A 144,179-nucleotide genomic window follows, 5' to 3' on the forward strand; every position below is an offset into this window, starting at 1 on the left:
TTCTGTTATTTTTATAGGAAATTTTATGAGGACATTTATTTATTATTGTATTTATTATAGGATTAAGATATTTTATTCAATTAGTAATCAGATTTTAACTGTATAATGTATAGTATATAATTTATGCAATATGGTTCTATTCTTACTCACTAGTGACTATTGAATGTATCCTGATATACTTTATGTACATATGTATGTATATTTTGGTTATATCTGTTTATTTTTTACCCATGGTGTAATTAGAACATAAAATATCTTTTGGTACCCATCCTTCTCCCCCCCCCCTTCCTCCCCCTCTTGTATAATCTGAATTGTGTAGTCATGTGATGCAAAGTCTATCTACATTTGGATGTGGTTGCACATCTGGGGCTTCCCCCCTTTTTTTCCGTGCACCTGACCCTACCGGGCTTCCATTAGGTAGTCACATGATACAATGCCGTTTTGTTTTTTAGGCTCCTTTGTGCGTTTGACCCGATGGGGTTACCATAGATTGTCACATGATACACTGCCGATGTATTTCAGTTCATGTATACCTCCCCCCCTCCCCTTCTTCTCACGTGATCTTGATTGTGCGGTCATGTGACGTGACACCCTCACGTTCGGACGTCGGCACGCTCTATGTGGTACCACGTGACTTTGTTCGTACCGCTGGAAGCGACTTCCCCTTCTTCTCACGTGATCTTGATTGTGCGGTCATGTGACGTGACACCCTCACATGTCGGACGTCAGCACGCTCGATGCGGTACCACGTGACTTTGTTCGTACCGCTGGAAGCGACTTCCCCTTCTTCTCACGTGATCTTGATTGTGCGGTCATGTGACGTGACGCCCTCACATGTCGGACGTCAGCACGCTCGATGCGGTACCACGTGACTTTGTTCGTACCGCTGGAAGCGACTTCCCCTTCTTCTCACGTGATCTTGATTGTGCGGTCATGTGACGTGACGCCCTCACATGTCGGACGTCAGCACGCTCAATGCGGTACCACGTGACTTTGTTCGTACCGCTGGAAGCGACCTCCCAGTAGTGACGTAATGTCACCACGCCCCCTACTCATAACTAAGGTTACAAAGCGTTTATATGCACGTCCTAAGGAACGCCCCTTTTCTCAGGCGTCATGACTCTTTACCCTGGGTTCTATATGATCTTATGGACGTCACTGAACGGCGCCGCGCTACCATGCGGACACCGTTTAATACGGTTTGATTTGCCTGCATTTTGTAACACTAGTAAGAGAACACCATCATTATAGGGATAAGATACTATATTTAACACAATATTTGAATTATTTGAAAGCCACGTCTTTTGGAGGGGAGTGACAGAGCCGATCGTTTCCCCTCCTTCCCCCCTCCCCTTCCTCTCCTTTCTAAGTGTATGTCTACTATAAACAGAGGCTGTTTGTCATCTGTCCCTTATGCTTGAAAAAGGCTTAATACAAGCCGAAACGTGTCGCAGCACCACTCATCTGTTTTATATGTAATAAATTGACCTACAAGGAACACGCCTCTCTATTGGAGTTTCTGCTCTCTTGGATGTTAGGGGTGCCAGGAGTCCAGGCACCCCCCAACAAGTAAGATTCCTACATATATTGATAAAGTTTGACGGAGCGCAAAAGTGAGTTTTTTCCTTATCTTGACTGTGTGAGTACACAGTTATGCGCAGTACATTATGCGGCCGTACGCAGGGTCACAGCCGGGATCCGCTGCGAGCCTCCGCAAGCAGATTCCGCCTACGGCTGCATGAGCCCGGCGTTATTCAGACCGCTACCTGTAATACGTCATTTACAAGAAGCCCCGGGAACGCTCGCCTTCATGCAGTTCCAGGAGCAGCTTGTTGAGCGCCTTCTGTGTGAGACCGCTGCACCTCAGTAAGATTACGAAGACTCACAGAGTGCCACTTTTTACACCCCATACCCGCTACTGAGGGCAAGAAACACCCCCAAAAAGCATGAGAGGAGGGGGGGATGCCCGGTTTTATTGCCCCATGTACCCATCCCAACCAGCCTCCGTAATTACCCCTGTCTTTGGAAATACTAAACAGTTCACATTATTACTTTTAGCTAAAATTTGGGAAACGCCGAAAAGGGCGCGGAGGGGGGATATTTTTAAGTTGTCAATTTTTATTCCGTACAAGTGGGCAATGGGGCCTGGAATTTATTCAGTTGTACCCTGCAATCCAACGGGTGTTCCCTCCATTATAGGCCTTGCCATGTTTCCTTTAATTAGATTAGGGCCACAAGGGGTATGGTTCTGAACACGGGACAAACAGGGGTATCCATTTTGGGGTGAAAGTCTTCATTCCTATGTGTGCTGTACAAAAAAACCATTTTTGAAATTGATACAACTGCCAAAAAAATGAAAATTGTAATTTTTTTCCTACTGCTTTGCTTAGATTTATTCAAAAATTGTAGTGTAAAAATACACAGTACACCCCTAGATAAATTTGTTAGGGGGTCTAGTTTTCAAAATGGGGTCCTTTGTGGGGGTTCTCTGTCGTTTTGGCCGCTCAAGGGCTCTACAAGTGGGCAATGGGGCCTAAATCACCTTCATGCTAAATTTATGTTCTGAAAACCACCGACTACTCCTTTCGTTTTGGGCCCCGTTGTGCATCCAGACATAAGATAAGGGCCACAATGAGTATGTCTCTGAACACGGGAGAAACAGGGGTATCCATTTTGGGGTGCAAGGCTTCAGTCATGTGTGTGCTGTACAAAAAAAGCTGTTTTTAAAATAACAGAATTGACAAAAAAACGAAAATCACAATTTTTTCCTTTTGCTTTGCTTGAATTCATTCAAAAACTGTGGCGTTAAAATGGGCAGTACACCCCTAGATAAATTCATTAAGGGGTCTAGTTTTCAAAATGGGGTCATTTGTGGGGGTTCTCTTTGGTTTTGGCCGCTCAAGAGCTCTACAAAAGTGCTATGGGCCTAAAACGCCTTCAAGCAAAATTTATGTTCTAAAAGACACCGACTACTCCTTTCATTTTGGGTCCCATTGTGCATCCAAACATAAGATTAGGGCCACAATGGGTATGTCTCTGAACACAGGAGAAACAGGGGTATCCATTTTGGGGTGTAAATCCTCATTTTCATGTTCACTATAGGAAAAAAAATGTCTTTAAAATGACATATTTGCAAAAATATGAAATTTTATTTTTTCTTCTCTAAATTGAATTAATTCCTGAAAAAAACTGGTAGGGTCAAAATACTCATGACACCCCTCAGTGAATACATTAAGGGGTGTAGTTTTTAAAATGGGGTCATTTGTGGGGGTATCTATTATTCAGACACTCATGAGCCTTTGCAAACTTGGCTTGGTGCAGGAAAACAAAGTGCTCCTCAAAATGCTGAAAAGTAATGTTAAATTTGTACGTCCTCTAAATGGTTAAAAAAAACAAAAGTTTTTTAAATGTGCGCCCAGAATAAAGTAAACAGATGGAAATATATATCTTATCAAAAATTTGTACAGTATGTTTGAACATATTTGAGATATTACGGTTGAAAATGTGAAAAAATGACAATTTTTATTAAAATTTTTCCAATATTGGTACTTTTAATAAATATACACAAATTATATCGGTCTCTTTTTACAACCAAAATGAAGTACAACATGTGGCGAAAAAACAATGTCAGAATCACTTGAATATGCAAAGCCTTTACGGAGTTATGCTACGTTGAACGACGCATGTCAGATTTCCAAAATTTGGCTCCGTCACTAAGGCGCAAACAGGCTTCGTCACTAAGGGGTTAAAGAAAAACCCTTTGGCCATATTTATAAAAAAAGAATCTAAATAATAGAAGTCCGATCAATCAAAGTAATGCATTATTTACCCCGCACAATGAATGTCGTCAAAAAAACAAATAACGCCAGATAGGCCCTTTTTTATTCACACTGAGTCTCCAAGAAAAAAATGCAATAAAAAGCGATCAAAAAGTCGTATGTATTCCAAAATGGTCCCAACACAAACTACAAGACGTCCTGCAAAAAAGAGCCTTTTGCACAACTATTTAGACAGAAAAATAAAAAAGCTATTGTGCGCAGAAGATGGCGGCAGAAAACATTTTTTAAAAAATTAAATAGCTGAAAAAAATACAATTAGTACAGCAAAAAAAAACGATATAAGTTTGGTATCGTAGGAATTGTACTGTTGCATAGAATAAAGTTATCAGGTCATTTTTGTTGCAGTTTGTGCGCCATAGAAACAAGACGCTGTGAAATATGGTGGAATTTTTTTTCTTCTTCCGTCATTTTACTCGACTGAGTTTTTTTTTTGTAGAGTTTTTCAGTACATTATATGGTATATTAACCCCTTAGTGACGGCCCAATAGTGTTTTTACGTCCATTGCAGGACGTGTATGGAGGGAGATAGCGCCGCTATCTCCCTCCATACAGCGCGGGTGTGAGCTGTTTATTACAGCTGACACCCGCGGGTAATAACTGCGATCGGGCTTTTAACCCTTTAAATGCGGCATTTAAATCCTCCCATACGCCCCCAACCCCCCCCCCCCCCCCCCCCCCCGTGATGAGATTGAGGGAGCCGTGCAGGTGTTAAGGCAGCCGGGGGCCTTCTAAAGGGCCCCAAGGCTGCCTCAGTAGACTGCTTATCAAGCCATCCTCGTGGGGTGGCTTGATAGGCTGCCTGTCAAAAAGCAGTATGACGTATTACGTCATACTGCAGGAGTGATTAAAGCATCGCTGGTTGTGGTCCCCTAGGAGGACTAAAAGAAAGTGTAAAAATAAGAATAAAAAAGTTTCACTAATTATTAAAAAAACAAAAAGGAATAACAGTTAAAAAAAAAAAAACCTTTTGCCATATTTGCAATAAAAAAAATCAAAATATTAAACCAAAAAATAGGTGTTTGGTATCACTGCGTCCGTAAAAGTTTGATCTATCAAAGTAATGCATTATTTTACCCGCACGGGAACGTGGTGCGAAAACAAAATAAAGAACATCAAAAATGCACTTTTTTGGTCACCTTTACTCCAAGAAAAAATGTAATAAAAAGCGGGAAAAAAGTCAATTGTTTGCAAAAATGGTACCAACGGCAACGACAAAATGTACCGCACAAAATGAGCCCTCACACAACTATGTCGACAGAAAAATAAAAAAGTTATTGTGCGCAGAAAATGGACACAAAAAATAATTTTAAAAAATTAAATATCTTTAAAAAAAAAAAGTAGTACAGCAAAAAAAACAAAAACTATTCATGTTTGCTATCGTAGTAATCCTACTGACCCATAGAATAAAGTTATTGGGTCATTTTTGTTGCAGTTTGTGCGCCGTAGAAACAAGACGCAACGAAATATGGTAGAATGTCGGGGTTTTTTTCCATTTCTCTCCACTTTTAATTTTTTTTAACGTTTTTTTCAGTAAATTATATGGTATAATAAATAGTACCTTTGAAAAATACAACTCGTCCAGCAAAAAAACAAGCCCTCATACAGCGACGTCGGTGGATAAATAAAGGAGTTACGATTTTTTTTTAAAAGGTGGAGGAAAAAACGAAAATGGAAAAAAGCAAAAAAGCTCCGTCACTAAGGGGTTAAATAATACCATAGAAAAATACAACTTATCCCGTAAAAAAACAAGCCCTCAGGCAGCGATGTCGATGGATAAATAAAGGAGTTATGACTTTTTTAAAAGGGGGAGGAAAAAACAAACAAAAAGGGCCGCGTCATTAAAGGGTTAAGGCTAAAGTCCGATTTGGTACAGAATCTGAAAGTTCATGTTTAACAACTAGACTTAACTTGTACCCTCTACTTCTCTGCCCTCACTGCATGCCAGCCGCAATGAGTGCCCTGTTACCAAGAGAAGAAAGTTAGCACTCCCTCTAGGATAGTGGGCAGACAGTACATTGGGCAATGCTGTGACATGTGCTCTGCAGCTCATGCTCCCAGGGTCCAGACTACAGCAGAGGGTCCCAGCCGGCCTCACGTGGGGACAAGTGCCCCCCTGCAGCCAACTAGTAGTTGGAAAGTTGTGTCTGCACGCCCTCCCCCCTCTCCAACCTACCTGTTGATGTAGCTGTCCCTGTCACTGGTCTGGAAGTGCCACCTTATCATCTCCTGGTCGGTGCTGGAGGAGTTGCTGCTCCCGGTCAGTTCCATAGCTGAGCTGTCACCACCCCCAGTGATGGCACCCAGGGCGGCCCGCACCTGCTGCACCCCCTTATCTACACCAGGGCTAGAACCACATCAAACCTGCAGCAAAAATAAATGTGGTTTTGCCCATGTGGTTTTCACCACATCTCAACTGCCCAGTATGAATACAGCCTAAAAATGTATCATCCCTGTCTCTTAGAAGGAGTCTAAAAACTTTGAGAAGTTTTTATTTTTTTATATTTGCTTCTTTAAATCCCATTTTTGATCTCTTCAGTTTGGGTAATATTGCAATCATAAACATGAAGAGCATTGTACTTTGTTTCCTCAGTTTGTCTGTCATTGGGCTACATTCTGTTTGAACATCTATAAAGATTAATTGGAACAATTCCAAAATAATGAATAAATCAGGAAGGAGACAGATGTTTTGCACAACTCATAGAGAAGATGAATAATGGTGAAAGTTCAGTTACACCCTGATTATAAATAGTTAAACCCGCCCTCTGGTCTCTGCACGTACTTAGAGAATTGTAGTTTCGTTTCTCTCTTCCTCTGTCAGCCATGGCGTCTGCTGCTGTGAGAGACGAGCTGCTCTGCTCCATCTGTCTGAGCACTTATACAGATCCTGTAATGCTGAGATGTGGACACAACTTCTGCCGGGTCTGTATTCATCGTGTGCTGGATACACAGGACGAGGCTGGAGTTTATTCCTGTCCTGAATGCAGAGAGGAGTCTCAGGAGCGGCCGGCACTGATGAGGTGCTTAGCTCTGTGTAACATCATGGAGAACTTCCTGATTACTCCTCCGACGCAGACGGAGGCCGGGATCTTCTGCACTTACTGTGTGGACTCTCCTGTAGCAGCCGCTAAATCCTGTCTGATGTGTGAAGCTTCTCTGTGCGAGAAACACCTGAGAGTTCACAGCAAGTCAGCAGAACACGTCTTATGTGAGCCCAGAGCCAACCTGGAGAACAGGAAATGTTCTGTCCATAAGAAGATCCTGGAATATTACTGCACTGAGGACGCCACTTGTATCTGTGTGTCCTGTAGTTTGGCCGGAGAACATCGGGGTCATCGGGTGGAGATGCTGGATGAGGCCTCTGAGAAGAAAAAGGAGAGACTGAGAAATGTTCTCCAGAAACTGACCACAAGGAGGGAGGAGACAGAGGAAAGAGTCCGGAGTCTGGAGGAGCGCAGGAGGAAAGCTCAAGAAAAAGCATCTGGAGAAGCAGAGAGAGTCACTGCCCTGTGTAGAGACATCAGGAGACGGCTGGTCGATCTGGAGAAGAGGGTCCTGAGCGAGATCTCCAGGCAGGAGAAGGGAGAGTCATTCTTATTCTCTACTCTGATCCAGAAGCTGGAAATACAGAAGGACGAGCTGTCCAGGAAGATGAGACACATGGAGGAGCTGTGTAACATGACTGATCCACTGACTGTCTTACAGGAACCAGACAAGGGGGACTTGTGTGATCCTGAGGACACAGGGGGACATGATGGAGGTGATTGGGACACGGGGGGACATGATGGAGGTGATGGGGACACGGAGGGACATGATGGAGGTGATGGGGACACGGGGGGACATGATGGAGGTGATGGGGACACGGGGGGACATGGTGAACTGCTCCATGATGTAGGTGGTCCGGATGTGGCTGTGATCTCAGACACATTACACACATTATGTGACATAATAACAGATATAAGGAGGAGGATCTATGTGGAGGATCCTGTAGACATATTACTGGATGTAAACACAGCTGCTAATAATATCTGTATATCAGATGACCTGAAAACTGCAACCAGGACAGGAAAGAACAAGAACCGTCCAGAAACAGCAGAGAGATTCCAGGATTGTCAGGTGATGAGTAGCCAGAGATTCTCCTCAGGACGACATTACTGGGATGTGGAGATCAGAAGATCAGGGGTGTGGAGGGTGGGGATGTGTTACCCCAGTATAGACAGGAGGGGGCAGCAGTCATACATTGGGGATAATAACAAGTCCTGGTGTTTGTGGAGGTTTTATGATCAGTACTCAGTGATACATGATAGTAAAGAGATCCGGTTCCCTCCTTACATTATATCCAATAAGAGATTCAGGATCTGTCTGGATTATGAGGCCGGGCGGCTGTCCTTTTATGAGCTGTGTGACCCCATCAGACACTTACACACCTTCACTGCCTCCTTCACCGAGCCGCTTCATGCTGCATTACGGGTATATGATAGTGCTGTAACGATATCCAGGGAAAGAACTGGCTGGGAGAAACCATCATGAACTCAAAAATCGGTCCAGAGACTGGTGACATCAGAGACAGCCCAATCTAATGGATGGCAATGACATGCGTACTTCCTGCATGCCGCCAATCCTCATACACTATCTTGGTGTGTATTCACTTAATACGCACCAAGATAGAACATGCTGTGATTTTTTTTACATGCGTACTGTGCACTCGAAAAACCGCAGGTGTGAGCGGCCCTATAGAAATCAATGGGCTATTGGCTTCACATATTGCATGAAAATGTGCGCGACACACAATGACAATACGGCCCTGTGAGCCCGGCCTATGTCTGACTCTCTCCATGTTACACTTGATGATATTGTTTTCTGTCCTCCACTGATAACTGGGATTGGGGTGGAATAACCAGTTTTTCCCGTACCTAGGAGACACATTCATTGTACCTTACCTCCTATATGTCCCTCCTATTCTGTACCTATCTCACAGTGATTCTAGCTTACCTCCTGTATGTCCCTCCTATTCTGTACCTATCTCACAGTGATTCTACCTTACCTCCTATATGTCCCTCCTATTCTGTACCTATGTCACAGTGATTCTACCTTACCTCCTGTATGTCCCTCCTATTCTGTACCTATGTCACAGTGATTCTACCTTACCTCCTGTATGTCCCTCCTATTCTGTACCTATGTCACAGTGATTCAACCTTACCTCCTATATGTCCCTCCTATTCTGTACCTATGTCACAGTGATTCAACCTTACCTCCTATATGTCCCTCCTATTCTGTACCTATGTCACAGTGATTCTACCTTACCTCCTGTATGTCCCTCCTATTCTGTACCTATGTCACAGTGATTCTACCTTACCTCCTGTATGTCCCTCCTATTCTGTACCTATGTCACAGTGATTCTACCTTACCTCCTGTATGTCCCTCCTATTCTGTACCTATCTCACAGTGATTCTACCTTACCTCCTACATGTCCCTCCTATTCTGTACCTATGTCACAGTGATTCTACCTTACCTCCTGTATGTCCCTCCTATTCTGTACCTATCTCACAGAGATTCTACCTTACCTCCTGTATGTCCCTCCTATTCTGTACCTATCTCACAGAGATTCTAACTTACCTCCTTTATGTCCCTCCTATTCTGTACCTATGTCACAGTGATTCTACCTTACCTCCTGTATGTCCCTCCTATTCTCTACCTATGTCACAGTGATTCAACCTTACCTCCTATATGTCCCTCCTATTCTGTACCTATGTCACAGTGATTCTACCTTACCTCCTATATGTCCCTCCTATTCTGTACCTATGTCACAGTGATTCTACCTTACCTCCTATATGTCCCTCCTATTCTGTACCTATGTCACAGTGATTCTACCTTACCTCCTACATGTCCCTCCTATTCTGTACCTATGTCACAGTGATTCTACCTTACCTCCTGTATGTCCCTCCTATTCTGTACCTATCTCACAGAGATTCTAACTTACCTCCTTTATGTCCCTCCTATTCTGTACCTATCTCACAGAGATTCTACCTTACCTCCTGTATGTCCCTCCTATTCTGTACCTATCTCACAGAGATTCTAACTTACCTCTTTTATGTCCCTCCTATTCTGTACCTATGTCACAGTGATTCTACCTTACCTCCTGTATGTCCCTCCTATTCTCTACCTAGGTCACAGTGATTCTACCTCCTATTTGTCTCTCTAGTGGAGGAGACAGACCAATAAATCTATATTAATAATTTTTTAAATGGAAATCCAGGTTCCCCTCACTTCACCCCCGAGGAAATAGCTGTAACAGAGGAGCTGGAGATATTAATTGCCTCAAACTCATCAGCTTTAACCCAATGTATGAACACTTGGGATTATTGGGATGCCTTTAAGCTATCGTCACCATACGGCACTCTGAGTCTAGCTTATTTTTTCATTATGCCCTAATTGCAGTTTGGATGCCCCGGAGTGCGTCCCTTCATGCTATTTTGTTTTTAGAGCCATGGAATAGACGCTGTCCGCTGTCTGGTATTTCTATTTTTTTATGAATTTTCCGGGGATCTGGTGCCTCTAAGGTTAATCCTTTTTTTCTCTTCCCCCTCTTCTTCCATATTCCTTCCTATCATCCCCTAATGATCTATTGACACTAATTCAGGGACCATAAAACCTTCACATCTATGTTTATATTTGTTGTAATATTCTTTTAAGTGCAAATTAATCCAATCATGTCTGTGCCTTGTTATAAGTATGTGTGTATATATATATGCCTCTTCGGATCCATTTCATTCTGCCTTGATGAAGGACCCTGTGAGGTCCAAAAGCTTCATTTACATCATGTATTTTTTAGCCATTAACCCTTTCCAATCCACTGTCTGACCTCTGAAGACATTATGATTTAAGGCTGTACAGCTCCGATGTTTGAAGACGTCCATCAGGGTTCTCTTACTGTATATTGCCAGCCTCTCTGCTGTCGGAGCCTATCCAACGTGTCACCTCATGCAGTACTGACTGTAGCCAGCAGATAGCGCCATTGTATAACAGCAGAAAAAGAGTAAGCCCCCTAGGAAAACCAGGATACAAATTGGATTGGAAAGGATTAAAGTTATTATATCTACAAGATCGCTTGGCTTCTCTTACTGAGAACAATCACACTTTGCTCTACTTGCTAACACGGTACCAAACCGTTTTTTTCGCTTTTTCTATAATAACAATAATAAACATTTTGAATTTGAAAAAAAAAATCTGTTTGAAGAATCTCCATGAAGCTTCCTTCACACCGTGTTTTCTTGTGGATTTCATGAGTCTTTTAGAATCCTTTTTTTTCCATACTGGAAGCAGAGTATATACTATTTGCATACAAACAAGTATTAGTTTGTCTGTGGCTCAGCTAATATAAACTTCAAGGGGTTATCTGGGTTATGTAAAAAGCATCTCAGCTGGTCCCCTCTGGTGTAAGATAACCAAGCAGCTGATAGTCACCTCTTCCCGCTCTTCCCCCGCTAGCAGCTCCAAGTTTCTGCTATGCTGTTTGTTTACAGGCCGCAGTCAGCCTGTGAGGTCCAGTAAACCTGCTGCTGCAGCCAATGACAGCACTCAGCGATTATCACTGCACACTGTCATTGGCTGCAGCAGTGTGTTTGGGGGTGGCTCAGGCTGGCTGCAGTCTGTAAGGATGTCAGTAGGGAGACTCGAAGCTGTTGGTGGGGTAGAGCAGGGGTCCCGAACTCCAGTCCTCAGGGATCACCAACAGGTCATGTTTTCAGGATATCCTATGGTAAGAACCCCTGTGGCAATGTCTGAGGCGCCGACAATAATTACATCACCTGTGCAACACTGAGGAAATCCTGAAAACATGACCTGTTGGGGGCGCTGAGGACTGGAGTTGGGGAACACTGGGGGAGAGGGTTGGAAGGAGGAGTATGAGTGAGGAGCGGGGAAAAGGTGAGTATAAGCTGATTATTTTACACCTCTGGGGACTTATTGGGATGATGTTTCCATAATTCAAACAACCCCTTAAGGACACGACCTTTAGTGGCCATGAGGACGCAACAATTTTCTGGGGATTTTCATCTCCACTTTTCAACCTTTTTTATTTTTCCTCTGACATGGCCGTATGAGGGCTCGGTTTTTTTCTGTGGTGACCTATATTTTTTTTTAGTAATTTTTTGCCCACATATATTGTATTGTTAAGCTTTTATTTGCAATGGTAGGGGTGGGACGGGGCAGAGCTACTTCCGGAACTTAGCTCTGCCGCCGTACCACCCCTCCCATTGCAAGTAGTGTCGAGGGGCGGGAGCTCAGAGCACTGCTCCCGACTCTTCCAGGCTCCTCCCCCTGCAGAGAGGGACACCGTATATCAGCCGGCGTGAATACCCAGCCGATATACGGTTGTCTGATTGCACCCTTATGCTGTATGACTAAGTGACATGATACTTTTTTCTCCAGGTTGATAACTTTATTATCGTCGTAATCTTATCTAGTTATTTTTAAGGTTTCTCCACTTTTGCACAATAAAAACCCTTCTTTTTGGAAAAAAAATTTAATTTTGCATTGCTGCAAAGTCCCCTAACTTTTTTTTTTTTTTCATCAAGCTTTGAGTGCTTGTTTTTCGTGTGATGAGCTGTAGCTTTATTATTAGTGAGGTAATCGAGTACATACAGCTTTATTAATCACTTTTATTGTGGGATTTTTTTTGGGGGGGGGGGAGGGGAGCAAAATGAACAAAATAAGCATTTTGGCTCTGTTTTTACTTTTTTTTTTTTTTCTACAATTTTTCTCATGCAGGATGAATAGTGTGTTCAATTTATTGTACAGGTCGTTATAGATACACTGATACCAAATGTATTCAAAGTGAGCAATTTATTTTTTTTTTTATGTCCTTGTAGGGTCAGAAAAGCTATGATTGCTGTGATGATGAAGTACAGTACCTATGTACTGCAGTGCATTATTGCTTACTATAGCAATTATAGACCACGGTAGACCCGGACGCCAGTAGAAGCGTAAAAACTGAAACGTCGTTTGGGTCCGACCATCGGGATCCCTTTTATTTCACAATTCATTCTCCCATTTCTGTAGGGATGAACCGATGCAATCTCCGTTCTCTTAATATTTGGGTTATTGCGAACTTTGACTGCAAGGCGTTCCATACCTAAAATGAAGAGTAGAGGGGATAAAGGGCATCGCTGCCGAGAGCCTCGGGGGATTGTTATGGTATCTGATCTAAAACCCTTGTAGCAGACAAAAGCTTTCGGGTAGGTATATACTGTAGTACTTTTAGCCATGTAATAAAGTCAGTAGGGAACGTCCAGTACTCGAGTACTGAGAATAGATACGACCAATTCAAAGTGTCCAAAGGCTTTGTATACATCCAGTGAGAGCAACATGGCAGGAATGCCCCGGGACCGACAGATATGTGTAAGATGAGTAATTCAGCGACTATTATCTGAGGCTTGACGACCCTGAACAAACCCGACCTGGTCTCGATTGATAATTAACATCAGGGCAGTATTTAGACCTGAGGCTAAGATTTTGGTGAGCAGTTATAAATGTACATTGATAAGAGAAATGGGCGATAATTTTGCTTATCTAATGGGTCTTTTTCTGGTTTGGGAATCATTGAGATAGCTGCTAAGAGAGGATTGTTGTACTTGGCGTCCTTCTGGCATAGCATTAAAATGATTAGCGAGGTGTAAACTTAAAATCGGGGAAAACGTTTTATAATATAAATCTGAGAAGCCGTCGCGGCGTTTACTAACCTTAAGAGTTTTAATGGCGTCTGCTTCCTCGTCTGAAGGGATTTCTGATGCTAGAATTTCAATAAATGTTTTAGTAAGCGAGGGAAGCGCAATATCTTGAACAAATAATTGTTCTGAAGGCGGAGGCTGAGAGGATAATTTAACTAAAAATCGTTGAAATTTCGGAGAGTATTGTGATCGGGTTTGCCGTAGTTGTGCCACTTTTGGTACGAAGTCTATAAAAGGGACTCGTAGGAGCGTTTGCTCTGAGTCTACGGGCCAAAGGTGTGGATTAGAGATGAGCGAGCGTACTCAGTTCGGGTGTTTTTGCACTCAAGCACCTCTTTTTCCGAGTAACTGACTACTCGGACGAAAAGATTCGGGGGTAAGCGGGGGGTTGCAGGGGGGGGGGGGAGAGAGCTCCCCCCTCTTCCCCAATGCTACACCCCGCTCCACTACGCCGCCCGACGCCCCCTGAATCTTTTTGTCCGAGTAGTCAGTTACTCGAAAAAAGCGGTGCTCCAGTGCAAAAACACCCGAACCGAGTCCGCTCGCTCATCTCTAGTGTGGATGGCTTATTATTCAATATATAGTAGCTGTGACAAGTCAGGGTACAATCGCCTCTGGATCACCGTCCACACGGTCAGGAAGTGGCGCACCTTGCACACAAATATGCTCCAGCAACAGAAGATTTCTTTAAATCTGGCTTCTGACAGCCTTTATTCATAGCATACTAGTAAATGATACACCATCCACATCAGCGTTAGGGTTCACAACCCACGGGGTCCTGTCACTAACCCCTCCTGGGGCATCTGGAGGGCATCTTCCTCTGTTAGACCGGGTGACAGACGCAACTGGTCCAATGCAAAGGCCATTAACACCCCACTTGGTTGTGAGATTAGGGTTGTCGTACCTGTCAACGTCAGGGCCTTTGCTGGTCCTCACTGGACCCCAGCTTGCAGCCTGTCCTGCACTGCCAAGCTGTAACTTCCCCCCTTGCTTCTGGCAGGAACTGGCTTATATGCACCTAATTCCTGCTACACCCCTCAGGTGTTAACCCTATCTTTCCCTTTCCAGGTATCCGACTGCCTGACTAGCAGCCTCTGCAGGTAATTCTGATATTGCACCACTACATAGCGTTGACGAGGCCATCGAATTGTACATTCAATAATATCTGTAAGGCACAGGTCTAGTTCTGTCCTGGCCTAAGAAAGTGCTTGAAAGTTGTTTTTCGATGACTTATTCTTAGCCTCCGCCTCTAGCCTTAGGACTTTTTGTTCTAGCTCTAATTGTAGTGTGATGCATTCTCGTTTACATCGGGATGCTAGTTGGATGATGTAGCCTCGGAGCACTGCCTTATGTGCCTCGCATAGTGAAATAGGGGAGGAAGCGGAAGGAATATTTGTTGTAAAATAGTCATCCAATTGTGTAGTCAATGCGGATAAAACCTCAGGGATTGTCAGGAGTGAGTCATTTTAAGACCATGTAGTATTCGTGGGTTTGGTCATTAAGGAGCGACATGTGATTGGCATTGGTCTATGGTCTGACCAGGGGACTGTGAGGATATTAGAATTCGTTATCAGTGGTAAAAACTGGGCAGGAACTAAGATGTGATCAATTCTCCTATAAAAGGAGTGAGGAGCTGAGTAATGCGTGAAATCCTTAGTTGTTGGATTTTTTTCACGCCAGGCGTCAACCAGGTGGCGGTGAAGGACTGTTTTGAAAGTATGAGATATACAATGTTGGGGTAATAGGCGTGCAGTTGGAAGGGAAATGGCATTCTTGTCCAAGTTTGGGTCGAGGATGCAATTGGAGTCACCAGATATGTTGCAGTTTGTGCGCCATAGAAACAGGATGCACCGAAAGATTTTTGTTTCATTTTACTCCACTTAGAGTTTTTTGTAAAGTTTTCAGTACATTATATGGTATATTAAGTGATATCATTTGAAAAATACAACTTGTCCCGTAAAAAACAAGCCCTCATACAGCAACGTTGATGGATAAATAAAGGAGTTATAACGCGTAAATACATTGTGTATTTTTGCAAATAGAAAAAATGCCAATAGTCGGTAAAACACAAGGCAACAGAGTATTGCGACCCGTGAATATGGTATTCATAGACCAAACTACACATACGCCGTGCTAATGTAGCCCTACATGGATACAAGCGATGCAAAATAATTACCTATAGACCCAACTTGTACCCTCTACTTCTCTGCCCTCACTGCATGCCAGACGCAATCAGTGCCCTGTTACCAAGAGAAGAAAGTTAGTACTTCCTCCAGGATAGTGGGGAGGCAGTACATCGGGCGCTGCTGGGACATGTGCTTTGCACTACAGCAGGGGGTCCAAGCCGGCCTCACATGGGGACAAGTACCCCCCTGCAGCCAACTAGTAGTTGGAAAGTTGTGTCCGCACGCCCCCCTACCTGCTGATGTAGCTGTCGCCGTTTCTGTCGCTGGTCTGGAAGTGCCGCCTCCTCGTCGGTGCTGGAGGTGTTGCTGCTCAGTTCCACAGCAGCTGCCAAAGCGCAGGGTGTCCTGAGACTGCTCACTGCTGGATGTGAGGAGCCCGGAGCCAGCGGCAAACACATCCACTGGGTCCCTGCCCAGCACTGCTTTCTTCCAGTGGCTGCTCCCTTCTCTATCCTTCCACACCCTCCTCAGTACCGGTGTCTCCTGCTGAGGTGATTGTGTGGTGGAGGGTACTGGAGGGCAGCCTGTACACATCTTTCATAGGACTGGATGGCTGAGAGGGCAGGAGCACAGCTGAGCTGTCACCTCCCACACTGGGTGAAGGCACCCAGGGCAGCCCGCCCCTGCTGCACCCCCTTACCTACGCTACTGTGCCAGGGCTAGAACCAGATCAAACCTGCAGCAAAAACAAATGTGGTTTTCACCACATCTCAACTGCCCAGTATGAATACAGCCTAAAAAATGTGTCATCCCCTGTCTCTTAGAAGCAGTCTAAAAACTTTTAGAAAGTTTTTTTTTATATTTGCTTCTTTTTAAATCACATTTTTGATCTCTTCAGTTTGGGTAATATTGAAATCCTAAAGATGAAGAGCATTGTACTTTGTTTCCTCAGTTTGTCTGTCATTAGGCTACATTCTGTTTGAACATCTATAAAGATTAATTGGAACAATTCCAAAATAATGAATAAATCAGGAAGGAGACAAATGTTTTGCACAACTCTTAGAGAAGATGAATAATGGTGAAAGTTCAGTTACACCCTGATTATAAATAGTTAAACCCGCCCTCTGGTCTCTGCGCGTACTTAGAGGAAGAGAGAAACGAAACTACAATTCTCTGTCAGCCATGGCGTCTGCTGCTGTGAGAGACGAGCTGCTCTGCTCCATCTGTCTGAGCACTTATACCGATCCTGTAATGCTGAGATGTGGACACAACTTCTGCCGGGTCTGTATTCATCGTCTGCTGGATACACAGGACGAGGCTGGAGTTTATTCCTGTCCTGAATGCAGAGAGGAGTCTCAGGAGCGGCCGGCACTGATGAGATGCTTAGCTCTGTGTAACATCATGGAGAACTTCCTGATTACTCCTCCGACACAGACGGAAGCCGGGATCTTCTGCACTTACTGTGTGGACTCTCCTGTACCGGCCGCTAAATCCTGTCTGCACTGTGAAGCTTCTCTGTGCGAGAAACACCTGAGAGTTCACAGCAAGTCAGCAGAACACGTCTTATGTGAGCCCAGCGCCAACCTGGGGAGCAGGAAATGTTCTGTCCATAAGAAGATCCTGGAATATTACTGCACTGAGGACGCCGCTTGTATCTGTGTGTCCTGCAGTCTGGCCGGAGAACATCGGGGTCATCGGGTGGAGATGCTGGATGAGGCCTCTGAGAAGAAGAAGGAGAGACTGAGAAATGTTCTCCAGAAACTGATCACAAGGAGGGGGGAGACTGAGGAAAGAGTCCGGAGTCTGGAGGAGCGCAGGAGGAAAGCTCAAGAAAAAGCATCTGGAGAAGCGGAGAGAGTCACTGCCCTGTGTAGAGATATCAGGAGACAACTGGACGATCTGGAGAAGAGGGTCCTGAGCGAGATCTCCAGGCAGGAGAAGGAAGAATCATTCTCACTCTCTGCTCTGATGAAGAAGCTGGAAATACAGAAGGACGAGCTGTCCAGGAAGATGAGACACATGGAGGAGCTGTGTAACATGACTGATCCACTGACTGTCTTACAGGAACCAGACACCGGGGACTTGTGTGATAATGAGGACACGGGGGGACATGATGGAGGTGATGGGGACACGGGGGGACATAATAAACCGCTCCATGATGTAGATGGTCCGGATGTGGCTGTGATCTCAGACACATTACGCACATTATGTGACATAATTACAGATATAAGGAGGAGGATCTATGTGGAGGATCCTGCAGACATATTACTGGATGTAAACACAGCTGCTAATTATATCCATATATCAGACGACCAGAAAACTGCAACCGGGACACAAGAGAACCAGAACCGTCCAGAAACATTACAGAGATTCCAGGAATATAATCAGGTGATGAGCAGGAGGGGATTCTCCGCAGGACGGCATTACTGGGATGTGGAGATCAGTAGATCAGGGGGATGGATGGTTGGGATGTGTTACCCCAGTATAGACAGGAGGGGGCAGCAGTCATACATTGGATATAATAACAAGTCCTGGTGTTTGCGGAGGTCTTATAATAAGTACTCAGTGATACATGACAGTAAAGAGATCCGGTTACCTCACATTATATCCTGTAATAGAGTCAGGATCTGTCTGGATTATGGGGCCGGGCGGCTGTCCTTTTATGAGCTGTGTGAACCCATCAGACACTTACACACCTTCACTGCCTCCTTCACCGAGCCGCTTCATGCTGTATTATGTGTATATAATAGTGCTATAACGATATCCAGGGAAAGAACTGGCTGGAAGAAACCATCATGAACTCAAAAATCACTTAATACGCACCAAGATAGAACATGCCGTGATTTTTTTTACATGAGTACTGTGCACTCGAAAAACCGCAGGTGTGAGCGGCCCTATAGAAATCAATGGGCTATTGGCTTCACATATTGCATGAAAATGTGCGCGACACACAATGACAATATGGCCCTGTGAGCCCGGCCTATGTCTGACTCTCTCCATGTTACACTTGATGATATTGTTTTCTGTCCTCCACTGATAACTGGGATTGCGGTGGAATATCCAGTTTTTTGCCCTTTCCCTCCTATTCTGTACCTAGGAGACACATTCATTGTACCTTACCTCCTATATGTCCCTCCTATTCTCTACCTATGTCACAGTGATTCTACCTTACCTCCTATATGTCCCTCCTATTCTCTACCTATGTCACAGTGATTCTACCTTACCTCCTATATGTCCCTCCTATTCTGTACCTATGTCACAGTGATTCTACCTTACCTCCTATATGTCCCTCCTATTCTCTACCTATGTCACAGTGATTCTACCTTACCTCCTATATGTCCCTCCTATTCTCTACCTATCTCACAGTGATTCTACCTTACCTCCTATATGTCCCTCCTATTCTCTACCTATCTCACAGTGATTCTACCTTACCTCCTATATGTCCCTCCTATTCTCTACCTATCTCACAGTGATTCTACCTTACCTCCTATATGTCCCTCCTATTCTCTACCTATCTCACAGTGATTCTACCTTACCTCCTATATGTCCCTCCTATTCTGTACCTATGTCACAGTGATTCTACCTTACCTCCTATATGTCCCTCCTATTCTGTACCTATCTCACAGTGATTCTACCTTACCTCCTATATGTCCCTCCTATTCTGTACCTATGTCACAGTGATTCTACCTTTCCTCCTATATGTCCCTCCTATTCTGTACCTATGTCACAGTGATTCTACCTTACCTCCTATATGTCCCTCCTATTCTGTACCTATGTCACAGTGATTCTACCTTACCACCCATTTGACCAATAAATCTATATTAATAATTTTTGAAATGGAAATCCAGGTTCCCCTCACTTCACCCCTGAGGAAATAGCTGCAACAGAGGAGATGGAGAAATTAATTGCCCCGAACTCATCAGCTTTAACCCAATGTATGAACACTTGGGATCATTGAGATGCCTTGAAGCTATCGTCACCATACGGCACTCTGAGTCTAGCTTATTTTTTCATTATGCCCTAATTGCAGTTTGGATGCCCCGGAGTGCGTCCCTTCATGCTATTTTGTTTTTAGAGCCATGGAATAGACGCTGTCCGCTGTCTGGTATTTCTATTTTTTTATGAATTTTCCGGGGATCTGGTGCCTCTAAGGTTAATCCTTTCTTTTTTTTCTCTTCCCCCTCTTCTTCCCTTCTGTCTTCCATATTCCTTCCTATCATCCCCTAATGATCTATTGACACTAATTCAGGGACCATAAAACCTTCACATCTATGTTTATATTTGTTGTAATATTCTTTTAAGTGCAAATTAATCCAATCATGTCTGTGCCTTGTTATAAGTATGTGTGTATATATATATGCCTCTTCGGATCCATTTCATTCTGCCTTGATGAAGGACCCTGTGAGGTCCAAAAGCTTCATTTACATCATGTATTTTTTAGCCATTAACCCTTTCCAATCCACTGTCTGACATCTTAAGACATTATGATTTAAGGCTGTACAGCTCCGATGTTGGAAGACATCCGTTGGGGTTCTCTTACTGTATATTGCCAGCCTCTCTGCTGTCAGAGGCTATCCAACGTGTCACCTCATGCAGTACTGGCTTTAGCCAGCAGATAGCGCTGTTGTATGATGTCAGAAAAAGAGTAAGCCCCCTAGGAAAACCAGGATACAAATTGGATTGGAAAGGGTTAAAAGTTATTATATCTACAAGATCGCTTGGCTTCTCTTGTTGGGAACAATCACACTTTGCTCTACTTGCTAACACGGTACCAAACCCTTATTTTTTCGCTTTTTCTATAATAACAATAATAAACATTTTGAATTTGAAAAAAAAAATCTCTTTGAAGAATCTCCATGAAGCTTCCTTCACACGGTGTTTTCTTGTGGATTTCATGAGTCTTTTAGAATCTTTTTTTTTTTCTTAAAAGTTTCCATACTGAAAGCAGAGTATATACTAATCTGCATACAAACAAGTATTACTTTGTCTATGGCTCAGCCGAGGTAAACTTAAAGAGGTTATCTGGGTTATGTAAAGGCCATCTCAGCTGGTCCCCTCTGGTGTAAGATAACCAAGTCACCTCTTCCCGCTCTTCCCCCGCTAGCAGCTCAGGGTTTCCGCTATGCTGTTTGTTTATGGGCCGCAGTCAGCCTGTGAGGTCCAGTAAACCTGCTGCTGCAGCCAATGACAGCACTCAGCGATTATCACTGCACACTGTCATTGGCTGCAGCAGTCTGTTTGGGGATGGCTCAGGATGACTGCAGTCTGTAAAGATGATGTCAGTAGGGAGACTCGAAGCAGTTGGTGGGGTTGAGCAGGGGTCCCGAACTCCAGTCCTCGTGGACCCCCTCAGATCATGTTTTCAGGATATTCTATAGTAAGAACACCTGCTGCAATGTCTGAGGCCCCGACAATAATTACATCACCTGTGTAACACTGAGGAAATCCTGAAAACATGACCTGTTGGCGGTCCCTGAGGACTGGAGTTGGGGAACACTGGGGGAGAGGGTTGGAAGGAGGAGTATGAGTGAGGAGCGGGGAAAAGGTGGGTATAAGCTGATTATTTTACACCTCTGGGGACTTATTGGGATGATCTTTCCATAATTCAAACAACCCCTTAAGGACACGACCTTTAGTGGCCATGAGGACGCAACAATTTTCTGGGGATTTTCATCTCCACATTTCAACCTTTTTTATTTTTCCTCTGACATGGCCGTATGAGGGCTCGTTTTTTTCTGTGGTGACCTATATTTTTTTTTAGTAATTTTTTGCCCACATATTGAGCTTTTATTTGCAATGGTAGGGGTGGGACGGGGCAGAGCTACTTCCAGAACTTGGCTCTGCCGCTGTACCACCCCCTCATTGCAAATAGTGTCGAGGGGCGGGAGCTCAGAGCACTGCTCCCGACTCTTCCAGCCTCCTCCCCCTGCAGAGAGGGACACCGTATATCAGCCGGCGTGAATACCTGGCCGATATGCGGTTATCTGAATAAGCCCTTATGCTGTATGACTAAGTGACATGATACTTTTTTCTCCAGGTTGATAACTTTATTATCGTCGTAATCTTATCTAGTTATTTTTAAGGTTTCTCCACTTTTACACAATAAAAACCCTTCTTTTTGGAAAAAAAATTTAATTTTGCATTGCTGCAAAGTCCCCTAACTTTTTTTTTTTCCATCAAGCTTTGAGTGCTTGTTTTTCGTGTGATGAGCTGTAGCTTTATTATTACTGAGGTAATCGAGTACATACAGCTTTATTAATCACTTTTATTGTGGGATTTTTTTTGCGGGGGGGGAGAGAAAATTAACAAAATCAGCATTTTGGCTTTTTTTTTACCTTTTTTTGTTTTTTCTACAATTTTTCTCATGCAGGATAAATAGTGTGTTCAATTTATTGTACAGGTCGTTATAGATACACTGATACCAAATGTATTCAAAGTTAGCAAAAAAAAATTTTTTTTATGTCCTTGTAGGGTCAGAAAAGCTATGATTGCTGTGATAATGAAGTACAGTACCTATGTACTGCAGTGCATTATTGCTTACTATAGCAATTATAGACCACAGTAGACCCGGTCGCCAGTAGAAGCGTGAAAACTGAACATTCGTCTGGGTCCGACCATCGGGATCCCTTTTATTTCACAATTCATTCTCCCATTTCTGTAGGGATGAACCGATGCAATCTCCGTTCTCTTAATATTGGGGTTATTGCGAACTTTGACTGCAGGGCGTTCCATACCTAAAATGAAGAGTAGAGGGGATAAAGGGCATCCCTGCCGAGAGCCTCGGGGGATTGTTATGGTATCTGATCGAAAACCCTTGTAGCAGACAAAAGCTTTCGGGTAGGTATATACTGTAGTACTTTTAGCCATGTAATAAATTCAGTAGGGAACGTCCAGTACTCGAGTACTGAGAATAGATACGACCAATTCAAAGTGTCAAAGGCTTTGTATACATCCAGAGAGAGCAACATGGCAGGAATGCCCCGGGACCGACAGATATGTGTAAGATGAGTAATTCAGCGACTATTATCTGAGGCTTGACGACCCTGAACAAACCCGACCGGGTCTCGATTGATAATTAGCATCAGGGCAGTATTTAGACGTGAGGCTAAGATTTTGGTGAGCAGTTATAAATCTACATTGATAAGAGAAATGGGCGATAATTTTGCTTATCTAATGGGTCTTTTTCTGGTTTGGGAATCATTGAGATAGCTGATAGGGGAGAGGATTGTTGTACTTGGCGTCCTTCTGGCATAGCATTAAAATGATTAGCGAGGTGTAAGCTTAAAATCGGGGAAAACGTTTTATAATATAAATCTGAGAAGCCGTCGCGGCGTTTACTAACCTTGAGAGTTTTAATGGCGTCTGCTTCCTCGTCTGAAGGGATTTCTGATGCTAGAATTTCAATAAATGTTTTAGTAAGCGAGGGAAGCGCAATATCTTGAACAGATAATTGTTCTGAAGGCGGAGGCTGAGAGGATAATTTAACTAAAATTGTCAAAATTTCGGAGAGTATTGTGAGCGGGTTTGCCGTAGTTGTGCCACTTTTGGTACGAAGTCTATAAAAGGGACTCCTAGGAGCGTTTGCTCTGAGTCTATGGGCCAAAGGTGTGGATTAGAGATAAGCGATCGTACTCGGTTCGGGTGTTTTTGCGCTCGAGCACCTCTTTTTCCAAGTAACTGACTACTTGGACGAAAAGATTCGGGGGGCGCCGGGGGTGAGCGGGGTGTTTGAGCGGGGGGTTGCAGGGGGGGGGGAGAGAGAGTTCCCCCCTCTTCCCCAGTGCTACCCCCCCTCCACCACGCCGCCCGACGCCCCCTGAATCTTTTTGTCCGAGTAGTCAGTTACTCGGAAAAAGCGGTGCTCCAGTGCAAAAACACCCGAACCGAGTACGCTCGCTCATCTCTAGTGTGGATGGCTTATTATTCAATATATAGTAGCTGTGACAAGTCAGGGTACAATTGCCTCTGGATCACCGTCCACACGGTCAGGAAGTGGCGCACCTTGCACACAAATATGCTCCAGCAACAGAAGATTTCTTTAAATCTGGCTTCTGACAGCCTTTATTCATAGCATACTAGTAAATGATACACCATCCACATCAGCATTAGGGTTCACAACCCACGGGGTCCTGCCACTAACCCCTCCTGGGGCATCTGGAGGGTGTCTTCCTCTGTCAGACCGGGTGACAGACCCAACTGGTCCAATGCAAAGGCCATTAACACCCCACCTGGTTGTGAGATTAGGGTTGTCGTACCTGTCAACATCAGGGCCTTTGCTGGTCCTCACTGGACCCCAGCTTGCAGCCTGTCCTGCACTGCCAAGCTGTAACTTCCCCCCTTGCTTCTGGCAGGAACTGGCTTATATGCACCTAATTCCTGCTACACCCCTCAGGTGTTAACCCTATCTTTCCCTTTCCAGGTATCAGACTGCCTGACTAGCAGCCTCTGCAGGTAATTCTGATATTGCACCACTACATAGCGTTGACGAGGCCATCGAATTGTACATTCAATAATATCTGTAAGGCACAGGTCTAGTTCTGTCCTGGCCTAAGAAAGTGCTTGAAAGTTGTTTTTCGATGGCTTATTCTTAGCCTCCGCCTCTAGCCTTAGGACTTTTTGTTCTAGCTGTAATTGTAGTGTGATGCATTCTCGTTTACATCGGGATGCTAGTTGGATGATGTAGCCTCGGAGCACTGCCTTATGTGCCTCCCATAGTGAAATAGGGGAGGAAGCGGAAGGAATATTTATTGTAAAATAGTCATCCAATTGTGTAGTCAATGCGGATAAAACCTCAGGGATTGTCAGGAGTGAGTCATTTTAAGACCATGTAGTATTCGTGGGTTTGGTCATTAAGGAGCGACATGTGATTGGCATTGGTCTATGGTCTGACCTGGGGACTGTGAGGATATTAGAATTCGTTATCAGTGGTAAAAACTGGGCAGGAACTAAGATGTGATCAATTCTCCTATAAAAGGAGTGAGGAGCCGAGTAATGCGTGAAATCCTTAGTTGTTGGATTTTTTTCACGCCAGGCGTCAACCAGGTGGCGGTGAAGGACTGTTTTGAAAGTATGAGATATACAATGTTGGGGTAATAGGCGTGCAGTTGGAAGGGAAATGGCATTCTTGTCCAAGTTTGGGTCGAGGATGCAATTGGAGTCACCAGATATGTTGCAGTTTGTGCGCCATAGAAACAGGATGCACCGAAAGATTTTTGTTTCATTTTACTCCACTTAGAGTTTTTTGTAAAGTTTTTCAGTACATTATATGGTATATTAAGTGATATCATTTGAAAAATACAACTTGTCCCGTAAAAAACAAGCCCTCATACAGCAACGTTGATGGATAAATAAAGGAGTTATAATGCGTAAATACATTGTGTATTTTTGCAAATAGAAAAAATGCCAATAGTCGGTAAAACACAAGGCAACAGAGTATTGCGACCCGTGAATATGGTATTCATGGACCAAACTACACATACGCCGTGCTAATGTAGCCCTACATGGATACAAGCGATGCAAAATAATTACCTATAGACCCAACTTGTACCCTCTACTTCTCTGCCCTCACTGCATGCCAGACGCAATCAGTGCCCTGTTACCAAGAGAAGAAAGTTAGTACTTCCTCCAGGATAGTGGGGAGGCAGTACATCGGGCGCTGCTGGGACATGTGCTTTGCACTACAGCAGGGGGTCCAAGCCGGCCTCACATGGGGACAAGTACCCCCCTGCAGCCAACTAGTAGTTGGAAAGTTGTGTCCGCACGCCCCCCTACCTGCTGATGTAGCTGTCGCCGTTTCTGTCGCTGGTCTGGAAGTGCCGCCTCCTCGTCGGTGCTGGAGGTGTTGCTGCTCAGTTCCACAGCAGCTGCCAAAGCGCAGGGTGTCCTGAGACTGCTCACTGCTGGATGTGAGGAGCCCGGAGCCAGCGGCAAACACATCCACTGGGTCCCTGCCCAGCACTGCTTTCTTCCAGTGGCTGCTCCCTTCTCTATCCTTCCACACCCTCCTCAGTACCGGTGTCTCCTGCTGAGGTGATTGTGTGGTGGAGGGTACTGGAGGGCAGCCTGTACACATCTTTCATAGGACTGGATGGCTGAGAGGGCAGGAGCACAGCTGAGCTGTCACCTCCCACACTGGGTGAAGGCACCCAGGGCAGCCCGCCCCTGCTGCACCCCCTTACCTACGCTACTGTGCCAGGGCTAGAACCAGATCAAACCTGCAGCAAAAACAAATGTGGTTTTCACCACATCTCAACTGCCCGGTATGAATACAGCCTAAAAAATGTGTCATCCCTGTCTCTTAGAAGCAGTCTAAAAACTTTTAGAAAGTTTTTTTTTTTCTTTTTTTTTATATTTGCTTCTTTTTAAATCACATTTTTGATCTCTTCAGTTTGGGTAATATTGAAATCCTAAACATGAAGAGCATTGTACTTTGTTTCCTCAGTTTGTCTGTCATTGGGCTACATTCTGTTTGAACATCTATAAAGATTAATTGGAACAATTCCAAAATAATGAATAAATCAGGAAGGAGACAAATGTTTTGCACAACTCTTAGAGAAGATGAATAATGGTGAAAGTTCAGTTACAACCTGATTATAAATAGTTAAACCCGCCCTCTGGTCTCTGCACGTACTTAGAGGAAGAGAGAAACGAAACTACAATTCTCTGTCAGCCATGGCGTCTGCTGCTGTGAGAGACGAGCTGCTCTGCTCCATCTGTCTGAGCACTTATACCGATCCTGTAATGCTGAGATGTGGACACAACTTCTGCCGGGTCTGTATTCATCGTGTGCTGGATACACAGGACGAGGCTGGAGTTTATTCCTGTCCTGAATGCAGAGAGGAGTCTCAGGAGCGGCCGGCACTGATGAGATGCTTAGCTCTGTGTAACATCATGGAGAGCTTCCTGATTACTCCTCCGACACAGACGGAAGCCGGGATCTTCTGCACTTACTGTGTGGACTCTCCTGTACCGGCCGCTAAATCCTGTCTGCACTGTGAAGCTTCTCTGTGCGAGAAACACCTGAGAGTTCACAGCAAGTCAGCAGAACACGTCTTATGTGAGCCCAGCGCCAACCTGGAGGACAGGAAATGTTCGGTCCATAAGAAGATCCTGGAATATTACTGCACTGAGGACGCCGCTTGTATCTGTGTGTCCTGCAGTCTGGCTGGAGAACATCGGGGTCATCGGGTGGAGATGCTGGATGAGGCCTCTGAGAAGAAGAAAGAGAGACTGAGAAATGTTCTCCAGAAACTGATCACAAGGAGGAAGGAGACTGAGGAAAGAGTCCGGAGTCTGGAGGAGCGCAGGAGGAAAGCTCAAGAAAAAGCATCTGGAGAAGCGGAGAGAGTCACTGCCCTGTGTAGAGACATCAGGAGACAACTGGACGACCTGGAGAAGAGGGCACTGAGCGAGATCTCCAGGCAGGAGAAGGAAGAATCATTCTCACTCTCTGCTCTGATCCAGAAGCTGGAAATACAGAAGGAAGAGCTGTCCAGGAAGATGAGACACATGGAGGAGCTGTGTAACATGACTGATCCACTGACTGTCTTACAGGAACCAGACACCGGGGACTTGTGTGATAATGAGGACACGGGGGGACATGATGGAGGTGATGGGGACACGGGGGGACATAATAAACCGCTCCATGATGTAGATGGTCCGGATGTGGCTGTGATCTCAGACACATTACGCACATTATGTGACATAATTACAGATATAAGGAGGAGGATCTATGTGGAGGATCCTGCAGACATATTACTGGATGTAAACACAGCTGCTAATTATATCCATATATCAGACGACCAGAAAACTGCAACCAGCACACAACAGAACCAGAACCGTCCAGAAACATTACAGAGATTCCAGTATAATCAGGTGATGAGCAGGAGGGGATTCTCCTCAGGACGACATTACTGGGATGTGGAGTACAGTAGGTCAGGGGTGTGGAGGGTGGGGATGTGTTACCCCAGTATAGACAGGAGGGGGCAGCAGTCATACATTGGAGAGAATAACAAGTCCTGGTGTTTGAGGAAGTATAATAATCAGTACTCAGTGATACATGACAGGAAAGAGATCCTGTTACCTCACATTATATCCTGTAATAGAGTCAGGATCTGTCTGGATTATGAGGCCGGGCGGCTGTCCTTTTATGAGCTGTGTGAACCCATCAGACACTTACACACCTTCACTGCCTCCTTCACTGAGCCGCTTCATGCTGTATTATGTGTATATAATAGTGCTATAACGATATCCAGGGAAAGAACTGGCTGGAAGAAACCATCATGAACTCAAAAATCACTTAATACGCACCAAGATAGAACATGCCGTGATTTTTTTTACATGCGTACTGTGCACTCGAAAAACCGCAGGTGTGAGCGGCCCTATAGAAATCAATGGGCTATTGGCTTCACATATTGCATGAAAATGTGCGCGACACACAATGACAATACGGCCCTGTGAGCCCGGCCTATGTCTGACTCTCTCCATGTTACACTTGATGATATTGTTTTCTGTCCTCCACTGATAACTGGGATTGCGGTGGAATATCCAGTTTTTTGCCCTTTCCCTCCTATTCTGTACCTATGTCACAGTGATTCTACCTTACCTCCTATATGTCCCTCCTATTCTGTACCTATCTCACAGTGATTCTACCTTACCTCCTATATGTCCCTCCTATTCTCTACCTATCTCACAGTGATTCTACCTTACCTCCTATATGTCCCTCCTATTCTCTACCTATGTCACAGTGATTCTACCTTACCTCCTATATGTCCCTCCTATTCTCTACCTATGTCACAGTGATTCTACCTTACCTCCTATATGTCCCTCCTATTCTGTACCTATGTCACAGTGATTCTACCTTACCTCCTATATGTCCCTCCTATTCTGTACCTATCTCACAGTGATTCTACCTTACCTCCTATATGTCCCTCCTATTCTCTACCTATGTCACAGTGATTCTACCTTACCTCCTATATGTCCCTCCTATTCTCTACCTATCTCACAGTGATTCTACCGTACCTCCTATATGTCCCTCCTATTCTCTACCTATCTCACAGTGATTCTACCTTACCTCCTATATGTCCCTCCTATTCTCTACCTATGTCACAGTGATTCTACCTTACCTCCTATATGTCCCTCCTATTCTGTACCTATCTCACAGTGATTCTACCTTACCTCCTATATGTCCTTCCTATTCTGTACCTATCTCACAGTGATTCTACCTTACCTCCTATATGTCCCTCCTATTCTGTACCTATGTCACAGTGATTCTACCTTACCTCCTGTATGTCCCTCCTATTCTGTACCTATGTCACAGTGATTCTACCTTACCACCCATTTGACCAATAAATCTATATTAATAATTTTTGAAATGGAAATCCAGGTTCCCCTCACCTCACCCCCGAGGAAATAGCTGTAACAGAGGAGATGGAGAAATTAATTGCTCCGAACTCATCAGCTTTAACCCAATGTATGAACACTTGGGATCATTGGGATGCCTTGAAGCTATCGTCACCATACGGCACTCTGAGTCTAGCTTATTTTTTCATTATGCCCTAATTGCAGTTTGGATGCCCCGGAGTGCGTCCCTTCAACATGCGATTTTGTTTTTGGAGCCATGGAATAGACGCTGTCCGCTGTCTGGTATTTCTATTTTTTTTATGAATTTTCCGGGGATCTGGTGCCTCTAAGGTTAATCCTTTCTTTTTTTCTCTTCCTCCTCTTCTTCCCTTCTGTCTTCCATATTCCTTCCCATCATCCCCTAATGATCTATTGACACTAATTCAGGGACCATAAAACCTTCACATCTATGTTTATATTTGTTGTAATATTCTTTTAAGTGCAAATTAATGGAATCATGTCTGTGCCTTGTTATAAGTATGTGTGTATATATATGCCTCTTCGGATCCATTTCATTCTGCCTTGATGAAGGACCCTGTGAGGTCCAAAAGCTTCATTTACATCATGTATTTTTTAGCCATTAACCCTTTCCAATCCATTGTCTGACGTCTAAAGACATTATGATTTAAGGCTGTACAGCTCCGATGTTGGAAGACGTCCGTCGGGGTTCTCTTACTGTATATTGCCAGCCTCTCTGCTGTCGGAGCCTATCCAAGGTGTCACCTCATGCAGTACTGGCTTTAGCCAGCAGATAGCGCTGTTGTATGATGTCATAAAAAGAGTGAGCCCCCTAGGAAAACCAGGATACAAATTGGATTGGAAAGGGTTAAAGTTATTATATCTACAAGATCGCTTGGCTTCTCTTACTGAGAACAATCACACTTTGCTCTACTTGCTAACACGGTACCAAACCATTTTTTTCGCTTTTTCTATAATAACAATAATAAACATTTTGAATTTGAAAAAAAAAATCTCTTTGAAGAATCTCCATGAAGCTTCCTTCACACCGTGTTTTCTTGTGGATTTCATGAGTCTTTTAGAATCCTTTTTTTTTCCATACTGGAAGCAGAGTATATACTATTTGCATACAAACAAGTATTATTTTGTCTGTGGCTCAGCTAATATAAACTTCAAGGGGTTATCTGAGTTATGTAAAAAGCATCTCAGCGATCCCTCTGGTGTAAGATAACCAAGCAGCTGATAGTCACCTCTTCCCGCTCTTCCCCCGCTAGCATCTCTGGGTTTCCGCTATGCTGTTTGTTTCCAGGCCGCAGTCAGCCTGTGAGGTCCAGTAAACCTGCTGCTGCAGCCAATGACAGCACTCAGCGATTATCACTGCACACTGTCATTGGCTGCAGCAGTCTGTTTGGGGGTGGCTCAGGATGACTGCAGTCTGTAAGGATGTCAGTAGGGAGACTCGAAGCTGTTGGTGGGGTAGAGCAGGGGTCCCGAACTCCAGTCCTCAGGGATCACCAACAGGTCATGTTTTCAGGATATCCTATGGTAAGAACCCCTGTGGCAATGTCTGAGGCACCGACAATAATTACATCACCTGTGCAACACTGAGGAAATCCTGAAAACATGACCTGTTGGGGGCGCTGAGGACTGGAGTTGGGGAACACTGGGGGAGAGGGTTGGAAGGAGGAGTATGAGTGAGGAGCGGGGAAAAGGTGGGTATAAGCTGATTATTTTACACCTCTGGGGACTTATTGGGATGATCTTTCCATAATTCAAACAGCCCCTTAAAGGGGTTGTCTCGCGAAAGCAAGTGGGGGTATACACTTCTGTATGGCCATATTAATGCACTTTGTAATGTACATTGTGCATTAAATATGAGCCATACAGAAGTTATTCACTTACCTTCTCCGTTGCTGGCGTCCCCGTCTCCATGGCTCCGTCTAATTTCGGGGTCTTCTTGCTTTTTTAGACGCGCTTGCGCAGAAGGGTCTTCTCCCTTCTGGTCGTCCGGGCACGAGCAGCGTTCTGGCTCCGCCCCCTTCTACGCGTCGTCGCGTAGCTCAGCCCCGTCACGTGTGCCGATTCTAGCCAATCAGGAGGCTGGAATCGGCAATGGACCACACAGAGCCCACGGTGCACCATGGGAGAAGACCCGCGGTGCATCGTGGGTGAAGATCCCGGTGACCATCTTGGAGAAGGAAGAAGTAGGAAGAAGGAAGACGTCGCAGAGCGGGGATTCGGGTAAGTAATATATATTTTTTCCCTTGGGTTTGTCCTGCGCCGAACGGGGGGCCTATGCAAAAAAAAAAAACCTGTTTGCAAATAGAAAAAGTGCCTATAGACGGTAAAACACAAGGCAACAGAGTATTGCGACCCGTGAATATGGTATTCATGGACCAAACTACACATACGCCGTGCTAATGTACCCCTACATGGATACAAGCGATGCAAGCGATGGAGGGTCCCAGCCGGCCTCACATGGGGACAAGTGCCCCCCTGCAGCTAACTAGTAATTGGAAAGTTGTGTCCGCACGCCCCCCTACCTGCTGGTGTAGCTGTCACTGTCCCCGTTGCAGGTCTGGAAGTGCCGTCTCATCTTTTGCTCCTCGATGGTGCTGCTCCCGGTGAGTTTCACAGCAGCTGCCATAGCGCAGGGCGTCCAGAGACTGCTCACTGCTGGATGTGAGGAGCCCAGAGCCAGCGGTGAACACATCCACTGGGTCCCCGCCCAGCACTGCTCTTTTCCAGGGTCCCCTCCCACACCCTCCTCAGTCCCTGTGTCTCCTGCTGAGGTGATTGTGTGGTGGAGGGCAGCCTGTCACCCTGTGCACATCTTTCATAGGATCGGAGGATCTTTACTGTAAGAGCAGTGAGATTGTGGAACTCTCTGCCTGAGGACGTGGTGATGACAAAATCCATAGAGGAGTTTAAGAGGGACTAGACGTCTTTCTAGAGCGGAAGGATATTACAGGATATAGACATTAGGGGACCAGCGGGGTTGTTGGTCCAGGGATTACTCTAGTTGCCAAATGGAGGCAGGAAGGAAAATTTTTACTCCATAGAAGCTAATTGGCTTCCTGGAGTTTTTTATTTTTTTTGTCTTCCGCTGGACCAACAAGCAGGAGGTTGAAACAGGCTGGACTAGATGGACATTGTGTTCATTCAGCCTAACATACTATGTTACCACCCGACTTCACCCCCCCTCCCCCCCAACCTCAGTTCACAGATTAAAGTCCTCTATAAAAGTAAGCTCCCTCTTAACTATTAAGCTTGATAAAGGGGTCTTCTGCACCCTGAAACGCATTGCCAGGCTACCCTTAGGGATTCCGCCTCCGGATTCTGCAGCAAATCCAGCCCAGAGCATGGCTTTGAGAACGTCATTTTCCCAAGAGCGGCATCGGGTCGAACTCCACAGCATGCGTCCGACCCACCCGTGTGCAGTCGGCCTTAGGGTACATGCACAGGGGCTAGCGCGATATTGCTCAGAGAGACTCTTAAACTTGTGATTCTGGATGTGAGCATAATGTTTTGCCTACACAAACTCCTCCCGTTGCTTCTGTGGACTTCAGATTTTTTTTTTCACACACCTGAAAATTGCTACTTCTTACAATAGATTCAGTGGAGCGAGTCCCAGGGCGTTCAAGGGTCATTTTTTAAAAAACATCCCATAGGAAATAATGTGCGATTCCTTGCTTAGAGCGCATTCACATGGGCAAAGAAATAGCGCAAGTTTTGTTTTGTTGCGAGACGCACAAAATGCGCACTGGAATGGACTCCATTGTTTTCAATGTGTCTATTTCCATCTGCACTCTTCCTCTCGCAGCGATGCTACACGATGGCGATATCCCAGCATGTTCTATTGTTCTGGGTCCGCAGTAATCTCCACATCTCCCTTGCATGCGGGTGTGATGCGATTGAAATTTTTTGCTATTAAGAATACATGCAATTTTCATAAATCCCAGCACACCTGCAGTGAACATCGCAATGTTACCAACGCAATATCGAGTTTACTTCCTGAGAACCCAAAGTGCTTATGTATCTCGGGAAGGGTATCATCACTCCTTAAGGAGAGCAGCTAGAAGGTGAGTGAGGAGACTTATAAGGCCGTGCATGCTCCTCTGGGAAATGTATGCAAATTAAGAAGATGGAACAATACCTCTTCAGCGCCACCTATTGGATTGCAGCATTCCTACAACTCAATGTCCGACCCCTTAGGTCGCCAGCACACGACTGGGTCGGACTCCAGAAGCGGGAATCTCCACCGGAATCTGACACTGTGCCCGGCCGGTGACCCCGCATAGCTGTCATTTCTTTTCTTCTATACTACACATGGTACGGACGCCTCGCTGTCTGACATGCGCAGTATTGATTTTCCCGTGCAGTTGCTAGGCGATGACGCGGGTCCTGTGCTAAGTACGGAAGGGTCGTGGGTTGAACGGCTTCCATTGACCTCAGTGGAAGCCGTCTGGACAGAGCCCGCTCAAAAATAAAACCTCCTGCTATTTTATTTTTTTACCTGCCCCAGATTCCGCAATCCAGATCTGTCCGTGTGCAGCCGGCCTTGGGCAAGCCTCTAGAACAATGAGTGGGAATTTAAAACTGTAGTGGCCTGTGGGGGTCCTTTTAGGGGAGGGCATCTGGCTATGGTCTCCTGTGTAGACATAGAATGTGTTGTATGTGAGAAAGACCCTGACTTTCCACTTTCTATATGCTATTGGCCAGACAAACAGTTTGCTGCTGATTGTCATTCTATCGCTGATTGGTAGAGGGGGAAGGGTGAGATTCAAGAGCGGGAAAATGAGCAGGGCGAGGCAGGATGGGAGGAGGGGTTTGAAGAAGAAGTGCTGGAGTTAGGACAGGAAGAGAAGGAGTTATAGGGAGGAGTGAGGAGGCTGTGAGGGGAGGTGTGCTGCAGTGCTGCAGAGGATTAGCGTTGTCCAGAGTAGTAAGCAAGAGTTTACAAGCTCCAAAACAAGCGCAGTGTGGAGGAGAAAGATTGGGACCCATCTACACAACAATGAGTGGCATGAGCCCCTGTTAAAAGTAAAACCAGGGAAAGTGAAAGAGGCCGACTTCTAAGATAACTTCACAAACTGCATAGTGATCTTCTAGAAATCAACCCTCAGATAACCAGGACTGTGGGAACTTTTACTGAATATACTTTTAAATGTAAAGGGAGAGGACTTCCGGTTCCAGCGCCATGCAGTGAAGCAGCGGAGCAGACCCCACCGCTCCAGAAGAGAACCCGACATAGCTGCGGATTGCGCTGTAGCCCGGGCACAAGCGTCGCAAGGTAGGCGGGGCCTGTCAGAGGCTGAGGCGTGCCAACTAAGTGGCGCTAACCGCTTACTACACAGCCAGACGCAACGGTGAGTAGTGACAGACAGCATGCAGGGTGCTGCACCCACTGCGGCCACCGCTCCTGTGACCGGCAGCACCAGGGCTGCGGCCTCAGAACCCGCTCCTCATCGCTCACTTACCTGCCTGAGGTGCTGGGAGGGAGGCTGTGGTGGGGAGAGATGTGCCTGCCTTCCTCTCCTTGTGGTTGCAGCAGCCATCTTGGGACACACGTGCAGCCAGAGACAGGCAGCAGTGAAAGGGTGCCTGAGGGAAGAAGCTGAGCCACTAAGTCAAAGCAGTGCAGGAATTCTTGTACCCACACTGCTGGGTGAATTACAGCACATACAGCCACATTATAGATCTCCTGTAAGGGCAAAAAAAAGTAAAAATAAGATCAATAAGGTTTTACTAATTATTAAAAAAAAAGATAATAAAAGTTAAAGAAAAACCCTTTGGCCATATTTATAATAAAAGAATCTAAATAATAGAAGTCCGATCTATCAATGTAATGCATTATTTACCCCGCACGATGAACGTTGTCAAAAAAAATAAAAAAAGAACGCCAGACATGCCCTTCTTTTTAGTCCCCTTGTCTCCAAGAAAAAATGCAATAAAAAGTGATCAAAAACTCATATGTATTCCAAAATGGAACCAACGCCAACTACAGGACGTCCTGCAAAAAAATCTATTTGCACAACCATGTAGACAGAAAAATAAAAAAAAGCTATTGTGCGCCGAAGATGGCGGCAGAGAATAATAAAAAAAAAAAAAAAAATATCTGAAAGAAAATACAAGTAGTACAGCAAAAAAAACTGTACAAGTTTGGTATCGCAGTAATCGTACTGATGCATAGAATAGTTATCGTGTCATTTTTGTTGCCTTTTGTGCGCCATAGAAACAAGACGCACCGAAAGATGGCGGGATTTTCTTTCTTTCCCATTTTACTCCAGTTTGTTTTTTTCAGTACATTATATGGTATATTAAAGGGGTTGTCCCGCAGAAGCAAGTGCAGTTATGCACTTCTGTATGGCCATATTAATGCACTTTGTAATATACATCGTGCATTAAATATTGGCCATACAGAAGTTATACACTTACCCCCTCCCGGTGTTGGCGTCCCTGTCTCCATGGCGACGACCAAACTTCTCCTCTGGTCACCGGAACAGTCGCGCTTGCGCATAGCCGAATCCTCTTCTGGATGGTCCGGGCTCACGAGCTGCGTCCTGGCTCCTCCCTTGGCCGGCCTCTTCTCCGCGTCATCGCGTAGCTCCGCCCCCGTCACGTGGTGCCGATCAGCCAATGGGGTGGCTGGAATCGGCAGTGGAGCGCAGACTGCAGAAGAACATCCACGGTGCACCATGGGAGAAGACCAGCGGCAGCCATCTTGGACAGAAGATTTTTTAAAGTTGCTGAACAGGGATTCAGGTAAGGGAATTTTTATTTTTTTTTAATAACACATGGCATTGTTATTCCTTTACAGGTACTGGGGGACTGGGCAAAAAAAAAAATGTCTGTTTAGGCGCGGGACAACCCCTTTAAGTGCTATCATTTGAAAAATACAACTTGTCCCAATAAAAACAAGCCCTCATACCGCGACGTCGATGGACAAATAAAGGAGTTACGATTTTTTTAAAAGAGGTGAAAAAACTAAAATGGAAAAAAACAAAAGGGCCGCGTCATTAAGGGGTTAAGGCTGAAGTCCCATTTGGTACAGAATCTGAAAGTTCATATTTAACAACCAACTATAGGAGCAGTGGATTTCCCAGGCGGCCATCCACTTAGAACTCCTTCCCACGAGCGTATTATTCGTGCAGGTTTTACGCGTGGGACACACCGTGAATAGAACCTGCCGGTTTCACTGGTTCGTTCACAGGAGCAGAATTTTTCACGCAATGTGAGTTTGTGGGGGAAAAAACCCCACAAATTGTTCTATGTTGGACGTGTATAAATACGCATGAAGTATACAGGAGCCCCGTGTATTCGCTGCGGAATGAGGCACGGCATCCATGTGATTTTTGGCTACATTGTGTATTTTCGCAAATAGAAAAAGTGCCAATAGACGGTAAAACACAAGGCAACAGAGTATTGCGACCCGTGAATATGGTATTCATGGACCAAACTACACGTACGCCCGTCTGAATGTACCCCTACATGGATACAAGCGATGCAAAATAATTACCTATAGACCCAACTTGTATCCTCTACTTCTCTGCGCTCACTGCATGCCAGACGCAATCAGTGCCCTGTTACCAAGAGAAGAAAGTTAGCACTCCCTCCAGGATAGTGGGCAGGCAGTACATCGGGCAATGCTGCGACATGTGCTTTGCACTACAGTAGGGGGTCCAAGCCGGCCTCACATGGGGACAAGTACCCCCCGGCAGCCAACTAGTAGTTGGAAAGTTGTGTCCGCACGCCCCCCTACCTGCTGATGTAGCTGTCGCCGTTCCTGTCGCTGGTCTGGAAGTGCCGCCTCCTCGTCGGTGCTGGAGGTGTTGCTGCTCAGTTCCACAGCAGCTGCCAAAGCGCAGGGTGTCCTGAAACTGCTCACTGCTGGATGTGAGGAGCCCGGAGCCAGTGGCGAACACATCCACTGGGTCCCTGCCCAGCACTGCTTTCTTCCAGTGGCTGCTCCCTTCTCTATCCTTCCACACCCTCCTCAGTACTGTTGTCTCCTGCTGAGGTGATTGTGTGGTGGAGGGTACTGGAGGGCAGCCTGTGCACATCTTTCATAGGACTGGATGGCTGAGAGGGCAGGAGCACAGCTGAGCTGTCACCTCCCACACTGGGTGAAGGCACCCAGGGCAGCCCGCACCTGCTGCACCCCCTTACCTACGCTACTGTGCCAGGGCTAGAACCAGATCAAACCTGCAGCAAAAACAAATGTGGTTTTCACCACATCTCAACTGCCCGGTATGAATACAGCCTAAAAAATGTGTCATCCCTGTCTCTTAGAAGCAGTCTAAAAACTTTTAGAAAGTTTTTTTTTTTTCTTTTTTTTTTATATTTGCTTCTTTTTAAATCACATTTTTGATCTCTTCAATTTGGGTAATATTGAAATCCTAAAGATGAAGAGCATTGTACTTTGTGTCCTCAGTTTGTCTGTCATTAGGCTACATTCTGTTTGAACATCTATAAAGATTAATTGGAACAATTCCAAAATAATGAATAAATCAGGAAGGAGACAGATGTTTTGCACAACTCTTAGAGAAGATGAATAATGGTGAAAGTTCAGCTACACCCTGATTATAAATAGTTAAACCCGCCCTCTGGTCTCTGCGCGTACTTAGAGGAAGAGAGAAACGAAACTACAATTCTCTGTCAGCCATGGCGTCTGCTGCTGTGAGAGACGAGCTGCTCTGCTCCATCTGTCTGAGCACTTATACCGATCCTGTAATGCTGAGATGTGGACACAACTTCTGCCGGGTCTGTATTCATCGTGTGCTGGATACACAGGACGAGGCTGGAGTTTATTCCTGTCCTGAATGCAGAGAGGAGTCTCAGGAGCGGCCGGCACTGATGAGATGCTTAGCTCTGTGTAACATCATGGAGAGCTTCCTGATTACTCCTCCGACACAGACGGAAGCCGAGATCTTCTGCACTTACTGTGTGGACTCTCCTGTACCGGCCGCTAAATCCTGTCTGCACTGTGAAGCTTCTCTGTGCGAGAAACACCTGAAAGTTCACAGCAAGTCAGCAGAACACGTCTTATGTGAGCCCAGAGCCAACCTGGAGAACAGGAAATGTTCTGTCCATAAGAAGATCCTGGAATACTACTGCACTGAGGACGCCGCTTGTATCTGTGTGACCTGCAGTCTGGCTGGAGAACATCAGGGTCATCGGGTGGAGATGCTGGATGAGGCCTCTGAGAAGAAGAAGAAGAGACTGAGAAATGTTCTCCAGAAACTGATCACAAGGAGGGAGGGGACTGAGGAAAAAGTCCGGAGTCTGGAGGAGCGCAGGAGGAAAGCTCAAGAAAAAGCATCTGGAGAAGCGGAGAGAGTCACTGCCCTGTGTAGAGACATCAGGAGACAACTGGACGATCTGGAGAAGAGGGTCCTGAGAGAGATCTCCAGGCAGGAGAAGGAAGAGTCACTCTCACTCTCTGCTCTGATAAAGAAGCTGGAAATACAGAAGGATGAACTGTCCAGGAAGATGAGACACATGGAGGAGCTGTGTAACATGACTGATCCACTGACTGTCTTACAGGAACCAGACACTGGGGACTTGTGTGATCCTGAGGAGGAGGGAGGTGATGGGAGCACAGGGGGACATGATAAACCGCTCCATGATGTAGATGGTCCGGATGTGGCTGTGATCTCAGACACATTACACACATTATGTGACATAGTAACAGATATAAGGTGGGGGATCTATGTGGGGGATCCTGCAGACATATTACTGGATGTAAACACAGCTGCTAATAATGTCCATATATCAGATGACCTGAAAACTGCAACCTGGACACAACGGAACCAGAACCGTCCAGAAACAGTAGAGAGATTCCAGTATAATCAGGTGATGAGCAGGAGGGGATTCTCCTCAGGACGACATTACTGGGATGTGGAGGGCAGTGGATCACTGGGGTGGTGGATGGTGGGGATGTGTTACCCCAGTATAGGCAGGAGGGGGCAGTCATACATTGGAGATAATAACAAGTCCTGGAGTTTGAGGAGGTATAATAATCAGTACTCAGTGATACATGACAGTAAAGAGATCCGGTTACCTCACATTATATCCAGTAATAGATTCAGGATCTGTCTGGATTATGGGGCCGGGCGGCTGTCCTTTTATGAGCTGTGTGACCCCATCAGACACTTACACACCTTCACTGCCGCCTTCACCGAGCCGCTTCATGCTGCATTACGTGTATATGACAGTGCTATAATGATATCCAGGGAAAGAACCAACTGGAAGAAACCATCATGAGCTCAAAAATCACTTATTACACACCAAGATAGAACATGCCGTGATTTTTTTTTACATGAGTACTGTGCACTCGAAAAACCGCAGGTGTGAGCGGCCCTATAGAAATCAACGGGCTATTGGCTTCACATATTGCATGAAAATGTGCGCGACACACAATGACAATACGGCCCTGTGAGCCCGGCCTATGTCTGACTCTCTCCATGTTACACTTGATGATATTGTTTTCTGTCCTCCACTGATAACTGGGATTGCGGTGGAATATCCAGTTTTTTGCCCTTTCCCTCCTATTCTGTACCTATCTCACAGTGATTCTACCTTACCTCCTATATGTCCCTCCTATTCTGTACCTATGACACAGTGATTCTACCTTACCTCCTATATGTCCCTCCTATTCTCTACCTATCTCACAGTGATTCTACCTTACCTCCTATATGTCCCTCCTATTCTGTACCTATGACACAGTGATTCTACCTTACCTCCTATATGTCCCTCCTATTCTCTACCTATCTCACAGTGGTTCTACCTTACCTCCTTTATGTCCCTCCTATTCTGTACCTATCTCACAGTGATTCTACCTTACCTCCTATATGTCCCTGCTATTCTGTACCTATGTCACAGTGATTCTACCTTACCTCCTATATGTCCCTCCTATTCTGTACCTATGTCACAGTGATTCTACCTTACCTCCTATATGTCCCTCCTATTCTGTACCTATGACACAGTGATTCTACCTTACCTCCTATATGTCCCTCCTATTCTCTACCTATCTCACAGTGATTCTACCTTACCTCCTGTATGTCCCTCCTATTCTGTACCTATGTCACAGTGATTCTACCTTACCTCCTATATGTCCCTCCTATTCTGTACCTATCTCACAGTGATTCTACCTTACCTCCTATATGTCCCTCCTATTCTGTACCTATGACACAGTGATTCTACCTTACCTCCTATATGTCCCTCCTATTCTCTACCTATCTCACAGTGATTCTACCTTACCTCCTATATGTCCCTCCTATTCTGTACCTATGACACAGTGATTCTACCTTACCTCCTATATGTCCCTCCTATTCTCTACCTATCTCACAGTGGTTCTACCTTACCTCCTTTATGTCCCTCCTATTCTGTACCTATCTCACAGTGATTCTACCTTACCTCCTATATGTCCCTGCTATTCTGTACCTATGTCACAGTGATTCTACCTTACCTCCTATATGTCCCTCCTATTCTGTACCTATGTCACAGTGATTCTACCTTACCTCCTATATGTCCCTCCTATTCTGTACCTATGACACAGTGATTCTACCTTACCTCCTATATGTCCCTCCTATTCTCTACCTATCTCACAGTGATTCTACCTTACCTCCTGTATGTCCCTCCTATTCTGTACCTATGTCACAGTGATTCTACCTTACCTCCTATATGTCCCTCCTATTCTGTACCTATGACACAGTGATTCTACCTTACCTTCTGTATGTCCCTCCTATTCTGTACCTATGTCACAGTGATTCTACCTTACCTCCTATATGTCCCTCCTATTCTGTACCTATGTCACAGTGATTCTACCTTACCTCCTATATGTCCCTCCTATTCTCTACCTATGTCACAGTGATTCTACTTTACCTCCTATTTGTCTCTCTAGTGGAGGAGACAGACCAATAAATCTATATTAATAATTTTTGAAATGGAAATCCAGGTTCCCCTCACTTCACCCCCGAGGAAATAGCTGTAACAGAGGAAATAGAGATATTAATTGCCCCTAACTCATCAGCTTTAACCCAATGTATGAACACTTGGGATCATCGAGATGCCTTGAAGCTATCGTCACCATACGGCACTCTGAGTCTAGCTTATTTTTTCATTATGTCCTATTAGCATTTTGAATGCCCCGGAGTGTGTCCCTTCAACATGCTATTTTGTTTTTAGAGCCATGGAATAGACGCTGTCCGCTGTCTGGTATTTTTAGGTTTTATGAATTTTCCGGGGATCTGGTGCCCTTTAAGGTTCTTTTTTTCCCTGTACCTCCTATTCTTCCCTTCTGTCTTCTATATCCCCCCCCCCCCCATCATCCCCACTCCTGCTAGATATTCTCTTGATTAGTGCTTAGCTTTTGTAGGCTTGTTCCTTCACACACATACTTCTGACAAGGCACAGACATGGTTCGATTAATTTGCACTTAAAAGAATATTACAACAAATATAAACATAGATGTGAAGGTTTTATGGTCCCTGAATTAGTGTTAGGGGATCATTAGGTCAGCAGTGTTATCTGTGTTCTAGATATCACATACTTCCCATGAATCTTTTTGAATAATTTAACCCTCTGCTGAAAGTGTCAAAAGTTGTTATAAATTTGTACTCCCAAATTCTTCTGTGACTTTGTGATTTGAAATTGCCTTTCAATATAATAACTTTCATATGTTCCATGTTGTGTCTATGACTAGAAAAGTGCTCGGCCACAGGGAATTCTGTCTCTGTTTAATCGTGTGGTGATCTCATCCTGGCTTTAAGTTTCTGCCTGGTTTCTACAACATACACTCCCCCAACAGGATATTTACTGCACCGGATCAGGTAGACAACATCAGACGTGGAACATGTGAATGTCCCTGGGATCTTATAGTCCTGCTGTGTGTTGGGGATTTGTATCCTGTCTGTGGTCCGTACATGTGGGCAGGTCTTACAGCTCCTTACATTACAGGGATAAGTTCCTTTTTGTGTGTCGGAGGACAATGCACTCCTGATTATAAAGTTCCTCAAATTTGGAGGTTGCCTGTAGCACAGAAGGGGAGGGTCTGGGAATATGGTTGTCAGACGGCCATCCTTGTGTAGAGTATGATGGAGTTTCTTTGCTGTCTTCCTTAGTTCCTCTAGCTGTGAATTGTAAGTCACTACTAAAGGCACACGTCCATTTTTATTCTTTCTCCTTGTATTGGAGTAGTTGATTCTTGGGTATCCTGGTGGCTCTGGTGATTTGGTCATCAATTGAGGTGGGATGGTAGCCCTGATTTAAAAGCATCTTTTTGATATTGTGTAAATGTTCCTCTCTGTCTGTTGGGTTGGAGCAGATCCGGTTGTATCTGATGGCCTGGCTGTAGATGATGGACTTTTTGATGTATTTAGGATGGAAACTGTCCCATCTGAGGTATGTGGGCCAATCAACTGTTTTTCGGTATAGGGATGTCTGTATTGAGTTGTTTGAAATTTTTATGGTGGTGTCCAAAAAGTTGATTTCTGTATACGAGTAGCTTAAAGGGGTTGTCCCGAGAAAGTAAGTGGGGTTATACACTTCTGTATGGCCATATTAATGCACTTTGTAATATACATCGTGCATTAAATATGAGCCATACAGAAGTTATTCACTTACCTGCTCCGTTGCTGGCGTCCCCGTCTCCATGGTGCCGTCTAATTTCAGCGTCTAATCTCCCGATTAGACGCGCTTGCGCAGAAGGCTCTTCTCCCTTCTCTTGGGTCTCGGCACGAGCGGAGTTATGGCTCCGCCCCCTTCTACGCATCATGGCGTAGCTCCGCCCCATCACATGTGCCAATTCCAGCCAATCAGGAGGCTGGAATCGGCAATGGACCGCACAGAACCCACGGTGCATCGTGGGTGAAGATCCCGGCGGCCATCTTAGTAAGGTAAGTAAGAAGTCGCCGCAGCGCGGGGATTCGGGTAAGTACTAAACTTTTTTTTTTTTAACACATCCCTTGGGTTTGTCTCGCGCCGAATGGGGGGGCTATTGAATAAAAAAAAAAAAAACGTTTTGGCGCGGGACAACCCCTTTAATGTCAGGTTTATGGTGGGGTGGAATGCATTCAATCTCTTGTGCAATTTTATTAGTTCTTGTTCAGTGTTGGTCCAGATGATTATGATGTCATCAATGTAGCAGAAGTAGGCCAATGGTTTGCTGGGGCAGGAGGCCAGAAAGTCACTCCCCAGTTTTGCCATGAAAAGGTTGGCATATTGCGGTGCCAATTTACTGCTCATGGCTGTTTCGGTGAGTTGCAAGAATATCTTTTTGCCAAAAATTTGGGAATACAAATTTCTAACAACTTTTAACACTTTCAACACAAAGTTAAATTCTTCAAAAGGATTCATGCGTGAATGGGAAGTATGAGACATCTAGAACACAGATAACACTGCTGACCTAATGATCTCTTAACACTAATTCAGGGACCATAAAACCTTCACATCTATGTTTGTACTTCTGTTGTAGTATTCCTTTAAGTGCAAATTAATCCAATCATGTCTGTGCCTTCTCATAAGTATATGTGTGTGTGTGTGTGTGTATATATATATATATATGCCTCTTCGGATCCATTTCATTATGTCTTGATGAAGGACCCTGTGAGGTCCGAAAGCTTCATTTACATCATGTATTTTTGCTAGCCATTATAAGGTATTATATCTACAAGATCGCTTGGCTTCTCTTGTTGGGAACAATCACACTTTGCTCTACTTGCTAACACGGTACCAAACCCTTTTTTTTCGCTTTTTCTATAATAACCATAATAAACATTTTGAATTTGAAAAAAAAAATCTGTTTGAAGAATCTCCATGAAGCTTCCTTCACACCGTGTTTTCTTGTGGATTTCATGAGTCTTTTAGAATCTTTTTTTTTCTTAAAAGTTTCCATACTGGAAGCAAAGTATATACTAATCTGCATACAAACAAGTATTGGTTTGTCTATGGCTCAGCCGAGGTAAACTTAAAGGGGTTATCTGGGTTATGTAAAGGCCATCTCAGCTGGTCCCCTCTGGTGTAAGATAACCAAGTCACCTCTTCCCGCTCTTCCCCCGCTAGCAGCTCCAGGTTTCCGCTATGCTGTGTGTTTACATGCCGCAGTCAGCCTGTGAGGTCCAGTAAACCTGCTGCTGCAGCCAATGACAGCACTCAGCGATTATCACTGCACACTGTCATTGGCTGCAGCAGTCTGTTTGGGGGTGGCTCAGGATGACTGCAGTCTGTAAAGATGATGTCAGTAGGGAGACTTGAAGCAGTTGATGGGATAGAGGGTTGGAAGGAGGAGTATGAGTGAGGAGCGGGGAAGAGGTGAGTATAAGCTGATTATTTTACACCTCTGGGGACTTATTGGGATGATCTTTCCATAATTCAAACAGCCCCTTAAGGACACGACCTTTAGTGGCCATGAGGACGCAACAATTTTCTGGGGATTTTCATCTCCACTTTTCAAACTTTTTCATTTTTCCATCGACATGGCCGTATGAGGGCTCGTTTTTTGCGGGGTGACCTGTAGTTTTTATTGGTAATTTTCTGGCCACATGTATTCTATTGTAAAACTTTTATTTATTTTTATTGGAGGACGGAGGAAAAACACCAACTCTGCAATTTGTGTGTTTTTCTACAGCGTTATTCATACAGCATAAGTCACATGATACTTTTTTCTTCAGGTTGATTAGATTACGATGATACCAAAGTTATCTAATTATTTTTTAAGGTTTCTCCGCTTTTGCAATAAAAACCCTTCTTTTGGATTTTTTTTTATTTTGCACTGCTGCAAAGTGCCATAACTTTTTTTTATTTTTTCCTCAAGCTTTGAGTGCTTGTTTTCTGCGTGATGAGCTGTAGCTTTATTAGTAAGGTAATGGAGTGCATGCGGCTTTATTAATCACTTTTTTTGTGTTTTTTTGGGAAGCAAAATGAACAAAATAAGCATTTTAGATCAGTTTTTAATTTTTTTCTACAATTTTCTCATGCAGGATGAATAGTGCGTTCAGTTTATTGCACAGGTCGTTATGGATACAATGATACCAAATGCATTCAAAGTGGGCGAAAAATTGTTTTTTCTTTAAGCTATTGTTTAAAACTTTTTTTTACCTTTTTATTTTTTATTTTTACATTTTTTTATGTCCTTGTAGGGGCAGAAAAGCTATGATTGCTGTGATAGTGAAGTACAGTACCTATGTACTGCAATGCATTATTGCTTACTATAGCAATTATAGACCACGGTAGACCCGGACGCCAGTAGAAGCGTGAAAACTGAAGAGTCGTCTGGGTCTGACCATCGGGATCCCTTTTATTTCACAATTCATTCTCCCATTTCTGTAGTGTAATGTGGAATGGGCCGCTGGTCGCACATGCGCGGCAGCAGTTCCATTACTCTCAATGGTGCAGACGTATAGCCAAGCATTACGCTGCGCTATTTTCATCTGCTCCATTGAAATGAATGGAGAGTCATGGCGCATACACAGCTGCGGCTCCATTATTTCCAATGGGGCAGTCAGAGATGGCAGAGCACAGCGCTCGGCTATTTTTGTCTGTCCCTTTGAAATAAATGGAGCACCACTGTTCCATTCATTTCAATGGGGCAGATGAAAATAGTCGAGCATGATGTTCTGCTATACATCGGCACCAGAGGCGTAACTATAGAGGATGCAGGGGGATGCAGTTGCACCCGGGCCCAGGAGCCTTAGGGGGCCCATAAGACCTCTCTTCTCCATATATGGAGTACTATGAGTAAAGCATTATAGTTGGGGGCCCTGTTACAGTTTTTGCATTGGGGCCCAGGAGCTTCAAGTTACGCCTCTGATCAGCACCATTGAAAAGAATGTAGTCGCTGCCGTGCATGTGTGACCAGTGGCCCATTCCCCACTATACTATAAAAGTGAGTGAATAAGTTGTGGATTGTGAAATAGAGCGGACTTGGGTCCTGCATTCTTGCGATCGGTGGTGATCCTAGCGGTTGGACCTCCACCAATCTATTGGTTTACACCCATCTAGTACATGGTTGAAAACTGAAGAAAATGCACCATCGCTGGAATACCCACTTCAAGGTGGGATTGAATTCTCTCTTCAACGTTGGGCAATACCCACTCTTACTGCAATGAAGATATGAAATAGAATTATTTAAGGAGACCTAGGGAAGTCGTCTGCACCAGTGGTTCTCAACCTTTTTCAGCCCAGCGCCCCCTTTCGGTACTGGGATGGTAGCCAGTGTCCCCGAAGCCTTACTAGTTTAACCCTTTCCAATCCAATTTGTATCCTGGTTTTCCTAGGGGGCTTACTCTTTTTCTGCCATTATACAGCAGCGCTATCTGCTGGCTAAAGCCAGTACTGCATGAGGTGACACGTTGAATAGGCTCCGACAGCAGAGAGGCTGACAATATACAGTAAGAGAACCGCAGAAATGGAAGGGTGAATAAAAATAACTTAGGCGCTCCAAGGAACCATTCGTGTCATTATAAAATGCAGGTTACCCCACTGGATTTATTTAAGGGAATAATAAAACAAATATGCAAAATATGCAAATATGCAACGCGTTTCGTCGCCACCTATGGCGACTTTCTCAAGCATTCTTCAGTTTTTTGGATCCTTCAGACTTCCATCCATTGATTCTACGTGCCGACCAGGACTTGGAGGTGTGGGGTGGAAGGGCTCTCCAGCACACGGGGGGCACCCTCCACCTACAACGGGTAAGTCATTTTTACACTTTTTCATTGTTATATCGCTCTTTGGACGCCAGAGAGAGGAGCGCTGTTCTAATTGCTTTCCAGTAAGAGAACCCTGATGGATGTCTTCCAACATCGGAGCTGTACAGCTTTATATCATAATGTCTTCAGACGTCAGACAGTGGATTGGAAAGGGTTAAACCCAGTCAACGTTTACCTTGCTTACAAAGTTAAAAGTACAAACTAAAATATTGAATGCTTTTTTTTTTGGAAAGTTTGATAGTGTTTAACCCCTTCCCTCCACAGGACGTAAGGGTACCTCATGGCAGCGGGGTACTTCCCGCAACTGGACCTACCCTTACGTCATGTGGATAACACGAGATCATAAGAGATGATCTCTCGCAGTCACTGATAGCCTGCCTCCCGCTGCAACAGCGGGGGTGCATCGGAGATGCAACCTCCACTGTTAACTCCTTCCCTGCCGCGATCTATGTAGATCGCGGCATGGGAAGGATTCACAGAGGGAGCGTGCTCCCTTTGTGACATCATCAGGCTCTCGCGATGTAATTGCAGAGAGCCCAGCTGGTTGCCCTGGTAACAAGATGCCGCCTACAGTCTTGTATTAACACTGCTATAATAAGTGATAAGGCATTGCAGGAGAGAAGTCCTGCAATGCCTTATCATAGTGATCATTGGTGCTATGGTGTAGGTCCCCCACAGGACATAATTGGTGTAAAAAAAAAGATTAAAATAATGTCCAAAAAATAAAAATGTAAAAAAAACCACTTTTTTTGTGCCTTTATTCATATTAGCGGTGTGGCTATCTCTATGGGAATCCTGTTCGTTAAGAAGGGGTTAAAAATCAGGTGATTTTAATGAAAGGTGGTTTTAAGGAAACAGGATGCAATACTAGGATGAGGTGAACAAGGTTCTGAGGCAATCGAAATGCGTTCTCTGTGTCATCCTGATGTACAAGCACAAATGTAAAAATAAAGCAGGAGTATCCTTCCCATAGCCCGAGCTCCCGAATGCTTTATGTCTACATGTTCTACAGACCACCAGGACTGAGTGGTGAAGGGCGTGGATATTTCCCTGCTGCAAAAAGGTAAAAGAGCAAGCGCAATCTGGCAAAGAGGTGGGATTACTGTGTATTTGCTTTACACACAAGTGAAAGTTTGAAGCGGTTCCAGCCAATCAGTGAGAGGTATTATGGAATACAGCGGGTTAGGTTGTGCTGTTGGTTATCCAGTGTTATGAAGTGTGATTGATCTGCAGCGGAGTCATGGAGTTATAAAAGTCACACATTATATGATAAATACGCACAGTCTGCACACAACTCCCATTACATGTAAGTGATTCATATAGAAATAATTGCCTCGGTTTTCGATTTCACCGATTGTTTTCGGATGGATGATCAACGAAAACTGAGGTATCACTACTAATTTTTAGAAAAACGTAGTGACTAGACGAAAAGAAAAGTCAACACTCCCTTGAGAAGTAAAAACGTCCCCCAGAGGGCAATTATGCCCACATTGAGAACCACTGGTCTACACATATTACTAAAAGAGCGACTGTAAGGTTTAGTAATACCGCATCCTTGGATATAAACTGGAAGATTTGAGTGAAAAAAGCTGACAGGTATGTAGAGTCCCATGACCAGTGCTTAAAGGAGCCAACTGAGAAGTTGGATCAGCAGCAAAGTTTAGAGAGTCGGAGGAAGATCCTATTAAGCCTAATTGGGGTAAGGTGTGTGGTGACCAAGCATAGACCTAAGAGGGGGAAGCAGCGGGGAATAAGATGGTAGTCATGGTGGCACTGCTGCTCCTTTTGGAAGGTAAAACGCAGTCTGGCACAGTTGCACACAGTGGTAAATTTGTACTTTATGGCATGCTGCCCATGGAGTTGGGCAGGTTAAGATGATGATACCCCAGTGGGGTTCTACCCGCCAGGTCGGGTAGGGGAAGATGTTAATTTGTTGTGATGCCAGTCTGTGTACAAGTAGGGACCTGTTCCAAACAAAATAATAAGTACAAAAAGTTGGAGAAATCAATATAACAAGGATTGAACCTCTTTTACCCTTGGAGCACGTAGTGTGGTACCTCAGTGCCGGTGGTGAGTTGGTGGAAAGGGCTGCCAGGAGTCGGGTTATAAAGTAAACCAAAAACTGATTTATTTTCCAGGAACAGGAAAGGTTTTTATCAGCCCTGGGAACCCCATTAGCAGGCTTCTTCAATTACCTGCGTGAAGAACCGCATCTACCTCCCCTAGCCAACTAGGCATACATTCAGGTTATTCCTAAGCCTGACAAGGACCACATCATCTGCGAAAATTATCGCCCTATCTCCCTTATTAATAATGAAGATACTTACCAAAATTATGGCTAACAGATTTAATATATTTATTGGACAATATATCCACCCGGATCAGGTGGGATTTATTCCAGGTCGCCAGGCCACAGACCAGATAAGACTAGCAATAGATGTTATTTCCACAGTGCGTTCGGGATGGGATGGAGAAGGAGATAGAAGGGGCTTACTTCTTAGCTTAGATCTGCATAAGGCTTTCAACTCGGTCTCATGGCAGTACTTATTCTAGGTTTTGGAGGGGGTGGGCTTTGGGGCATCCTTCCTAACAGTTATACGAGACTTATACTCATCTCTCACAGCCTCAGTTAGGTTTTGTGGCTACAAACCAGATAATATCACGATAGAGAGGGGAACTAGGCAGGGCCGCCCCCTTTCTCCTACCCTATTCGCGCTAGCGATCAAACCTCTGGCCAACCTACTCAGATCTAACGCTCGTGTTAAGGGTTTTCAGACTGGAGGAAAGGAACATATATGTGCTCTATTTGCTGATGACATGTTACTGTTCAGATCCTCCCCCTTGGTCTCCTTCCCCAACATTGATAACATATTAGATAAGTTCAGGGCAGTCTCTGGTCTCAGAGTCAACAACGCTAAATCTCTGGCTCTAAATTTAAAAATCCCTCCCCAAATACTCAAACTCTTAAGGCTGAGTTCTCACGGGGCAGATTCTCAGCGGAAATCTCGCAGTTTGGCCGCAGCGAAAAACTGCAAGGTTTTCGCCGGGAGAACCGCTGCTTCAATAGACATGCTGCGGTAAGAAATCCCGTCCACATGGCTGGCTAATCCCAAGATTAGCGGCTGCATGCGGATTTGCCGTGGCGAAATTCCGTACAGAATTTCCGCAGCAAATCCGCCCCGTGTGAACCCAGCCTAAAACTAAATTTTGATTTCAGATGGGTAGACAAGCACCTTCCATACTTAGGGATTTACCATACTGATTCCTTTGAGACATTCTTCCAAGCTAATTATCCCCCACTGATAAAGCGGTTAGAACAAGACCTCGTGTCATGGTCCACACAAAACTTCTCGTGGCTAGGTAGAATCCATTCAATTAAAATGACCTGGCTACCCACGATATTATACTTATTCCGAGCCCTACCATTTTGTGCCACTGTGCCGCGACCGAGTAGGACACCTTTGCCGCCATTATTGGGAGAGATTGCAGAGCCAGCTGTGACCTCCATCTTGCAATCCCTAGGGTCTCCCCCACTTTGGCGCGTCTTGCTTGGACACTGCACATTCAGACCTTAGGACAACCCATAAACACACCCTAGATGCATCACAAGGGGCAGAACTAGTTCAATTGCATTAGTGGGTATGTTCTCTATGTTTATGAAGTGTCGAGGGGGCATTATTTAAGTGTCAATAGCACTTTTTTGAGCAGGGTGACAAACGTAGTCAAACTCTAGCTTGGGCACTCCAAAAAACATGTATACTTATATCTCATTGGCTTCTGCCTCATAGGTTTTTTTTTTTGCCTTTCTCTGGATCAACAGAGGGGGGAACAGGGGGAACTGGATGGACACTGTCTTCTTTCAGCCTAACATCCTTTGTTGCTGTATCTCCTCCCCTATGGGTCCCCCCCCCCCCCCCCTTTACCTACCGCAATGGATTACTGAGGCATTCCAAGATTATTACTCCTTTTTCAACTCCCTTGTCTTCTTCTGTTTTGGAATTTGAGAAGGTCATATACAAACTATTCTTCAAACTTCAGTGTTGAGTTGACACTCATGGCAGACCATTCACTCTATAGAAATACTCATTTTCCGGGAGGAATTTACTTGAAGACTCTCACACAGGCGACTGACCCATATGTTTTTATAGTCCTCACTGAACTGCTTTTCCCTTACTTTCTCCAAGCCGTCAATTCACTTACATCTTCTACCAGTAGAAGCTCCATATGCACTCCTTGTGGCATTATGGAAAATATATGTGTTAGAAATATGCAGGATGTATAATAAATGTCTGGCCAGGTGGCTGCAGGTGCGTAATTACACAGTTTTTACACATATTAGTGATTTATCACAGGCATTTTCGAATCTTCATAGATTTCTAAAGGGGGCCTTTGCTGCATTCTATCTTTTCATATACGCAGGAAATGCACGCGAGAAACACACTTATGAGAATGAACCCATTCAAATCAATGCAAACCAGGAACCGCCTCCTCTGCAGATGCTCCCACTCATGGACTGGATGGAAACCACAACTGATGCACAAGAAAATGGAGAAAGTCCAGCGTTGGGTCAAAAGCTTTCAGTCTTTATTAGATGATTCAGACAGACATGGAGGAACAAAGTACACGTGTTGACGACTCATGTCCTTTATTCCTCCATGTCCGTCCGTCTGGATCATCTAAGAAAGACTGAAAGCTTTTAACCCAACGCTGGACTTTCTCCATTTTCCTTTCCATTCCAATCAGTAGGTTCCATTCATCCCATTTTATGCGTGTGAGTTTCACATGCTACATGGCAGGGATGCCCTCTCTCACACCTCATCTGTATTTTGTGCTTAGAGCCTTTCCTTTGCAATGTCCAATCATACCAGACATAATGGGAGTTTCACAGAGCAAAATAACTGCCTATGCATACTTGTTTTTTTGCATCATCCCACCCTATCTCTTTTTCTAACCCGATTGTAGAACTTCAAAATTATGCATGCTTGTCCAATTTTAAAACTTTTAAATAACTTACCAAAAATCAGAAGTGCTCAATATCTCCGTACCCCCCCCCCCCCCCCCAGTCTTTGGTAATGGAACTCATGGGCTCCTTCTCATTCCGCTGGTCCAGAGGCTACATAAGATAAGGAGGTATTCACCACATTACCAACATCTTGAGTCTTTATGCAGCTAACTATCTGATTCTCTTATAGTGTCCGGAATTACCTAGTTTGGCGAGTGCTCCATGTTTAACTAACCATAAATATTGCGCCTATCATTTGGACACTGCATGTCTTCAAAGTGAATTGATTGAAGATTATCCAACTTCAGTATTTTCTTTCATCCCTAATCCACCCATTGGGCTTTAACCAAGTCATGACTCCTTTTGAACAGCTTTGTTGTGGCGAGGGTCCCACTTGCCATGCGCTACCAAGTCTACCACAGCATAACCACTCAACTGGACTCCAAGCCCTTCCTACCTAATGAAGTGGGAGAGAGACCTCAGCATGTTATTCACGACAGAGCAAAAAACTAAAATCTTTACACTAGCACCCAAATCTTCCACCTCCAGTATAGGGTTCCCTCACAGATGCCTACTCAGATGCCAAGTGTCCTGTTTGTGTTGGAGGTGTGGAAGAGAATGGGTATTATGCTATGCATTATCTGTGGGGGTCTAATGTTGGCACGTTTTTGTTCGAGGTTTGGTGCATTACCTCCAAATTTACAGATTTCATTTTACTCAAATTTCCTCCATTCTTTCTATATCGATATGCCATTGTCTACCTACAGAAGACTTGTGGTACGCCATCTGGTTAACGCAGCAAGAGTATCATACCAGCATTATGGCTACAAACGGAAAACGTAAAAAGGACCTTATTTTGGGGGAAGCCTCATACTTAACTAGCAGACATGGTCCACGTCCCTGAGCTGCAGCATTGATTGGGCAATTCATAAATTCCACCTCCACAATGCGATAGCTGTGATTGATTCTTGAGTGCTGCTCAGCCAATCAATGCAGTGCTGGATGAACCAATCACAGCCATCACATTGGTTTATCGAGCGCTGCATTGATTGGTTGAGCATCGCTTGAGAACCAATCAGAGCCATCGCTTCCTGTAGGTGGGATGTATGAATCCCGTAACCAGGAAGTGATCTTCTGTAGGGTGCCGAGGACTGCTGGAAGCATGCTGGATCTCCGGAGAGCAACAGGAGGGACATGGACGGAGCCTGTGAGATAATGTATTTCTTTTTTTAAATGTAATGCAGCTGGGGCTTATATTTGGGGTAGGACCTATATTTCAAGCCTCCCCAAAAAATCAGGGTAGGGCATATTTTGGGGGTAAGTCTTAATTTTGGGGAAACAGGTGGCCTTGTATGGCGCAGAGGTGTAAAGGCAGCAGAATGCAGTGCTAAGCTCTTACTCGCGACTTGAAGGTTGCTGGTTCAATCGCCGCTTGGTTCAGGTAGTCAGCTCAAGGTTGACTCAGCCTTCCATCCTTTTCAGGTCAGTAAAATGAGGATCCAGCTTGGTGGGGGGGTAATAAATAAATTATCTGAAGGTGTTGTGGAATAAGTTGGCGCTATACAAATACCAAGTCTCTCCCCTACCAATGTTTTGAAGCTAGCAATCAGTGTGGGAGAAACTGTAATTAGGTGGGTTCTATTCATATTTTCTGGAATTCCCCCGTTATACCTTAATTTTTAAGGGATTTATTCTCTCTCATCTGCAAGATTTCTGCAGTAAATATGGCCTTGAACCCTAAATTAGCTTTGTTTTTATTTGATCTAAAATTAATACCATCTCATTCGGGGGAAATCCTTTGTCAGATTCTCCTGTCCTGTAAACCTTTATTAACCACAAATTGGAGGTTTCCTGTCTCCTTCTATCAAAAACTTAATTTGCCTGATTTCAGAACACAATATAAAGCTTATTGCCCTCCGTAATAACAAGATTCATCATTATTATATAATTTGGAAACCTTGGCTTCATCATTTTCCTATTCTCTCTCTTTCTCACGTTCCTATCTGCTTTGACTTTACCCTTTTCTCTGTTGTTTCTTCCTTAAAGGGGTTGTCCCGCGGCAGCAAGTGGGTCTATACACTTCTGTATGGCCATATTAATGCACTTTGTAATGTACATTGTGCATTAATTATGAGCCATACAGAAGTTATCAAAAGTTTTATACTTACCTGCTCCGTTGCTGGCGTCCTCGTCTCCATGGTGCCGACTAATTTTCGGCCTCTAATGGCCAAATTAGCCGCGCTTGCGCAGTCCGGGTCTTCTGCTGTCTTCAATGGGGCCGCTCGTGCAGAATGCCGGCTCCGTGTAGCTCCGCCCCGTCACGTGCCGATTCCAGCCAATCAGGAGGCTGGAATCGGCAATGGACCGCACAGAAGCCCTGCGGTCCACAGAGAGAGAGGATCCCGGCGGCCATCTTCAGCAGGTGAGTATGAAGACGCCGGACCGCCGGGATTCGGGTAAGTACTACCCGGTTTGTTTTTTTAACCCCTGCATCGGGGTTGTCTCGCGCCGAACGGGGGGGGGGGGGGGGGGGGGAGAAAAAAAAAACCCGTTTCGGCGCGGGACAACCCCTTTAAGTTTTAAATTTGCATTTCCATATGTGTAACAGACAGATTAATTCTATGTAACTTAACAGACATTCTGTATTAATCTTATCAGTTCTTGTTTATCTTACAAGAAACAATGTCCTTGATTGAATGATTAAAAGAAAGAAACAGATTAGAAAAATTGATTGTATGTCACTATCTGGTCTAAATGATTAAAGAAAATATCAATGATACATTTCCTTTTAGTTCCAGACAAAATAAACAGAAAAGGATGTTTATTACTTACAACAGGTCATAAGATATGGTGTCACAATAAGACCATGATCATTAATCTCCTTGCACAATTTTATCTACTTCCCATTTTTATCAAAGTGTCTCTGATATGTTTGCTCTGAGGCAGAAATGTGGACTGTACACTCTTTATGGAGATTTGTAATTCTGATTTATTGATCTAATTTCCTCAGAAGAGGGATGTATAGGAGGTAAGGTAGAATCACTCTGAAATGGGAACACAATAGGAGGGACATATAGGAGCTAAGGTAGAGTCACTATGACATAGGTACAGAATAGGAGGGATATAGAGGAGGTAAGGTAGAATTCCTGTGACATAGGTTTAGTATGGGAGGGACGAAACAAATTAGGGCTTATGTCCAACTTTTAGTGGAGGGCTAAAAATAATATCAGGTGTAACACAAAGGCCTTATTCACACGGGCTACAAAATCGCATGACTTTGTAGCACTACAAGGTACTGGTGCATTATGTCTCCACGGGGAGTATGGGTGGAGATATGGGTTGAGATACAGAGGACGGGCAGGTGACGTCCAAAGGTGCTGATTGGCTGATACACGCTGTCACTTTCCTCGCTTGGCTCCCATCTCCGCTCTGGAACCTGCTGTCAGTGTCCCATATCGGCTCCCATCTGCACTCCCAACCCCACTGCAAGTGCCCCATCTGCACTCCTGATCCCGCTGTCAGTGTCCCCACTAGTGCTGTCATCTGCGATGGTGCTTCCAGCCCTGCTGTAACTCTTTCCACCGCTGCTGGCTTCCCAGCTCTGCTGCCACTCTCCTCCCTGCCAGGCTCCCACCTCCTCTCCCAGCCCCACTGTCACAGTCCTCGGCACCCTGCCATGTATCCACTCACAGCCTCATGGTCAGTCTCCCCCTCTCTGTGCTCCCGACTCCGCTGTCACTCTCCTCCAATGGATGGATGGCCGACTCACACCTCCCCCCCCCCTCCGGGTCCCAGCCACTGTCTTCTGCTGCTGCAATAGCCGCCGTGTTCAGCCGCACCGGCAAGGTGGAGTCAGCCACTGTCTTCTGCTTCTGAATGCATTATGCCCCTCTGTTGCCCTGACAGGTGTCAGCCGCCACTGTCTTGTAGATGGATCCATGGGAAAGCCAGCCAATGTCTTCAGCCGCACCGGCCGACCGGCAAGTAACAGTGGGGATGGGACAGCAGAAACCAGGAGCCAATTGAGGGCATGACCGGGGCGTTACCTCCAGCTAAGGCTGGTCAACTTCTAGCTTCCGGTGTCGACATGTTGCACCAGTACATATGTATGTGTAGCCCATGGTTTCCAATGCATTCTTTCAGGCTACAAAACATCTCTTATGTGAATGAACCCATTGGAAACCATGGGCTTCACATACATGCGATTTTGTAGCCCGTGTGAATAAGGCCTAAGAGAGAGTCACATATAACCTGCCCTATTCTTTTTCTCTCAGTCATTCATTAAATGGTGCAGTCTGTGATGTCACCAGTATCTGGTCAAATTTCTTAGGTTATGAGGATTTCTTCCAGTTGCTGCTTACCCCTGATATCTTTAAGGAACCTTCTAGAACCCATAATGCAGCATGAAGGGGCTCAGTGAAGGAGGCAGTGAAGGTGTGTAAGTGTTTGATGGGGTCACACAGCTCATAAAAGGACAACAGCCCGGCCTCATAATCCAGACAAATCCTAAATCTATTACTGGAGATCTGGTGAGGTAACCAGATCACTTGACTGTCATGTATCACTGAATACTGATCACTAAATCTCCACAAGCTCCAGGACTTGTTATTATCTCCAAAGTATGACTGACGCCCTTTCCTCTCTATACTGGGATAACACATCCCCACGCTCCACAATATAGATCTACTGATCTCAACATCCCAGTAATGTCGTCCTGAGGAGAATCTCCTCCTGCTCATCACCTGAGGAAAATCCTGGAATCTCTCTGCTGTTTCTGGATGGTTCTGGTTCTGTTGTGTCCCGGTTGCAGCTTTTCGGTCGTCTGATATACGGATATTATTAGCAGCTGTGTTTACATCCAGTAATATGTCTGCAGAATCCCCCAAATAGATCCCCCTCCTTAAATCTGTTACTATGTCACATAATGTGTGTAATGTGTCTGAGATCACAGCCACATCCGGACCATCTACATCATGGAGCAGTTTATCATGTCCCCTTGTATCCTCCTCACCTCCATCATGTCTCCCCGTGTCCTCCTCACCTTCCTCCTCCTCAGTATCACACAAGTCCCCGATGTCTGGTTCCTGTAAGACAGTCAGTGGATCAGTCATGTTACACAGCTCCTCCATGTGTCTCATCTTTCTTGTCAATTTGTTCTTCTTTACCTCCAACTTCTGAATCATGTCAGACAGCGAACGTGACACCTGTTTTTCATGCCTGGAGATCTCGCTCAGGACCTTCTTCTCCAGGTCGTCCAGCCATCTCCTGATGTCTCTACACAGGGCGGTGACTCTCTCCGCTTCTCCAGATGCTTTTTCTTGAGCTTTCCTCCTGCGCTCCTCCAGACTCCGGACTCTTTCCTCAGTCTCCTCCCTCCTTGTGATCAGTTTCTGGAGAATATTTCCTAGTTTCTTCTTTTTCTTCTCAGAGGCCTCATCTAACATCTCCACCCAATGTCCCCGATGTTCTGGTGCAAAACTGCAATAAACACAGATACAAGCGGCGTCCTCAGTGCAGTAATATTCCAGGATCTTCTTATGGACAGAACATTTCCTGTTCCCCAGGTTGGCGCTGGGCTCACATAAGACGTGTTCTGCTGACTTGCTGTGAACTCTCAGGTGTTTCTCGCACAGAGAAGCTTCACACATCAGACAGGATTTAGCGGCCGGTACAGGAGAGTCCACACAGTAAGTGCAGAAGATCTCGGCTTCCTTCTGTGTCGGAGGAGTAATCAGGAAGTTCTCCATGATGTTACGCAGAGCTAAGTTCCTCATCAGTGCCGGCCGCTTCTGAGACCTTTGTCTGCATTCAGGACAGGAATAAACTCCAGCCTCGTCCTGTGTATCCAGCACCTGATGAATACAGACCCGGCAGAAGTTGTGTCCACATCTCAGCATTACAGGATCTGTATAAGTGCTCAGGCAGATGGAGCAGAGCAGCTCGTCTCTCAGATCAGTAGAGGACATGGCTGACAGAGGAAGTAATAAAAAGGAACGACAATTCTGTGATGTTCAGGAACCAGAGGGGGGGGGGGGGGGGTTAACCACACCGAGGGTGAGTGAGCTGTAACAAGTATTCAGTCCTCTCTGTTTTGCATAATTGTGCAATGTTTATAATATATACACTGAGGAGACTTCAGAAACCGCAATTTCCTCAACCCAATGATGGTCCACCTGCTTCCTTAGCATAAATAACATGTACTACACCATTAATTTTTTTGTTGGCCGGTCACAACTTTTATCTACGATTTAACTGTTTAAATATTCTAGACTTATCATAGTATCTGAACCAATACACCGGGCACCGGTCTTCTAGTGAGAAAGTCTGCCTTCAACTCAAGCAGTTCATCTCTGCAACAATCAACAACTTCCAGCTACGATATGTCAGAGTAACATAGTGCGTAAGGCTGAAAAAAAGACACTTGTCGAAGACTCCAATTCAGTCAGTTACACCCCAATGTTGATCCAGAAGAAGGAATAAAAAAACACAAGTAGAAGCACATTTTCCTCATTTTAGTGAATAGTGAATATAACATGTAATATTATTACATTCCATAAACGTGTCCAGTCCCCTCTTAAATTCTTTTAGTGAGCTCGCCATCCCGCCTGAGCGTGTCACTTCAAGCCTTGGTAGGCAGGGTTGGAAGGCCGGGCTGCAGGCAAATCTGTTTCGGGTTATTATCGCTTCTCAGCCTTTTGGCTAAGATCAAGTGCACTTGTGCAGGAGGTCATAGCCGGAAGCTAACTCAGGTACCCCTCTCCTCTGCCTGGCGGGATCGCCCACTTCGGTGCTCACCCACCTGCTGCTATTAGTCCTAGGGATTAGTCCTAGGGTAAACGAGTTGTGATCCCCCTTGCCCGCTTGGCATCATGCCAAGTGAGGATTCTATTACAACTGCGGAGTTTTAAGGCGCAAAAAAAGGAACTATGGGTACGGACCCTGATTCCATACCGGCTTACGCCCGGATACAAAACACACTAAGAGTGTTTTTTACTGATGAAGTAGTGGGTACACTTGGCCTGAGATATGTGGTAGAGGACTCCTCATGGGCGTATTTAATATCCAGAAGCGGGAAATACTGGCAATCCAGGACTACCCCAAGCGTAGGACTTATGATGTTACCTTTACCCAGAAAGGTATTTTCTGTGATTTAATCAATGCGATTCCTACTAAACAAGATCCTCGGCTTGGGGGTGTCCAGTTGATTGAGCACGTCCTAGATGTGATCAAGCTTGTAGTGATTAAAATGTACTCTCCCTACGCTGACCTGAAAGACGTGGAAGCCTTCCTACATGGCTATTTCAAATCAGTCAAGTGTATGGGTAAGATTATGAATGAGCTTGGTATTTGGACATCTAAGTGGAGGTTCCAGGTCACGTGTATTAAGGACCCTGGGTGCCCAGGGGGTCTGAAACTTCCACCTGCTCGTTTTAAACTGGGTAACGTTAGTGGCGACCTCTATTTTGTGGCAATGCCAGATTTCTGCCGCAACTGTAAAAAATAGGGCCATGAGAAAGACAGTTGCGGCACTACCTGCAGAAATTGTAGTAGCTCAGTGCCCTATGGCGAAAAAATGTCATATATGCAGCAGAGTTGGTCACCTTTCTTTTGAGTGTCGCCATAGGGCACGAAATATGGAGCAGCGAGGGCAGCCAAGGAAACCAGCAGACCAAACCGCACCCCCACCAAGGAGAGGAACCAGAGGACCCCCCAAAATGAGGAAGATACACCAAAAGAGCAGCAGTGTAGCAAGAAGAGGGCTTGAGATCGGCCAATGGGCACCCCCTCCCAGAAATCTGGGTCAGAGGGGAAACCCGATGAAGCCGGTCCTATCCCGCAGGAGACGCCGGCTGCGATGGTACCCAAGGCAGAAGACCCCGGGGGAGACACGATGGCCTTGAAAAGGTGGAAAGGCTCGAAGGCCACCCTATACTTGGAGGTGGTATGGGGGGGACCTGAGGAAGTACCTGCTGACAGCAAAACCGGATGGTTGCCCTAAGGTGCCATCCACCAGTGCCCCTCCCTGCCAGGTGGGGGACCTGGGGGCAACCTCCGAGTTGATGGCCAAGAGCCAAGTACCCACCCCTGCAGAGGGGAAAAGTGAACAGCAGGAGGCCGACTTGTTGACCCCTGGGGTAAGTATGCTACCAATGTCGTCTATATGGGACCTGTTGGACATTCCTGCCTCGGGTGTCCGGGGGGTCAGCTGAGTGATGGGAGTTCCTCTCCGGCATCATTGTTGCTCACGGTAGATTTGGATGCGGGGGGTATGAGAGCTCCAGCGGGGTCTCTGGTTTGGCCGGAGAGTGTGGTTTTTAGATTGAACACCGAGAGTGCATACCGAAACATCTTTTCACCCACTCAATGATGGCGGACCTTTTGTGTCTCACTTTTAACGTAAGAAGCCTCGAGAGTAAAGTGAGACGGGCTATCTAACCACTTTTGCTGCTTCCGTATTCTTCCTGTAGGAATGTAGCATCCCGCATAAATCCCAATATAAAAAGTATGAAGATGATTGGGTGCACGGTCCATCAGTCTGATCTGGATCTAACGAGTCCAGATCAGCAGGGGTCGCCATTCTTTTTAAGGGGAATGTTTTAATTGAAAATTTTTATGACATTTTACCAGGCGGGATTTTATTGGTCAGAGTTTTTATCAACGGTATTAAATGGCATTTTTTAAACTTTTATGGTTCTCCAGAAAAAAAGGTGAGAGCAGAAATGTTGGAGATTTATAAACAATTCTTATCCCCTTGTTTTAGCTGGGGATTTTAATTGTGTTTTAAGGGGGGAGCGCCGTTTCTCTAACTCCGTAAGCAGGAATTACGATAAAACTGCCAACATGTTGAAGAACCTCATCACAGATTTCCAGCTTATGGATGTTTTTAAGAAATGTAACCCGCTTTTACCTGAAGAGGCCGGCGTGACCTGGAGCAACACCACCTGCAGCTCCAGGATCGATTTTATCTTCTGCTCTCACCAGGTACTACCTTTTAGATGTGATATTTTTAATAATACCTTTTCTCACCACAAGGTTTTATTTTTTAAAGCAAACCTTGGAGTAAGAAGGAGAACCAGTAAGAATGCCTGGAAGATGAACGTGTCCCTTCTACAAGATCCGCAGGTTTTATCTGATCTTATTACCTTTTTTAAAGAGTGCAGACGGGTAAGAGATCCCAACATTCCCACCAGCCAGTGGTGGGAAAAGATGAAAATCAAGATTAAAGAATATTTTATCCGGGTTGGGATCTCCAAAGCCAAGGAGAAACGGGCCTTTTATTCTAATTTAAATACCCGTCTGCAGACCCTGTACAAGATGAGAGACCATGGGATAGAAGTGACAAAAGTATTGATTGATGTAAAAAAAGATATTGCCAAATGCCTGGAGCAGAGAGGTAAAGGAATCCTATTCCGTTCGAGAGTAAAGCATCTTGAAGAGAACGAGACCTGCTCCAGGTATTTTTTTAAGAAAGTCACAGAGAAAAAATGTGTTTTAAATGACCTTGAAGGGGGAACAGATGTACAGGGCATTTTAGAAAAGGTAAAAAAAAAAGATGAGCGAACGTACTCGGTAAGGGCGATTTCGCAATCGAGCACCGCGATTTTCGAGTACTTCACTACTCGGCTGAAAAGTACTCGGGTGCGCCGGGGGGCGGGGAGAGGCGTGGCGGCGTGGGGGGTAGCAGCGGGGAACAGGGGGGAGCCCTCTCTCTCTCTCTCTCCCCCCCACTCCCCGCTGCAACCCCCCGCGCCGCCACGGCGACCCCCGAATTTTTTCGCCCGAGTACGGAAGTACTCGAAAATCGCGGTATTCGGGCAAAAAAGGGGCGTGGCCGAGCACGTTCGCTCATCTCTAGTAAAAAAATAAAAATAATTGTCATCACCGCACCTGAAAAAGCCTGAACTTTCTAAGCATCACATTATTTATCTCACACAGTAAACACTGTAAAAAACTAACGTACATAATGTCAAAATAGCCTTTTTGGTCACTCCACTTCACAATTAAAATTAAATTAAGAAATGCATTCTATGGCAGTCCCCGGACGATGACTTATGAAAAGTTATAGCTCTTGGAACGAGGGGATGAAAAAAATAGAAACCCGAAAAATCTCTAGCAGTTAAAGCATTAACCCCTTCAGTGGCACGCCCAGAAATTTTCCGGGACGCGCTCCACTGGCCATAATGATGTAACCCGGAAGATTTCCAGGCTATGTTTCACTATGGGACCTGCAGAGCACAATGCCATAAGCTGTGGCACCGTGCTCTGCCTGCACAGTCCCACAGAGAACAGTGTAAGACTTTAAAAAAAGAAGCAGAAAGAGATTATCGTTCTGCCGGCAACTTCCCGCTTCTTTTTTTAAACTCCTGCACTGCTTTGTTTACAGGTTGCCATGGAAACCACCGGCTTGTCAGAAGCAGGGGGAGCTGGTGATCGGTTGTCAGAGGATAGCCGGGCACCAGCTCTTAAACAGCAGAGAATGGAGAAAACCTCAGATCTCTGCTGTGCTAACCCTTTACATGCCGTGGTCTATGCGACCGCAGCATGTAAAGGACTGACAGAGGGAGAGGGCTCCCTCTGTCAGAGGATAGCCGGGCACCAGCTCTTACAAAGCAGAGAATGGAGAAAACCTTCGATCTCTGCTGTTTAACCCTTTACAGGCCATGGTCTATGCAACCGCAGCATGTAAAGGGCTGACACCATTTTCTGTGGAAGTCCCCTAAAGGGACAAAAAATTTTAAAAAGTTAAAAAAAATTATGAAAAAATAAAAACACTTTTCTCCCTTTACTTTGTAAAAAAAAATAAAAACAAAATTCCACATGTGGTATCCCTGCATTCGTAATGACCCAGAGAAGGAAATTAGTACATTATTTAACCCCTTAATGACGCGTCCCCCCCCCCCTTTTTTTTCCCCTTTACGTTTTTTCATCCACCTTTTAAAAAAATTGTAACTCCTTTATTTATCCACCCACGTCGCTGTATGGGGGCTTGCTGTTGTTTTTTGTGGGACGAGATGTATTTTTCAATGGTGCTATTTAATGTATCATATAATGTACTGAAAAACGTTTACAAAATTATAAGTGGAGTAAAATAAAAAAATAAGGATATTCCTCCATCTTTCAGTGCGTTTTGTTTCTACGGCGCACAAACTGCTACAAAAATAACATGATAACTTTATTTTATGGGTCGGTACGATTACTATAGTACCAAACTTGTAGTTTTTTTTTTTTGCTGTAGTACTTGAATTTTTTTCCAAAGACATTTAATTGTTTTATATTATTTTCTGCGCGCAATAACTTTTGTATTTTTCCATCAACGTAGTTGAGCGAGGCCTCATTTTACATCCTGTAATTTACGTTAGTTCCAATTGTTATTGCATTTTTTATCATGCTCCTTTCCTATCAGTCTTATTTGCATTTCATCAATTTTATGGTTTTACGAAGGTATTACAAGCGCAGGACATCATCCCTCTATATAGTGAACTGCAATGCATATTATATGAGTGATCGGCCTGATACATGTTCAAGTTCCCTACTGAGACTAGAGAAAATGTAATGAAATCACATCAAAGGTTTAAAAATATTTTTAAAAAGGTAAAAAAAAAAAACTCTTCCCCATTTAAAGTAATTTCTTAAGTCACAAACATGTATTTAAAAAAAGCAGGCCACATTTGATAGAAAATTAGATAAAAGTCACATGGTGAAAGCCAAAAAAAAAAGCGACAAAACTGCTGGGGGGGTTTCATCCTACCACCCGAAAAATAGCATAATAAAAAGTCAGATTTACCCCAAAAGAATAAAATACAATCACAAAAAACAAGTAATCGGCTCTGTTCGCAGAAAAATAAATAAGTTATGGCTCTCAGAATATGGCTAGGGTCGATATGCATCGGGGGACGCAGACCAGCGGTTTTCATGGGCTTGTTTTATGCATGTGAAAAAAATCGCAGCCTGTCGTATTTTTGTCGATATTACGGACTGAAATTGACCATTAAAATCAGTGGGATCTCGTAAATACGCAGTGAATATGCATGAAATTAATGAGGATTTCTTAAATTCTTAACTGTGTGTGTAGAAATGCAGTAAATACACGTGCCAAAAAAAAAAAAACCGCATGTAGGACAAAATACGCAGTAAAAACGCGCAGATTTCATCCATGGAAATGTTGCATATTTCACGGACCGAAGCTGCATACGTCCATTATCTGGGTATGAGACCATCAATGTAAGTCTGAGGGCTAATGTTATTAATGTTATACCTAATGGAGAATCCCACAGGAAAGGTGGCTTATTTAAGACTCCCTACATCGTGGTGAAGCCCCCCACCCCACCCCACCTTCCCACCCCAAAATAAAAACCCCTTCCTCCATAAAAGTCACATAAGAAAAAAAAAAGTGCAATGCAGACTACTACAAAACAAAACATAGCACAGCACCATCTAGGTCAGGGTCATCAAACTCATTTTCACCGAGGGCCACATCAGCCTTATGGTTGCCTTCAGAGGGCCGATTGTAATTGTAAAACAGTAGTTATAGTGACACCAGTCGTGAACCCAGTACTGATAGGGACACCCATAGTGGCCCCAGTCGTGATAGTAACCCCATAGTGGCCACAGCCGTAATAGTGAGCCTCATAGTGACCTCAGTCAATCAGTAACCCCAGTAATAAAAGTGACCCCCATAGTGGCCCCAATAATAACAATGATCCCTATAGAGTATCCAGTAGTGATAGTAACCCCTATAGTGGCCCCAGTGGTAACCAAGACCCCCATAGTGACCCCAGTAGTAAGTGGCCACAGTAATCAGAGTGGCTCCAATAATAAGAGTGACCCTATAGTGATCCCAGTAGTAATAGGGTCCCCTATAGTGGCCCCAGTAGTAATAGTGTCTCCCCTACTAGCCCCAGTAGTAAGTGACCCCCATAGTGACCCCAGTAATAACAGTGACCCCCATAGTGATCCCAGAAATAATAGTGGCCCCAGTAGTGACTACAGTAATAAAAATGATCCCCATAGTGGCTCCAGTAATAACAATGACCCCCTTAGTAGACCCAGTAGTGATAGTGACCCCCATAGTGGCTCCAGTGGTAACAGTGACCCCCATAGTGAGCCCAGTAATAATAGTGACCCTAGTAGTAAGAAACTCCAGTAATTAGAGTGGCTCCAATAATAAGAGTGACCCTCATAGTGGCCCTAGTAGTCATAGGGTCCCCCATTGTGGTCTCAGCAGTGATAGTGACCCCTCACAGTTGACACCAATAGTAATAATGACCCCCTAAGAGGCCCCACAGGTAAAATTGACCCCCATTGTGACCCCAATATTAACTGTGACCCCTATAGTGGCCCCAGTAGTAACAGGGATCCTCATGGTGGCCCCAGTAGTAACAGTGACCCCCACATCAGCCTCAGTAGTAATTAGCCCCTGGTCAGCCAGCATTCCTACAGGCATTCCATTCACCCAGCCACTGCTAAGCCTGTAAGCACTGGCCTCTCCCCTCGGCATCCGCGCGGCATACAGGACGGCACACACAGACACGGCAGGGAAGAGGTCAGTGGACCGGAGCTGCAGGCTGTGTGAGTAAAGTGCCTCTTCCGGCTCTTACACACGAGTGTATATCGGTCACGCTTTCAAACCAGGCCGATATACACTGCCCATCTGATGCATTGGTTTTCAATGCATCAGTGCAAATGGGCGTATTGTTGTGGGGTAAAGACCGCCGGCAAAGATAGTGCATACGGTGTGCCTTTCGGACGGCTGTTTTTACGCTAGCCACGAACGATCGTTCAGGAATTATCTTCCTGGCCGGAATACGGCTCCCAAAGACTCCTATCGGAGCTGCCGGAGAAGGGAGGTGGGAGGGAGTTTAGTAGTGTGTCTGCCAAACTCCCACCCCCTTCCCTCTTCCTCTCCACCCCTTGCTGGCTGTTTGCAATGGGAGGGGGCAAGATGGGGTGGGAGCACACTAGCTCCTGCCCCCTCCCCTTGCCAAGAGCCAGAGAGGGGGCGGAGAAGGGGGAGGCAGTTTGGCAGAGTTAAATTATTTCCCCTGCCCGATGGTATCCAGACCTCGGCGTTTACTCGCCGGACCGGGCCATCTGAACCGCCACATGGACGAGAGATGCAGCCGTGACTTGGTCAAGGCTGCCTCTTATTCACGCGATTTTCGGTCGCTCTGTGACCGTGACACAGCCGACCGAGAATCGCTGCGCGGTCCACATTAGGTGAGGCGGTGGTCCGGAACCAGCCCGCAGGCCTTGTGTTTGACTCGTGTGATCTAGAGGTTATGCACAGTATCTCAATGGTAGAAAAAAAATTACACATTTCATTGCAAAATGTTGCTTTATTAGTTTAGCTTTTTTAAATAGGAAGATGGGACGATGCTTCTACAGCGCCACTTATTTCTGCAAGTCAATGTCAGGAGCATGGAGGCCTTATAAGTCTCCTCACACCTTCTAGGTGCTTTCCCTAAGGAGAGATGATACCCTTCTCGACTTCAGGTTTCTGACATGAGTAGTAATTCCAGCGTCTGTCCCTACGAAACAAGTCAGATTCATAGTCAAACAAAGAAAAAGGATGCCGATGGTAAGAGAAATCGTGACACAGTCAATAGTGTTTAAATTACAACCCTAATTTCAGGACACTGTGTAAAATGTAAGGAATAAGGGAAGGCACAGATTTGGAAATCTCATCTAAGCATTTGTCTCATGTGACTTAGTAGAAAAATGACCCTCCAGCTGTTTTTCATTAGTTCCACTCACTTTTCCAGCCTGTCCCCACTTTTTTGAGATGTTTTGTTGACATCAATTTCTAAATGAGTTAATTTTATTTCTAATTAAATTGAAAAATGTCTCACTTTCAAACTCAGCTATGTGTTTGCTGGTCTATTGTAAATTAAATGTGGTTAGATGACACTTCTAAATCCCTGCATTCAGTTTGTATTAACATTTATTTACATTTTACGCAGTGTCCTGACTTTTTTGGAATTGGGGTTGTATATTGACCTACTGACTCATACAGAGATGCTCTATGGGTCCATATTACGACATAATAGCTGGCAAACTTTATGCTATCATATTGTCACAGCTTGTCGATTGCGACAGCGTCGTGGCATGGCGGCCTCGACGCAGGCTCAGACCTGTCAGATTCTTATGCAGGTCAAGGGTTAATGCACACTGTGCAGAGATTGCTGGTTGCTGCCTCTCTATGCTGCATGGGTGCATGCTGACTATTAGTCATACCTGGAAGAAGGTTGGGGTTTCTCTAGTTGCTCTTCCAATCAACAGGTGTGGAGAGCTTTATATTCTTACCCCTCCCTTTACTCCCTGCTGCTTGTTCAATTCTCTACAGGAGAGGTTGGTGTTGGTGCTCTTGTGCCGCATGGACGATACATACAGGCTGTCATCTTCCTGGAGTGGTGCTCACTGTCCTACAGTGCATGGTGTACTACTATTGCATTAAGTGTGAACGTCACCCTGTGCCTGTGCTGAGTGTGGTGTTCAGGTGCCACACAGACGAGACACATATGTTGCCTTAGTGATGTGCTGTAATAACCCACAGAAGCAGAGAGAATACCTCTCTAGTAGGGGTTTTCAGGCACTAAATTCTCCTCAGGGTCATGAATAGTTGATCAGCAGGGGTCCACCACTCCGGATACCTGATGATCAGCTGACCGAATAACAGCATGACGGGCTGTGTTTGGTGTCACTTCTACCCATACCAGGCACAGCGCCACACATTGTATCACCGCTGTGACTAGTATTGCAGCTCAATGGGACTACATTAATGGGACTACGCTGCTCGCAGTTAGCTGACTGAAGAAAGTGACGTCACAAGCCTGAGAAGAGGCCACCAATCACAGGCAGCCCTTCGCCATTCCTTGAATGGCAGCTGAGCGTTGCCTGTGATTAGTCACAGTACTCACAGGCAGTGCTCGGTCCAATCATAGAATTTAGCTGACTGAAGAAAGTGACGTCACAAGCCTGAGAAGAGGCCGCAGCACTCGGGGAATATCCTGAGTAACTATTAATGACCTAAACTGAGGACCTTCGAAAGAGGTATACTATTTGGTTCTACGAGTTAATAAAATACTTAACAGAGACCCCATATGGCAGCATACAGATTGGCCGCTACTATGTAGTAATACGGACCCATAGTTTACTCTTGGAAACCCCCCTTTAACACCTTGTCTGACTCCAACGTCAGTCATGCGTTCGGGAGAAAAATTTTAACAGCAGTGGCAGAGGACTTCTTCATCCCCGCTACAGTCCCCTCATCGTTGAACATTGTGACAGTGCTGTCACAGTGTTCAGTCAGGGGGGTACACCCCACAGTGATGATTTTTTGGGGGGAGGTGGGGCTTGAAATATAAGCCCTTCCCCGAAAATCATCCCAAAAGTCTGTAAAAAATTTTTAAAAACATATATACTCACCTGTCTGCTGCTGTCGTATTCCGGCGGGGTCGGGGGGGGGGGGTCTTGCCGCAGGTCTCCCTGGCTCTGTACTGAAGATCTTTCAGCCAACAGGGATTTAAAAATCCCTGCTGGTTGAAAGCGCTGTCTCTGATTGGCTGAGCACTCAGCCAATCACAGGCAACCCTTCACCATTCCTTGAGTGGCAGTTGAGTGCTGCCTGTGATTGGTCACAGTACTCACAAGCAGTGCTCAGTCCAATCATGGAATTTAATGACTCTGACAGCGGCAGACGGGTGAGTGTATATATTTTTTATTTTTAACACAAGCTAGGGTGAGAAAAGGTCAGTATCCAGGGGAGCCCGGGAGGCAAGCGGCAAGACCCACCAGACTTTGACAGCGGCGGAGAGGTGAGTATATATATTTTAATTTTTAACACAAGCTAAGGATGATTTTTAGGGTACCATTTGGAGAGGTAAGTATATATATGTTTTTCTTTTTTTCACCAGATAGGGATGACTTTCAGAGGAGGGCTTATATTTTAAGCCCTTCCCCCAAAATCACTGCTGGCATTGCCTGCATCCCATTGCATTATATCTCCTAAACTACACTTAATATAAATATGCAAAATGGAGACATTATATTCTGTGTCCAGGTGCAGATACTTACTCTCTGTAGTTGTCATGGTAACTCTGAACCCCAACAAGGTAATAGTTTGGGGGTGCATCCCATCTTAGGTAACTGTCAAAGTCATTGATGTAGCCGCTCCACTTGCAGTTACTTAGAATGGCCGTCTCTCCTTGACAGCAGAGAAATTTCCATCTAGAAAATAATTTTTCATGATTTTTTTAAATTCATTCATTATTAGAGATGAGCGAACACCAAAATGTTCGGGTGTTCGTTATTCGGAACGAACTTCCCGTGATGCTCGAGGGTTCGTTTCGAACAACGAACCCCATTGAAGTCAATGGGCGACCAGAACATTTTTGTATTTCGCCGATGCTCGCTAAGGTTTTCATGTGTGAAAATCTGGGCAATTCAGGAAAGTGATGGGAATGACACAGTGACGGATAGGGCAGGCGAGGGGCTACATGTTGGGCTGCATCTCAAGTTCACAGGTCCCACTATTAAGCCACAATACCGGCAAGAGTGGGCCCCCCCCCTCCCAACAACTTTTACTTCTGAAAAGCCCTCATTAGCATGGCATACCTTTGCTAAGCACCACACTACCTCCAACAAAGCACAATCACTGCCTGCATGACACTCCACTGACACTTCTCCTGGGTTACATGCTGCCCAACCGCCCCCCCTCCCCCCCACAGCGCACACCAAAGTGTCCCTGCGCAGCCTTCAGCTGCCCTCATGCCACACCACGCTCATGTCTATTTAGAATTGCGTCTGCCATGACGAGGGACCGCAGGCACACACTGCAGAGGTTGGCACGGCTAGGCAGCGACCCTCTTTAAAAGTGGCGGAGCGATAGCCCACAATGCTGTACAGAAGCAATGAGAAATAGAATCCTGTGCCACCGCCATCAGGAGCTGCACACGTGGGCATAGCAATGGGGAACCTATGTGCCACACACTATTCATTCTGTCAAGGTGTCTGCATGCCCCAGTCAGACCGGGCTTTTTAATTCATAGACACAGGCAGGTACAACTCCCTATTGTGAAGTCCCTGTCGACCCACAGCATGGGTGGCTCCCTGGAACCCACCGGCGGTACACAGAAATATCCCATTGCATTGCCCAACACAGCTGAGGTAGTAATGTCGTGCTTAATGCAGGTGGGCTTCGGCCCACACTGCATGCCCCAGTCTGACTGGGGTTCTTTATAAGTGTACAGATGTAGTAAAAACTCCGTGTGCACCTACAGCATGGGTGGGTGCCAGGAAGCCACCGGCGGTACATAGAAATATCCCATTGCATTGCCCAACACAGCTGAGGTAGTAATGTTGTGCTTAACCCTTTCCAATCCAATTTGTATATGGTTTTCCTAGGGGGCTTACTCTTTTTCTGCTGTTATACAACGGCGCTATATGCTGGCTAAAGCCAGTACTGCATGAGCTGACACGTAGGATAGGCTCCGACAGCAGAGAGGCTGGCAATATACAGTAAGAGAACCCCGACGGACGTCTACCAACAACGGAGCTGTACAGCCTTAAACCCTAATGTCTTCACAGGTCACACAGTGGACTGGAAAGGGTTAATGCAGGTGGGTTTCGGCCCACACTGCATGCCCCAGTCAGACTGGGGTTCTTTACAAGTGGACACATGTAGGTTTAACTCCCTGTGGACCCACTGCCTGGGTGGGTGCCAGGAAGCCACGGCCGGTACATAGAAATATCCCATTGCATTGCCCAACACAGCTGAGGTAGTAATGTCGTGCGTAATACAGGTGGGCTTCGGCCCACACTGCATGCCCCAGTCAGACGGGTTCTTTAGAAGTGTACAGAAGTATTAAAAACTCAGTGTGCACCTACAGCATGGGTGGCTCCCTGGAACCCACCGGCGGTACACAAAAATATCCCATTGCATTGCCCAACACAGCTGAGGTAGTAATGTCGTGCGTAATGCAGGTGGGCTTCGGCCCACACTGCATGCCCCAGTCAGACTGGGGTTCTTTACAAGTGGACACATGTAGGTTTAACTCCCTGTGGACCCACTGCCTGGGTGGGTGCCAGGAAGCCACGGCCGGTACATAGAAATATCCCATTGCATTGCCCAACACAGCTGAGGTAGTAATGTCGTGCGTAATACAGGTGGGCTTCGGCCCACACTGCATGCCCCAGTCAGACGGGTTCTTTAGAAGTGTACAGAAGTATTAAAAACTCAGTGTGCACCTACAGCATGGGTGGCTCCCTGGAACCCACCGGCGGTACATAAAAATATCCCATTGCATTGCCCAACACAGCTGAGGTAACGTCAGCTGTAATGCAGGTGGGCTAAAAATTAATTTGATTACACTGTAGGCGAGGGCCCACAAAAATTGCTGTATCAACAGTACTAATGTACATCCCAAAAATTGGCCATGGCCAGCCAAGAGGGCAGGTGAAACCCATTAATCGCTTTGGTTAATGTGGCTTAAGTGGTAACTAGGCCTGGAGGCAGCCCAGTGTAACGAAAAATTGGTTCAAGTTAAAGTTCCAATGCTTTTAAGCGCATTGAAACTTATAAAAATTGTTCAGAAAAATTATTTGAGTGAGCCTTGTGGCCCTAAGAAAAATTGCCCGTTCAGCGTGATTACGTGAGGTTTCAGGAGGAGGAGCAGGAGGAGGAGGAGGAGGAATATTAGACACAGATTGATGAAGCAGAAATGTCCCCGTTTTGGATGGTGAGAGAGAACGTAGCTTCCATCCGCGGGTGCAGCCTACGTATTGCTTACGTATCGCTGCTGTCTGCTGGTGGAGAACAGAAGTCTGGGGAAATCCAGCCTTTGTTCATCTTGATGAGTGTTAGCCTGTCGGCACTGTCGGTTGACAAGCGGCTACGCTTATCTGTGATGATTCCCCCAGCCGCACTAAACACCCTCTCCGACAACACGCTAGCCGCAGGACAAGCAAGCACCTCCAGGGCATACAGGGCTAGTTCAGGCCACGTGTCCAGCTTCGACACCCAGTAGTTGTAGGGGGCAGAGGCGTCACCAAGGATGGTCGTGCGATCCGCTACGTACTCCCTCACCATCCTTTTGCAGTGCTCCCGCCGACTCAGCCGTGACTGGGGAGCGGTGACACAGTCTTGGTGGGGAGCCATAAAGCTGGCCAGGCCCTTAAAGACTGTTGCACTGCCTGGGATGTACATGCTGCTCGATCTACGCACATCCCCTGCAACATGGCCCTCGGAACTGCGCCTTCTGCCACTAGCGCTGTCGGCTGGGAATTTTACCATCAGCTTGTCCGCAAGGGTCCTGTGGTATAGCAACACTCTCGAACCCCTTTCCTCTTCGGGAATCAGAGTGGGCAGGTTCTCCTTATACCGTGGATCGAGCAGTGTGTACACCCAGTAATCCGTAGTGGCCAGAATGCGTGCAACGCGAGGGTCACGAGAAAGGCATCCTAACATGAAGTCAGCCATGTGTGCCAGGGTACCTGTACGCAACACATGGCTGTCTTCACTAGGAAGATCACTTTCAGGATCCTCCTCCTCCTCCTCCTCCTCCTCCTCCTCAGGCCATACACGCTGAAAGGATGACAGGCAATCAGCCGGTGTACCGTCAGCAGCGGCCCAAGCTGTCTCTTCCCCCTCCTCCTCATGCTCCTCCTCCTCCTCCTCCTGTACGCGCTGATAAATAGACAGGAGGGTGCCCTGACTATCCAGCGGCATACTGTCTTCCCCCGCCCCCGTTTCCGAGCGCAAAGCAGCTGCCTTTATGGTTTGCAGGGAATTTCTCAAGATGCATAGCAGAGGAATGGTGACGCTAATGATTGTAGCATCGCCGCTCACCACCTGGGTAGACTCCTCAAAATTACCAAGGACATGGCAGATGTCTGCCAACCAGGCCCACTCTTCTGAAAGGAATTGAGGAGGCTGACTCCCACTGCGCCGCCCATGTTGGAGTTGGTATTCGACTATAGCTCTCCGTTGTTCATAGAGCCTGGCCAACATGTGGAGCGTAGAGTTCCACCGTGTGGGCACGTCGCACAGCAGTCGGTGCACTGGCAGCTTAAAGTGATGTTGCAGGGTGCGCAGGGTGGCAGCGTCCGTGTGGGACTTGCGGAAATGTGCGCAGAGCCGGCGCGCCTTTACGAGCAGGTCTGACAAGCGTGGGTAGCTTTTCAGAAACCGCTGAACCACCAAATTAAAGACGTGGGCCAGGCATGGCACGTGCGTGAGGCTGCCGAGCTGCAGAGCCGCCACCAGGTTACGGCCGTTGTCACACACGACCATGCCCGGTTGGAGGCTCAGCGGCGCAAGCCAGCGGTCGGTCTGCTGTGTCAGACCCTGCAGCAGTTCGTGGGCCGTGTGCCTCTTATCGCCTAAGCTGAGTAGTTTCAGCACGGCCTGCTGACGCTTGCCCACCGCTGTGCTGCCACACCGCGCGACACCGACTGCTGGCGACATGCTGCTGCTAACACATCTAGATTGTGAGACAGAGGAGGAGGAGGAGGAGGAGGGTGCTTTAGTGGAGGAAGCATACACCTCCGCAGATACCAGCACCGAGCTGGGGCCCGCAATTCTGGGGGTGGGTAGGACGTGAGCGGTCCCAGGCTCTGACTCTGTCCCAGCCTCCACTAAATTCACCCAATGTGCCGTCAGGGAGATGTAGTGGCCCTGCCCGCCTGTGCTTGTCCACGTGTCCGTAGTTAAGTGGACCGTGGCAGTAACCGCGTTGGTGAGGGCGCGCACAATGTTGCGGGAGACGTGGTCGTGCAGGGCTGGGACGGCACATCGGGAAAAGTAGTGGCGACTGGGAACTGAGTAGCGCGGGGCCGCCGCCTCCATGATACTTTTGAAGGACTCCGTTTCCACAACCCTATATGGCAGCATCTCAAGGCTGATGAATTTTGCGATGCGGACGGTTAACGTTTGAGCGTGCGGGTGCGTGGCGGCGTACTTGCGCTTGCGCTCGAACACTTGCGCAAGCGACGGCTGAACGGTGCGCTGAACTACACTGCTGGATGGGGCCGAGGACAGCGGAGATGAGGGTGTGGGTGCAGGCCATGAGGCGGTAGTGCCTGTGTCCTGAGAGGGGGGTTGCATCTCAGTGGCAGGTTGGGGCACAGGGGGAGAGGCAGGGGTGCAAACCGGAGGCGGTGAACGGCCTTCGTCCCACCTTGCGGGGTGCTTGGCCATCATATGTCTGCGCATGGTGGTGGTGGTGAGGCTGTTGGTGTTGGCTCCCCGGCTGAGCTTTGCGCGACAAAGGTTGCACACCACTGTTCGTCGGTCGTCAGGCGTCTCTGTGAAAAACTGCCAGACCTTAGAGCACCTCGGCCTCCGCAGGGTGGCATGGCGCGAGGGGGCGCTTTGGGAAACACTTGGTGGATTATTCGGTCTGGCCCTGCCTCTACCCCTGGCCACCGCACTGCCTCTTGCAACCTGCCCTGCTGATGCCCTTGACTCCCCCTCTGAAGACCTGTCCTCCTGAGTAAGCGTTGCACACCAGGTGGGGTCAGTCACCTCATCGTCCTGCTGCTCTTCCTCCGAATCCTCTGTGCGCTGCTCCCTGGGACTTACTGCCCTTACTACTACCTCACTGCAAGACAACTGTGTCTGATCGTCATCGTCCTCCTCACCCACAGAAAGTTGTTGAGACAGTTGGCGGAAGTCCCCAGCCTCTTCCCCCGGACCCCGGGAACTTTCGAATGGTTGGGCATCAGTGACGATAAACTCCTCTGGTGGGAGAGGAACCGCTGCTGCCCAATCTAAGCAGGGGCCCGAGAACAGTTCCTGGGAGTGTTCCCGCTCCTGAGCAGGTGTCATTGTAGTGGACTGAGGAGGCTGGGAGGAAGGAGGAGCAGCAGACAGAGGATTCGGATTGGCAGCAGTGGACGGCGCAGAACTGCGGGTAGACGATAGGTTGCTCGAAGCACTTTCTGCCATCCAGGACAGGACCTGCTCACACTGCTCATTTTCTAATAACCGTCTCCCGCGTGGACCCATTAATTGGGCGATGAATGTGGGGACGCCAGAAACGTGCCTCTCTCCTAATCGCGCAGCAGACAGCTGCGACACACCTGGATCAGGAGCTTGGCCTGTGCCCACACCCTCACTTGGCCCTCCGCGTCCTCGGCCACGTCCACGTCCACGTCCTCTAGGCTTACCCCTACCCCTCAGCATGCTGTATTACCAGTGATTAGATTTCCCAGGCAGGAAATAAATTGGCGCAAGACTGCAGGCCAAATATAATTTTTGCCCTTTTTGGAAAACGAAAGGCCCCACTGCCTCTAGTGAATGAATTATCTAAGTTTAATAACTGTGCTGTGTCCCTGCTTATGTGTCACAGAACGTGAGGGTAGCAGAGTTATTATAACTCTTGGAGAGCAGGTATTTTTTTTCCCAATTAAGGAAAGCAAATGGCGAACCCAGCAGTAAAGCGTAGCTGGCTGCGTATGATTTAGCAATGTTTTTCACGCAGCTCACACGTCTACACAGGCGTAAGGACGGACACAGGCTGGACAAATAGATTTGTTTTCAGTTTTTTCCCACCAACAGGCAGCACTGCGTATATTCAATGAACCTGCGAAGTTTAATAACTGCGCTGTGTCCCTGCTTATGTGTCACAGAACGTGAGGGTAGCAGAGTTATTATAACTCTTGGAGAGCAGGTATTTTTTTTTCCCAATTAAGGAAAGCAAATGGCGAACCCAGCAGTAAAGCGTAGCTGGGTGCGTATGATTTAGCAATGTTTTTCACGCAGCTCACACGTCTACACAGGCGTAAGGACGGACACAGGCTGGACAAATAGATTTGTTTTCAGTTTTTTCCCACCAACAGGCAGCACTGCGTATATTCAATGAACCTGCGAAGTTTAATAACTGCGCTGTGTCCCTGCTTATGTGTCACAGAACGTGAGGGTAGCAGAGTTATTATAACTCTTGGAGAGCAGGTATTTTTTTTCCCAATTAAGGAAAGCAAATGGCGAACCCAGCAGTAAAGCGTAGCTGGCTGCGTATGATTTAGCAATGTTTTTCACGCAGCTCACACGTCTACACAGGCGTAAGGACGGACACAGGCTGGACAAATAGATTTGTTTTCAGTTTTTTCCCACCAACAGGCAGCACTGCGTATATTCAATGAACCTGCGAAGTTTAATAACTGCGCTGTGTCCCTGCTTATGTGTCACAGAACGTGAGGGTAGCAGAGTTATTATAACTCTTGGAGAGCAGGTATTTTTTTTCCCAATTAAGGAAAGCAAATGGCGAACCCAGCAGTAAAGCGTAGCTGGGTGCGTATGATTTAGCAATGTTTTTCACGCAGCTCACACGTCTCCACAGGCGTAAGGACGGACACAGGCTGGACAAATAGATTTGTTTTCAGTTTTTTCCCACCAACAGGCAGCACTGCGTATATTCTATGAATAATAACTGTGTTGTGGCCCTGCCTATACAATTCTTTCCCTGCAGTATCAATGGAGGGTGCAATGCTCTGCAGAGGCGATTTTGAGAAGCCCAAAAAAAATGCAGCACAGCCAACAGCAGCCTGGACAGTACTGCACACGGATAAATATGGCCCTAGAAACGACCGTTGAGGTTCTTGAAGGCTACACTCACTCCTAACACTCTCCCTGCCTATGCAGCACTTCTGTCCCTAATGCCAGGTGCAACGGTCTGCAGAGGCGATTTTGAGAAAAAAAAAAAAATCCCACTGCTAACAGCAGCCAACACACAGCTATCAGTGGCCCTAATAAGGACCTTTGGGGGGTCTTGAAGCCTACACTAACTACCAATTCTTTCCCTACAGCAGCTCCGGTATAAACAGCACTGTCCCTCATCTAACTCACACCGCATCTGAGGCGAGCCGCGGGAGGGGCCGACTTTTATATTAGGCGAACACCTGATCTCGCCAGCCACTCACAGCAGGGGGGTGGTATAGGGCTTAAACGTTGCAGGGGGAAGTTGTAATGCCTTCCCTGTCTTTCAATTGGCCAGAAAAGCGCGCTAACGTCTCAGGGAAGGAAGTGAAAGTAACCAGAACACCGCATGGTGTTCGTCACGAATAACGAACATCCCGAACACCCTAATATTCGCACGAATATCAAGCTCGGACGAACGCGTTCGCTCATCTCTATTCATTATGCAACTCTACTCCCAGGGTTGCTGTGTGTTTGTAGTGGCAGCAGGGGCCTTTTGAAAAGCCTGTGGCATGGCTGATAGAATGCCTGTCAGATTGTAATATGATGTAATCCTATGGTATTGCATAACACTGTAGGAGCAATCAAAACATCACAAGTTCTTGTCCCCTCTGGGGACTAAAAACTAAAAATAAGTTTTACTAAATATTTAAAAAAGTTAGGGGCAATAAATGTACAAAATAAAATGTTTGCCATATTTATAATAAATGTTTAGTATATGCATATTTAGTATTGCTTCATCGGTAAAAGTCAGATCTATCAAAGTAACACGCTGTTTACCGCGCACGGTGAATGTCGTCAGAAAAACAAAATAACGCATCTTTTGGTCACCCCATATGAAAGAAAAAAATAGAATAAAAAGCGATCAAAATGCTACCAATAGAATCTACAGGACGCCCCACAAAAAATGAGCCCTCGCACAACTATGTCGACAGAAAAACAAAAAAGTTATGTCTGTGAGAAGATGGCGGCAGAAAATACTTAAAAAAATGCAAATATCTTTGAAAAAAAATGAAAGTAGTACAGAAAAAAAAACGACATAAATTTGGTATTGTAGTAATCGCACTGAGCCATAGAATAAAGTTATCGCGCCATTTCTGTTGCAGTGTGTGCACCGTAGAAACAAGACGCAGCCAAAGATGGTGGAATTTCATTTTTTTCTGATTTCACTCCACTTGGAATTTTTTTTAAGTTTTTTTCAGTACATTATAGGGTACCATTAAAAAATACAACTTGTCCCGCTAAAAACAAGCCCCGAGACATTTACAGCGATGGATAAATGAAAGAGTTACTTTTTTTTTTTTTAAAAGAGGAAAGGAAAAACTGAAAATGATTTTTGGGTGTAGAATCCGAATTTACCTTTAAAAATAATGTATGACGTAAGGCTTTTATGTAATTTAGATTTTTTTCAATTTTTTTTAAAAAGGTTTTTTTTGTGTTTGCGCTCATTTTCTGGTGAATTATTTATATAAAATGAAATCAGTGACTGAGCTAAACTCTTTATTTGAATGTAATACATAGTGGAGGAAGTTCTAAAAATGGTCACTAGATGGCAGAACAATGTAGTTGAGCAGGAAGGTTACCGACATGAGCCTATCTGTACTGCTGTTTAGTGTTTGTTGTAATCTGCATGTAGCCCTTCTTCTCTTCATTCTTACCTCAGCTTATCGGTATTTTGTGAGTTTTATTTACAAATACATTAACAGAAAAACATGATTGAGTTCTGAGTCTTATATTTTTTTTGTATTTAAAACCAGGCAATATTTGGCAATTCTGTATTATTGTCCATGTAATAGTCTATGTATCTCAGATGTGATGCGATAGATAGAATCTGATTCTTTCACTGAATTCAGCAGCTCCAAATTAGTTAAATCAACCTGTTTCCAAATCAGATACAGAATTTTTTTTTATTTGTTGACCAGTGTTATCAAACTACTAACGATGACCGACCTATCCGTCAGTGCATGAGTGAGTGAGTGACTTACATGCTCCGCTCCTGATCACATGACCATAATGTCATCAAAGGTCCTTCATCCCCAGTGAGTGAGCTACATGCCCCACCCCTGATTACATGATGGTGACATCATCGCAGGTCCTGTACGCACACAGCTGCTGTTTGTTAGTATTCCATAGCAACTGAGGCCGCAGAGGGTTTTTAGTCTGCCCGTAATCTGCACAAGGATGCAGGACCTTTGATGAGATCACCGTCATGTGATAACGGGTGGATCATGCAACTCCATCACTGGCGATGAAAGACCTTTGATGACATCACTGTTATTCACTCGGGATGAGCATCATCGTTATGTGATCAGGGGAGGAGCAGGATTGTGACGTCATCACAGGTCCTTCATCTCCACTGCCGTGCTGCTTCTGATCACTGTTGTGTGGGATGAACAATGTATGTAGCAGTGCTGTGTGTATGACGTGCATGCAGCAGAGCTGTGTGTGTGACGTGCATGTAGCAGTGCTGTGTGTTTGACGTGCATGTAGCAGAGCTGTGTGTGTTATGTGCATGTAGCAGAACTGTGTGTTTGACGTGCATGTAGCAGAGCTGTGTGTGTTATGTGCATGTAGCAGAACTGTGTGTTTGACGTGCATGTAGCAGAGCTGTGTGTGTTATGTGCATGTAGCAGAACTGTGTGTTTGACGTGCATGTAGCAGAGCTGTGTGTTTGACGTGCATCAAACACTGGTACTATGATTTCCTAATCACTACTAGTAGCCATATATGGGTGAAAAAAATGTTAAAAACTAATGGGATAACAGTCATAAATTGCTCAAATTACTGAACTGAACATTTCTTTTACCTTCTGTCTTCTTTGCGATTATCATGGTAACTGTTCATTCCACTTAAAACAGTGCCGAATGGACAGATATAATTTAACTCTTCATCAAAGTCATTGGCGTAACCCGACCAGGAACAGTAAGTTACGTTATTAAAGGTGTTTTGACAGCTGAAATCCCAGAGACGATCCTCATGCTTATCGCTATGGGCACTGGTGAAAGGTATAAGAGGCTGTTAGTACAATGATTGGTAATGGTATATGAGTAAACATATAGTATCAGAGACACATTACTGCTCCAGCGGGGCTGTCACACTGCATATTTGCCTACCCATGGTCGCAGTGTCGTGGTTATAGGTATCTCAGAAGTTTTAATTGCAACCTGACCCCCAAGCCTAGGGGCCCAAGGGCCCCCTCACCACAGTCACCGATCCCCGATGAAGCTCCGACCAGGAAGATTACAGGTTGTTGTCTTACTCACGCTATTGTACAGTAGTCTGTCATATTGTCTTGAATTATAGCACTGGTCGGCTCCTCTCACCTCTCCAAAGCACATACACCCTCCTACTCTCTGTTCTGGAGAGGGCAGAGGAGCTGATCAGAGCTATCAGAGATCCTGTGATAGACTGTGGTGCAGCAACGTGAGTAATGCAGCAACCTGTAATTCTCCTGGCCCCGAGGCCAGAAGGGGGTCCAAACTCAGCATGAAAGGGGGGGGGGGACAGAGGAGAGGCCACCCATAGCATAGGGGTATTGCAGAAGGGGGTCTGCACTCAGCATGAGGGGGGCACAGAAGAGAGGCCACCCTAAGCATGGGTGGGAGTACAGAAGGGAGGCCACCTTGAGCATGGGTGGGAGTACAGAAGGGAGGCCACCTTGAGCATGGGTGGGAGCACAGAAGAGAGGTCACCTTGAGCATGGGTGGGAGTACAGAAGGGAGGCCACCTTGAGCATGGGTGGGAGCACAGAAGAGAGGCCACCTTGAGCATGGGTGGGAGCACAGAAGGGAGGCCACCTTGAGCATGGGTGGGAGCACAGAAGGAGGTTCACACAATATGAAGTGGCACAGAAAGGCAGACACAATGACAATGAAGAGGACTCAGAAGGGTGATCTCCCTGACCATGAGGGGGGCTCAGACGGGGCCTTCCTGACCATGAGCGAGACATTTTTGGGAGAGAGGAGGTTAAGGCATATGGCTAGCATTATCTATAGCTGTTAATGCTGGCTTAAAAGACCCAGTGACGCAGAGTAAAGTTCTTTTTCACAGCTATGAAGGGAAATTGTGAGAAGAGGCCCAAGCTGAACTTTCACACCAGCGCCCATGATCCTCTAACTACACCTCTGCATGGGTGTAACCAAAGGTTTCAGTCAGCATGTAAATCACAGGCTGCTGCAGCCAATCACAGAACTCAGAGTTTTACCATTTTAGTAAGTGTGCCCCCAATCGTGGCTTCTTAGTAACAGTGCTGCCAAGGATGGCTCCTTACCCTAATCAGGTCTTCTGGCCCCCAGCGTTGCTATCATCAAACTTTGTGTCACCGTCATTCAGTCACAAACTCCGGCCGCATCAGAGCCCGACTGCTTGTCTGCAGCGCTATGTGAACACTAGGTAGGCCCCCTGCACACAGGCGGAAATTCCGTGGTGGTATTTCCCGCAGAATTTCCGTCCATGCCCGCCTGCATAGGATTGCATTAGATAACGCAATCCTAGGCAGATGTGATCTGTCCATGTGAAAACAAATCGCGGCATGTTCTATTTCTCGGAAACCCGCACAGAAATGTCAGTGGTGACGGGCCGGCTCCTCTCTGCACATGCGCCGGCTGGCTGGCAGCCAGCACACAGCACAAAGAGGAGACGCCAGGAGTGGGTAAGCCGCAGGGCTGTGCCGGGGCACGGGTCCGCATCCCGATGCAAGAATTTTTGCAGTGGCATCCGACCCAGCCGTCTGCAGGTGGCCTTAGTCTAGTAAGTCGGGTTCTTATGTTACCTGCCGGGTTAGATGACTGAGCAGCGGGGACTTTGTCTCATCACCACTCAGTCACCTAAGGACTCATGCACATAGGCATATTGTCACCTCATATTACGCATGCATATCCAGTGCATAACATGTGGTGAATGGAGCCAATGGATGTCTATGAACTTTCATTCTTCCATTCGCACCTGCGTTGAAACTGTGAGGGACATCTATATAAAACGCAGGAGAAATAAATCGCAGCATGCTCTATTTCTCCCGTTTTCTACAGAGCCCTGGAAGGGTTGTGTATTTAAATGCTGCCTCTTCGCAATGCCTGTGGCAGGGGTTTGATGCGGAGCCCCATGAGGGATTTGAAAATAACAAAAAGTCACACTTACCTTGCAGGAATTCTGCCTTCCAATAGGTGGCCCTGTGGGGATATTGTTCCATCTCCCTTATTTGCATATTACCCAGAGGAGCATGAATAGCCTTATAAGTCTCCTCACTCACCTTCTAGGTGCTCTCCTTAAGGAGAAAAGATAGCATTCCTGGCATCAAAGTCCCAGGCATGCGCAGTGCCTATCGCAGTCCATACGCGGTCTTCTGCCGCGGAGAGTAGGGACTACGATGGGAGTCTCACAGTGTTGTGCTCATACGGCCATGTGAACAGGCTCTAAGGCTGCATTTACACAGACGATATTCTCTGACGAGTTTTTTGCGTTCCGAGAATCTCAGGTTCAACTCACTATCGGCCTCATCTAGCAGTGTCAAGAGCCCAGCTGCCCCTCGCTCAGACCAAGCTGCAGGCACGAACGAGGACTCTGGCTCTCGCTGCCCGGTTAGGTAACTTACCAGCGGTGAGATGAAGTTCATGGTGATTGCAACAGTAGGTGGGTAGAAGCACTATAGTACAGGAGTACAGCAGACATCTTAATGTGGTGGTGGGGCTCATGGCCCCGCTAGCTTAGAGGCCGGGTCGCAGTTGAGTCCCGATAGCTACACAACTGCTGACACTGTCAAGATATTTTACCCACAAAATCAGAATGAATCAAACGCATTTCAGTCCTTCTTCATACAAGAATAAATTGACCAAAAATGAATAATACTTCTTGTACCTCCCAACATCTTCTCCTCCTTTACTGTGCTAACTATCCAGGCCACTTAGAACAATGGGCCCACAACATTTGGTCTAACAGGATTTCCCAGGGGCTCTCCGCCCCCCAAGCTATGCCCCAGGGAGATCTCTATGAAGAACTTCCAGGTTGGTTTTGCCTTACCTGATAATTTGGCTAATGCTCTGATGATTCTGACACGCATAGTTGAGATTTTGATCATAGTCATTGACCCATCGGTCTAAAGGAAATAAAGCAAGTACATTATAATTGTTGATTGACATTTAGACTAGAGCAAATAATCAAAGGTCTACACACCGTGCATCTACTGTCGGCCCATTGGAGACTAGGGCTCTGGTCTTCGTTGGTGCCTTCTGCATTACTATTGGGAGGTAATAAGCTGTTCTGGACTCCCGTCTTCAACTACATTGTTAGCAAACAAGGGGATGAAGAATCCACCACATGTTCAAAGGGCAAGGAGGAGAAAAACCCCTTGGTCCCTTATGATCTGGGCTATAAGACCAAACATTGTAGTGGGAAGTCCATTTTGATCTTCTCTATGGGGTCTCTGACTTATATATCCAGCATTGTATTCAATTCTAAACACCAAATACATACTTAGGTTGAAAAAGAAGGTAAACCTACTCATATAGAAGAGAAGGGCATAAATAATAGTTCCCTAACATATTTTGTTATTGGAGTAGTTCCCTTTACAAGCAGGAATGCACCAAAAACAGACCAGGGCAGCAGAAGCCTCAGCAACGGGTCAAACCGATCTCCTTGCAGTTTCCTATTTGTCCATACAGTTTTATGACAGTCTGCCTCTGTTGTGCTGTAGCAGAATACAGGCTTCCGCAAACTACATTCTGCTGTACAAAGGTAGAAATGTCAATCATCCACAGCCCGGAAAACTGCAAGAGGACTCGTCACTGGATAAAAAGAGCGCAGCTCGCTGAATAGCTCTACAGCTGCTGCCCACTAACTCTTACCCCATTCCTTTCCACCCTGGGGAAACACTCTTAGGTATGGCTCCCAACATTCTCAATGTGTCAAATGGATGGTGCCCACCGCTCACTATCAAAAAAAAGCCTAATCGCCCATTGCCACTGAGACCACCCACTTGATGCACTGGGACTGAACCTAAGAAGAGCACGTCTGGACAAAGGGAGGTGAGTTTGGGAAGGAGTGGGTGGGGAAACAGGAATAGAGACAGTGGGGCAGTGGATGAAGAGCTATGCAGCCAGCCCTGCTGACTATCCCATGACAGGTTGTCTTTAATATAGGATCACTCTTACTTGTTGGAGTTGGGGAATTGCTGGTTATAGTGTTAGTATTATGCAGTGAGCATAAAATAGACATCAACATTACCTTGAGGAGCTGCAGAAACCACAGCAAACCCTAGCAGTAGAGCCAGAAGCACCTGCATGATGGCGGTGCTAGACAGGGAAAAATCCTGGTCCCGTAAAGAGTCTGGAGGTGTCAGTAAGTAGAGGAGTTGTTTGTGGATCTGAGCTCTAGATGATTTATATACACCAGAGTCAAGGAGGATTATTACACATTAACTAGTTGTCCTTCAGTCAGCAGCATTAATACTGATACGCCCCACAATATGATGTTTTCTTGCAGCTGTGCATTGGTATATCCATGGCTTCTGAGACCTAAACCATTACATTTAACCCCTTAAGAATGCGGCCCTTTTTTTCCCACTTTCGTTTTTTCCTTCCCCCTTTTTTTAAAAAAGATTGTGCTTTGTGAGAACAAAGTGTGGTTGACCACAATTAAAGCGACATTCACATTCATTAGACAATTCAGAGCCCACAGTCTTTTATGGAGTGTACAACCTCTGTACACTGCAATACCTACCTAATGCACTTCATTATTAATGACCTATCTTCAGGATAGGTCATTAATAGCTAATCAGGATCCCACTCGAGTGTTGCGCCCTCTTCTCAGGCATGTGACGTCACTTTCATCAGTCAACTGGACTGAGAGCAACGCAGTCCCATTAACCCCTTAAAGACACAGCCTTTATTTTCCAATTTTGTTTTTTCTTCCCCCCTTTTAAAAAATCATAACTTTTTTATTTATCCATTGCTGTCTGCGGGTTTTTTTGCGGGACGGGTTGTATTTCTCAATGGTTCTATTTAATGTACCATATAATGTACTGAAAAACTTTAAAAAAGTGAAGTCAAATGGAAAAAAACGAAATTCCGCAATCTTTGGATTCGTCTTGTTTCTACGGCGTACACACTGCAACAAAAATTACCTGAAAACTTTATTCTATAGGTCAGTACGATTACTACGATACCAAGTTTATGTATATATATATATACTTATTTTTTTTTTTTTTTTTGCTGTACTATTTTTTTTTTTTTTTAAGATATTTAATTTTTTTAAATTATTTTCTGCTGGCATCTTCTGACAGCCATAACTTTTTTATTTTTCCATCCACACAGGTGTGCGAGGGCTCGTTTTTTGTGCTGCATCCTGTTGTTTCTATTGGTACCATTTTTGAATACATATGAATTTTTGATCGTTTTTTATAACATTTTTTTCATGAAGACGGTGTGATTTAAAAAAAACGCAATTTTGGCACAATTTTTTTCTAACATAGTCCTCCATGCGGGATAAATAATGCATTTCTTTGATAGATCGGACTCTTACGGACGCAGCGATACCAAACATGTTTTTTTGCTTTATAATTTAGATTACTAGATTGACCCGAAGTTCGCAATGTGAACATAAAATGTTTCAAAAATGATGAACTTCTAAATCTGCTGGTTAGGTGATTATTTAGAGCGTCACTTTGTATTTGGAACAGATATCTAATATAAAAAAAGTCTACAGGTCTCTCTCTGCTTGTCTGTCTCTCTCATTGTCTGTCTCTCTCTGTCTGTTTGTCTCTCTATCCGTCTCTTTAGTTGTCTGTCTGTCTCTCTCTTTGTGTCTCGGTATTGCTCTGTCTCTCTCTATGACTCTCTCTCTCTGTCTATCTCTCTATCGCTCTCTCTGGGTCTCTCCATCGATTTCTCTAAGTCTTTCTATCGTCGCGCTCTCATTCTGTTTGTCTATAGCTCTCGCTCTGTCTGTCTATTGCTCTCTGTCTGTTTCTCTCTATTGCTATCTCTCTCTGTCTATCAATCTCTCTATCACTTTCTCTGTCTCTCTATTGCTATCTCTGTCTCTCTATTGCTCTCTCCATCTCCCTATCACTTTCTGTCTGTGTTTCTATCGCTCTTCGTCTGCTTGTCTCTCTCTATCACTCTCTCACTCTGTCTCTCTATTGCTCCCTCTCTGTGTCTGTCTCTCTATCATTGTCTCTCTCTCTATTGCTGTCTCTCTATCGCTCTTTCTCTCACTGTCTCTTTCTGTCACTCTCTCTGTCTCTATCGCTCTTTCTCTCACTCTCTCACTGTCTATCGCTCTTGGTTGGGCAGTGTATGGTGCAGTTACCGGTAGCACTGTATGCTGTGTTGCTTAGCAACGCTTCACTCATTCCAGCGCATGCCTGAAGCACAGCAGCAGCACCCATAGACTTAACATTGTAACTTTCACCCCGCCTGACAGTCCCTGAATGTATTAATCTCACATTAGATGATTTTACGGCACCGGTGAGCGTGTGTGTCATCTAATGTCCCCAACATCATCCACCAAAGTTACAGCAAAGAGGGCAAAGTGCGGTGCAAGAAAAAGCATGTAGGCTTATTTATATTAGATTTGCATCTAAATATGGCAAAAGGGTGGATTTTTAAACTTTCATTACCTTTCATTTATTTTTAATAATTAGTAAAACTTTTTAAAACTTATATTTACATTTTTTTTGTACAAGAACTTTGATTGACGCCATAGCATTACATTATACTGCAATATGACAGGCATTCTATCAAGCCACCCCACGCGCATGGCTTGATAGGCACTCTGCAATAGCAGCCATGGAAAAAAAAAACACCTGCAATCAGAGAAGACGTCACCTGTGATCTCTGTATTATAGAGGCGCTGTCACTTCCTGTGTCTGTTATTGTATACTAATATTTCACAAAAAAGTGTAATTGATAAATGGGTGTTACCGTTCCCAAGAGGATATGCCCCTACACAATGTGATACTATGAGCAAGGATTAGACACTGTCAGTATGTAGGGCCCCAACACTTGGACAAGGGGCATGGTAACATACAAGCAGAACAAGGGATTACTCTTTAGCTAAAATGAAACCTGCTAGCACAGAATGGTGGTATTGACTATAGGCATGAGGTAGCGGGGCCGTGGTGGTGAATCTGGAAGCTCAAGTTAGGGGAACATCTGAGGGCCTATGGCCTACTTAATCCACCATTGGCTGTGATCTTCCCAGAAAGCCATTGCTGTTTCCCACAGATATTGTTTCTATAAACCGTATTTTCAAATAGCGAATTCTTAGTTAAAGGGGTTGTCCCGCACCGAAACGTTTTTTTTTTTTTTTTCAACCCCCCCCGTTCGGTGCGAGACAACCCTGATGCAGGGGTTAAAAAAGAACACCGCACAGCGCTTACCTGAATCCCCGCGCTCCGGTGACTTCTTACTTACCCGGTGAAGATGGCCGCCGGCATCTTCTCCCTCCGTGGACCGCAGGGCTTCTGTGCGGTCCATTGCCGATTCCAGCCTCCTGATTGGCTGGAATCGGCACGTGACGGGGCGGAGCTACACGGAGCCCCATTGAGAAGATAAGAAGACCCGGACTGCGCAAGCGCGTCTAATTTGGCCATTAGACGGCGAAAATTAGACGGCAACCATGGAGACGAGGACGCCAGCAACGGAGCAGGTAAGTGAAAAACTTCTTATAACTTCTGTATGGCTCATAATTAATGCACAATGTACATTACAAAGTGCATTAATATGGCCATACAGAAGTGTATAGACCCACTTGCTGCCGCGGGACAACCCCTTTAATAGAGGGGTTCCCCAGCCAGCGCCCCTCTTATTGGTCAGGCCAAAGAGCTGCTACAAATAGCATTTTTATCTCTGGAATACCTGGACCAATCTGTACATTACCCGGAGAGCCGTTGATTCCAACTGTGAATTGTGTAATAATTCATTGCTCTGGTGGAGGCGCTGCAGGGAAATTTAACACTTGCTACTGAGTTCCCCACAGATTAGTTTGCTGGGGAACCCTTCTAACAAAAAAATGCTTTGTCCGAAGCATGCAAGCCCTTTCTTTTCTAACATTAATGGATCATTTTTCGTAAATTTGATGACTGGCATGAAGCTTTTTTTTTTTATGTCATTGTGAAAATAGATTTTCTTTTGATTTTGCAAGAGAAGATAAAAAACAAGTGACATGTTTATGAAGCCGTGGGAACCGACGGCGCGGAACACCTGCTAATCTAGAAAGTACAGAATGCAAACAAACATACTGGAGTAACTCTTATGCTAAAAATACACGATGTTCAGTAATCACAGAAACGTGTACTTGTCAACAAAACAGTCTGAATCTAAAAATGTATACTTTTCTAAAAAGTTTAGAAATATACCTAAATGCAAGAAACATATTTGATTGTAACATTTTAGGCGGATTCTTTTGCGATGCGACAGTGCTACAAATCGCATGTATGTGAAGCCCATGCTTTCCCATGGGTTCCTTCACATTAGCCATGTTTTGTAGCATGCTACATTGTAAAAGAAAAACAATTGCGGCATGCTCTATACAGCCACGGTTTGTGATGTTTTGTAGCCCATGTTTTCCTATGGAGCCTTTCTTTCTGTTGCATTGCATGAAAACTCAATTTTTGTGCGGTGTGATGCAACTTAGTCCTACTGTTTGAGGTCTAAAATAACTCCTAGCTGCATAAAAAAAAAAAAAAAGAAACATCACCTAATAGGCACCTAATTGGCTGAGCCGCGGCACTTAAGAGCCAATGAGAGCCAATGCTTCCTGGAGGCAGGGTTTTTGAAAGTGCTGGCTGAATACTTGAAACGTATGCCATAGCTAAGGAGGAGTGTTAGGTTCAGCAGACCGAGGAGTCGTCCTGTCTCCTGAGTCTGCTTCTGTCTTCCAGCACTCTCAGGGTTACTGTGGCTAGCTTCTCCACCCAGCCTGTGGGGATTTGCAATCAGCTTCCTATTTAAAACCTCCAGATCTCTCCCACAATGCTTAATGTTGTTGTTCAATTCCTATTTGACTGCATGCAAGCTTCTGGTGCAGCTATCCTGTCTATTCTTAGTTCTTTGTGTATCCTTTATTAGTTCATTCCGTGTTCTGGTGTTGTTCCCAGCTCATTGTGTGCTTGCTGCTGGGTTCTTCTTTGACTTTCTGTTCCTTGTGCGTAGTCTCTGCACAGGACATTCTCCGGGTTCCACCTTACATCCACTTCTGCATTGATGCACAGCTTGGTTCACCTAACTCTGGATTCCCATCCTAACCAAGTCGGTAGGGAGGTCTAGGAGTCAGGGTGACTCATTGACGATGCTTCTCACTCAACTCTGAACTATTCGATAGCCTACAGGGGGCCCAGTTCTTTACAAAGCTCGATCTATGTGGCGCCTACAACCTCATCCACATCCGAGAGGGCGATGAGTGGAAGATGGCCTTCAATATCCATGACGGGCACTATGAATATCTTGTGCTGCCATTTGGTTTAGTCAGTGCTCCAGCCGTGTTCCAGGATTTCGTTAATGACATTTTTTGGGACCTTCTTCATGTATTTGTGGTGGCATACCTGAATGACATTTTGATTTTTTTCCCTGGACAATCCTACTCACCAAAGACAGGTCTATGTGGTTCTCCAATTTCTGAGAGAACCAACTGTTCACCAAACTAGAGAAATGCCTCTTTGAGCCTGATTTGCTTCCTTTCCTCGGTACATTGTCTCCAAGCAAGGTTTAGAAATGGACCCCGAGAAGGTTTCTGCAGTTTTGAATTGGCCTCGTCCTTCCTGACTCAGAGTTACACAGCATTTCTTGGGGTTTGTTATTTTCTATCGACAGTTCATTCCACATTTCTCCTTACTAGAAAGGGAGCAGATGCCAAAAACTGGCCTCTGGAGGCAAAGTCTGCCTTCCAGGCTCTTATGGAGGCACTTTCTTCAGTCTCGGTTTTACATCATCCACAGGAGGGAAGACAATTTTTTCTTGAAGTCAATGCGTCCTCATCTGGGGTGGTCTTACTGCAAAAAGACACATTAAAAAAAACTGTGGGTTTTTCTCAAAATCCTTTTCTCCTACAGAATAAAACTACTCCATTGGGGATTGGGAGTTGTTGGTCATTAAAATGGCTCTGGAATTCTGGCAATATCTACTGGAGGGAGCTGCTTATCCCATCATAATTTATATGGACCATAAAAACCTGACTAGCCTGCAGACTTCTCAGCGGCTTAACCTTTGGCAGGCTTCATGGTCCCTGTTCTTTGCATGCTTTGACTTCCTCTTGTATTTTCGACACGTGGCTCGAAATTTCAAAGCAGACACACTATCCAGAGCCTTCGATGTTGAGGACATAGAGGAGGTCCCACAGTACATCATCAATTTGGCCAGGTTGATAACCATGGCGTCTGCCTTGTTAGGAGGTGTGCCACCTGGGAAAACCTACGTACCTAAGGCCTAGAGAAGGAAGGTTTTGGTCTTGGGTCTTTGGATCCAAGTTAGCTAGGCACTCCGGTTTACAAAAAAAACAATGAACTCATCCGCCGACAGTACTTGTGGTCGTCCATTGGTCAAAATATCTGTGAGTTCATGTCGGCCTGTACCTGTTGTGCCCAGAACAAGATGATAAGCTGCAGACCCGCCTGCTATGCCCATTACCCATTCTGGAGACCCAATGCAAACATATTGCCATAGATTTCATCTACCACCTTCCAACAACTGTACCGTCATATGGTTAATGGTGGACTATTTCTCCAAAATGGTACATTTCGCACCTCTAGCTGGGCTGCCTTCATTGAGCACATTTTTTGCCTTCATGGCTTCCCTAAACATATTGTATGAGACAGAGGAGTACAATTTACGTCCAAGTTCTGGAAATTGGTCTGCAAGTTGCTGGGAATATCCTGGGACTTCTCATCCAATCACCCACAATTCAACGGCCAGGTGGAGCACGTGGATAAAATTCTGTCGGGTTACCTCCGTCACTTCAATAATGCCCACCAGAATGATTGGGTCAGCCTTCTACCATCAGATTGCCAGCGACTCCAATAAGACTTCTCTTCTTGCCCATCTCTATCACCTCTGAGGTTCCTGCAGCTGCATCCCCGGTGGAGATTTTTTCCAGGATATGGCAAGAGACCCAGACAAATCTTGGAAGATCACTGGCAGCCATGAAGAGGTTTGCCAATTGCAAGTGAAGGTTGCCTCCCAACTTTACACCAGGGGGTAAAGTTTGGCTTTCCTCGAAGAATATTAGGTTGTGGGTATCCTCTTACAAATTTGCTCCACGCTTCTTGGGTCTGTTTGAGGTAATAGAATTAGTCCCGCTCGCTAAAAGTTGAAACTTCCTCCCTCTCTGCAGATTCATTTCATGTTTTCCTGCTCAAGCCACTGGTACTTAATAGGTTTTCCAAGAGATCCAGGCAGAGAACACCCTCGAGGTCAAAGCCATTCTTGATGCCGAAAAGGTTAGGACTTTAGTAGATTGGAAGGGCTATGGGCCTGAGTAGCGGTCGTGTGAGCCCTCTAAGAATATCAATGCCCCACGCCTCATTCAGCAATTTTATCAGAGGACAGGCAGGAGAAGAGGCCTTAGAGAGGGAGGTACTGTTAGGTCCAGCAGACCAAGGCGTCGTCCTGACTCCTGAGTCTGCTTCTGTGTCTTCCAGCATTCTCAGGGTTACTGTGGCTAGCTTCTCCACCCAGCCTGTGGGGATTTGCAATTAGCTTCCTATTGAAACCCACCAGATCTCTCCCACAATGCTTGCTGCTGTTGTTCAATTCCTATTTGACCACACGCAAGTTGAGGGTGCAGCCATGTTGTCTGTTGTCATTCTTTGTGTATCCTTTACCAGTTTATTCCGTGTCCTTGTGTCATTCCCAGCTCCTTGTATGCTTGCTGCTGGGTACTTGTTTGTCTTTCTGTTCCCTGTATCCGTAGTCTCTGCAAAGGACTTTCTCCGGCTTGGTGCACCCTACTCTGGATTCCCATCCTTACCAGGTCGGTAGGGAGGTCTAGGAGTCAGTGTGAGGAAAGGCGGCTGGATCTCTCCATCTTCAGGAGTATCTCTAGGAGAGGGATATCTAGATCATCCGAGTTCAGGGTAAGGCCCATTCTCATCCTGCGTACCGAGTTCCCGCATTTGCTCAGTCTTCGCTTCAGTTCCAGCTGTTAATCTTGCCGGATGGTTACACGCAGTAGGACAATGCAGTGGATCCACAAATCCCTACGTAGCCAGAAGTGCGGCGGAGCAGACACCGTCTGTTAGGTAATGTATTGGGGTTTTTTTTGAATCCCAGCAAAAGAGGATTACAAAGTCGCACGACTTTGCAGCAACACAAAACACAATATGCACAGGACACAGTTGTGATATTGTTGTCACCGCTGTGAAACAGGCCTTAAATTATTTTTTTTTTGTTGTTTGTTTTTTTTTATTTAAAGGGCCACTCTAGTGATTTTTTTTTAACTCATGCTGTAGCTATCCCCTCAGTATATAGAAGTCAGCTAGTGTTTTACCTTGGTTAGTTATTTCTTTCTATCTAAAGCTTTTGCATTGTTTCTCTTCATATGGTCATGTGATCTCAATTCTGACCAGCCAAATTCATGTTTAGGTGTTCAGTTTCTCAGTCTGCGTGATGCTGTTACATGGACCCTACCACAGAAACTGCTTAGGAGATGTTACATAGATCTACCACAGCAACTGTGTTTAGGGGACGACAGAGACTCCTATCACAGCTACTGCTGATCACACAGCCCCTGCCAGTTATAATAAAGAAGATCATCCTCCTAACTGTAGCTTTATGGTTTGTAGCTTATTTAGAATATAGAAGGTAATAATAATGAAACTGTCCATGCAGCAGATAGAAATAGTACAGCATCAGCAAATGCTGTGCTGAAAAATCACGGGACTCACGTGAAAACAAAAACAATCTCATGATCAAGTTGGTGCCTGATAAGTGTCAGACAAGAGGCTGCACTGAAGGGAAGAGACTGCAATATACATAGATGTCCAGAGCGTGACAGCTAATCAACTAGGGGTGCAAGGATAGAAAAATGCGTTTGTGCCGGAATGCCCCTTTTAAATTGAAACTGTAGACAAAAAAAATTGCAATAAATTTTCAAAAATAACTAACTACTATGAGAAAACACTGGATAGGATTATCTATCATTGGAGGCTACTGATGTCATGCCAATAATAAAATACACTTAAATTATATAAAATTGTAAAATAAAAAAATGTAATAGTTAACAAAATTATACCAATACAAAAAAAATAAAGATCCGTTATTCTCTATAAATGGAAATGCAGGCGTGTGACTCGAGAAGATAAAGCCTTGGACCTTGTCAGCATGCGGCTTCTTTCCAGACAGACATAAATAGGCTGTAGTACTGCTTTTCCTTGAGGCTGTAGCTGCTTTTCTTGAGCGTTGAAATGTTTGATACCTGATGAAGGTCCTGAAGTGGCTGAAACGTCAAATGACTTTTGATTGTGGATTTTGTACATGAAATAAAAATAATACGTCTGCAACATTGATGAGTGCCAATTTTTTTTTTCTAATTGTGATTATAGAAGGGTTGGGACCCTAGCTGCCCACCTCCTAAGTAGTGCCATTTTTAATTTTGATTTTACATGTGAGCAGGCTAACATACACCCCACACAGCTCTGAATACAACTTCTAAGTAAGCTACACATATGTCCTCTGCTGCATAATGGCTTCAACACTGTAGCAGCTTAAGGTGGTAATCTGCAAAACACTTGTGCCATTTCCCAGCCACTTATGCTATACTTCTTTCCCTAGTCCAGCGATTCTCAACCGGGGCGCTGTAGCACGCTGCCGTGTGGGGAGAAGCTTATTGGGACGCTGTAGGAAGGGAGAGAGAGAGAAAAAAAAAAGGGGGGAAAGGGGGAGATTTTCTTTTTGAGGGATGCTGTGAGATCAAAATTTGTGAGGTGTGCCACAAGCTTAAAAAGGTTGGAAAACACTGCCCTAGGCAGTCCCCACCAAAAACCTGCCTACAATAAGAATTTAAAAAAAATCACGACTACTACATTAATGAGCCAGTAATATCTTTGTTTCCATTTAAAGGTGTAGAACTGTAAGCCAAGTCAGGTAATCATCTATTCATATAGTGGAGCTGTTTTTCTGACCCAATTTCAAATGGGGGCTGTATAAATCTACATGCTATGAACTTCCCCTAGTGGCTCATGCAGTCCTGTTTGAAGGGCCCTCATACTATGTGGCCCACAAGCAAACTGTCCTGCCTCAGACCACTATGTGATGGATATTCCCCCATCTTCAGTGCACAACTAGGTTCTTCTTTGAAAGGACCAACCGCTAGAAGACCATTTTGCACTGCAATTTTGGGTGGTCCTCTCACAACGGTTTTTACTGTATACTTTCGGTGATGAAGACTGCAAATTTGCAAGTCCACATTGTCTTAGGTTAAAAATGTAAATTTTTAAAATTTCTGATCCTAACTTTAAAACACCAGTAAATAAAAAAATCTGTAAAATATATAACCCTCCTTTGCAAATAAAAACTAAACCACACAGTACTGAACATGAAATGAGATACAATGGACGGCAATGGTGATGGTGCACATGAATGTTTTAATTGTTCACAGTTTTTTTCTTTTTTGTCATTTATTGCACTTGCTGTAGTAATGTTCTAAACTAAAACTTCACCATATGAACAGAGATAAATATATACACATTTTACATTGACATAAAAAAAAAAAAATCGTCACATGAAAAACCCCGGAAATAAACTGTAACATGGAACACCCCAACATGCCGAGGTGCTCTTAAAAGGAGAACTTCCTCCTAGAAAAAAAATAAATAAAAAAAAGCAAATGAAAAAAAAAATAAAAAAAAGGAAAAACAGGAAGAAAAAAAAAAAAGTAAAAAGAAAAATAAAGAAAATAAATCCAACAGTAAATAGGCCTTGAAATGTCCTATTTTGCCAAGTTATTAAAGCTGGATGAGAAGCAATACAGCTGCCATTACAACTCTACCAGAGAAGCAAAACTACTAGAGATGAGCGAGCGTACTCGGTTCGGGTGTTTTTGAACTCGAGCACCGCTTTTTTACAAGTAACTCACTACTTGGACGAAAAATGACTGTATAAATGGTGGGCGGCGTGGTGGAGCGGGGGGGGGGGGGTAGCAGTGGGGAAGAGGGGGGTGCTCTTTCCCCCGCCCCCCCCCCTCTGCAACCCCCCGCTCACCCCCCGAATCTTTTCATCCAAGTAGTCAGTTACTCGGAAAAAGCAGTGCTCGAGTTCAAAAACACCCGAACCGAGAAGGTTCGCTCATCTCTAAAAACTACCTAATTGTACAGGGATACATTCCCTCGATGACATATCCGGGTCAAAATAGGTAGATCTGGCATTGACCAATCTGTAATGGTGGCCATGTTGGTTGTCTCCCAGTTTTTCTAGATAAAATGAGGAACAAAGAGGCCAATCAAGGCGGATATCAGGGCCACATATATTCCAAATAAATAAAATATTCAAAAACTTTCCAACAGAAATAGTAAAAAAGTAAGAGCATGGTCAAACACTAGTACAGCTTACTGAACGGTCCTGAAAGTGGTTGTAATATAGATGGATACAAAATACAAGATCTGTGATGTTTTGTACAACGAATGGGCCTCAAGAATAAAAATGGTCTTTAAAAAAAACAGAAAAATAAACAAAATCCCTTTTGCCCATAGCAACCACTTTTTCATTTTCCCATCCGTTTCAGTGAATGGAATCCAAATGTCACTTTGGGCGATGAGGAGGTTTCTCTCACAGACCATTTATAATACAAGAGGCCAAAATGTACACAGAACAATGAAAACATACAAAATCGTAAAGTGCGTAGTGGAAAAACCCTCGAAGGGGATGTAAGGAATTCGATGCACAAGTAACATAATCCATAGCAACTGGAATTTAATGGTCAACAAGGATTGGTAGCTGGAGGCCACACCCTGTACGTGTTTTACAACGGTCCTCGAAAAGCAAAAAAACGAAATCTAGACATTTGTGGAAGGATCGTTGTCTGTTATATCGGCAATCCAAAAAGGAATAAGTGATATACAAATGCATAAAAAGGTACAATGATTGCTAGTGCTCAATGCCAGGCTGCTGCTTCAAGACGATCTACATAACTGTCATGTCTAGGACACTGAACAAATTTCTAATGGGCCGGTCATAACAGATTTGTGCTCTCTTCACAAGGTTTCCGGAGATTTTCAGCACTGAAGATATGTGACAAAGTACTGCTCATTGGGGGAGGGACGTCCCTGGACATTGGGTCACTCATCCCATTGAAGAACACTACAGTTAGGCCTATCCCCAGTCTCAAGTGGCTGATAACAGGCAACAATAGATTACATTCAACAGGACAACACAGTTAGATTTTTATCTACTCGTATACCTCCACCTTCTGCATACATTTATAGATCTATACTCAAATTTCTAAATTTTTGAAATAATCCAATTTTTTGTTTTCAGCTGCTGACGTTCCATAAATCGGCAACATGCTGAAAATTCAATTTTTGCCTCCTCGGTTCCTCAAGTTCTAAACAGCATTATGGATTTCTTAGGTGCCAGTAGTTAAATAATTAGGTTGGCTTTGGTCCGTGTATGGGCACAGGTGGGGGCACACTTTTAACAAAAAGGTTTTCCGCCTAAAATTATTTTGTACAATGTCATAAGTTTCAGAGTGAGCAATACCAGACATGTTTAACCCTTTGCAATCCAATTTTGGATTCAGGGTTTCCTAGGGGGGGGGGGGGGGGGTTCCCTTTCTGCCATTATACAATGGTGCCAGTACTGTGGTATTGGACATGCTCAAGAGGCCCCCCCCCCCCCCCCCCCCCGACAACAAAGCGGCCAGTAATATACAGTAAGAATACCCTGCTGGACGTCTTTCGACATCGGAAACTGTACAGCTTTCAATCAGAAGGTCTTTAGATGGCAGATGGTGGATTGGAAAGGGTTTAAGTCGTCCCAAACTTCCTTGCCATTAACTAAATGCCAGGGGCAAACTGATTGCTAATGTGACAACTCCATTAAAAAGGCGACTGTTAGTCAGTATACACATAGCATCCCCTATATACTGTTATAGTCTTGTGCGCACAGTAGAGAAATCGGGGCGTTAGCATGGTAGTAGTCACATCATGCCCTTTCCCATTAGTCTGCCTTATTAATTCATTTAAAAATAAATTAAAAAAAAAAAAATCTAAAAAAAAATTGTTAATAATTTTGAGTAAAGAACATCCTTAAGCTCATCAACATGTCTGGAATGTTTATTGTTAAAAGTCTGATCGAAAGGAACCAAAACCTGAAACCATATAGAAATTTTTAAAATATTTTTTTTGTAAATGCTATTGCATAAGTAAAAAGCTTCATCTTGGAGACAAGTGCGCTTTAAACCGTGGGGTAATGGACACAATGTAAACATTTGGAAATATGGTCTTTATTATAATTTACACACCACTTTTATACATTTTCCCCCAGTATTTCCAACCTGAATGTGCACTGCAAGTCAGTGACTGACAGTTATGTACAGCAACATAGAATTCGGTTTACGCGGGTGCATTATTATTATTATCGCCATTATTATTATTGGAACCTTCTGATACAAGACCCAGTGCTGGAGACGTGCTAAATGTAAGCGATACAAAAGGAAGAAGACTCTAAAGTTGGTATCCAATTAGTTTTCAATTCTATTTCCTCGAGACTCCATACAATGAAGGAAAAAAAAAAAATAAATAAAATATCTACATAAATTTTGTACAAAATTTTCAATTAATGAAAAGAAAAAAAAATCTTGTTTAAAGCCTACCAGGTTGTCCCTTAATCAAACAGTCTCTCACCTAAAGCTACTCATACGACCTCAACTACTGTTGGCCAAACAATCGTTCAGCTGATCATTTTCTCTGGCTCCCCGATACATGACCACCAAGTCTACGTGTATTCAGACAGCTTCGATGGTGGCTTTTCTCCCGGGGAACAAAAGGATTGAGTGTTGTAATTCAATGTCCCCAATTGCTCTTTTCCAAGGCATCATCTCTGGGAGAAAAGTTGAGCGGCCTCCATACACATTAGAGTGGTTTAGCCCAGCCATCGTCATCGGCATTGGACAGCTATACACTAATGTGGATGGTGGCCTTTAGGTGAACGGACTGACTTACAAGAAAAATGTTTGAAACTTTTTTTTTTTTCCCCTAAGTGAATAAGGTGATGTAATGCCCGGTGATCTAAGACGTAAATTTGCTCAGTAGTACCTATAGGCTATTCAAAGAATAGGGTGAAGTATAGAGTAGAGCCAAGTTTTTTTCTTTAAGCCCAGTCCATCGGCAGAGGTTCTTCAATCACTGGCTGGTAATGTTACTAGCTACTCGGCAAATATTGCATGACAGTGAAAAATTAGAAGTAGAAATAAAATAAAATTAATAAAAAAAAAAAAAAAAAAAAAAAAGTGAGCCCATGCTAATATTTTCTCAATTTTTGAATATTTTTGGTAAATAAAAATAGTTTTTGGCGGTTTGAGCTACAGGAAACCAAACGAAAAAGCACAAGAAAACAAAAAACGATTCTTCTTCCTAAAATGTGTTTCAAAGTAGTGAATATTCCAAGAAAGACATGTACACTGGTTACCGGGGCAGTTTGAGTCATAGCAACAGCATGGTGTCCGTCCCACAGGTGGAACCCGAAATAAAAAGTGAAGCAATGAGGAAAGAGAGAGAGGGGCATTACATAAGCATCTGGCCTCAATGGTCATATACAAACTGCGGCCAAGTTCTAAAGCGTTTCACATTTACATAGCCAAATAAATTAAATAAATAGCAATTAAAAAAAAAAAAAATTAAAAACTGTACAAAAAGAAAGCAAAAAATATGACCTCGTCGGTGGCTACTGGTTTAGGCTTTGGAGTATAAATATGGAGTCGTAACGTTGCTACCAGTAGCATGAACACTCACAGACATACGCTCACACACACGCTAAAATTCAGACTAGTTTTTTTCCGGGCGTCACTAGCCAAGCCAAAAAAAATTTTTTTGTCTTGTTGGTGGAATTAAAGAAAGGAGGTTGGATTAAAAAGATTTGCTCTACCAGGGCGCATCTTTAGAGGAATCCAAATTAGCAGCACAAGAGGAAGAATCTGTGCTGCCAACCGGGAAGAGAACAGAAGCGGGGGGCAGGAATGTACATCTCAGAGTTTTCTGGTGCCACCCATTAACCTTGGAGGAGAAGAATTAAATTCCAAAAAGTTCAGAAAGACAAAACATTTCCATTGCAGTCCATGCAAGGCCTTACCAAAAGGAATGACATCCCAGAGCAGATTAGAGAATGTCAGCGACCAACTCCTCCCAGCCCCACCGCGGGGGAGAGGACATTATAAAGGCTGCGATGGAGGGTCTTCGCATTAAGGTGTTAGCCATTAAATAAAGTGCAGAATCTCCATTTCATCCATTAGTAAACAAGGACATGGTGATGCCACATAGTCTCGCTGACCATAGACATGAGTAACCCCCCCCCCCCCCCAATAGGGACAGTGGACTAACTGGTACCTCCGCCTCTATTTGGCTCTTAACATAACTTATTAGGAAGTACATCATGACCAATTGTTCTCCACTGGAGATCGATCGATCGATGGGGTCTGCCAGTTTTAGAAAGAACCACATGTGCGATCAGATCAATTATGGAAACTATCCATTGGAATAATTTATATATTACATGCACACAAGTGGGGGCTTAATAATTCAAAACGAAGGCTAAGCCCCGCCCCCCTGGATAGTGATTAAAGGGATTGTCCAGCCACCCATTTTTATTTTTTTAACCATAAAATAACAAGTCACCTTAGTGATCCCCCTCCTTCCACTCCTGTTTTTATACCCCCCTCCCCCGACCGCAGTCACTTGGCTTCAGCAACGACATGACGACGCGGACATGTGACCGCTGTAGCAAATCGCTGTCTACAGCGGGGATCTCAATGGAGTTTCCAGAACACCATTACAGCAAGGTTAGTGGTGACAGCCATGTCCACACATCATCACTGCATGAGTATAAAGAGGCTGGTGGGGAAGAGTTGGAACAGGGTGGTGGGGAATCCGTAAGGAGAGTTGTGTCTCTTGTATCATTTTAACACCTTCTAAGTCTGTTTCGGTGGCCGGACAATCCCTTTCAAGGGTTTGTTGGAGATTCTAAAAATAAGTAATATATAGAATTTTTGCCTGCGAGGAGGACCAGTGCCACTTTTGTCCACTGGCGTTGTCTGGTATTGCAACTCAGTGGCCTTCGGAGGGTCACGATTTAGAGCTTTGTTAATTGAAAGACTGATTGCTGGTCTAAATTGGTGTGTAACAAGATGGATGGATGAACTCGTAGCGTAGCAGGAGGAAACTATGGAGGAGGAGGAAGCTATGGGGGAGGAGGATATGGAGATCCAGCATTTTATTTCCCAAAAGACATAAATCATCAAGGAAAACTCTTAGCAGACATTCCCCATTATGATTGGAGCAGGATCCACAAAGACCACGAGGACCTCAGGGTTAGTATTTTAGACAGAAAGTCTCTGCAACGAAGATCCACCTCTCCTCAGCGGTGTGCCAAAGAGCAGTACCGGGCCACGCCCTAGAGGAACACAGATGTTTTGGCTGGTTCCCTTTTCCCTCCCCCCCCCCATTATATTCCTTTGATGGTTCATGCTGCTCCCTCTTACAATATGGGTGTATTATCTGCATGTTTTGTAATGTAGTCCCAGCGCTAAGAAACTAGAGGAACACGAGACTTAAAAGTAGTAACAGAGGTGCTTGTGCTGACTGCGCCGTTACTTGAAGGCTGAAAATTCTCCTGCAGAGGGAGTACAAAAGAAATTAAGGTTCATTAAAAAGTAGAAATAGGTCTGATGCTTGTATGAGCCACAAGCTAGACAGGTTAGTGCAAGCACAAAGACATGTAGCAGCGCAACAGATATTCAGAGATGCAGAGGTGGAGAACAGACTGTACAAACATGATTGGGGGAGGGGTTAGAGAAAAGTTTGAGATTTTTAAAAAAAAACTCTATAATAGGTCATAAGCAAAGAATTCCTTAAATTTGCCCACTGTGTGGCTCTAGCAACCATCATACTAGAAGTATACAAGGGGTATCTTGGGGATTGTAGTACATTCATGTGGTGAGTGCCCTAGGGGTGGAGCACGGCCTACTCAGCTCTTTCAATCACCTCTCTACCAGCAATCTATTAAGAGGGCCAAGTGGAATTGCAACCACCTACCCAGTCATTTCAATGAGAAACGCAGCTACCAATGGCCACTTTTAATTGGCAAAGAAAGGGGTCCATATGTCCAGTGGGAGGCCATAAATGCCAGAGATCAGTACAAGGAGGACGACAGTTTGGGAGGTCGGCTTAAAACAGGAGTACAGATTGATGGCCCGTCCTCAATGAGTTTTGAGTCATTCGTTTCAAGTACGGACATCTGACGTGTGGGATGCATGTATGATGTCCGGAGGGCGGCAGTCAGGCTGGGACACACTTCAGATGTCTGTACGTGAAAACGGATGCTGCAGAAGTCAGCGTGGGTGGGATAGAAATAAAAGGTCCTCTGCTCATTCGTCCCTAAAGAACAGAAACTGGTTGGCTGAAGACCTCCCTGTTTACACGGAGAGATGTGCAACCAACCAAAGCAACGTTTTAGGCTAGCAAAAAAAAAAAAGTTATGATTAGCCAATTACATTAAAAGGACAGTGAGGAGGAGGGGGAGTGCTGGAGTTGGCCATCCACGACTTCATAAGGAGCATGCTCAGACGGGGGAAAGGCTGAATACAGCCAGTAGTGAGAAGGAGAGAGCCGACAGCGGTCGCAACCCAAGTACTACAGTCCTGGTTTCTGTTTCCCACACTCCAAACACGCTGAGCGAATCATTATAAATGTACCCTATATCTAAAACAGGTCCCCCCCCCCCACTTCAGTACAAACCAGAGATGACAACTGAAGGCCATAGGGAAATACTAGATACACTACAAACAGTGCTTTTGGGTTTTTTTTGGCTTTTTTCCCCACTTGTCTTTTTTGGATCACTGGGGTTTTTTTTTGCAAGTTGCTGTAGATTTGGCATGTAGAAAAACATGGTAAAAAAACCCACTTTATAGCGGTCACTGCTCGTTTTCTGATAAAGGCCCAGTACACCGTTGCACTTTTTTTTAATGCGTTTTTCGAAATGTAGACTTTTGTAATAGAAATCCAACAACGTGGTTTTCATTAAAAAAAATTCTATACTTGTCTTGTTTTCTGCAGACTGGAAGACTGACAGAATTTGCTAAGATTAGAGTGAAGTGTTGCCTGGCTTCTCAGCCGCTCCCCGAGCCTGCGCCCCTGCTCTGCATACACTGCCTTTCCACTGAGCTATTGCAGACAGCTATATGACAGTGCCAGGGAATGGTGGAGGAGATCATGAGGACAGAGAGCAGAGAAAGCTACCGTTACAGAGGGCTGTAATCCACTCTGGGTGAATTTTCTGCCCTTAGCAGTAGCAAGGGAGAATTGGTCCAGTAGCTACTCAGAGAGGAGGCATATTATATTCCACAAGACGTCTGCTCAATTTGCAACCTGATTGGGTTGGCTAATGCACAATGATTGGTTGTTTGGTGAATCAGCCAACTTGAACAACCAATCAGGTTGCTGGAATTGTGAATCAGCCAACCTAAACAACCAGTCAGTCAGGTTGCAAATCAAGCAGAAGTCTTGTGGAATATAATATGCAAAGGGGAGATATCTGTGTAGTACTGAGTGGGCGTGGCAATGCTACACAGCTTCTGAAAGGAGAGAAACTCAAAAAAAGATAGACAAGTGCATTTTTTTCTGAGGGACTTAGTAAGGGGTATGTATAGATTTTTCATATACAAAGGTTTCCAAAGCCTTTAAGAGCTTTAAGGGCTCCCATCTGGGCCAGACACTGTCTTAATGGGAACACTATTAGAAATTAGGTGGCCTGGTCGTCAGAAATATCCATCTGGGGCAGGTATATGTGGTTTCCACAACTTCCATTGACCTCCGCAGGAAGGGGGGGTTACAGAAAGTACAGAACCGACTCAACTGTTTGTCATCCAAACCACCGCCTTTAGTGGGGTGGGGGAGGTCCAAGCATGGGATAGGTGCTGTTCTCACATGTGGGACCAGCAGATATAACATTTAGAGCCCATGCACATTATATTCAGTCCGCAAATTCCATGGACAGATAATAAACAAAACCACAGACCTAGTAGATGGATATAGATATAAAACTTATTTTTGGTCTGAATACACCAGTTTTTCCACAGACCAAAATCGCTCATTAAAGTGTAAAAAAAACCTGCAGTGAACATTCATTACCATACGAATTCCCAGTGTTTTTGTACACCCCGTTTTCTACGGGTTGTGACAAAAACAGGCATCACTTGGGCCTATTGCTTTTTTTGCATGTGTAAAAGTGCTTCCTTTTATACAAACAGCGGCACACCTGTGCACAGGTCGTGTGCGGTACTGCAGCTCAGCCCCAGTCACTGCAACAGAACCAAGCTGCAGTTCCAGGCACATCCTACAGGCAGGTCTGGCACCCTTTTGGGAAGAAACAGCCAGAAACAAACAGATTGACTAACAGGACAGACGGGACTCGTCCCCCTACAAGAGTGAGTGAAGATTTTTCCAGTTAATTATGCCATGTAGTAGTGCGGCGGCACAATCCCTGGCTAAAGACTTTATTTAGGTCATGGTCAAACCCCCCACACCTCCCAAAAAAAAAAAAAAAAAACACACAAAAATATATCTACAAACACGTCATTGACAACAGCGGGCCGCGACCATCTTGCATCACATATGATATTTACAACAGTAGCCATATGTAACAGATCAAACAACCACAAACATTTACAAACTCCTGCCAGCAGGGGGTGCAAGTAATTTCTTTGTTTTCAAGGGGCTTTGAGGCTCGTACGGTCAGTGTATCGTGAACCCACCGTATCCACCGGCCTGGATGGGTGTTTTTGGAGAAGCACAAGCGTACAGACTGAAGTCCTCTGTCTGGAAGCCGGCTCTGTTCAACGACGGCTCAGATGCACTGCGGTGAATTTTTGGCAATGACCGGGCCAGAAGCTCAATGGAGGCGAGGATCTAAAGAGGACAATAAGAGGGTTAGATTTCCTGCGGTTTATGAATATAGCTTGGTGGTGGGCAGCCTGCAAACCAGCGGCGGACAAACAGTCATTCCACCACAGAAGGAGAACAAGGGACCGTGTGCCAAGGGGTAATATACTGACAACTACAAACCACCACCATGGCGAAAGTAATCCGAGATGCATTGAAGGGACCCACTTGTCCAAATTTAACCCCTTAGAGATTCAGCCCATTTTTGGTCTAAAAACAATGATTTTTACCTCCACTTTTCAAAAGCCAAACTTATTTTTCTGTCGACATGACGTGTGAGGGCTTGCATAGCTATGATAATACACTGCAGGACTTCTGTACTGCAATGTATTGTTGCTAATCATAGCGATCACAAGCCATGCCAAGGCAATCCATAGGCCCTCCGCCACTGCCTAGAGAAGGGTCAATGAGAGCACAGAGGGAGCACCCTCCCTCGGTGAACATCAATGATTACAGCATGTAAGAGGTAAACAGCGAGGATCGGTGTTCTCACCCATTCCTGCTGTTGCAGCAGAAGGCCGGTTGTTAGTCACAGCCGGCTCCTGCTGTGGATGATACGGGCTCATAGAACACAAGCTTACTTCCAGGGGAGGGAACTACTTCACAGCCAGGACACAAGTTTACATTCTGGGGAGTGAAGGGGTTAAAAGGGGGTTTCTATGATTAGAAATGCATGACTACTTCACTACTAAAACAGCACCACAACTGTCCAAAAGGATGCATCTAGTATTGCAGGCCAGTCCATAAGGCAGAACCTACAGAAAGGGATGGTGACGTTTCTGGAAGCAGACCGCCACGTTTCTCTAATCCTGGACAAACAGTTTATGGCTGGTGGAGGTCTGACTGCTGGTGCCCTGCCAATTCGGAGAACAGGGGTCCTGAAAGTCCCCACATGAGCAGAGAGTGTGTGTGCCGCCGCTCCACTCATGTGAATGGCAGCGCTAGAGATAGCCAAGCGCTTGTACTTGACAATTTGCAGCACTCCCACAGGAATGAATGGGGCGGTCGTACACATGGGGGGCCTGCGGGCCCTCTGAGATCGCTGGGAATCCCCGCAGTTGGAACCCAATGGTTCATTCATTTAGGTTTATCAGCGATGCAGCTGGATGAAGAAACCCTGGATTGTGTGGAACAGGTTCAGTAGGATTCCAACAATACCAATATTTAGATTTTCTGCTGCCATAACGTTATTTTTCCTTGGATCCGGTTGGCTGAGGGCTTGTTTCTTGTGGGACATTGTATAGTTTTCTAATGGTGCCATTTTGAATTTGATATGGCTTTTTGATCACTTTTTTTTCCAGTCACCCTGTCTCCAAAAAAAAAAAAAATTTAAGATTTTTTTTTAGTGCCCCCAGGGACTTGAACTTCCAATTGATTGCTTGTCAGAATACAGTATAATACTATAGTATTATATTATACCGTGTGAGCAGTCTATTAAGACGTGCCACAGGTATGCCTCGATAGGCATTCACTCATGGCAGCCTTATGGGCCTTTAGAAGGGCCTAGGCTGCCATGGCACGTGAACTGCAGCCTGCAATCTGGGGTAGAATGGTGGTGGTGGTGGGGGGTGTAGGGCAGGAGCGCATGTTTGGGACTCTTGAACAATTGGGGCATTTGAATTCCATAGTCAGCATTGATTGTGACATTTAAAGGGTTAACAGCCACGGTCCGTGTGAGGGCTGTTTGTGGCTGTGGTGGGCAGGGGAGGGGCGGAGTGTGTGTGTGTGTGTGTGGGGGGGGGTGGTAAGCAGTTATCAAGTGCTGCAACATCGTGAATACCAAAGACTCGGGCGACTGGTCCCCTTAATTCCGCTCCCCTTCATACTACTTGTACAATGGGTACTCGGATCACATTATAGTCACCTGTGGAAATAAGGGCCGCTCGTCCCTCTTCTTCTTTAGACATTCGGCCATTAGCCTCTTCATTGCTTTGGGACAGTTACTCCGCACTTTGCTGAGGTCTGGAGATAAGTATCCTCTCCCCACCATGAAGATAATCTGGAAACACAAAAAGTTCATTTCTTTTTTGAAGAGACGTCAGATGAGCAGCGCAGCTAAAGGGTCCGCAGCAGTTGAGAGACCCCCAAGCCACACTGGCAGCCGGCCCCCTCAGCAACTCCAGCATGTGCCAAGTAAACTTTACACCTACTATCATCAGACAAGTCACACGGCATGTATAGCATGCCTGTCCCCTCTCCTGTATATAGTGCCATGGGCCTAGCTGGTATAACCTGGGCATCTCCTGTATATAGTGCCATAGGCCTAGCTGGTATAACCTGGGCATCTCCTGTATATGATTGCTATGGACCTAGCTGGTATAACCTGGGCATCTCCTGTATATAGTGCCATGGGCGTAGCTGGTATAACCTGGGCATCTCCTGTATATGATTGCTATGGACCTAGCTGGTATAACCTGGGCATCTCCTGTATGATTGCTATGGACCTAGCTGGTATAACCTGGGCATCTCCTGTATATAGTGCCATGGGCCTAGCTGGTATAACCTGGGCATCTCCTGTATATGATTGCTATGGACCTAGCTGGTATAACCTGGGCATCTCCTGTATATAGCGCCATAGGCCTTGCTGGTATAACCTGGGCATCTCCTGTATATGATTGCTATGGACCTAGCTGGTATAACCTGGGCATCTCCTGTATATAGCGCCATAGGCCTAGCTGGTATAACCTGGGCATCTCCTGTATATGATTGCCATGGACCTAGCTGGTATAACCTGGGCATCTCCTGTATATAGTGCCATGGGCCTAGCTGGTATAACCTGGGCATCTCCTGTATATGATTGCTATGGACCTAGCTGGTATAACCTGGGCATCTCCTGTATATAGTGCCATAGGCCTTGCTGGTATAACCTGGGCATCTCCTGTATATGATTGCTATGGACCTAGCTGGTATAACCTGGGCATCTCCTGTATATAGCGCCATAGGCCTAGCTGGTATAACCTGGGCATCTCCTGTATATGATTGCTATGGACCTAGCTGGTATAACCTGGGCATCTCCTGTATATAGCACCATGGACCTAGCTGGTATAACCTGGGCATCTCCTGTATAGGATGCCACACTTTACACACAATCAAAATAAGTATCAAAAACCTGCATTCAGTTTTAAATAAGTTAATTTGGTTTCTTAAAAATACTAAAATACAACTTTTTTGCGTGTTTTTTAAAATGTGGTTAAAAAAAAAATGCAACAGAAAAGAACACAACCTAAAGGGATACAAACAATTTTGCAGTACAGTTTAGGTATGGGTACACATACAGGTGGGAAGTGGGGCAAAAAGGGTTCACCCCCAAGCTAAACTTCTGTACCCAGACCCTTGAGTCTTTGGCTACGCCCCTGTACTAGTACTATAAAAGGGACACAGAGGAACACTGGAGGAAGTAACAGCATGGGTAGAGAAGTCATGCCTGGAAGGAGTTGTCGTGGCGGTCTGTGCCCAGATAAGGTAAAAAAGGTGACGACTCCAATCAGACGACCCGATTACAGGAGGGAACTGCACTGTGCTCACCATCACTGCATAGAACGGATGTCTGACTTATAAGGTGCCGTATACTACCATACACAGAGCTGAGCGTCTGTATGCGACCTGGGAGAGAGAAGACGCCAGCTGAACTTTCGCCCCCCTGGCTTAGATACTTTACCCGGATCTTCACGCTATAAAAACCCCTAATGTTAAAATGCTCTGCGGCCAGCTCATTGCATAACTACTACTGTGAGCAATGGAAATGGTATGAATCAGTGTGCAGAGATCTCCCCCTAGTGGTGGCTGCAGGTGTTACGAGTCCCGCGACTGAGGTTTGCTTATTGGAGACCAGAACGCCATTATTTTCCCACTAGAGAATGATTTACCACGATGCCTGGACTAAATGGTCAGTGACCAATATAGGCTCACATGGTCTATTTTAGAGACTATCAGTCTGATGCCGCCCGGAGCGGCCGCTCACCTGGTCTCTATTGTTTATATTCTGATAAGGTAGCTGCCCGGTCATTAATTCATATAAAACTATTCCAAAAGCGTAGACATCCGACTGAAAGCTGTAGGGATTCTTGTCCTGCATCCTAATCACCTCCGGAGCCTACGGAAAGAAAGAAGTCAGTAATGGCGGAGGTGGGCTGAGAATTTACCCAGCAGCGCTCATCGAGGGTCGTCCCAAGTGAGTCATCGTCTAAGTCCAAACTTGCTGATTGGTGGCGGTCCAACTTATGGGACCCCCACTGATTCGGAGAAGTACCAGCGCTTCCAAGAACGATCAGAGTGGCGGTCTCATATGCACGCTGTCGCTCCACTCCAGGCGCTCCGTTGGCTCCAGTGGTCCCATTGCATTAACCCTGCGATCTCTGGTGCTCATATTTCACTGAATGGAGTCGGACAGCGTATGTGTAACTGCTACTCTGTTCATTCCTGGACATACCAGACACCATTCTCAGTATCAGTTGGGGTCCAGGTAATCAGATAATGCACAACTTGGCTTTGTTCAACAGCCCCTTTAACCCTTTCCTGCCACCCGCACACTACCCCAGCTTTTATTTTATGTGGGAAAGCGCATGATGCATTCCTTGGAATTACTCAAACACATAAAAATGAACTGCTTGGATTGGAAAGGGTTAATTTTAAAAATTGCTAATAAAATCGTCATGCGTCGTCCCTCCTCTGACATTTAGATTTCCCTACGTAGCTCCGATGTCGGACGAGAGCCAAAACATGCTTCTAACAGTATGCAGGACAGAGCTCCAATGTCATGGGGTTGTTCTGCATGGAGCTCCATCAGAGCGCTGTCCTGCATACTGTTAGAAATGTGTTGGTCTGACATCGGATTGGAAAGGATTTAAGACTATGTACAACTTCAATCTTTTTTTTTTTTTTCTTCATTGTCCCAATAAATCCATAACGAAACATGAAATCCTTTTGCAATAGGTCTTAATTAAAACTCTGTTTTGTGTATCCATCCATGGCAACAGACTGCAGGATAGGACTATACAGTTTGTAGTCTCATACTTTCTGCCAATTACTTCTGGCCAATCTACAATAGCAAATGTACAAGAATGGATAGAAATTAGTATTATGGCAGGATCAGACTACACGGGATTTATGTAGTCTGTTACCATAGTAACAGTCTGCACCGAAGCTGTAAACACAAAACGATAGAAAATCTTTAACTCAAAACCTATTGCAAATTGCATTTTTTTAATCTTACATGCCTGGAGAGAATAAAGAAAATGTGACATGGACCCGGCCTTGAGGCTACATTCACATGCAGTGGGTTTTGGTGCAGATTTGATATTGATTTGACACCCTGATTTGAAGGTGAAATCCACAGCGAAAAATGGACATCCTGCGGATTTAAAATCCACACTGCAGCTGAATTGGAGTGGATTCAGTGCAGATGTTCTCATCCACTTTGCTGCTACTACATAAAATAGGGCAGATTTTCTACATGGAACATGGCCTTAAATGGTTAAACGGCCGGAATCCACGTTTTTGGATCCCCAGTCACTAGCACTATCGTGATGGCCGTGAAATAAACACACCTTGGCAAATCATCATCTTCTAAGTAGTAGCCTGTTACCACTGAATACCGTGCCAATTTTGCCCATGGGCTGAGTTTAGCACCTGAGGAGCTGCAGTACTAGACTCAGCCTATGGACAAGAGTGGAGCTATTTTCTAGGAAGGGGAAAAAAGGCCCCTGACAATTTAAGGCATTATCCACATCGGAAAAAAACCAAGACAGAGTAATGCAGAAGCACGTCAGAAATCCGTGTGGTTACCTTTTCAATGGGGCTCATCCATGTAAGGATTTTTCAATGCGAATTCCATGTCCAGAGTAGACACCATTTTTTTCCCCCCATAAATTTAAAGTCTGCGCTAAATAGTAGGGTTTACCATTAAAGTTAATGGGATATTACACTGATGCCGATTCGTGGATTTCGGCAAGTAATTGGCGTCGGAAGAACTTCCTATGAACAGGGCCCAATAGTTACATAAGGATTTCAGCAAGACGTGAAGAGTCACAAACTAATTTCTCACCATCCATAGAATGGAGCCCGATAACTGTTCAAACTGGTGAGAGCCGCTCCACCGAGACTTCACTGTGGCGAGGCCAAAGTCACCAATCTTCACCGTGAGGTCTTCATGGAGAAAAATATCTAGAGAGCGCATGGGGTTAAGGAGAAACCCAACAGGACGAGGAATACAGTATGGATCAAGGACTATAGGCCCCAAGAAGAACAAGCCTCTTCAAGGGCAGAGGTCCAAAATATAGGACACCTGTGAGCCCACCAAAACTCAAGACCCTACAAGATGGCCCTGGCATATGGGACAAAGGATACTATTGCTTTTCAGATCTCGATGGATGATAGACTTGGCATGCAAGTAGCTGAAAAGAGAGAAGAGGATTTTATTAGTAAGCGACCCTACAGAGAAAAGGCAGGAGACAACTCGGGGAGCCACTTACTCCATGCCTTGTGCTGTCTGCCGTGCAATATCAATGAGCTTAATCATCTCGAATTTGGTCTCTATGATGTGAAGGTGGTGATAGAGGCTGGAGCCCTCGCACCACTGGGTCACTATTGCCAACTGCGGTTTGGTGGAATAACCCATGAAGAGCAGGATGTTTACATGCCGAGTTTTCCTAGAAGATAAGAGTTCATAAACCCATTAGTACCCACCGTGGCACCACCAGCGGTCCTCGTTGTCCTGGAACATGGATTATGCAGGTCAAGCCAGATAGCAGCAGCTGCCGTCCTTGGACCCCTTCGTAAAATCATGGGAGGCCAAGGTTTAACGGCTGTAATACGAACACGGAAATGTGACCGCATTACAGATAGTCGACGCCGAGGACGATCCGGTGTTATTTCTTTAAGTGTGTGGGGATAGAAGATGAAGCCAAAATACCTTCTTGGAGAGCTTTGCTACTCAAGACATTTGTCCCCTATCCCCAGTCTACTGACAAATGTCTGATCGCTGGAGGTCCGACCACCCAGACACCCAACGCAGAGGACAGCGTACCAGAATACCCTACGTGAATGGAGCAGCGGTGCATGTGTATGACCCCGCCTCACTCACTTCGATGCGCTCAACTATCTTCTACCGTTCCCTAGATCCCCTTGTGCCATAACAGTAAATTGAGCGGTGGTCACACGTGTATGTAGCGGCTACATTCACAAGGGGGCGCTCAAGGTACGCCATTCTCAGGAACGGTGGGATTTCAAGCAGATGGACCCCTGGGAACCAGACCCCTATCCCCTCTCTCATGGGCTGCCTGGTATTGTAGGAAACATTTCCGTAGCTGTCTTTACATGGGACAACCATCATCCATGTAAGTAACAGTTCCGTGTAAACACCCCCAACTGGAGACGAATTTGTTCACTGGTCACTCCGTTTCAGCTCACCTAAAATAGTCACCGATTAACTAGTATCTGGTGTAAACAGGCAATCATTGTCTGTCAATGAGTAGCCAATAACTGCAGGAGGCGGCGCTCTTGTGCGGTGGGCGTCTCCCACCGAAAGCAGACGGTTCCCGCTTTTTTTTGTTGTTTTTTTTCCTAACCCTTTTTTTTTGCCCTCCCGCTTAAAGCTAGTTCCTTCCCGAAGACACAAATGTGCGCGCGATCCTCGACTGAACAGCCCTGCTGGTCTTCGCATGAACACTCGCCGTTGAGGTCTTACGGCTTGGTCTTTGTCGGGACACTCAGCGCTGCAGGGAGTTCACACAGAGACCGCTCGCATGTACTCATGTGCGCTCCGTGCACTCAGCAACCAATGAGCATGCGTTGGGGAGGGGTCAACATCTCAAATACACTTCTGCCAAAGAGCCTCCTGCCCGCTAATCAATGACCCGCACTTCAGGCCATGTAAACGCTGCCAATAGTTCCTTTGGTGACCGTAAAGCCGAACCAGTGAAGGACAATCGCTTTGGGTAAAAGCAGTTGTTTGTACGATTTGGCGGCTATTTCGAGTGACCAGTCATCCAGATGATCATTGCCCCGTATAAGCCCTCCCAATCTACTATTCTTGCTTTCAGTGAATGGAAGGATTTTTACTTTATATTTGAAGATGTAAAAACTGATGAATTGAAGGTAGAGAGGCATTAAAAAAAAAAAAATCTGCCCTGATGATCTATTTCAGTGCGTCAGACATGTAGGCCGTAATGAGACGCACGGCAGATCCCAGAACGAGGCTTCAGCCTCTGGACATTACCAAGAATACCTCCATATAGTGACAGCAAGCAGAGATCTGGAGAATGAGGGGGAATTGAGAGTACGTTAGACTGCAGAACCTTTCATTGCACAATGATTGAAGAGGACGGGTCATCTCTCTGAGGAGCCCGACTTCTGCAATACAAGCATTTACTGAGATCCAAGCTGGAGCCTCTGTTCTTACAACTGTGTGATCTGTGCCACTGTTGTTCCTCTTGGTCCATACGTTTTCACAATGGTAAGAGAAGTAGTCAGATGTAATTGACAGACTTGTCCATGTGACTGGCACATTGTGGTACTAACCCAGGAGTCAGTGCGGACACTTACCTGAGCACTCCAACTTCATTTTTAAAGGCCTGTAGTTGCTGAGGCGTCGGTGCGGTTACATTCAACATTTTTACAGCTACATCACCTAAAGAACAAACAATAGAAGTGGTTGTAACGGAGTTAGAGCAAGCAGGGGGCAGTTTGTATATCGAAGCTGCGGGCCAGATGAACAGTGCTGTGTGCATTACGCCTTCCACAAGCAAGCTGACTGTCACATGGTGGTGGCTGCCCGCACTACCTTTTATGCTGGGATCTTCTTTCCTTCATTTTCCGACCCGTGATAAGCAGTTTGCTTCTACTTGTATTTGTGTTCCTAGCGTGCCGCATGTGAGGGCTGTGTGTCCGGATGCTGCTGCCTTCACTAGCTCTCATTCATGGACCGCTTTACCCCGACAGTCCGCTAGTGATCCCCTCTCACCTGTACGGACCTACTGCTTAGGGGTGGGTGAAATCTCCCCGCTTTATGCTACCCGTGTGCCCTCTTTCCCCCCTGCCATCGCTTATTCTGCCATCTCCTCACTTGTATGGTCTGCAGACCGTGGGTCATCTCCTCCCTCCGTTTTATTACTGCACTGATGAGGTGCTGTTATCACCGTGTCTGCCGAGCGAATCCCTGTGCGGTACGTCATCGCTCCAGGCGAGCAAACCGACAGACAGGGACCATCTGAGCGCCAGCAGAATTTTACAGTCATGGTGTCCTGGAATACCTCCCGCTGCTAGGTTAATGTTTTAAAGTCAATTTGGGGATATAGTGGGATGTGCAAGAGTTCAAGATATGTTTGAGCAGCGCATTTCTGTTAAATCCCCTGTACGCACCATGCCACTTTCCCTTATACACAGTCCCAAAGGAACCAGATCCTATCCGCTGTCCGACGGTGATCTGCCCGTCCGGGATTTCCCAGTCATCACTGGAGTCTCTGCGCCCGAGTGTTTTCTGTAAGAGAAATCCCAGTCAGCCCATCGGCCATGGCAGTGGTCACAAAACGGACATTCGGAGTCCAGAAGCCGACTCACCATCCGACTCCTATCTTCTGCGGAGGAAGAGGATGATTTGCGCTCTCTCTGCTGACCGGGGGATTTCTGGAGAGCCTTAACATTTGTAAGGGAGCCGGGCAGGGAAGCTGGAGGGGTGGCGGATAAGCCCGGGGTGGAGCCTGTCAGAGAAGAGAAGATACATCAGAAGGGCAAAAGTATCAGAAGAGAGAAAAAGTCAATAAGGAAAACACAAAACGGGGGAGGGGGGGGAACACTAAAACCCACAGGTGTGCGACTATCACTCGCAGGCGGTAACTGGGATAGAGGGGGGTGCCCAGTGATCAGCAGGGTGGGGTGGGAAGGCAAACATCAGTCTTGCCACCTTGCAGAAAGAATTGCTAGCAAACATGTAGGGTGTTTACAGGTGGGGGGAAGGGTCTGCCGCAGACGAGACTGAACCGACATACATGCAGATCTGCAAGGGGCGAGACAGCAACTCAGACAAATCCACATCATTTGCATGCAAATCCAAATGTGGCAGATGTGAAAGCATCCTTAAAGGCACCCTATCCCACCACATGTGAACATAGCGTTAACCCCTTAAAGATAAAAGCTGAGCACCGTAAAAATACGTCACTTGGTCCAGCACTTAAAATCCTGCGCCAGAGTAAAAATACAACAAGGGCTTAAAAGTTAGTGCAATCTAGCAGATGCAGATCCAGTCCTCGGTTGTCAGACACAGCCGAGGACCCAAAGGAGAAGGCAGAAGCAGTTTAACTTCTCTTTTACAGGCTACACTGTAAAGAATGCAAGAAGCAGCAGTGCCATTCTCTGCATGGGATCACTTGATCGCCAGCGACAATCCCGACATGTGAGCTGTAGAGTATTAGCAGACTCCAGAACAGCCCTCAGTGACTAATGTAACAATAAGAGGTTTTCCCCTTTAATTGGGGCTCCAGTGGAGGTCCTGAAATTAAATGAAAAAAAAAATGAAATAGTGTGTATGTCCCCCAGTGGTCTTATAGGACATCATGGGGGAAAGTTACCAACATTAAAGAAAAGAAAAAAAAAAAAAACAACAAAAAAAAAACAAGTGGTCCTTTATCTCCTTTTTAAAGAGACTACTAGGGGTGGTCCAGTCACTGTCCCACTTAATCTAGCGTAAGGGCTGCATCTCTTCGAATGTCAGAGTGAGTTGAACATTATTCCTGGACATCCCCTTTAAGGGTCCATTCACATGTAGCAGGTTTGGTGTGGAATTTGATGCAGATCTGCAGACTTCACCCCTTCAATTGAAAAAGGTGAAATCTGCACACCAACAGGATCTGCAAACTATGCTACACACTTTGGCGCAGATCGGCCACCTATGAAGGGAGCCTGAGGAGATCTTATTCATTGTAGAAGGTAAAGCGCAATTACTTCCTGATTTGCAGTTGATCTGCTTGCGGTCAGTGAATGGAAAAAGTTGAGTTACTAATTACAGTAATGAAGACGGAAAGCCAGTCTTCATCTCATACTGCTGACAGCCTCTGAATATAAAACGAGGACCGCTTCAACTCACTGACAGCAAGCAGCGTGTAAGAGAGCTGCATAACTTCATGACATCAGTTCGGCTGCATACTACAGTCCTACGCAGGGGGTCAGCAACTATATGGCAGATCGTTTCTATGTGTAGGGCACTGCCCTCCTGCAGAGTAACTGCGCTTTATAGAAAAGCTTTGATATGTCGACAATGACAACTGGGAGGGGCACAGCGCTCCGTTAAGCACCGCAGCCCTTTCGTTTCAGTGATCAGTAAGCTCCTGGACTCACTGATCAAAACTTTTGACGTGCGTCTCCGACATGTCAAAAGTTTTTATGAAGTGCAGTTACTCTAAGCATCGTCCATACTGCCATGGGCGGTCACCCGGTGACATGTCATCTGTACAGAGAGCTGTTGGGGTTTCCACGGTGCATGAGCCACTAATATAAGGGGATGGTAATATATACCTCTATATCGAAGGCGGACCACCCTACAGTCCGATCTTCAGCTAGTCACATGACATACCAGCATGCACAATACAAGTACAGTTGTGATGATGTGCGGCTCGGATAGTTAGTGGCATAATAAAAAAAAAAAAAAAAAAAAAGTGAGAAATGCATTCTGGTCCAGAGAAAGGTGAATGTGATCGCCTCAGATCCCCCATGCGGGTGTATATAGCTGTGATGTGTAATACAATAAGGCTAAAAACACAACTACAGACAGTGTAGCCAAAAACAGCCTGTGTCCTGCCCACGGGTGCGAGATGTGGGAGCAGAGGAACAAACAGCACTAGGTCAGGGCGGATTTTAGGCAACTTTAGAGGAGTAGGTAAGAAAATCAAAAGGAAAAAAAAAACAAAAAAAAAAAAAAGACAGCCCAACTACCTCTGCAAACGGGATCAGACTCAAAATCAAAGACTATTTCACTGGGGAGAGAATGGAGGAGTGGGCTGGGGTTCCGAGAGTGGTATTTCCGAAGGCAGCGGGTCGGCTGGACCTGGGGGGCTGCGGGAGAAACAGAGGCATAAAGAAGGCAAAAAAAGAACGGAGAATGGGGGGGAGGGGGTTAAAGAGAGTAGAAAAGGGGGGATTAAAATGTAGTAGTGAAAAGGGGTAGGGGGGAGAAAAAGTTTGAGTGGGAGGGCAGAATTAACAAGACATAATTAGCAAAATATTCCCAATAAAACAGACATTAATATACATAGATATAAGTTTGGGCCAATTCGTTATATAGAAGCAAAGGGGGCGAGAACCTGCAGATTTAAAGGGCACCTCTGGAAACAACGTGCTTTACTACTGCTGTGCAGACCTACAGTTTCTTGCCCTGATTACAGACATATATCCTTCCATCTGTCCCCCAATACATCACAAGAGGAGAGAATGGATGAAGTAGTAATATGACTGCAGATCAGACTACACAGGGTTTGTTTGTGGTCTGTTACCATGGAAACCGGTCTATACTACAGGAGCTGTAGACATTAAACAAGGCTACTTGCAAAGCAGCTTCCTTTCTTATTTTAGATGCAATGGTTCTTTTTAAAGGGTGTGCAGATTTTTGCAACAGATATTCGGATGTGGCCCCCTACAGTTCTCAGCTTTCCCAGACTCCCGATTGGCGAGATACAAATCACATGTCCGGCTCCTTCATAGTAGATCGCTTCACATGAAACAAGTTTCCAAACCACTGATCAGGGAGCTCCTGGTACTGATGGAGAGACGACTCCGCCACACCAGACAAGGAGAGTCAGCGATGCCTAGCGACAATGCCAGTAACGCTGCGATCAGGTCCCTTATGGGTCCATCTGCAGGCCGCAGGGTGTAATGACGGCACGCTGATTTCTGCAGTCCGTCACTTATATGGACAGTTCAGCAGTTTTGCAGCAAGTGTGCGGCAGACTGGAGTCCTGTGAGCCTCATTCATTTTCATCACTGCTCCCTCCTCCCTCCTGCCGCTGATTGACAGGTCTCTCCCTGTTACTAATCATTTAGCCCTACCGGTCAGTGTCTGGAGGGAAGAGGGGTGAGCAGTGACTATACAAAGACTGATGAGCCGCAGCAGATACCTCTGCATAGCGCTGCAAGCTTTCAAAAATAAGCAAAACCACCCAAACTGAAATAAGTAACAGACCACTGAAATCAGCGTGCGTTGCTGCACCCCGTTGCCTGTAGATGGGGACCTGACCGCTTCCCTTTAATTGTTGATGAAGCAGAAGGGGGTGGCAGAATATAACCTGCAGTTGCCCTTCTCTGCCATCCCTCTGATCTGCAGGTTCCAGGTCCAGTTTATGGCCAATGCAATCTTCAGACCAACTAATCCTTACAGTGCATCGGTAGACTACCGATGCATTATCCCTGCTCACCGATTGGCCAGGACTCATCAAGTGATCAGTTCTGGCCAATCAGAGCAGTGTGCATTAGGTAGTCAGAAAATTGAAGCAGCCATCTTGGACAGCGAAAAAAGGGCTCAGAACTGGTGGATCAGAAGGAGAAGAACTACAGGTAATCTACTCTTGTCCGGTCCTGAAACTGAAGGGGTTCTTAATTGTAGGCAGTGCAAATGGGTTTTTAAACTAGACAGATGGGCTTTCAGGTGTCTGGGAAAGTTGGGTGACTGACCCGGATAAACCATTACTGAAGAAGTGTCACAGCAGCCACACAGCTTTTCTAGCACCAGAAGAAACCTTAAAAAAAAAAAAAAAGGCCAACTGGACGGGAACAAAATAAAAAAGTGTAAAAGATCTATATTATTCTGCAGTTGGGATCGGACTTTAAAAATATAAATGAACTTAAAAGCAGAATTTAGTTTTAGTATTTTTAGACATTTCATTAAAAAGGGATAAAATACTCAAAATCAGGATATTGGGGGAGGCGGGTTGTAGCGCTCCACGTAATGGCTAATCTTGTGGCCAGGCTGTCTGAGAGTCAAGAGCGATGCAACGTTATGTGATAAACCCTCCGATGTGTAGCAGACTACGGGGACCGACAAAGGCAATCTTTGGGGCCATTGGAGAACCTGTACGAGGGGAAGGCATGTGGGTTGTACAGAGGCCCGATCAGCTCCGCTTTACTAAATTATTCCTCATTTGATGACAATTCTGGATCATCTTTTCTTACAAACTGTATTATACCATCCCTCTGTTGTTCCTCCTGGAAATGTATAAATAAGCTGAGAACTGTGTACTACTATTCCCTTTATGAAGAGGATGTGTGCCATCATGGTTGACTGTCAGTGTGTAGGGACACAACCCATTTACAAGGGCGATAGTAATGCCCGCTATATTATTTAGACACTTCCAGGAGGAGTAAACACAGGAACAACAATGCCCCATTGTTACAGAATCATTTATGGGGAATACAAGGATTTAGTACAACAGACGTGTCAGGAGAGCCGACAGATCCATGTTCACATTAGCATTGGAGGTTTTCTCCCATAACGGAGCAGGAAGATGCAATTCCTTGGCTTATGGCACAAACTAGCGGCACTGACTAACGGGTTCCGTTTGGTTTCAGTCCGGCTGGACTTGTCAGACACGCTGTGGTATTTCGTCCATGAAATTAACGAAATTCAGTGACCAGAACCCCAAATGCTGATGTGAACACGGTCCATCTCTACAAGATGTAAGGGGTCACTTACCTCCCTCGCTGCGCTGAAGGCCCTGGTCCCGGATTAAGTCCTAAAAGATAGAAAGAGGCAGATGGATCTTGTGTGTGAACATCCTGTAAAACCAGTCTAAAGCTGGGGATATGCGAAAAAGGGGATTTAAAAAGCACACAGCATATCCTATCCCATTTCGGCCCAATTACAGACCAAAGTAGCCCATTGGGATCACTTAAATGCGCATGAAATCAATGGGATCTTCTTGTGGGTTTTTTTATGTACATGGGTAAGAAAAAAATGCTGGGACTATGCCCGTGTGAATGAGGCCTTAAATGAATTGAGCCGGCAAGTTTGATCACTTATACCATATACTGCAATACTTCAGTAGATGGGATTTCTGCTGGTATTCTATTAAGACGTTCCTCTGTCATACCTTAGTAGGCAAAAAAAAACTAAACACAAAAAACATGGCAACCTTTGAGGTGGAAGCGTTCACGACATTTAAATGCTGTCAAAATTGACAGTAACATTTAACCCTTTGCAATCCAATTTTGGATTCAGGGTTTCCTAGGGGGCTTTCACTTTCTGCCATTATACAATGGTGCCGTCTGCTGGCTAGAGCCAGTACTGCAGTAGGTGACATGCTGGAGAGGTCCCCCGACAACAGAGCAGCCAGTAATCTACAGTAAGACTACTCTGCTGGACGTCTTCCAACATCGGAGCTGTGCAGCCTTCAATCAGAATGTCTTCGGACGTCAGACAGTGGATTGGAGAGGGTTAAAGTGCTAACATTCACAATTATGGATATGGCGGCAGGGTTGACCAACACAGATGGAGTAAGCGGGAACGGCTCCTGGGCGGCTCTATACAAACCTCATGCATCTAGGACGTACGGGTGTACTGGGGCTGCGGGTTTTGAAGCGGCCTGGCCGCTCGCTCTTCCGCTGCGGGTGGTGCTCCCATATAGAGAACGCGGGCGCAACAGCAGAAAAAAAAATGAACATGCTGCGAACGACGAATCCGCACCGCAGCGCCGGCTTTGCCACGGTGGATTTCTGAGAAATCTCATCCACATGGCTGGCTAACCCCGGGATTAACGGCCGCAGGCAGATGTGCCGCGGCGAAATTCCGGATGGAATTTCTGCGGCAAATCCACCCCGTGTGAACCCAGCCTAAGGGGTTAACAGTTCCACAGTAACAAGATGTTCATACACACAACTACAGTCGCATAAATGATTAGCGGCATGGTCGCACTTGCTTAGCATGTGCAGAGTTTATGTTACACGGTCTTCTCTTTCAGGCTCTTTGAGCAAGTTCCATAAAACCCCTTTAAAAAAAAAAAAAAAAAAAGACACACAATTTGGGCGTTGGGCCATTACCCATAACACTTCGGTCCACTTACGTCAATATTAACAGGCTCAATGGTGTTGATGTGAACATTGGGGGCGGACGATGACCGGTCTCGCTGGCCAAACTGGTTTCTGTGGTCTTCATCAGCGGGTCGGAATGGCTGGGGAATGGGAATGGACTTGGACGGAGAACTACTTGGGAGTCTGGGAGCCAAGAAAGGAGGAAAAGAAACAGTTACTACGAGTTCACAGTCCCCTACAGAGCAGAGACAAGGACATGCACCGGTCTCAGGAGCAGCTGAGAGTGACCCCCTAGCCGTGGGGATTTAAAAGGGTATTACCACCATGACTGCACTGGGAGAACACACACCGCTAGGCAGGGCCGGGCCATTTCCATATCTTCTGAACCTGGGCCACCGCATACAGCGGGACAGGAAGGTGCACAAGCTCAGTCCTGGAGATCAGTGCAGGTCCCAGAAATGGGAATTGTATCTACCAGACTTTAGAGCTTATCCAATGGGTTGACATGGCATCTCGATGCCAGACAATGCTGTCCAGGTCTGCCATAGCCTGTGATTGCTAGGATTAGTGAATGCATCGCAGTACACAAGTACTGCAATGTATTATCAGAACAATCATAGGTTCAAGTCGCCAACAAAACAGAAAACACACATTTTATCTTGTGTGGCAAACAGTGGATGTTTTCAATGATCACCCCATTCTTTGTATACTCTCCACACCCACAAAGGTTGGCAGGGACATCCTGGCGCCGGCTAGTCTAGCCTCGATGGAAGTCGCTCAGATTGCTGCATTTTGTCATCCAATGAGCCTGGAGTGCAGCATAAACCCACACGATCACAGTGATCATTTCCATCCGTGGCAGCACACGTGTGTTCAGTGCATTGTATGGCGGCACGGGGTTCAGCTTTATACGGCGGCGCTAAGATGCAGCTGAAGAAGTTCAGTTTTCGCTTTAACAGAGAAAAGTTGTAAGACGTGTAATAAGGAAGAATCGCCCGGCTCATGGGAGGATTTTCCACAAGGATTAGAGAAAATCTAACATTTACATGGCTCTATTAACAGATCACAACTCAAGCGAACGCCGGGGATAATCCCAAAATACACAACAACATCCAGCCCTCCGACTGAGGAGACGTTACAGCATCTCCAGCTCACTGCCGTTTTGGCTGCTCCTCATATTAAGACAGAAGAATTAGAAGCCCTGGCAGCTGCAGAAAGGGAGGACGATGAGAGCCGTGCTAATTCATGGTGGTCTGAAGCCCCCCCATAGGAGTTCGGGGAAGGGCCACCCATGGTTGAAAGGAACAAGAAGGCCGTTAGGTCTTACCCGCTGATATCTGGAGGGGGAGAGGGGGAACAGGATTCGACAGCTGGAGTGACCTCCTCGAGCTGACCTTCCTCCTGAGATATTGGGTGGTGCTCAAAGAACTTGGACACAAACAGCAAACTGCGAAATAGAACAAAAATAGTCAAATTAGTCAGGCCCGGCTTGTGCAACATGTTTTTTTTTCACGTTTAGGAGAACCTTTGTGCCATTTTTTAACAGTGATCAGACCGCAGCGCATCAGATCTCAAAATGCCTGGCACTGACAATCCGATACAACCGCGCTGTCTTCGGTCACCACTAGGGGGAGTTCATACATTGAACTCCATAATAACTTTATGTAGTAAACAGTATGCAGTAAGCTCCCTCTAGTGGTGGTTGTAGGCAGCAGAATTACATCATATAAATAGGCATACTCCAGTCAGTGGGTAAAATTACAAGTTTTCACCTATCCGGTAGATTGGTGGGAGGATCACTGAAACCCCCATCAATTCCAAGAATGGGTGTCCAGTGTCTCCGCAATTTCAGTTCACAATACAGTCTCCCATTTCTGTAGTAGGGTGTGTTGTGGCAAATAGCCACTGGTTGCACATGTGCGGCACCACTTCATTCTTTTCAATGGGGCTGATGAAAATATACAAGCATAGCATTCGTCAATCTGCGACATTAGAATGGAGCCGCTGCGGCACATTTGTTACTAACCTGCAGAACTGGGAGAAGGGACCATAACGTGTGAAGGATGGGCGGGGGTGGTCGGGGTCAGGACGGGTCCCCCACCGGTCTATCAGTTTTCACCCACTGACCAGAATACGCCTTTAAGCAACCCTCTGGTTTTAGAGAAACTTCTGTGTCAGACCAGAGGGAGGGGACATATTACCTGCAGTTCTTTTCCGCCATTCCTACAATTCACTAGTTCTAGGTCCCATTTCCGGCTGTCCCAGATGGCCGACAATCTCGATCCTACCTAATCCCTACAGTGTTAAAACTACTAATTCACTAGATCTGCTCCGATTGGCCAGAGCTGCTCATATGATCACAAGCGTCCAATCAGAGAGCAGTGTGTGAATTTTAGGTAGCTAGATTGCCGCAGCTACCTTGGAAAGATGAAAATGGGGCCCAGAACTAGCGGATTGGAGGAATGGCAGAGAACGGCTGCAGGTAATATACCCTCCCGCGCCCCCAGCCCTGGCACAGAACCAGAGGGTCACCCTAACCATGTCTGCCTATGCAGGGGGTTTGGAGCTCTGACTGGACGGCTATGAAGATAAGACTTTGGGACCTAAAAGCAGCATTCAAACTTCTCCCTTCGTCGAATCATCAGTAATGGTCGCCATCTCCCCATGAGGACTTACTCGAGTCGGTCGTAGTTAACGCACATGAGTGGCACCTCCGTGCTGCATCGCTGGTGGAACTTGTACCCGCATGTCTGGCAGCGAAAACCCTGAAATAGCAGCTTCCGGCAAAAGTCACAGAACGCTAGAGTGAAGAAGGTTTTCCGTACCTGAAAACACAAAAGGCCCCGTTAAAGGAATTAAAAAAAGCTAGAGATCATCATGACCGCTGAAGGCTTCCTGCTATGCTGGACGGGTGCACTAGGCGGGAAGGAAAAGCCCGTTAAAGCTTGGTGCCCGCTGGGGGCATCAGGACCACAAACGCTCCATTGATGAGGTGGAATCAGTGTTCAGGTCCGCAGCATAGTTTGATACGCTGGCGATTTACAGGGGTTATCCGGTTAGGGGGCATCGATGGTCCATCCTCAGAATAAAGCCGCATTGAGACAACAGTCATCTAAACGAGTGCCTGAGCGCCGACGTCACTGGCAGAGCGTTTAGACAGGCAGAGTTCACCGCTGGCTTCTATGTGAAGTGCCAAGCGGGAGCATTACACGCAGCGAGAAGTCAGCCATGTTTTTATACTGATTGGAAGTCAGCAAGTGAATGAATAGTGAATGCTTATTGAGAAGTGAATGAATAGTGAATGCTTTTTTTTTTTTGCATTTACAAGGGACGATTATCGCTCAATTTCGTACAAACAAATTTTGAGTGATAATTGTCCCATGTAGATGGCCCTCAAGTCATCAACAGCAGATTGGTGGGGGCCGCTGTCCGGAACACTCTACCCATCATCCGTTTGCCAGGCGCGGTTGAGTGTTTGTACACAGCGCCGATTCTTCCGGACAGCTCCGTTCTTAGTGTAGTGGCCAGGCTTGGTATTACTACCTGCAGTTTATCTGTTTTTTTGAGCAGTTGAACAAAAAGCTGTTCAACAACTTTTGTTGAACTGCTCAAAAAAAACAAAAAACACACGTCTCCATGTGATTGGATGTTAATAAAAGTCAACTGATGGCGAAGAATATAAAAGCTGCTTCTCCACAGCCCCCGACGCTGCACGTAGTGATACCGTGCGGGCTCAACTCTGCAGTCATCTACTATTCACCTATTAGATACCAGATTAGTGCAAGTTGAACCCCAAGGGTCACATGATATGTTTAGTGCGTCACATGACTGATGTCCAGTCCATGGACTTTTCCATTCTACTGTGCAAACAGCGGCCGCTGCCCTGCTATAAGAAAGGGATGGGAGCAAATTCTTAAATACACATCTATTAGAAAATTGTAGGATTTCCAAACCCGTAGAGAGCGGACAAGCCCTTTAATCCCAACGATCTTCCAGTAGGCGGGAACAGCTTCTGTAAGGTGCGCGATCACATGTACACATAGCAGGTCTGGACAGCCTAGGTTCCCCCATCATTCTGCACTCAGTACCCCATAATGACAAAGTGACAACAGAACGGTGGGAATCTTTGCAGGTTTCTTAAAACTGAAACACTACCATTTTGCATTGACCCACGTCTTCCCCCTTTGGCAGCGGTTACAGCCTCCAGTCTTCTTGGGTTGATGCCACCAATGATGCCATTGAGTGACTGTGATTGGTTAACTGAGCACCGGCTATCATTGGCTGACACAGCACTCGATTAACCAATCAGAGCATTCGCTTGCTCTTGTGGCCTGAAGAAGGATGCGGCAGACTGCAGCAGCGGTTGTGACCAGCATGAAAATCGGAACGCTGGTGGTATTAATAGACACCCCCTGAAAATAAGACACTGCGCCTCTTGAGGCAAAAGTTAATGACAGGGCCTTATTTTCAGGGAAATTTTTAAAAAAAGTACAAATATTTCTAAGATTCTGTTGCCACTTTGTCATTATGGGGTATTTTTTTAAATTTGCACAATGCCATAAGAAAAAAAAAAAAAGTTAAAGGGTCTGAAGACTTTCCGGACCGGCTGTATGTGCAGACATGGAGACAAAATAGTCCTGTGACTCCTTTGAGCACATCTCAGCTGCTGCTGTGAAGGAAACATCACGCCCCAATATGGAGGTGAATGAGGTTTGTACTAGGCTGTCCAGCAGTTCGGCTGCTGCAGATGGAGATAAGGGTCATCCATGTAGCCACTTGTCTGTCCAGTCATCAGGCATTACAGGTATATCAGTGGCAGGCTCCCATCGACCCGCCTAGTACTTACAAAGTTATGGGTTGTGAGCGGCACGTTCTCCAGGACCTCCACGTGCAGCTCCTCCCCGGTCAGCCAGCTGATGTCCGTGTCCCAGCCGATCGGCTTCTTTTCCCTGTTAGAATAAAGCAGAGGTGTCATTGCTATAAGATACATCAGCGTTTTAATAGAAGTATCCGATACGTCGGGGTCCCACCTCTGAGACATCAGGGACCTGAGAAGTGGAGGAGCGGACATGTCTAGGAGGGACCCCAGTGTGCAGCATCTCGGATTTAACCCCCTTAGTGAAATGAGGGCCTTTCTTGGTCCTAACACAGCAAAATTTTTTTTTTTTGGAGGGGGAATTTTCATCTCCACTTTTCAAAAGCCATAACTATGTCGGCATGGCTATATGAGGGATCGTTCTTCACACAGCAAGCTGCAGTTTGTGTATCCAAAAAGGTAAACATTTTATTTGACGGCACAAAAAAAAAAAAAAAAAGAGGGGGGGGGGGGGAGGGGGGAACCCCATCAATTCTGCCTTTCACAGCCCTAAGGCCTCATGTCCACGGGAAAAATCAGGCCCGCTACGGATTCTCCATGGAGAATCCGTAGCGGGTCCCTCCTGCCCCGCGGACATGAGGCATAAAAATAAGAATAAACTTACCTCTCACACGCTCCGGATCTTCCCTTCGCCGCGGCGTCATCTTCTCTGCGTCGCGGCCGGATCTTCTTTCTTCGGCCCGGCGGATGCGCAGGATGACGTCGGTGACGTGCCCGGCGCATGCGCCGGCCCGAAGAAAAAAGATACGGCCGCGACGGAGAGAAGATGGTGCCGCGGCGAAGGGAAGAACCGGAGCGGGTGAGTAAATTCCGATTTTTGTCTCCCGCGGATCCGGACGGCTTCCATAGGCTACAATAGAAGCCTGCGGGAGACCCGCACGAAAATGGAGCATGGTCCAGATTTTTTCATGCTCCATTTTTTTTAAAATCACTTTTATTGACCATCCGCGGGTATTTATCTACCCGTAGGTGGTCAATGCATCCCTATGGGGTGCGGATCCGCGGGCAGGAGAAGAGTTAAAATCAGCTGCGGATTTTAATTCTTCTTTTGCCCGTGGACATGAGGCCTTAGGCTCTTTCACACAGAGTGGCTTTACCATACACCATGATGAGGTGCGCTAAACACACAATAGAACAGACGGCGCTCGATAATCGCAGCGCTGGAAAGTACCGTCCAGCGCCGCAAGTGAGCGCATGTCTGGGAGACTGTAAGAGTGACAAGTGACAGCACTGAATGACTGATGGGCTCATCGAGCGCCGGATGTGACTGCACCAGCAGAAGATCAGCTGTAAGAAGAGGAAGACGCAGCGCCGCCAGACACCATCGGGAGGCATCGGACAAGGTGAGTATAAGACCTCACCCCCACCCTCCCGAAAATAAGACACGGTGCCCTTTTTGGGGCAAAAATTAATACAAGACCGTGTCTTATTTTCAGGCGAAGACAGTATACTGCCAAGGTAAAGTGACAGCCGCCCCGTGATGGTCATTATACAGCTGAGGTAAAGTGACAGCCGCCCCGTGATGGTTGTTATACTGCCAAGGTAAAGTGACAGCCGCCCCGTGATGGTCATTATACAGCTGAGGTAAAGTGACAGCTGCCCCGTGATGGTCATTATACAGCTGAGGTAAAGTGACAGCTGCCCCGTGATGGTCGTTATACAGCTGAGGTAAAGTGACGGCCGCCCCGTGATGGTTATTATAATACTGAGGTAAAGTGACAGCCGCCCCGTGATGGTCGTTATACAGCTGAGGTACAGTGACAGCCGCCCCGTGATGGTCGTTATACAGCTGAGGTAAAGTGACAGCCGCCCCGTGATGGTCGTTATACAGCTGAGGTAAAGTGACAGCCGCCCCGTGATGGTCGTTATACAGCTGAGGTAAAGTGACAGCCGCCCCGTGATGGTCGTTATACAGCTGAGGTAAAGTGACAGCCGCCCCGTGATGGTCGTTATACAGCTGAGGTAAAGTGACAGCCGCCCCGTGATGGTCGTTATACAGCTGAGGTAAAGTGACAGCCGCCCCGTGATGGTTATTATAATACTGAGGTAAAGTGACAGCTGCCCCGTGATGGTTATTATACAGCTGAGGTAAAGTGACGGCCGCCCCGTGATGGTTATTATAATACTGAGGTAAAGTGACGGCCGCCCCGTGATGGTCGTTATACAGCTGAGGTACAGTGACAGCCGCCCCGTGATGGTCGTTATACAGCTGAGGTAAAGTGACAGCCGCCCCGTGATGGTCGTTATACAGCTGAGGTAAAGTGACAGCCGCCCCGTGATGGTCGTTATACAGCTGAGGTAAAGTGACAGCCGCCCCGTGATGGTCGTTATACAGCTGAGGTAAAGTGACAGCCGCCCCGTGATGGTTGTTATACAGCTGAGGTAAAGGGACAGCCGCCCCGTGATGGTTGTTATACAGCTGAGGTAAAGGGACAGCCGCCCCGTGATAGTTATTATACAGCTGAGGTAAAGTGACAGCCGCCCCGTGATGGTTATTATGCAGCTGAGGTAAAGGGACAGCCGCCCCGTGATGGTTATTATACAGCTGAGGTAAAGTGACAGCCGCCCCGTGATGGTTATTATGCAGCTGAGGTAAAGTGACAGCCGCCCTGTGATGGTTATTATACAGCTGAGGTAAAGTGACAGCCGCCCCGTGATGGTCGTTATACAGCTGAGGTAAAGTGACAGCCGCCCCGTGATGGTCGTTATACAGCTGAGGTAAAGGGACAGCCGCCCCGTGATGGTCGTTATACAGCTGAGGTAAAGGGACAGCCGCCCCGTGATGGTCGTTATAATGCTGAGGTAAAGTGACAGCTGCCCCGTGATGGTCGTTATACAGCTGAGGTAAAGTGACAGGCGCCCCGTGATGGTCATTATACAGCTGAGGTAAAGGGACGGCCGCCCCGTGATGGTCATTATACAGCTGAGGTAAAGGGACGGCCGCCCCGTGATGGTCGTTATAATGCTGAGGTAAAGTGACAGCCGCCCCGTGATGGTCGTTATACAGCTGAGGTAAAGTGACAGCCGCCCCGTGATGGTTATTATACAGCTGAGGTAAAGGGACAGCCGCCCTGTGATGGTTATTATACAGCTGAGGTAAAGGGACAGCCGCCCTGTGATGGTTATTATACAGCTGAGGTAAAGTGACAGCCGCCCCGTGATGGTTATTATACAGCTGAGGTAAAGGGACAGCCGCCCTGTGATGGTTATTATACAGCTGAGGTAAAGTGGCAGCCGCCCCGTGATGGTTGTTATAGAGCTGAGGTAAAGGGACAGCCGCCCCGTGATGGTTGTTATACAGCTGAGGTAAAGGGACAGCCGCCCCGTGATGGTTATTATACAGCTGAGGTACAGTGACGGCCGCCCCGTGATGGTCATTATACAGCTGAGGTAAAGTGACAGCCGCCCCGTGATGGTCGTTACACAGCTGAGGTAAAGGGACAGCCGCCCCGTGATGGTCGTTATACAGCTGAGGTAAAGTGACAGCCGCCCCGTGATGGTCGTTATACAGCTGAGGTAAAGTGACAGCCGCCCCGTGATGGTCGTTATACAGCTGAGGTAAAGTGACAGCCGCCCCGTGATGGTCGTTATACAGCTGAGGTAAAGTGACAGCCGCCCCGTGATGGTTATTATACAGCTGAGGTAAAGTGACAGCCGCCCCGTGATGGTTATTATACAGCTGAGGTAAAGTGACAGCCGCCCCGTGATGGTCATTATACAGCTGAGGTAAAGTGACAGCCGCCCCGTGATGGTCATTATACAGCTGAGGTAAAGTGACAGCCGCCCCGTGATGGTCGTTATACAGCTGAGGTAAAGTGACAGCCGCCCCGTGATGGTCGTTATACAGCTGAGGTAAAGTGACAGCCGCCCCGTGATGGTTATTATAATACTGAGGTAAAGTGACAGCCGCCCCGTGATGGTTGTTATACAGCTGAGGTAAAGTGACAGCCGCCCCGTGATGGTTGTTATACAGCTGAGGTAAAGTGGCAGCCGCCCCGTGATGGTTGCTATACTGTTGTTGCTATGGGCAACAAGAGGCAGCTTTTCTTCTCTACAGCTGTGTGCTGCCGCCTTCTCCTTGGCCGCCCCGCATCATCAGTCACACATTTATGGAAATATGATTGTTTGTTACCCCAAGTGAGGAGGTAAAAAAAAAGTAAAAAGGAGGGTGGGGGGCAGGTGCATCATTAATGGGGTAAAAGCTGATCTTCTGTTTCTTACCCGTCTTGGACCCTGTACACTGCACAGCATTCTGGGATAAGACCCCGCATCATCAGCGCTTTCTTGAGACTGTCCCGTACGGTTACGCCACATCTGGCTGGTACCTGGAATGGCATACAAAATCTTAAATGATGCAGTGCCAACAACCAGTCAGCTAATCATGGCCAAGAGCGGCATGTGAAGACCCCACAGGTGACGGACCACCATTATTCTCCAGAGCAATGCAAATCGAGCAGAAGCCCTGAAGACCACTCACCACGGTGCGCTGCTTGTTAGGTAGGAAGACTCGGACGATGGGTTTCTGAGGAGATTTCGGGTTAATTCTGGAGAGGTCGGAGGGGTTCTGTAGGACGGATAACGATGAAGGCGCTAGAGACAAGGTGGAGGGGATGGAGGAGAGCGTCATTTCTGAAGACAGGGAAGAAGAGTCCGTTCCGTTCCCCATTGACTCCAGTAACTGTTGCTCCCTCTGCTGGAGGGCATCAAGTTTGCTTGTGTATTCTTCATAGGCCTGCGATGGGAACAAAAGGAGGTCAATTAGCAGTTGTGCCAATTAGCAGTCGTTTCCTGATGGCATTACCGTGCCAATGTAAAATAAGTGGCCAGAGAAGTCCAGGATGAGACAGCATTCCTATCCTTAAAGCGGCCAGCCAGGATTAGAACATGGCTACCTTCTTCCTAAGACAGCACCACCCCTGTCCACAGGTTGTGTGCAGTATTGCAATACCAGAAAACATGTGGACAGCAGTGAGGCCGCTTCTAGAAGAAAGTATGTTTTCCTATTCCTGGACACCAGCCAGTGATTGATAAGTGATCAATCCCAAATAAAAAGATACTAAAAGTCCAAAAAAAAAGCTGTGCCCTTAAGGGCTCATGTCCACGGGCAAAATGTGATTTAAAATCCGCAGCGGATCTCCCGCGCGCGGATCCGCACCCCATAGGGATGCATTGACCACCCGCGGGTAGATAAATACCCGCGGATCGTCAATAAAAGGCATTTAAAAAAAAATGGAGCATGAAAAAATCTGGACCATGCTCCATTTTCATGCGGGTCTCCCGCGGGGACGGCTCCCGCGGGCTTCTATTGAAGCCTATGGAAGCCGTCCGGATCCGCGGGAGACCTAAAATAGGAATTAAAAGCATTTACTCACCCGCAGCGGGCCGCGAAGCTCTGCTCTTCCTCACGGCCGCATCTCCCTTGCTTCGGCTCGGCGGATGTGCCCGGCGCATGCGCGCGGCACGTCGACGACGTGCCGGCGACGTGCCGCCGGCGTCAGGAATTCATCCGCCGGCCGAAAATGAAGATCCGGCCGTGAGGAACAGCTGACCTTCGCCGCCCGCTACGGATAGGTAAATGCTTTTAAATTTCTATTTTCGGCGCTCATGTCCGCGGGGCAGGAGGGACCCGCTGCAGATTCTACATGTAGAATCTGCAGCGGATCTGATTTTCCCCGTGGACATGAGGCCTAAGGGGTTAAATACGTTTGTCACCCATGCACAGGATACGGATACATGTCGAGGTGGGGCACATGTGTATTCACCAATCCTGGGGCTCCTAGTGGACAGAGGGAGTTATTGGAAAACCCCTTTAAGGGCTCTTGCACAGGGGCACAAGTCCTGCGGCGAGATTTTCCGCAGAATTTCCACGCATGCCCGCTGCCATAGGATTGCATTAGATAATGCAGACAGCCGCGAATTGACCGTGCGAAGACTTGCGCGGTAAACAAATCGCAGCATGTCCCATTTCTGTGTGAGCCTCGCAAAGGCCCACACAGAAAGGTCACTGGTGACGCACCTGCTCTGTGCTGGGCGCAGCGGGCACATAGAGTGGAGGAGTCGGCAGAGCAGGTGAGCCGCAGTGGTCACTGCAGGGGCACGACTCGCATCCCCCTGCAAGAATCCTCGCAGCGGGATCTGGTCTGGCCATCTGCAGGCGGCCTAATAGAAGCCATTGGCCCGTTATCCGACATTTACGCCCCAGCTCCGTGAATCCCCACATACATACGAGTGACGGATACTGGCATTTTCTCTTGGAAGCAGCGGAATTTAGTGCTTGTGGCTCTTTAAGTCTGCGGTAAGCCAGCGAACGAGGTGGGAGGCGAGCAGACAGTAAACAGGCGGCTCCGCCAGGCGCTCTGGGGAGGCAGCAGAGGTGAAGGACGAGGCAGAAATGTTTGGGAAGCTCCTAACAGTTTATAAAAAGTTCTGCCTCCGTTTACACAACACAGAGGGAGAAGAGCGAAAACACTGGAGCCGGGACAGCCGGAGGGAGGACAGGCTTCATATACGGACTCATGCAGGGAAAGGCAATCTATTGCTCCCTGTCATCAGCCAATGTGAGGTTGAGGAGGAGATACTGCAGTGTTCACCAGAAACTGAACAAGATGGTCTTCCCTCTTAACCCCTAAATGATGCACACCCCAACCCCACAACCCTAAAACTAAATAAAATAAAAAATAAAAAACCTTTCCCATATTCATTATATATTTTCTTGGTTCCCATTGTTTGATTGTTTATGGAGTATAACGCAATACCATAAAATTGCATTATGCCACACTGACAGGCAGTCGGTCATGCCAATCAGCCTTCAAAAGGGCCCCAGGCTGCCATGGCAATCAAACAGCACGTTGCGATCTCATCAGAACACGGTTAAGAGTATTTAAACAGTTAACAGCCACCACCAGTGATCGTGCCGATTGTGGCCGTTACATTGTGAAGGTTGAAAGGAGTAAAGGTCATCTGTCATTACCTCTGACCCCATAACCTACACAATGGGGCTCAAAGGTGAGGGTGCATATAATCTATACGACCGCACAGATCCAATGCCCCCAATACATCAGGGGGCACGCTCACAGCGCGCGGCTCTTCGCAAGGCTGTGCGCACATGCTCTCCCGCAGAGATCAATGGGAGATGCGCACAACCTCACAACCCCTAGCCCTCAAAGTTAAAAAGTCTGGTCCTTTAGGATTAAAAACACCCTAGTCCTTAAGGGGTTAAGCAATGCGCTGAACTTACTTCGACATATATTGAGGGGGGATTGTGCTCGCCTCCAAACTTGTCCAGGAGGGCTTCGATGTGCTCTTGTGTTAACTTAATCATCTGCTTGATATTCCAGATCTGAAGAGAAAAAAGAAAATACAACATTTATACTAAAAAGTCACTAAACAGCAACAAAAGTTCCTGTGATCGTGTCTTTGGCCAATCCCTTGAGAAGAAGCTGATCACAGGGTGTCCCATTACTGAAGAGACCCCAGTGACCAGCTGTAAGCTCTAGGGAAATCTGGCAGCAAGTTTTACTACAGCACACCCGCAGGGCAAAAGCAGCATTACAGTTATCGTATAAAGCCCTACCCCCTTTTGATGGTCTGGATCAGTGGGTGCCCGACACATCATAAAGCGATGGCATATGCTAGTATTATGCCATTTTATGAGACAGGATGACCCTTTTAACTGGAGAAGGCCTTAACTACTTTGCTCTGGAGGACCCGACAGATCAGTGCCCCTTGCAGTGGCGAGCTCGACCACCGGCTTCTTGGATGGTTCCACAATGAACTTCAAAATGGAAGGATTAGCAGCAACACCCCAGCGCTGCACTCCCTTCATTCTCAGGATTGGTGGGGGTCCAAGATCATAAAGTAATGGCATATGGTAGTGTTAGGACAATCACTTTATTAGAGGAATACCCCTTTAACTGGAGCAGACCACTGCAAAAGAACGTTTCTCAGTCCGGAGGACCCAGCATGTCCATGAGTTATATAGACAGCACATTGATAAAAAAGGAAAACCTGTGCAATGCCTATTTTTCCCTGTGGGGGCACCATAGGAAATCATGCTCCAATGAAGGAACCCCTTTAATACACCATCTAGGCTTCTAAAACACTGGTTTTAATAGGAAAGACATTAATAGACTATTAGCACAGATGTTTTCGGCTGTGAATAGAAAGATGCGTACCCTCAGTCTGTTACACGATAGCATTCACTAAGGGATTAAAAGGTTAATATACTGTAAATACAAACAGTCGGAAGACGTCTCCTCGTGTTTAGATCTGCAGGACAGAGACTGCAAGACAAACACATTTGTCATGGAGCAGTCTCATCTGTCGAGGCCACTCACGCAACTAGAGAAGCAGCAGTCACATCGGTACAGCGCCGAACACCCCGGACAATGGGATTCTTTACCGGCACTACCCAGATCACCCTCCATGGAAAGACTGCTCCATCTATGACAGTCATTTGGGGAATAGGATCCTGGGAAAAAGGATGCAAAACAGCTCTATAGTGCCTCTATAGGCGTTAGGTCTTGCAAAGACTTTCTCTGGGTCCATAAGTCTATAGGCCCATTTACACGCAATGCTTAAAGGGGTTGTCCCGCGCCGAAACGGGTTTTTTTTTTTTTCAACCCCCCCCCCCGTTCGGCGCGAGACAACCCCGATGCAGGGAGGTAAAGAAAGCTCACCGGAGCGCTTACCTGAATCCCCGCGCTCCGGTGACTTCTCTACTCACCGCTGAAGATGGCCTCTTCCTCCGTGGACCGCAGCTCTTCTGTGCGGTCCACTGCCGATTCCAGCCTCCTGATTGGCTGGAATCGGCACGTGACGGGGCGGAGCTACACGGAGCTACACGGAGCCCCATAGAAGACTGCAGAAGACCCGGACTGCGCAAGCGCGGCTAATTTGGCCATCGGAGGGCGAAAATTAGTCGGCACCATGGAGACGAGGACGCCAGCAACGGAGCAGGTAAGTATAAAACTTTTTATAACTTCTGCATGGCTCATAATTAATGCACAATGTACATTACAAAGTGCATTATTATGGCCATGCAGAAGTGTACAGACCCACTTGCTGCCTCGGGACAACCCCTTTAATCGCTCAAAATTCACTCAAAAGCCATTGTTTGAGTGATAATCGTTGTTTGTAAATCCTCCCATCTTTCACTCTTTGGCGGAAGGATGATTTTTAGGCAAGCATAAAATCCATCATTCAGTTGGAGAGAAGAGAAGACAGTTTACTGTCCATAGTGCTGTATTCTTCATGGCAGTGCGGATCACATTGTATTCTGTTTTGCTGCAGGGCTGCAAGCTAAGGAGCTGAATGTAGAGAACAGAACCCCCTGCTGTTCTCTGAATACAGCTCAGGAGGCTCCTTTACAGGCAAATGAAGGTGATAAGCTGCCGGTAGACATTAGTGTCCATTAGCAGTTTATGCAAAACAATCGCTCAAAACCCTTATGAATGAATTATCTTTGCGTGTAAATGGATCTTTAGTAGGGCTTAGACAGAGAAAATGATCTTCCGCTCTGGGGAAGCCGTTCAGTCTATGGATTACATGGATGGCCAGAACAGGCTATAAATTGTGTCTGCAGCACCCAAAAAGCAGGAAAACAGCATTGCAAAGGGCTAATAGAAATGAGTGAGCCTTCTGAGTCATGTCCTCCATGAAGCTCAGTAGCAGATTCTTGCTGCAGTTAAAGGGGCTGTCCAGGGTTAGAAAAACGTGTCAAAAACAGCACCACCCCTGTCCAAAGGTTGTGTGTGGTATTGCAGCTGAGCTCCAGAAATGAGAATAGGAGCGGAGCTTCAATACCAGACAACCCACGGACTAGAGTGCCACCGTTTTTGAGAGACAGCAGACAAGTTTTTCCAACCTTGGACAACTCTTTTAAAGGGGTATGCCATCACTTGGTAACCCTGGGGTCAGACTTTACCAATCCTGAAGATTAAAGGGGTTGTCTGGTTGTCTTTAAATAAAGCCAAATGGTTTTTTTTTTTTTTAAAAAAAACAAACAAAAAAAAAAAACTATTTCCCGTTCTCAGCCTCGACAATCCAGCCCCACAATTCTCCCAGGCTCTGTTGACAGAAGTCAGTCAGGTGACCGCTGCCTGCCAATCAGATGGTGCAGGGTCAGCATTCAACTCTCCAGGAATCATGGCACCCAAGTTGTGAGGGCTGATGCCAGGAGAACGGGCAGAGGCGCTGTGGCCTTTGACTGGCCAGCAGCGGTCATCTGACTTTCGCTGTCAGAGACCAGGAAAATCGCAGTACTTTGATCACCGGGGCCAATGAGGGCAAGTACGGTTTAACCCTTTGCAATCCAATTTTGGATTCAGGGTTTACTAGGGGGGGGTCTTTCTATTTCTGCCATTATACAACGGCACCATCTGCTGGCTAGAGCCAGTACTGCGGTATGTGACATGCTGGAGAGTCCCCCCGACAACACAGCGTCCGGTAATCTACAGTAAGAATACCCTGCCGGACGTCTACCGACATCGGAGCTGTACAGCCTTCAATCAGAATGTCTTTAGATGTCAGACAGTGGATTGGAAAGGGTTAATGGTTTAAACCCATATTGACTTCTATGGACACTTAGTGAGCAAATGTGCAGGAAAATAGAGCATGCTGCAGTTTTTGCCCGACTGACATGCGCAGGAGAATCACACGCATGTGAACACACCAACTGAAATCAATGGGTTCTATTCTCTGCGTATCAGGCGCGCAAATTTTGCGTATGCAAGTACGCCCGTGTGACAGGCCGTAGGGCAGACTCACAGGAGTGTAGCCGCATGTACGTTCGCCATCTCCGGACATATATGCGCTATGCATGGTGCAGGATGGTCGGTTACTGCGCCCAGATCAGTACATTTTACTGTACTTTATAGCGCTGCTGAGACCGCTCACATCAGCATGGCCTCTACAGTGCCATGCTCAAGTAGGCCGGACTGCCTAATTAGTAGGCGGGTCTCAACTGGCTCCAGAGGCCCAGTTTTCAATTAAGCCCGCAAAAGTCAGTGAACTGCGCAATTTCAGGCAGACGGCGACCTCCTGTGCCCAATTGTGCCGAAAAATAGCGCATGTTGCGTGTACCCCCCCCCCATGCTCGAAATGTGCGCCGAAAACCACTACATGTGAAGGAACTCATTGAAGTGAACGGGTTCTATATGCTATCGCAATTGCGCTCGTGTGACGCCACCTTTATACTACAAAGGGTTAGTTTCCCTGAAGAGATAGCATTCTGCATAGGAGCTGTATACAGTAAACGGGAGATTTTAAAACATCTGCAAAATTGCTTCAACTTTTTTCATATTTGAGCCAAAGGGTTACAAAAACGTATAGGTTTTCTCTCAGTATGGCCCCCTGCATACGGGTGGGATTTCCCGCAGAATTTCCGCCCGTGCCCACTGCTATAGGATTGCATGCACACAGCCGTGATCTGTCAGCGTGAAAACACACACGGAAAACAAATCGCGGCATGCTCCATTTCTGCGCAGGTCTCGCAGAGGCCCGCACATAAGTGTCAGTAGAGACCCGCCGGCTCCACCCTGCGGCGGCACATCAGAGAAGGAGACGCTGGGAGCGGGTGAGCCGCAGGTCTCTGGAGGGGCACCGGGTCCGTCTGCAGGCGGCCGGTGTGATGATTTTCCTCTACTTCCATTTAGGGCAGATCACTAGATGATTGGTGGGGGTCCGACTGTTGGGCCCCTAGAATGAAGGGGCTGCAGGCACTGGGCCCTTCAGCTGCACAAGACTAACGAGCAGCGGATGTCACACGCGAGCCGAGAGGACCGAGTTCTTGGGATCCGTAGGGTCGTCCACCTGCACCGGTCTGGGGAGACTAACCAGCTCAGCCGGTTCCGTGCTGCAGGTTTCAGGCCCTGCAGCATTTTGGGCGTCACGGGGATTAAAAGTTTCTACATGACGCCTGCCAAGTGGAAGGAGACGCAGCGCCAGGTGAGAAGAGTCCTCTACGCTTGGAGCAAGCACTAATCAGTCTTCGGCCCGGGCCGCGTTTTCAGAGTACCGCTGTGTTTTGGCACTATGACACGGCATAAGGACGGGGGCGCTCTAACATAAAGAGGTACTCCATGAGACACTGAACGCTTCTTAAAGCCTTAAGCAGATCAGAGATCAATAGGCATTACAGAGATGTAGAATATGAAACTTGGTGTCGAAAAGTTGCAAGTTTTAGCGGCAGCTTCACGGTCTCAAAAAAAAAAAAAGTTTGTGCCATGCCACTTAAAGCAGGTGTGTCTCGTCCGGAGGGTCATGGCCATGCCAACCCAAAAGATTCAAGTCTAGTTTACACCAGAAGATTGGTGTCCATTATATTGGAAGTCCACTCTAGTTCACGGCGGGCGCAGGAAGAGGCGGGATCACACGAAGGGTTTTCGGAGCCTCCGATACCGCGGTCTTCTCCGTTCTGTGACGCTGTGCGGTCAGTCGCCGCATGGATTTAGGTAATCTCAGTCCCATTCAAGTGATTGGTATCAGATGTTCGTAGACGGTATGCCACAGAGTATCCAAGGTCAACAGCGACCAAGGGCCCCACTAAAAGGATTGACATATCGGAATCACTACTTCTGATTCTTTCCAAGGCGTCAGATTCTTCCGGTGGGATAGCGCAGATTTGGCGCAGATCTAATATTCTATAGAATGAACAGGAGGATTCTCTCACCTTTGATATTCCAGATCCGTAGTAATAAGAGGACCTTCCTACAAATGGGAGAAGCGTCTCATATATAAGCATCTCCTGACCCCGTGTAACCATTCTTGTCTCCGAGTCCGGAGGATGCCGGCTCATCCGCTCAGCCATTCATGGACATATAAGCTTCATTGTTACATCCTTGTGATCAAGGAGTTATGGAGAATCACGTGGAGGCGAGAAGCTCTCGTTACATAATAGTCATTACCACATAGATGAAGACGTCTTCTGTAGAAGTAGTCGAGGGGGATTTTCGTCTCCAATCTTGAAAAGTGGCTAATTTTGAACACAACCGCATCCCCAATCAATTAGACTAGTGTTAAATAGTAGCCAGCGCCCCGCTGCCATTATCTACAGGGATTCCCCCATATAAGGTCCACCTCTTCTAGGAGGATTTCCTTACATTTACTTCGTTTCATTTCTCAGCAAAAGCCGTAAAGATCTTATCAAAGGGTTCCGATTGTTGGAAGGCATCAGCCAGGAGAAGAAGGCCAAGACATCTCCAAGGCATCACATAAACCATGGGGCACAATGAAGACCACATCAAGCAGTGGATTAACCCCTTGAGTGGCACGCCCGGAAAATTTCCGGGACGAGCTCCACTGCTCATAGTGACATAGCCCGGAAGATTTCCAGGCTATGTATCACTATGGGAGCTGCAGAGCACAATGCCACAAGCTGTGACAGTGTGCTCTGCCTGCACAGACCCACACAGAGCAGAGCAAGGGCTTTGAAAAACCAGCAGAAGATATTGCCGATCTGCCGCAATCTCCTGCTTTGTTTACAGGTTGCCATAGAGACCATCGGCTTGTCAGAAGCAAGCCGATGGTCTCTGTGGCAGGGAGAGCTTGGTGCTTGGCTGTCAGAGGACAGCTAGGTACTAGCTTTTACAGCAGAGATCAGAGAAAACCTCCGATCTCTGCTGTGTTAACCCTTTACATACTGCAGTCTATGTGACTGCAGCATGTAAAGGGCTGTCACTGCAGCATGTAAAGGGCTGTAACCATTGGATCCCCGGAATGTGATCAGGGGTCCTGATGGGTCCCTGTGGAAGTCCCCTAAAGGGACCAAAAAAAAATAAATTTTTTTTAAAAAAGGTAAAAAATTATAAAAAAATAAAATAAAATAAAAAAACACTTGTCTCCCTTTACTTTGTCAAAAAATCAAAAATACAATCACACATGTGGTATCCATGTGCGTCGTAATGACCCAGAGAAGGAAGTTAATACATTATTTAACCCCTTAATGACATGGCCCCTTTTTTTCTTTTTTCCCCATTTCTTTTTTTCCTCCCCCCTGTTTAAAAAAAATCACAACTTGTCCCGCAAAAAACAAGCCCTTATATGGCCATGTCAGTGGAAAAATGAAAAAGTTATGGCTCTTGAGACGCAACTGCAAAACTAGTTGAAATTCAATGATTAGACCATTTTAAAAAACCTGCCCTGGTGGGCACGACAGGGTGGTAGGAAACCCGCCACTCAAGGGGTTAAGGGCTCATGCCCAAGCTGCAAAATTCTGCTGGCGGAGTCCGCCACGGCACCCCCCCAAAACCCCCACACTTACCACTCCAGATCCGCCGTACGTGTCCCGCATGGAGGGCCGGGGCCATGTGCAGTACAACAGATGATGCACCGGCAGTGTCAGATGACGTGGCCAGGGCCGTGTACTCACATGCTACTTCCGCTATACTAGAGCGGAAGTATAGCGTGATGGCCGGCTTCCATTGACTACAATGGTAGCCGGCCGCGTGCATTCCCACGGCATTTAGAACATGCCGCGGTTTATTTCACGCTGCGGAATTCCGTGGTGGAGTACCACAGCATGAATATTGAGCTATTAGGTTCAATAGAAATCTGGCCGTGGGAGTTAGCCCTAAATTTGGTGCAACAGTAACATTACCAAGAAATGGATATCTCTCAAAAGTTAAAGGGGTTGTCCCGCGAAAGCAAGTGGGGTTATACACTTCTGTATGGCCATATTAATGCACTTTGTAATGTACATCGTGCATTAATTATGAGCCATACAGAAGTTATTCACTTACCTGCTCCGTTGCTGGCGTCCTCGTCTCCATGGTGCCGTCTAATTTCAGCGTCTAATCGCCCGATTAGACGCGCTTGCGCAGTCCGGTCTACTCCCTGGTGAATGGGGCCGCTCGTGCCGGAGAGCTGGTCCTCGTAGCTCCGCCCCGTCACGTGTGCCGATTCCAGCCAATCAGGAGGCTGGAATCGGCAATGGACCGCACAGAGCCCACGGTGCACCATGGGAGAAGACCCGCGGTGCATCGTGGGTGAAGATCCCGGCGGCCATCTTGGTAAGGTAAGTAAGAAGTCGCCGCAGAGCGGGGATTCGGGTAAGTACTATCCGTTTTTTTTTTTTTTTAACCCATGCATCGGGTTTGTCTCGCGCCGAACGGGGGGGCCTATTGAATAAAAAAAAAAAACGTTTCGGCCAAAAGACCAAAAGAAAACCTGCCAAGAGGCCGACAGCAACATTAAGGCTGCCTGTCCACGGGCAAGTTTGAATTGCGTTCCCGTGGTAATAATCCGGCCGCGGGGAACGCAGTTCAAACTTGCCCGTGGACAGGCGCTTCCCCCCTCATCCATGAGCAGAGGATCATTGCGATTCTCCGCTGTCAGCCTATCTAATAGATAAGGCTGACAGCTGAGATCCCCTGCCGACTCCTGCTCCTGGGTGGACAGCCAACCTTAAGGAGCTGCAGGAGCTTCTGACAAGTTGTGCAGTCACGTGACAACCATCTCCCGTATGCTTCATATGTCTGACCTGTGGGGGAGGGGGGGCAAGATGGAAGCCTTCTCTAACCAAGGCAAACATACAATCCTGGCTATGCTTTGCCTAAACCTCCATCAAGTCCGCCAGAAGTCTGTGGGAACGTGTTCTGTCTGAGGAGACCGAGGGGGAACTTCTTGACCCTAACTCCAGAAGGGATGTTTGGTGCAAACCAACACTGCCGTCACCAGAAGACCCCCAGACCAGTAACCATGTGGGGCGCTGTTGTGCTGCTCGGACTGGGGCTTCAGTCAAGGTGGAGGGAATCCTGAACAGTCCCAAATATCAGTTCGTTTTGGCCCAAAACCTTCCGGCCTCGGCTAAAAAGCTGAAGATGAAGAGGGATTTCACCTTTCAGCACAAGGACCCAAAGCAGACGGGCAAATCACCAAGAGAATGGCAGAACCAGAAGAGAAGTTGTGGAATGGCCCACCAGAGCCCAGCCCTGAACCCCACTGAAGATCTATGGGCTGAACTGAAGAGGGCGCTACAAACAACATGTCCTCTACATCTGAGTCGGAGCGCTTTTGCAAGGATGAATGGGCAAAGTTCGCCAAGTCTAGATTTGCCATGCTGGTAGGTAAAGTCCCCTGAAGCATGACTGACTCCTCGGGGGAGGGACTTCACATCGTGCTGTTTTCCTGGCAGACCGTTTTTGCAAGGTGGTCTGCCATTGCCTTCTCCAGTCATCTTTACCCCCCCAACAGCTGGGTACTCCTTTTACTGACCACCTTAGGCCCAATGTTCACAGGCGGATTTGATTTGGGGAATCCACGTGGAAGATCCACAATTCAAGCCACCCATAGGGAAGCATGGGCGTCCGCAGCTGAATTAAAGTGGGCGCATTTGTTTAGCGGACCTTTTTGTGTGGAAGACAAATCCCAGCGCGCTCCAAAATGTATTTTAGTTATTTTTTTACTGCGCTGCCACACACATCTGCAGTTCAGAAAGACGAACCGGACAGGTCCGCAGGATCGCCGGCAGGGTCTGATTCCGCTGCGCCCCCTCCGCCCGCGGACAGGAGGCCTTACAAGAGATTGGCTTTTCTATTAGCATCCATATTAGAGTTGTCTGATAATCTGGCGAGTTTACAGAGAACGGCCGAATCACCGACAATCCGGAACAACAGTCTAATGTCCAGTGAACTACCGGCCTACAAGAAGGGCAGAACTTCTAGCATCTTGGGTTAAAAGGGGGATTCCCAGCAGAACAATGAAGGGTTTTAACCCCTGAGAGACCGACCTCTTAACCCTTTGCAATCCAATTTTGGATCCAGCGATTCCTAGGGGGCTTTCTCTTTCTGCCATTATACAATGGCGCCATCTGCTGGCTAGAGCCAGTACTGCGGTATGGGACATGCAGAAGAGGCCCCCGACAACAGAGCGGCCAGTAATATACAGTAAGAATACCCTGCCAGACATCTTCCGACATCGGAGCTGTACAGCCTTCAATCAGAAGGTCTTCAGACGTCAGACAATGGATTGGAAAGGGTTAAGAACCGAGTCTTATATGTTAAAGGGGTTGTCCCGCGAAACAAAGTGGGGTTATACACTTCTGTATGGCCATATTAATGCACTTTGTAATGTACATCAGGCATTAATTATGAGCCATACAGAAGTTATTCACTTACCTGCTCCGTTGCTGGCGTCCCCGTCTCCATGGCTCCGTCTAATTTTCAGAGTCTAATCGCCAGATTAGACGCGCTTGCGCAGTCCGGGTCTTCTTTTCTGAATGGGGCCGCTCGTGCCGGAGAGCGACTCCTTGTAGCTCCGTCCCGTCACGTCATCAGGAGGCTGGAATCGGCAATGGACCGCACAGAAGCCCTGCGGTCCACCGAGGGAGAAGATCCCGGCGGCCATCTTCAGCAGGTAAGTAAGAAGTCACCGGAGCGCGGGGATTCAGGTAAGCGCTGTCCGGTGTTCTTTTTTAACCCCTGCATCGGGGTTGTCTTGCGCCGAACGGGGGGGCTGTTGAAAAAAAAAAAAAAAACCCGTTTCGGCGCGGGACAACCCCTTTATGTCTGACATCCATCACTTTATGTGGTGGTAACCATTGAACGCCTTTACTTACTGACGCAATTCTGAGACAGTTTTTTCGTGACAATTTGTAACTTATGTTACTGTGAAATATCTCAATATTGTTTTCATGAAGAAAAAAAAAAGTACTGAAAAACTTAGAAAAAAAAAGCTTGCAGTTTTCAGACTTTGAGCTTATCTCCTTGTCAGGCCACAACCGTACGATACGCTCCGCAAACAAAGTCTCAGCATTTCACTGGCGGATGGAACTGCATATTGTCACATAAAACCCGCTATTGCTTCAGGACATGAGACGCGCACGCGTACAAGACGCCTCGCATACACAGACGCACCCATAGCGGCCGGGGCTCCGACGCGCGATACAAGACTAGCAGGACGCTTTCTTTTTTTATCCGCGCAACATACGTAATAAATATAGATAATTGTGAGCGGAGCGATGAGAAGCCGTGGACTCTCATTGACCCCATGTGCTGCATATTTTGCGCGGGTCCATGGTGCACGTGATACACATACATCGGTGCGGGTCCAGCCTACAGATGGTTAACCAGCCGTTCCCACGGCCTACTTTATATTGCAGATGTTTAAAGAGTTACTTTTTTTTTTAGGACTCCACAAAGTACAGAAGTTTAGCAGTAACTTCTCACATTTACGGACAAATTTCAAAAGCTGATATTTTTAGGCCTCCTGCCCACGCCCGGGTCAGATGGTGACCCCGTACTCCGGCATGGACCTCCCGCTTACCGTCCGGCGTCTTCTCTCCGCTGGTGCACAGCCACGCATTCACAGAGCCGGCGCATCAGCAGCGACATCCCTGTGCGAGGCGCAGAAATAGGACGTGCCGCGGTTTTAATACCGCGTGACTTTTCCCGCAGTCAAGTCGCGGCCGTCAGCACAGGACTGCAGAAACCAATGACCCACGGCAGCGGGCAATGGCGGGAATTAGTGCAGAATCTTGCCACGGGATTGCCGTCTGTGGGCATTGGGCCTGAAGGACCAACTCATTCCCGACATATTATAAGCCTGGAGATCAGAAAATCACCACATTTATAAAAAAAAAAAAACAAAAAACAAAAAAAACACGCACCCCTTAAAGTATTGAAAACGGCATTTAGGACGTTTACTGACCCTTTGGGGGTGTCATTGGAATTTAAGAAAAATGCATCTGAAATTAGACCAGTTTTATTTTTTTTGCAAATCTTCAATTTAAAGCCTTTTTTCCAGAACGGCCCCATTTTTTGGAGACTACAAGGCCTTCAGTGAGGATGTGGGGAGCGTTAAAAAAAAAAAAAAAAAAATTTGATTTGAAACCTCTCAGCAATCTGTGGGTTTCGCCCCTCGGTTAGGGGTTTTCCCTTCTTCCCAGGGGCAAAAGGAAAAGCTGATTTGCTATCCAAGCAGCGACTTAGGAGTTTGTGCACAGAGGACAGGATCCCATTTCTGCAAGACCCGGGAAAATCCTTTACCCCACCCATAAACCAAATACACTCTCTCCAATGTTCAGGATTGTACCAGATCTGCCATCCTGTAGACCCCGGCCCACCGATGACCCTCACCTCTAGGTATCCGGGCTAAATACCTGGGAGTCACTAAGGTGCCCAACCACCAACGGGTCACTGCCGAGACCATCTCCCTCCTACAAGAATCAAAGGGTCTGAACTCCCCCTCTCCGTGACAGGCCGAATCCATTTGATCAAGCTGGTTCTACAGCCCAGGAGCCCAGCGCCACACGAGGCTCCCAGATGCCCAGCGCCACACGCCGGGCGAGGGCTCCCAGATGCCCAGCGCCACACGCCGGGCGAGGGCTCCCAGATGCCCAGCGCCACACGCCGGGCGAGGGCTCCCAGATGCCCAGCGCCACACGCCGGGCGAGGGCTCCCAGATGCCCAGCGCCACACGCCGGGCGAGGGCTCCCAGATGCCCAGCGCCACACGCCGGGCGAGGGCTCCCAGATGCCCAGCGCCACACGCCGGGCGAGGGCTCCCAGATGCCCAGCGCCACACGCCAGGCGAGGGCTCCCAGATGCCCAGCGCCACACGCCAGGCGAGGCTCCGCTTAGTTTCTTTTAATCCTTGAACTCTTATCACCAACTCTTTGGGGTTCTTTATCCCCTTTACAGAGGCCCAAGGACCAAGTGGGGGCGGCTTCATCAGACTTTAGCGTCTAGCGGGTCAACTGCAAAACCTAAAACC

General features: G+C 46.2%; 6 protein-coding genes and 1 pseudogene across 7 annotated transcripts in view; 4 read left to right on the plus strand and 3 right to left on the minus strand.

The window, feature by feature from the left end:
• The first annotated feature begins 6,656 nt into the window (after positions 1-6,656).
• Positions 6,657-9,044, plus strand: LOC136611026 (E3 ubiquitin/ISG15 ligase TRIM25-like). Its single transcript, XM_066590270.1, has one exon. The coding sequence runs from the start codon at positions 6,660-6,662 to the stop codon at positions 8,364-8,366; it is 1,707 nt and encodes a 568-aa protein (XP_066446367.1). The 5' UTR covers positions 6,657-6,659; the 3' UTR covers positions 8,367-9,044.
• A 7,815-nt stretch (positions 9,045-16,859) lies between these two features.
• On the plus strand, positions 16,860-30,047 carry LOC136611030 (E3 ubiquitin/ISG15 ligase TRIM25-like). Its single transcript, XM_066590275.1, has 2 exons — positions 16,860-19,842; positions 29,383-30,047. The coding sequence occupies exon 1, from the start codon at positions 16,873-16,875 to the stop codon at positions 18,487-18,489; it is 1,617 nt and encodes a 538-aa protein (XP_066446372.1). The 5' UTR covers positions 16,860-16,872; the 3' UTR covers positions 18,490-19,842; positions 29,383-30,047.
• Positions 26,337-28,718, plus strand: LOC136611033 (E3 ubiquitin/ISG15 ligase TRIM25-like; annotated as a pseudogene).
• A 7,580-nt stretch (positions 30,048-37,627) lies between the features above and the next one.
• Positions 37,628-41,540, plus strand: LOC136611032 (E3 ubiquitin/ISG15 ligase TRIM25-like). The gene has a single exon (XM_066590277.1). The coding sequence runs from the start codon at positions 37,714-37,716 to the stop codon at positions 39,313-39,315; it is 1,602 nt and encodes a 533-aa protein (XP_066446374.1). The 5' UTR covers positions 37,628-37,713; the 3' UTR covers positions 39,316-41,540.
• Positions 41,541-54,582: 13,042 nt separating this feature from the next.
• Positions 54,583-57,728, minus strand: LOC136611029 (E3 ubiquitin/ISG15 ligase TRIM25-like). Its single transcript, XM_066590274.1, has one exon. It carries the CDS (start codon positions 57,726-57,728, stop codon positions 56,094-56,096), a length of 1,635 nt encoding a protein of 544 aa, XP_066446371.1. The 3' UTR covers positions 54,583-56,093.
• An 8,356-nt stretch (positions 57,729-66,084) lies between these two features.
• LOC136611039 (hemagglutinin/amebocyte aggregation factor-like) lies at positions 66,085-83,914 on the minus strand. The gene is made up of 5 exons (XM_066590291.1): positions 83,675-83,914; positions 82,472-82,547; positions 79,263-79,451; positions 68,836-68,988; positions 66,085-66,290 (listed from the first exon to the last, which is right to left on the minus strand). Exons 1-5 carry the CDS (start codon positions 83,730-83,732, stop codon positions 66,224-66,226), a joined length of 543 nt encoding a protein of 180 aa, XP_066446388.1. The 5' UTR covers positions 83,733-83,914; the 3' UTR covers positions 66,085-66,223.
• Positions 83,915-96,670: 12,756 nt separating this feature from the next.
• The window catches only part of BRAF (B-Raf proto-oncogene, serine/threonine kinase), a 52,258-nt gene continuing 4,749 nt past the window's right edge, over positions 96,671-144,179 (minus strand). The window contains exons 2-20 of one of the 2 annotated variants that reach the window (XM_066590273.1): positions 131,708-131,809; positions 128,948-129,202; positions 128,692-128,795; positions 124,441-124,543; positions 122,271-122,419; positions 120,922-121,041; positions 119,627-119,777; positions 118,261-118,300; positions 115,512-115,631; positions 113,145-113,284; positions 112,947-113,064; positions 112,131-112,215; positions 110,060-110,236; positions 109,935-109,981; positions 109,633-109,751; positions 107,551-107,682; positions 105,454-105,588; positions 103,403-103,556; positions 96,671-100,263 (exon numbers count right to left, since the gene is read on the minus strand). In XM_066590273.1, coding sequence (XP_066446370.1) covers positions 100,241-100,263; positions 103,403-103,556; positions 105,454-105,588; positions 107,551-107,682; positions 109,633-109,751; positions 109,935-109,981; positions 110,060-110,236; positions 112,131-112,215; positions 112,947-113,064; positions 113,145-113,284; positions 115,512-115,631; positions 118,261-118,300; positions 119,627-119,777; positions 120,922-121,041; positions 122,271-122,419; positions 124,441-124,543; positions 128,692-128,795; positions 128,948-129,202; positions 131,708-131,809 — 2,274 coding nt within the window. In that variant the 3' untranslated portion in view covers positions 96,671-100,240. The remainder of the gene's footprint in view (positions 100,264-103,402; positions 103,557-105,453; positions 105,589-107,550; positions 107,683-109,632; positions 109,752-109,934; positions 109,982-110,059; positions 110,237-112,130; positions 112,216-112,946; positions 113,065-113,144; positions 113,285-115,511; positions 115,632-118,260; positions 118,301-119,626; positions 119,778-120,921; positions 121,042-122,270; positions 122,420-124,440; positions 124,544-128,691; positions 128,796-128,947; positions 129,203-131,707; positions 131,810-144,179) is intronic. The other variant, XM_066590272.1, reaches the window with a different exon arrangement.

The sequence above is a fragment of the Eleutherodactylus coqui genome, chromosome 2 (genome assembly GCF_035609145.1).
Source record: "Eleutherodactylus coqui strain aEleCoq1 chromosome 2, aEleCoq1.hap1, whole genome shotgun sequence".
Classification (NCBI taxonomy): domain Eukaryota; kingdom Metazoa; phylum Chordata; class Amphibia; order Anura; family Eleutherodactylidae; genus Eleutherodactylus; species Eleutherodactylus coqui.

Coding starts and splice junctions, on each gene's coding strand:
- LOC136611032 (XM_066590277.1), top strand. CDS start 37,714: ATGGCGTCTGCTGCTGTGAGAGACGAGCTGCTCTGCTCCATCTGTCTG.
- LOC136611029 (XM_066590274.1), bottom strand. CDS start 57,728: ATGTCCTCTACTGATCTGAGAGACGAGCTGCTCTGCTCCATCTGCCTG.
- LOC136611030 (XM_066590275.1), top strand. CDS start 16,873: ATGGCGTCTGCTGCTGTGAGAGACGAGCTGCTCTGCTCCATCTGTCTG.
- LOC136611039 (XM_066590291.1), bottom strand. CDS start 83,732: ATGCAGGTGCTTCTGGCTCTACTGCTAGGGTTTGCTGTGGTTTCTGCA. Junction 68,989..79,262: donor AATCGCAAAGAAGACAGAAG/GTAAAAGAAATG, acceptor ATTATTTTCTAG/ATGGAAATTTCTCTGCTGTC. Junction 66,291..68,835: donor TACCATGACAACTACAGAGA/GTAAGTATCTGC, acceptor CTTGTTTCGTAG/GGACAGACGCTGGAATTACT.
- LOC136611026 (XM_066590270.1), top strand. CDS start 6,660: ATGGCGTCTGCTGCTGTGAGAGACGAGCTGCTCTGCTCCATCTGTCTG.